At 39.1% G+C, this 115,418-nt stretch overlaps 7 protein-coding genes and 2 long non-coding RNA genes across 9 annotated transcripts; 8 read left to right on the top strand and 1 right to left on the bottom strand.

The window, feature by feature from the left end:
* The first annotated feature begins 18,873 nt into the window (after positions 1–18,873).
* Positions 18,874–23,692, top strand: LOC131327409 (uncharacterized). Its single transcript, XM_058360554.1, has 4 exons — positions 18,874–19,168; positions 19,263–19,355; positions 19,512–20,267; positions 20,364–23,692. Exons 1-4 carry the CDS (start codon positions 18,874–18,876, stop codon positions 23,690–23,692), a joined length of 4,473 nt encoding a protein of 1,490 aa, XP_058216537.1.
* A 238-nt stretch (positions 23,693–23,930) lies between these two features.
* Positions 23,931–24,589, top strand: LOC131315835 (replication protein A 70 kDa DNA-binding subunit D-like). The gene is made up of 2 exons (XM_058345048.1): positions 23,931–24,080; positions 24,176–24,589. The coding sequence occupies exons 1-2, from the start codon at positions 23,934–23,936 to the stop codon at positions 24,416–24,418; spliced, it is 390 nt and encodes a 129-aa protein (XP_058201031.1). The 5' UTR covers positions 23,931–23,933; the 3' UTR covers positions 24,419–24,589.
* Positions 24,590–37,598: 13,009 nt separating this feature from the next.
* Positions 37,599–40,001, top strand: LOC131327416 (receptor-like protein 43). Its single transcript, XM_058360566.1, has 4 exons — positions 37,599–37,727; positions 37,860–38,089; positions 38,209–39,493; positions 39,672–40,001. The coding sequence occupies exons 1-3, from the start codon at positions 37,599–37,601 to the stop codon at positions 39,467–39,469; spliced, it is 1,620 nt and encodes a 539-aa protein (XP_058216549.1). The 3' UTR covers positions 39,470–39,493; positions 39,672–40,001.
* Positions 40,002–48,417: 8,416 nt separating this feature from the next.
* Positions 48,418–52,431, top strand: LOC131315851 (uncharacterized). Its single transcript, XR_009196919.1, has 9 exons — positions 48,418–48,632; positions 48,734–48,840; positions 49,027–49,110; positions 49,322–49,658; positions 49,795–50,187; positions 50,441–50,510; positions 51,089–51,294; positions 51,388–51,638; positions 52,259–52,431. It is a non-coding gene; the product is annotated as an uncharacterized LOC131315851 (long non-coding RNA).
* A 17,648-nt stretch (positions 52,432–70,079) lies between these two features.
* LOC131327422 (receptor-like protein Cf-9) lies at positions 70,080–72,567 on the top strand. The gene is made up of 2 exons (XM_058360581.1): positions 70,080–72,488; positions 72,562–72,567. Exons 1-2 carry the CDS (start codon positions 70,080–70,082, stop codon positions 72,565–72,567), a joined length of 2,415 nt encoding a protein of 804 aa, XP_058216564.1.
* LOC131315857 (uncharacterized) lies at positions 72,567–73,907 on the top strand. The gene is made up of 3 exons (XR_009196928.1): positions 72,567–72,583; positions 72,722–73,718; positions 73,778–73,907. It is a non-coding gene; the product is annotated as an uncharacterized LOC131315857 (long non-coding RNA).
* Positions 73,908–79,955: 6,048 nt separating this feature from the next.
* On the top strand, positions 79,956–83,344 carry LOC131315861 (receptor-like protein Cf-9). Its single transcript, XM_058345080.1, has 2 exons — positions 79,956–82,653; positions 82,876–83,344. Exon 1 carries the CDS (start codon positions 80,006–80,008, stop codon positions 82,628–82,630), a length of 2,625 nt encoding a protein of 874 aa, XP_058201063.1. The 5' UTR covers positions 79,956–80,005; the 3' UTR covers positions 82,631–82,653; positions 82,876–83,344.
* A 745-nt stretch (positions 83,345–84,089) lies between these two features.
* LOC131315870 (large ribosomal subunit protein eL42) lies at positions 84,090–86,779 on the bottom strand. Its single transcript, XM_058345092.1, has 4 exons — positions 86,623–86,779; positions 84,614–84,793; positions 84,402–84,476; positions 84,090–84,327 (listed from the first exon to the last, which is right to left on the bottom strand). Exons 1-4 carry the CDS (start codon positions 86,623–86,625, stop codon positions 84,268–84,270), a joined length of 318 nt encoding a protein of 105 aa, XP_058201075.1. The 5' UTR covers positions 86,626–86,779; the 3' UTR covers positions 84,090–84,267.
* Positions 86,780–97,240: 10,461 nt separating this feature from the next.
* LOC131315878 (topless-related protein 4-like) lies at positions 97,241–112,077 on the top strand. The gene is made up of 26 exons (XM_058345102.1): positions 97,241–97,430; positions 98,240–98,342; positions 99,201–99,380; positions 99,475–99,588; positions 99,701–99,859; positions 99,968–100,151; positions 100,262–100,385; positions 100,670–100,782; positions 101,975–102,143; positions 102,270–102,379; positions 102,515–102,584; positions 102,724–102,797; positions 102,938–103,033; positions 103,106–103,201; positions 105,261–105,388; positions 105,495–105,729; positions 106,311–106,475; positions 106,556–106,648; positions 106,845–106,991; positions 108,300–108,410; positions 108,514–108,693; positions 109,092–109,220; positions 109,408–109,503; positions 110,192–110,380; positions 110,886–111,049; positions 111,499–112,077. The coding sequence occupies exons 2-26, from the start codon at positions 98,263–98,265 to the stop codon at positions 111,701–111,703; spliced, it is 3,411 nt and encodes a 1,136-aa protein (XP_058201085.1). The 5' UTR covers positions 97,241–97,430; positions 98,240–98,262; the 3' UTR covers positions 111,704–112,077.
* Positions 112,078–115,418: the final 3,341 nt, after the last annotated feature.

The raw sequence follows: 115,418 nt of genomic DNA on the forward strand, positions 1-115,418 counted from the left end.
GACACAAAAGGGACACGAGATGGGAAAACAAGACTCTATTATGTCCCGGACTGAAACCGACACCTCCGTACAGTCACAATAGATCACCATGACCTGTACGGCCTGAGAGAAAAGGACACGACCCTCCGGAACGAGTTTCGACCTTCCGAAGCACACATTTGGCCTTAAAACGAGCCACCGAGGGTTCAAAAACCTCGTTAAACGTGATATCTCGGACCCGATGCTTGGATATGGTTGCATATGCTCACATTGACTTTCCGGAACCACAAAAGTTGCAAAAGTACCCTTGGAATAGGACGCGACCAAAATTGGACAGTAGCTGGTGAAATCTGTCAAAATGCAGACTGAACCATCGCGCGAGGAAGTGAGAATGTCGCGCGATGGTGTGGATGGTGCTCTCTCGCGCGATGGACTGAGACCATCGCGCGATGGTTGGGCCGTGCCAGGCCACCTTTATTTGACCATCTCAGACTTTTGGACGTCCAAGCCTCGTCATCAACCTTTAACTGCTCAGAGTACTTCAGGGGGGGCAGTGCAGAGATGCCCTCACTTTGGAGAAGAAAACGCCACATGGCATGGACGTTTGTACTGGGAAGAGACGACACTCTATGCATTCTGCCTATAAAGAGGCCAATATTCTGCAAATGAAAGGCATTCCTCTCATAGTTTGAAAGTCCCACAAGGAAGCAGAATGGCAAATAATCTTCCGGCCTTGATTAGCCCTTGGCTCACGGCCTTTGTTGCTGGAGATTGGTTGTCATTTCGGTTTCACGGGCTGGCCGCATTCCGTTTCCTTCGCAATGTGAGGGTCCGTCCAGAGTTTCTGAGAGCAGCCCTACAATTCTGGGACCCAGAGGTTCACGTATTCAGGTTTGGGATTAACGAGCTGTGCCCAACCGTGGAGGAATTCCAAGCATACCTCCAAGGAGTTGCCTCGAGCGTGATTGTCGTGCCGCCTTATAGGAAGAGCATGTCAAAGCTGTTACAGTCAAGTCTTGATATTACTAGAGGGGCTGCCGAAAGTTTGCTAACTGGAGGGCAAATCAACATCATGCGCCTAATGGAGTGGTATGGGCCAGAAGGGGACGTAGAGAACATAGCCGCGCAGGCTCGACGTCGATTTGCCCTGGCAATTGGCGTGCTGGCTGCTTATTTACTGGTGTCTCCAAATGGGCAAGTCAACCCCATGTTGGTGAGCGTCGCCGCTCAAATGGGTGCTCGGAGAAATGTGGTACCACTGATTCTGGCAGAGACACTCATAGGTTTGGATTTGGTTTCTTCAGGCCAAACAGACGTGTTCGGCGGTAGTCCACTACTACTGCAGGTTAGCTAAGTTCTCACTCAGCTCTCCTTTTTCCGGCTTTCACACGTTCTGTTTTTACCTCATCTCTCAGCTAAGGCTAAATCGAAGCTCCTTACTTGTCTTTTCTCTCAAGCTTTATGTGACTTCTCACTTGTTTTTCCACTCATGCAGCTCTGGTTATCTGACAAATTGGGATTGCTCACAGCACCGGAAGCAAATTGGCCTCATCTGCCCGGCCGAATGCACCAGCGGGGTATGATCTATCCGGAAATGTTTGTGAATCAATGGTGCGCATTTATGAGAGAAATGCTGCCGAACGAGATCACATGGCGGCATGAAGCTTTAAACATTCCAGACATGGCCCTGAGTTCTGCAGGATTCAAGAGAGTAGTGATAGCTGGGCTAACCGCTTTCACATTCTACATCCCCGGACGCATCCTTCGTCAGCTAGGAATGAGCCAAGGACTCCACCGAGCTGGGACTGAAGATTTCCAAGTCCCTGCTTTCACTGCCTAGAATCTGAAAGGGTATGAGCACGACTGGGGCCTGCGGCAACTCGGAGGAGCTGACCCAGACTTCAGCACGGAACTTACGCACCGATATCAAACATGGCTAAGAAGGGAAATCGCAAGCAGGCAAAACAACAATTGACTTCTGACGAATCCTGATGATCTAGAATAAACCGTGAGCCTGTTAAGGCCTCGAGCACTTTATTCTGTTTTTATGTTTTAATCTTTTTAAGACTGCTCAGCCTGTGTAATAGAAGTTATAATTTGAATAAAGATGAAAGTTCGAGAGTTGTCCCCTTTTGATCCAAGTGTTGAACCGCCGTGTCACCCAAGCATCGGGTCAACTCCTAGTAATGGGAAACCGTGGATCAAGTTGATGGATTGTGACCGAATCTCACGGAGAGATTGCTACGTATCCCTTTTCAGGGAATCAGGTCAGCACGTAGTTCCGGCCAAGGTTCACTCGAGTATTTTAACTCTCCTTTTGCGCTCTAAATTTTGCCTAGTGCTGCCACTTCGGGTTTTCAGCCTAGCGAGCTTTGATTGATGCCTATTTATTTTTGCCTAAACCGCCTTCTCAGGTTTTCGGTCTAGCAGGCTTGCTCTAACTTTTGCTTGGAACCGTCCACCCTTGTGGTTTTCGGCCCAACGAGCTTCTCTCAGGGATAGTATCGTTTGAGTTGATCCAGGTTAACCAGAGAGCTGAATTCGTTGCCGTCAAGATCAATGAGCTGAGCTGCTCCCCCAGAAAGGATGGTCTTGATGATGTAAGGTCCGGAACGTTTGGGCCGAAACTTGCCACGGGGGTCAAAAACTGGTGCCCGGATCTCTTTCGTAACCATGTCCCCTTCGACCAAGTCTCTAGACTTCACTTTTTTGTTGAACGCCCGGGCAATTCTCCGCTGATACCCCTGAACGTGATACAGGGCCCGAAGCCTCCTTTCATCAAAAAGCATGAGTTCAACGAATCTCCCACTGAGCCATTCAGATTCCGAGAGTTCCGATTCTACCATGATCCTCAAAGATGGCACCTCAAGCTCTATAGGGAGAACTGCTTCCATCCCGTAGACCAAGGAATAGGGGGTTGCCCCCGTTGATGTTCGAATCGATGTTCGATAACCCCAAAGAGCTAAAGGCAGTTGCTCGTGCCAGTCCCTGGCGGACTCTGCAGACTTCTTGATGATTGTCTCGACATTTTTGTTGGCCGCTTCAACCGCACCATTTGTTTGGGGACGATAGACCGTTGAGTGATGGACTTGGATCTTGAATTCTTCGAAGAGCTCCAGGACCCTGCCTTTGAAATGACTCCCATTGTCTGATACGAACGCTTGCGGAACCCCATATCGGTAGATGATGTTTTTCCTGATGAAGTGAGCGACTTGAACTGCCGTTAGGCTTTTATAAGATTCGGCCTCCACCCATTTGGTAAAATAATCTATGGCCACGAGGATGAACCTATGACCATTTGATGCGGACGGTCTAACCATGCCGATGACGTCGATACCCCACACAGAGAAAGGCCAAGGCGAAGCCATGCCAAATAGGTTAGAGGGTGGAATATGCATTAGATTAGCATGAATTTGGCATTTGTGACATCGCCGCACATAATCTACACACTGAGATTCCAAGGTAGACCAGAAATAACCCTGGCGCAAGATTTTCCTAGCCAGCATGACGCCGCTCATGTGAGGGCCACAGACCCCCTCGTGGATCTCTTCCATGATTCTGACGGCCTCGGCCCCGTTGACACAGAGCTTGTGCATTCCGCAATGAGACCTCCTATATAACTTTCCTCCACAAATGATGTACTGGGCGGCTATCCTTCGCAATGCAGTCTGATCCTTCTTGGAGGCCTCAGCCGGATACGTGCCATTCTTGACGAAGTTCCATATGTCATGGTACCAGGGTAGGCCATCATCGACATCATCGATGGCGTTAACATATTGATAAGCGGGGCGGTCCCGTTGTTCGATTAAGACTGGGCGGAGTTTGACTCCGAAGGGTAGTTCGACCATGGAAGCCAAGGTTGCGAGGGCATCAGCAAACTGGTTCTTCAAGCGGGTGATGTGGGTGAAAGTCACTTTGTTAAAGCGAGGAATTAGCCCCTCCAAATCTTGATGATAAGGCTTCAACCCCTCTTCACGCACCTTCCAGTCCCCATTGGCTTGAGATACAACGAGATTGGAGTCCCCGATGACTTCGAGTCGTTCAACGCCGAGCGTGAGTGCAGCCTCCATACCCACGATACAGGCCTCATATTCAGCTTGGTTGTTTGTAACACCGAAGTTAAGTTTGAATGCAAGCGGAATATGAGAACCATCGGGGGCGATTAGCAAGACCCCGATCCCAAACCCTTTCTGATTGGCCGCCCCATCGAAGTACAGAGTCCAGACATCCTCGACAACTGTTAGCACCTCCTCATCTGGGAACACGAAATCTGCATCTTCCGATCCATCCACAGGGTGATCAGCCAAAAACTCAGCGATGGCTCGCCCCTTTACCGACTTCCTCGTGACGTATTCGAGGTCGAATTCTGCCAAAAGGAGCAACCAGCGTGCTAACTTACCAGTGAGAGCCGGTTTCTCAAACAGATACTTGAGTGGATCCATTCGAGAAATCAATTTCACTGGGTAAGCCAGCATGTAGTGTCTCAACTTCTTAGAAGCCCAAACCAAAGCCCAACATGTTTTTTCCAAGGCGGTGTAGCGCTCTTCAGACCCAACCATTTTCTTACTCAAGTAATAAACGGCCTTCTCAACTCCCTGGTCACCCTCTTGAGCTAGCAAGCATCCCATGGATGTAGAACTCACAGATAAGTATAGAATCAAGGGCTTTCCGGGCACCGGCGGCATCAAGACAGGCGGGTTTTGCAGATAGTTCTGAATGGACATGAAGGCAGCCTGACATTTGTCCGACCATACGAACGGGGTGTCCTTCTTAAGTAGACGAAACATCGGCTCGCAAGTTAAGTTTAACTTGGCGATGAATCTGCTGATGAACTGAACCTTCCCTAAAAAGCTTCGCACTCCCTTTTCAGTCTCTGGTGGCTTCATTTCAAGCACCGCTTTGATCTTGGATGGATCGACCTCAATCCCACGCGAAGTGATCATGAAACCGAGCATCTTACCTGCTGTGACCCCAAAGGTGCATTTCTGTGGATTGAGACGCATGCGGAACTTTCGGAGCCTCTCGAAAAACTTCCTCAATACAGGAACATGCCCTTCCCGAGTTTTTGACTTAGCAATCATGTCGTCCACGTAGACCTCAACTTCTTTGTGCATCATGTCGTGCAGAATGGTCGTAGCGGCTCTCTGGTAGGTGGGACCAGCATTTTTCAAACCAAACGGCATGACCAAGTAACAATAAGTCCCCCATTCAGTGATGAAAGTCGTCTTCTCACGGTCTTCTGGCGCCATAAGAATCTGGTTATATCCGGAGAAACCATCCATGAACGAAAGCAGGGCATGGCCCGCCGTATTATCAACCAGTACATCGATATGAGGCAGGGGAAAATCGTCCTTGGGGCTTGCCTTGTTCAAATCCCTGAAGTCCACGCACACTCGAATTTGCCCATTCTTTTTAGGAACCGGAACAATGTTGGCAACCCACGTAGGGTATTGAGAAACCATGAGAAAATCGGCGTCGATCTGCTTAGTGACCTCTTCCTTGATCCTCTGCACCCAATCTGGCCTCATCCGCCTCAACTTCTGCTTCACAGGTTTGGCATTTGGTAGTAAGGGGATTCGATGCTCCACTATTTCTGGGTCGATGCCGGGCATGTCTTGATGAGACCACGCGAAGATGTCACTGAATTCTGAGAGCAGCTCTTTGAAATCGTGATGTTCCTTTGGAGATAAAGTGGAGCCCACCTGAACCATTCGGAGATCATTCTCGTCTTTCAAGTTTATTAAAACTATTTCTTCTTTTAACGGCTGAGCATGCCTTTCGTCTTCCCTCTCGATGAGGGCACGGATTTCCTTGGGAATGTCCCCATCGAAATCTATCCCTTCATCGTCGGGGTCGACACAGTTTATATAAAGATCATTCAAGTAGCCAGAAGAGGATTCCTTCATTTCATAAGACCCTGCAGGGTCGCCAAGTACAAGGGAATCAAACTCAAAGTAAAAGCCATGACGTGGAGGGCCAAGAGGCACAGACTCCGACTCAGAGCTAGACTTAGACTCAGACGACTCAACAGACTCAGTGTCAGACTCTGATACATCATCAATGCAAGTAAGGCGTGGTTTGAAAATGCAATTTTTAAGGCTACCCTTTGCTTCTGTGATGAGGGAGAGAGGATCCTCGAGGTCGTCGGAACCGAGCATGAACACCTCGGCCTCTTCAGCTTCCTTGGCCAAACCCACTTGGGAGAACCCATAAAACAGCTGCTCTAAGCTCCCTTGATCAAAAGACATCAGCCAATCAGTCTTCAGCTTAGGCTGGCTAAGCTTCCTTTTGAACTCCGCCCTTGCTGGCTCTTCATCACTAGAGGACCAAGTGTCATCAGCGAAAATCTCAAACCCAGGCAGCAAATCCCCAGTGACTGAATCGATAAAAGGCTCAGGCTGTCCGGTGTAGACGTCATTCCCCACTTTGCGCACAAAGTAGCTGTCGGGTTCACCATAGAGAGATCGAGATTTTCCCGTGCATTTCCTTCTTTTGGCATCCTTGGTAGAGGAAGAGTACCCCAAACCAAAGCGGCCCTCGCAGGAAGGAAAGGCAGGGAACTCCGGGATCCCTTGTTGGTGAAACCCAAGACCAAGACCAAGCAAATAGGACATCCTCCTCATGATGTCTAAGGCGACAGAGCTTATGATGAAGTCCCCATCCACGTTGATAGCCAAAACCGAACCAGAAGTGTCGAAAGAGAAACCCCCGAGATCAACATCTTCGTCGCCATGCGCAATCCCCAAAACAGGTGTGCCATCTTCCTTAAGCGGGCGAATGCCCGAGTCCCCGCAAATAGTCAAAGTTCCAGTAGGCAGTCCCAACATAACCTTTTGGTGAAGAGTAGACGGTACAGCCATGATGTCAGATCGGTGAAGCCACGGCCTTCCCAGCAGAAGATTAAAGGTGGCGGGGATGTCGACCACATGGAACTCAACATCCATCTCAAATCCTTCAGCGTCAAGTTTGAGCACGAGCGTGCCTTCGACCACGCGACGAGTGCTGTCGTATGCCTTAACAGCCAGATTGGAAGGTGCAAAGTCTTTCTTGGCTAGTCCCAAGCGGTAAGCCACCCTCAATGGGCAAACATTGATCGCCGATCCGTTGTCGATCAAAACAGTTGGAATCCAGAGTCCCTTACACTTAACAGTGATGTGCAAGGGGCGATTGTGATCAACCCCTTCAATTGGTAGATCCTTGTCAGTGAAGACCACGGTGTGCTTCGAAGTAGGCGGGAGAATTATGGATATCATGGCTTCAGGCGTGACATCGGGTTGGATCTCAAGGCGAGAGAGAGTATGGCAAAACTTTTGACGATGCTCGCGGGAGGAACAGATTAGTCCCCAGAGTGATATAGCAGCAGGAATCCGCTCCAGCTGCCTCTGAATCATGTCATCATTCGGGGAGCTAGGAGGTGCCTCAAACGGTGCAGACCTTGAGAATGCAGAAGGTTCGTTCCTTTTGTTAGAAGAATTGGACGAGCTCCCAGCCTGAAGATTGGAAGGCTGAAAAATTCGTCCACTCCTCGTAACATTGTGAACGTTCTCTAAAGAGGGTATCGCTTGAAGGTCTTGACGGTCATCCCAAAGATCAGCAGGGACCTCCCCCAATTTGCGTTTTCCTTTGTCAGAAGGCAGTGGGGCTACAGGTGCTTCCATGCCTAGATCGAGGTCTTGAGCTAAATCGTTCCACAGCAGCGATTCCCAGAAATCTGGCTCCTTAACAGCTACAGCCTCCCCAATGGGCTCCGTGTTAGCAATGAACGGGACGTCCCAGAGTCCCCCATCGGCAAGAGAGCGATTGACAGTCCAGACCTCGGACCCAACTTGGATATTAACCACATCATCAACATCCCAGAGGTCTGCTGGTGGAACCAGGTCCGTAACCATAATGCTGTGATCCTCCTCGGTCGGATAAGGCGGTGCGGGGCGCGAGAGTTCCTCGCTAATGATGTAGAATGTAGGGTCGTACTCAGTGCTAGTTACAGAGCCAACCAGCCTGTCAAGAGTAGAAGGGAGAAAGCATTCTCCCAATATGCGAGTTTCCTCCTGAACGAGACCCTCCTCTATGAATTGAATCTCGTGATCGGGCAGAGCATATCCTTGAAGAGGATTAAGGTCGAACTCTAACGAAAACTGCCACGCGGGCTCGGGATCCCAATAGTACTCCTCCTCATGCAGAACAGGCTCAGGCTGTTGAAAAAGCATGTTCAAATAGAATCCATCCAAAGGGTCCAGCATGCCTGCCTCATAATTAGCCATCCAGGCGTCATACCAAGCATGGTTAAATGGGACATATTCGGGGTTCTGGGGGAAACCGTCCATCTCTAGCTCCGTCCATTCATTGATTATAGGGGCTGCATAATCATCATTATCGGCGATAGCCCATCCTACTGCTTGCATATCAACCTGCCGTTCCGGTAGAAAAGGGACAGCAGACCTAAAGCGGCTTATCAAATTTGGAGAGGAGTTTGGATCCGTCACATCGAAATACGGGCTGTCCAAGGAAGAAGCAGAGTTGAGCTGCACAGAAGGAATGGACTGGTGAAACAGTTCGCTGATGGAGGCATTGAACACGAACGTTCCATTTTGCAGGCGTGCGAGAGGCACATCGGGATTGGACGACTGTCCTTCTTCAAGATGGATGTAGGAAATCTCGGCTTCGGGCTGAGAAGGGATAGGCACGACCGGCCTGGGTTAGTTTGTTGAGGTTATATGGTCAGTGGGGTTGAATATAGTGGAGCTAGGGTTGGTATGAGTGGAGCTGATGGATATTTGGTTGATGCGGGGAGCAGCATTGTGCTTTGGCAGGGAGTTGGAAAGGATGTTTGGTTTTTGGGTTGGTGGAGGTGGAGCATGGAGAGTTCCTTCATCTATGAGATCCTGGATCGCATGTCGGAGGCGGAAACAGGAGTCCGTAAGATGTCCAACCCCTTGGTGGTAGGCACAATAAAGGTTAGCTTTGAAGTTGGGTGAAGGGTTCTTAGGCAAAGGAGTCGGGTCAAGGGGTTTCAGATGCCCTGACTGGATTAACTTTTCCATGACAGATGACAGTGGAGCTTCAAACGCGGAGAAACTGCGGGACTGACCGCGGGGCCGGTTATTTTGTGGGGTTTGCACCTGGTTAATCTCAGCGACGCGATTGGTTGTATTGGAAGAGGAAGCATTAGCGCCGCTAGTTGCTGTGTTGGAAGATGTCCCACTGCCAAACAACGCATTGGTGTTTCCTGAGTAGACCCGAGGCTTTGGTTTCGAAGGGTTAGAAGACTCCCCTCTTGACAGGATCCCGCTTTGTAGCGCATCCTCGATGGCCAAACCAGATTCGAAGAAAGTATCAAAGTTCGAGAAGGCTTGGACAAGAACCAAATGCCTAGCATAATCAGGCTGAAGATTGAGAGAGATGATTCGGAGCTGATCTCTCTCACTCGGGCGATCGGTCATCTGAGCAGCCTTCGTCTTCCATCTTTTGACAAAATCCGCAAAGGATTCCTTAGCTTCCATTTTCGTGGACTCAAGCTCTCGGGTTGTCATTTTGAGCTGGGAGTTGTAACTATACTGCGAAATAAACGCAGCACCGATATCCTCCCACGTCCTCCTTTTAGCGATGTCGAGCGACAAAAACCAGTGAAAAGCGGGTCCTGAGAGAGTCTGAGGGAATAGCTGTGACATGGCTTCGGGTTCAACAGCCAAGAGTTTCATGGCGGCATGGTAGCCATAGAGATGAGTCTTCGGGTCGCCACTCCCATCAAACTTGGCGAGATCAGGCATTTTGAACTTGTCGGGGAGCTTAGCATTAGGATACAAGCAGAGGCGATCTAAATCAATTCCCCCGGCGCTGATCTTTTCAGACTTGGACACAGATTCCTCCAGCTTGACGATCTTTGCCATGAGAGCAGTCATGTTAGGATCCAGAATGGGTCTTGCCACAGCGAGATTCAGATTCGCAGCCTCCGGGTGAGCCTCTCTCGGGTTGGGCTGAATTATGATCCGCCCCGCATGGTTAGGGTCTTCAACAAAAACCGGTTCCGCATGGTCGTCCTCATCGACCTCGCCTCCCACTTCTGCAGTTGGCGGAAGACGAGTGTTGATAAGGTCATTGAGCCTAGTGAGATTTGCATCAGTCTGAGCACCCCTTTGCTGCATGGTGGTGATGCTGTTCTGGATGTTCATGAGCATGGTTTCGAGACTCAATGGTTGCGGATGATCTGCCATAATCGGGGTCCCGGATGAGCTTGACGAGGATGGGGAGGTTAGTGACGCCGGAGATTCAATTTCCTGGAGAACTGACGGTGATCCTGATCGTAAAGCGGCCAAAAGGGAACACGGAGAGTCTTCCGTTGTGACTGACTGAGCTTGCAACCTGACTAGCCTTTGAACGGAATTCAGATGCAGACGTTCCCAAGTGGGTTTGGCTTTCTGCCTCGATACTTTCCTTGGCGGCGCAATGGTTCAGAATCCTGCTTTGCTTTGCTGCTGTAAGAAAAGGTTCGATAAGGGCCCTGCAGCAACCTTACTCTAAGCAAAAGACTTTAAAGTGATAATGCAGCCATCGTCGTCAGTGTCGCCCTTAGACTCTAAGACTACAGACGAGTCTGTCTCATGATGTTCGGACGCTGCTAAAATCCTCGGATTTCTTTTCGAGAGTGTATCCTCGTTTGAATCGAATAATACTAAGAGATGTCAAAAATAGTCTAAGCCTTTGACTTTTCCGTTCTTGAAGTTTCAACTTTAAACTTGGAATAACTCGGGGTGAATGACGTGATACCTTAACCGGGGCGGCGTAGGCAACACAGTGCCATAGCCTGAGTGGTGTACGTGCTGCGCACGATAACCAGGGTGGTGTGAGCATCACGGCATTCTCTTCGTCGTTCCTTGTTTTCTGTTTGAGACTTCAATCGGGATATGGCCAAGGACTTAGAAAGTTTTGATTTCCCAAAGTCTTGTTGATCCTAGGACTTTTGAAAATCTAACAACATGCACCGCGAAGATGCGTGACTCTTCATCGGACCTAGCAGCGTCCTAATAAACATAAGACAGACTCGGAAGAGAGACAACCTAGAAGCCGCCCTAAACATGCCCCTACGCAAAACGGTATGTATGTACAGTGCATGCAATAGGGAAAGCAGTAACACGTAGACAGTATATGGGGGTTAGATGCAAGTAGATCTTACCCTGCAGGTACCTGTCCTAGTTTGGAGAGTTCTAGTGCTTTGTATATGCAAAGGCTGGTTTTGGCTTGTAACGGGTTCCTCGGACTAGAGCCAAGATATACCTCCCACTGCCCGCGTAATCGCAGAGCAACAGTCGAACGGTAGAATGACTCATCATCGTCGAAGGTTGTTGGTCATTCGGGGTCCCCGGGCTCCGGTAAACCGTGCCGGATTGCCAAAATGATCCAACGGGGCTTATCCCACATCGATGCAAATGAAGATGCTAAAGAAGTTGATTAATGAAAATAGAATCGCAAATTCGCAAACGCCTTTTTCAAATTTGGCTCACTTTATTTAGTCAATGCTTAGAAGAAACTACACGAGAGAATGATCGGAAAAGTCCCAGATTGGATTGGCCGGACACGAGGTCCCGTTAAATCACCATTCCAACCTTCGGCAGCGCGAAGCTCACCGTTTTGACAAACTTTTGTGGGATCTTTCTTCAAGTGTATTGAAATCTAAACATAGACCAATATTGGTTCGATCCCCAGCAGAGTCGCCACTGTGGGCATGCGTGCCCATTTTCGGAATTTTCGGATTCCGAGACGCGAGGCAAGGGGGCCCGGGTCGAGGGAGCGCGAGCGGGGAAGCAAGCGCTCGCAAAATACAGAGTCGCCACTCGGGTTTGAAGGTCCGACACCCAAGGAACCGTATTTCGTAGCGCTTGCCGCGCTGTTTGATTTGAAAAAGTTAAGGAACTGATCCGTCATAACCATATCTGGGTTCGGGAGCCAGGTTACGAGAGGGGAAGGGTTTTATGGCACCCCTCTCGCCCAATCCGGAGATCGGTCTCTACTTAGGCATTTGCGAAAGTGTTTGTTTGCGATTCTGTTTCATTAATCAATTTTTAGCCATTTAGGGCGGGGGAACAGTTTAAGGGGATTAAAACTGTAACATGTTTGCAGGATGTGATAAGATATGGCATGGGTTAGTGAGATGACAAGTAATAAATGGAATGAAGTTCAAAACATTGATCATATATCAAAACAGCGCTGTGTATGATTTTGGCACAAACGAACGGCCAGCTTGCATGCGTGAGTTCATCCGCATGCAAGCAAACCATCGCGCGACATAACCATATACTCGCGCGAGTATTGACGCTTTACCAATAGTTTGAATTTCACCCCCTTCTGGGCTCTGGAAGGACCAGTGCTCACCCAGGTGCAAACCAAGCAGTTTATGGGTACTTGAAAGTAAACAATATTACAGCCAACGGATGAAAATATTATGAAAATGCAACCCCTAAACAGTGGGGGTGTCTAAACAGAGGTCAAAGCCAGGCTGCTCATGCAAGGGCAGTCCCTGAAAGACAGAGAACCATCGCGCGACAGAGTGAGACAGCCGCGCGATTGTTCAGACTGGACTTTCAGGAATTGCTTTGCATACTTAGGGCTCTGAGACACGTTCAGAGGCATCCCAAGAGCATTCCAAACCTAAAGGAGCTTTAAACTAAGCTAAAGAATGATTTTCAACATGCAAAACAGTGAGCTGGTACTTTTTGAAAGACTTGAAAAATGAATAAAAAACACAACGAGTAGTTCAAAGACCAGGATCCCTTCCCCACGTGGTCCAATCTCACGCAGACAGAATTGTCGCGCGAGCATACGGGACCATCGCGCGAGGGTTTCCCAACTAACAGTTCTTGAAACTCTGCCGGCTTTAGGGCCAGAACTGGTATCGATTACCAGCCTTGACCCTGCCAGCCCCCCTCAGGGGTTCGAACAGTGAGCAGAAAGATATTATACCTTTGCTTTGAGTGTCTTGGGGATGGCTTGAATGAGGTGGTGGTGTTTAAGGGGTGATGGTGTAGAAGTGAGTATGGTATGGGGTATTTGTGCTTGAGCTTTGCTTCTTCTTTCTTAGAGAGGATTTTTGTAACCCTTTGCAAGGATGCATGGGGGGGTATTTATAGAAAGAAGGGGGTTAGTGGATGGCTAACCAAGGCCTTGTAACCAGCCAACAATGCTGGTTACAAATGCTTGGTGGAGGAGTGGGTGGCAAAGGTGATAGGAGAATGGGGGGTGAGGTGGTGCAAGGGGAGCCCCCCCAGAACGCTGTTCAGCCAGGAAAACGGGGTCACATAGGCCTGTAGCCCCCTGACCACCACGCAATCTGGGTGAAAATGACAGGTGTTGACCATCGTGCGATGAAGTGAGAGCATCGCGCGAGGGTCCAGCCAACCCCGCGATGGTCAATGGTCAAAGCTTTGACTTTGACCACCACCTGGCAAACGGACCATCGCGCGAGGGTCCTAGATTATCGCGCGACATTCAGACCAAGGTCCAGGTTCTGATTAAAGGTTTTAAAGGCTAAGGATGGGTTCCTCACATGCCAAACTCAAGCCATTCCAAGTTCTCGAGACTGTTTTCGACCTGATTCATCATCGGGGAATCAAGAAACCGAAGAAGAAAGTAAAACAATTGGGAAGTCAGATTGGGGTGTCTACACCCTATCCGTTGAGCACTAGAGTCACAAGGTATTTCACAAGTCTTTTCCCTAGTGGCCAAAGTCACCACGATATCTCACGGGTCTTTTCCTTGGACTTTAATAAATATCAACACAGTCTATGGTCCCAAACACAAATAGAACAACGGCGAGCTGGAGGCACCTGCACCAGGATTATTCCCCGCACCGTTGCAGAGTCACAATAATATTATGGAGTCAATGAATCAACGACAGTAAAAGTAAGGACACTCGATGACTAAAAATATTCTCAATTAACCTTGTATGCCAAAGGGTACGTCAATTGTCAATAATTATGAGAGCAATGAATAAGATTAATTATCATCGGATCACAAGAAATAACGAACTGTAAAGAATCGATTGGCTCAAGAGGATTCCAAGAAAGGGATCACATGCTTAACCACTCACCTCGATGTCCGAAATAGTGCAACCAAATGTGAAGGGCAACAATATCCGCTAATCTGAATCAAAAGAGTATATACGCCATCACCATAAGTATTTACACATCGTCTAAACAAATTAAGACCAGAACTATACCTACTTCCATTCTAGCGCTTAAATCTATTTCGGTAGTAATTTAATAACTAACTCTACAACTATGAACATCAATTTGCCTTGCCACATGCCAATCTTGGTACCCCACTGTAACGAATCAAAACCCAAACTAGAAGTATTATATAGCTAATGAAATATATCCTCCTCCTGTATAAGAAGAGGGAGTGTTGGTCAATTTTTCGCTTGCCATTTTTTCTAATTTGGACAAATTTAGCCTTTGATTTGGATGATTGTGTTTTTGGGATGTTGGGGCAATCAGTCATTTTCCTTGTGCCATGTAGTGGCCTTGGTTATTTCCGTTGTGCCATGTAGCGGGCTACGTGGTGGTAAGGACTCGACAGGTGGCTTTGAGTGGAGTGGTTTGGAGCGGTTTATATATATCAGAGGAGAAACAGAGGGAGAAGCTTGGATGCTCTGATAAACAGAGGGAGAAGCTTGCATGCAAATTTCTGAACTGCTGGTTATTGGATGTCCGTAGAACGATGTTTGCCGTTTGAAACTGAGGGAGAAGCTTGGATGCTCTGATAAACAGAGGGAGAAGCTTGCATGCAAATTTCTGAACTGCTGGTTATTGGATGTCCGTAGAACGATGTTTGCCGTTTGATCTGGTCGGTGTTTTCATCTCTGTTTGTTTGATTTTCATGCTGGTGTAGTTGTTGCCGTTGCGAGCAGGTAATGTTCTTGGGTTTCAGTTGGTTTGTGTTATTTAGGTTTTGTGATTTGTGATTTTGTAGTCTCTGTGTTGATGACTTGCTTGGAGTCCCCTATACGAAAATACATATATCCCAATTTTGCTCTCTGTTTCTTATTTGTATGATTTTCTGTTCGCTAGATATGAAGATTGGAATGTTGATGGCTTGAATGGAGTCCTCCGTGAACTTAATCTTTTGATTTGCCTTTCCCTGTGAACTTAATATTTGTGGATGCCAAGTTAGGAGTAATATGGAGGTACTATGAATATAGTTAGCTGTATGGATGTAATTTCGACATATGCCTTCATTCCAAAGTATATTCATGGCTTGCATGGAATCCCCCGTCAACTTAATCTTTTCATTTGCCTTTCCCTGTGAACTTAACATTTGTGGATGCCGAGTTAGGAGTAATATGGAGTTACTATTAATATGGTTAGCTGTACGGATTGAATTTGTATATATGCCTTCATTCCAAAGTATATTCAATGAGTTCTAAATCTTTCGTTTTATGATTCAATAGCATGGTTGTGCGTCTTCCATTTCGCCGGTGGTTGCATGTCAAGCATCGGAATCGTCAAACTCCACATGGAGGCTTCTATTGCCTTCTCCCTATTGAAGGCCGAAGGGTGATTGCCGCTGTCGCGAGGTATCCACGTCCTGGATACCTAGAGTATAAAGCATGTAGTCTCTTTGTATGCGAGTACAGGGATATATTGGGCTTGGATGAGAATTTGGAATGGGCTGCACGTGATGATTTAGTCAAATGGTTGGATGCTCTTGTGCACAATTCCTTCATGCGCTATAGTACTCCAGGTATCTCCTTACTTCAAGATATAATATATAGGTTATAATTTACGCATGCATGAAGCTTTAGCATATGAAAATGTCATGGTGTTCTTGTAAATTCCAAATGCTTAGAATTTTCATATTCTTTGTGCTTTTTGTATTTTGTAGGTGTTGGACGGTGTTGGTATATTAAGCATATGTCTCAGCTTCATGTATTTGCTCCAACCATGGTCTGTTTGCTTGCTCAGTTTATTCTTATGATTACTGAAGATAGTCCTGCATAGTTCATATGCAATTATTGCCATGCTATGAATTCTTATAAATATAATGCTTTGTATTGTGTAGTTATTACCTCAAGGTTTGCGCTCTTCTTTTGAAGGCATCGGTAGGACTACTTGGATTTTGATAAAACATGGATGTAAGGCTTGGCCTATTCAAGTTGTGAATGGTGTAATGCAGAATGGTTGGCGCGAGTTCCGTACAACTCACGCTATTACAACTAACTACAAGCTAATTTTAGCGTGCGAGCGGAAGTGGATTTTTCATGCAATAATTCTTGATCAAAATGATGCCGAAGTTTCATATGATTGGACAATGTTACTGAACAACCATTGGTGGACATTCCATGCTTCTGAAGGTTAGTAGTTTGGAAAAAACATCCTTAAGTTCAAAGTTCATGATGATTAATTGGCAATATATCCTCCTCCTCTATAAGAAGAGGGAGTTTTGGTCAATTTTTCACTTGCCATTTTTCTGATTTTGGTCAATAGATCCTCCTCCTCTGTAAGTTTAGTAAGTTTATGCTAATACTGCTATTTAAAACATTAGGCAATTTTATGACTGCTTGTCTACCATCAATGATGCAACATAATCTGCCACTCATGAAGTCTGGATATTGGTGCATGCCACAAACAAATTATCTGCGGGTATGGTTCAATGAGCTGTCTTTATGTATCGTTGTAATTGGATATATTACAGGCTTAATAATTTTAGAAAACGTACGCATTATGCAGGAATTTCAAAATAGGCTTCAGCTTGTGCTTGAAGATCTGAATTTGGAGCTTATTTCGGTTCGAATGGGGAATAGAACTTGGTCCATATCTGTTGATAATGCACACCTGAATGCTCCTATGTTTAATGCATTCTTGGATGCTCTCCAGCTTCAGCTTTATGATTATGTGTTTATTGCTATATTCCCAAACCTTGATGTTAGAGTTGTGATTCTAGACTCTCCAAATGATAGAGAAAGGATTTATGATTGGTTTTAGTTTGAAGTTTATGTCTGCTACTCCTGCGATGCTATGAAAGAACGAATGAAAAATCATGGGCTGGGATGTTATGACAGAAGGAATGAAGAATCTTACAGTGGGATGTTATGACAGAAGAAATGAAGAATCTTTGGGCGATTATGTTTTTGTTAGCAAGCCTAGCAGTGCTCCTTTATTTTTCTGTTCCTATCTGGCTTGTATTTTGTACTATCAGGAATTCTTCTAGGCAAATTCTGAAACACTATGTTACCTTTTGGAAAGTAATGATCAAAGAATATCAGAACTTATGCAGATGTATCTGGCTAAACTATGGTGTTTGGGTACAAGTGTATTAATATATCTTCATTTTCTGGATTATATTTACTCTTGGCTAATTTTATTTACTTAATTCTATTCTCCTGGCATGGACACTACAAGACTCATGTTCTGAACTCCTTGAGATCATAGACAAAAGAAAAACGAAAAAGGAAAGCACCTAAAGCATGGAAAAAGAAAATGACAAAGGATCCAAAAGAATATAGAATACAGAACATGAAACTTTCAAACTTGTACATTGAGGACAAAGCAAAATACAGTAAACTTTGAAACTTCTAAATGGAGGACAAAACAAAATATTACACTAACATTCTTAGCATCCATTCTTTTTGGATAGCAGGTTTCATATGTTTCTCACGAGTGTTAGGCCTATTGGTAAATGGTATGACACGAATAAAACCATTAAGCAGACAAAAAGTAAGATTCTTAGCATTGTTCTTCAGCTGATGTAGTGTCCTCATGATCAGCAGAAAACTAAGTGTAACTTTGCTAAGAGCTTGAAGCTATGAATTGCCCTTGGGTTATTTTGAAATTCGGCATTCATTTTTCATGGAAAAGATCAAAATTTAAGCTAGATTATCAAACAATATATCACAGGAAAAGAAGTGAAATTTACTTTATATAATGCCAGAACATTCCCCCAAAAAAAAAAATGCACTGGTATACAGAGGCCTACTTTTGCTTTCTTTTCACGTGCAGCAATTGAAGCTTGGGCTCTCACTTTGTAGCTTCCTTGAGGAATATTACTTTGCTATTCTACCACGTGTACTTTACGTTTCCACTATCTGCTTCCTCCTAAGAATATTACTTTGCTATTCTACCACGTGTACTTTACGTTTCCACTATCTGCTTCCTCCTAAGCAAAACCAAGTTTATACTCTACCTCCACTATCTGCTACCCCCTCTTGAAGAATATCAAGTTTATACTCTACCTTAGGCATCCACTTTCTGTTTACATGCTTAACTCTTGCCACGTTTTACTTTGGTTGCTTACTCTTGCACTTTGTAAGTCCACTTGTTTACCTTCAGAAAGAACTCAACACAACCCACACTCTTTGCACAAAATAATCTCTGTGAAATATTCAGTTCTTCATCTAACTCATGCAACAAAATGTCGACTGTCATTTGGTACTAAGCTAGCTGTTGGATAAGTGAAGTTCTCCTCACAAATCTTCATTCCTTCGACTTTTCTGGTACATGTATTCTTCTTCTCTTTTGTTTCTCTTACCAAACAATGAAATTTTGCCTATTTCATATCCTTTTACAGCGTGCATCTGTATTTAACCTACTGTAAATTTTATTATGTTCAGAGCACATATGCATGTTCATATCTGTTACTCATTCCTTCGACTTTTCTGGTACATGTATTCGTCTTCTCTTTTGTTTCTCTTACCAAACAATGAAATTTTGCCTATTTCATATCCTTTTACAGCATGCATCTGTATTTAACCTACTGTAAATTTTATTATGTTCAGAGCACATATGCATGTTCATAGCTGTTACTATGGGATATGTATATACATATAAGAACAATCAATTAGGACTGAATTACCATAAGATATTAATGTAACTAAACTAATCATATTTTGATAGCAATTAAACACAAATGTCTCAAAACAAGCGTGTGAGAAGACCATATTGTGAATTACCACAAGAAGAAAAGGACAGATTAAATGCACGGAGGAGAGCTTTGTATGCAGAACGAAGATCCAGAAAAGAAAATACACTCATTCCAGTTGAAATACAAGGACAAGTTAGTACAGAAGAAAACATTGAATCAAGCTTAGGCCATAGCTATGTACCAGAGAATACTTCAAACGATGAGGACATTCTACATACGTATAATCCTGCTGCTATGGATTGTATTGCACTGCCATCAAGTTCAACAAATCCTGCCGAAAGTATGATACTTACTAACTCTCTATATAGTTTGTTCAATGGAAAAATTCTATTTACTGATATAGATTTAATACTTGACCTTTCAACTTTGTATAGGTATGCTATATGACATCTCCATAGGTATGATCACAAACCTTTGTTATATTCATTTAGACAATGCAATTGGTAATTCAATAAATTCAAATATAGGTATAACAGTAGACCCTTGGATGCCTACACAAACAACACCACAGCGATCTATACCAACTAAAGCATACAAATTACCAAATGTGCAAGATTGTCGGCATTGTGGTGCCAAAAGATTTCCTTACGAAACATCCAGATTTTGTTGATCTGGTGGAGAAGTTTCCCTTTATCCAATTGCCATTCCTCCTCAGCTCCAACAGTTATACTCAGGTTTAGGGCCAGACTCAGCTCATTTCCTTCAATACATAAAGCCATACAATGAAATTTTGGCATTTACATCAATAGGAGTCCATCTAGATCCGGTATATGCAAAGCGAGTTAATGGAATTTATACTTTCCGGGCACAAGGACAGATCTACCATTTTATCGATAGTCTCTATCCTTCTAGAGAAATGCCCTCATATCTACAGCTATATTTTTACGACACACAAAGAGAAGCTGAACTCAGGAGAGGTGAGAAAGATAAATTGCAGCCGCGTATTATTTCAACCTTGATTGATCTCTTACAAGCAAATCCATATTCTCAGTTTTTTCGTAGTCTTACTGATCTACCAAACATTGATGAATGCCAAATCATATTGAGAGCTGATCCTCAAGTACAAGACTACACTGCTTTACCACCAACTGTACCGCAAGTTGCTGCGATCTGGCTAGAGAATGAAGACACTCCAGAATTGCAAGAGCGTGATATAATTGTTCATAAACATGATGGCCATACTCAAAAAATTAGTTATTATTATGGTTGTTACGATTCTCTTCAATATCCATTGTTGTTCCCATTAGGCGAACCAGGATGGCATCAGGGAATCAAAAAGATTAAGCCATCAACTATCTCACAATCTTGTTTGGGCCAAGGGAAAGTCTTGCCACAACACTCATCAACAGCAGAGGAACTAATTGCAAATGAAACAGCAGGTAAATCTCATTACTTTTCAGATTCATTTCATTATCTTATCAAACTAGCAAATATCTTCAACTAATGCCAAGACTGAACTCATTTCATTCCTTTAGTCCGACAGGAAAATGAACATAAAGGGAATATGGTTTCAGCTCGAGAATTTTACGCATTCAGATTGCAAATCAGAAGAAATACCAACTCAATACTATTAGAATCCGCACGTCTCCTGCAGCAGTTTACAGTAGATATGTACGTCAAGATTGAAACTTCCAGGTTAGACTACTTCAGAAACAGGCAAGAAGAGATCCGAGCAGATTTATACCAAGGCATTGTCGATAGCATTGAACATGGTGAATCTGACCCTGCGAAGATTGGGAAACGCATTGTTCTCCCGGGTACTTTTATAGGAGGACCAAGGGATATGCGAAAGCGATACTTAAATGCCATGACTTTGGTAGAGAGGTATGGAAAACCTGATCTCTTCCTAACAATGACATGTAATCCAAATTGGCCAGAGATAAAGGATGAAATGAGAGCACATGAAGAGGCGCAAAACAGACCAGATTTGCTATCTAGAGTGTTCAGAAGTAAAGTTGAGCATTTGCAAAAAGAAATAGTGAAGAATCAGCTATTTGGTCCAGTTCAGGCATATACATTTGTCGTTGAATTTCAAAAGAGAGGTCTCCCTCATGTGCATATGTTGATAATTCTTAAAAAGCTCTTCAAACTTGACACAATTGATAAGATCGATGCATTCATTTCAGCTGAAATACCAGATAAGAAGAAGTACCCTCATCTATATGCAATAGTCTTAAAACACATGATGCATGGACCCTGTGGAGAATTGGATATGAGAAGAACACGCATGGAAAATGGAAAGTGTAAGAATCGTTATCCAAGAAGTCACTGCGCAGAAACAACTATTGATTCTGATGGTTATCCAATATATAGAAGACGTCCAACTGGTGAAGAAGTGGAGATTCGTGGCCAAATCCTCGACAACAGATGGGTTGTCCCATACAATCCTTATTTACTAGCAACATTTGACTGCCATATTAATGTCGAAGTATGCTCTACTATCAAGGCAGTTAAATATCTCTACAAATATATATATAAGGGCCACGACAAGATTATCTATCGCTTGGCAACATCAAAATTCCCTCAAGACATTGACGAAATCCAGCAATTCCAAGCTGCAAGATGGATATCACCACCAGAGGCAATATGGCGAATATATCGATTTGCTCTCCACGAAATCCGACCAACTGTCATCAGTTTGCAGCTACACTTAGAAGGTTGCCAATTGATACCATTAAAGAAGGATACAAATCTACATAACATAGTAGATAATGAATTCATGTCAAGAACAATGCTCACACAGTTTTTCTGGATGAATGCGCACAATAATAAAGCCAAGTCATTGAAGCTATTATACAAAGACTTTCCACAGCACTTTGTATGGACTGCTTCATCCAGAACGTGGACAGAGCGAAAACAGCAACAAGTCATTGGGCGAATTGTTACAGCAAATCCAACTGAAGGCGAAAGATATTATCTCCGACTCCTGCTCATGTACATCCCGGCACCTACTTCCTATGCACATCTCAGAACAGTCAATGGAATCACCTTCAATTCATATAGGGAAGCAGCTATTAGTCATGGTTTATTACAGGACGATAACAGCAATGAAAAGTGTATGGAGGAAGCATGCTTATATCAAATGCCATTATCACTACGACAACTATTCTGTACTATTCTCGTTTATTGTGCTCCAGTGAATCCATTGGAATTATTCTTCAAATTTGAAGATGACATGATAGAAGACTATGTCTCCATACAAAAGCTGACCAAAGATGCTGCACGACAGGTTTTACTCGAAGCACTAAATGCAGAGCTCGAATCTATGGGCAAAAAGCTACATGATTTCCAATTATCTCATCTTGTTACATCTGATTCAACAAAGAAAATAGTACCAAGAGAAGTACAGGATGAAATGAATGTCCAGATATCAGAAGATGATCTACAAGCCCCAAGTTTATTCAATGTAGAACAAGCTACAGCTTACAATGAAATTCTCTCTGTTGTTCTCAATCGAGCTCCCAAAAGCTTCTTTATCAATGGTCCTGAAGGTACTGGCAAAACATTCCTTTACCGAGCGTTACTTGCAAAAGTTCGTTCACAACATTTAATTGCACTAGCAACAGCCAGCTCTGGAGTTGCAACTTCAATTTTACCAAATGGAAGAACAGCTCATTCCCGCTTCAAAATCCCAATAAATGGTGATGGCAAACTCTGCTGTAGCATTTCAAAGCAATCTGGTCTGGCTACTCTTATTAAACAAGCTGTCCTTATCATTTGGGATGAAGCATCAATGGCAAAAAAGCAGTCAATCGAAGCCTTGGATTACCTCTTACGTGATCTGACAGAAAATGATACATTATTTGGTGGAAAAGTTGTTGTTTTAGGAGGTGATTTCAGGCAAGTATTACCTGTTATACCTAAAGGAACATGGATTGATTGCATTAATGCAAGCTTAGTCAGATCATACATATGGCCAGAACTCGCCAAATTCAAATTAAAGGAAAATATCCGAGCAAAGGCTGATCCAGCATTCAGTGCATACATTCTTCGAGTTGGAAATGGTCAGGAAAAAGAGAATGACGCAGGAGAAATCAACTTACCACCAACCCTAATCCTACAACCAACCACAAGAATGCAACCTTTAGACCAGCTAATCCAATTTGTTTTCCCCTCCTTTGATCTACACACATTGGATCCACTTTCTTTAACCAACTCTGCCATCCTCACACCCAAAAACCTAGCAGTTGATGAAATTAATGAGGCAATCATTGCCAAATTCCCAGGGAAAGAGCAGACATACCTAAGTTTCGACGAAGCATCTGATCCTACGCAACAAGGGCTCTACATTGACTTTCTAAATTCCGTAACACCTCAAGGAATGCCAACTCATCATCTGAGATTGAAAAAGAATAGCCCTATTTTGCTGCTTAGAAACATAAATCCTTCCCAAGGATTATGTAATGGCACAAGATTAATATGCAAAGAATTCAAGACTCATTTGATTGTTGCTCAGATAGCAGTAGGTGAGCGAAAAGGCACTACGATTTTCATACCAAGGATCCCTTTACAGCCAAATGATCCTCAACATTACCCAGTCCAGTTCACACGTCGACAATTCCCTGTGAGAACGTGTTTCGCCATGACCATAAATAAAGCCCAACGTCAAACATTAAGTACAGTCGGTATATACTTGTATGAGCCAATATTTGCTCATGGGCAGCTCTATGTTGCCTTATCTCGAGCAACAACAGCAGCCAAAATACGAGTCCATGTGAACCACTCAGAAAATGAGGCATTTCCCCACTATCGCACTAAGAATATTGTCTACAAAGAGCTGCTACAAGAAGCTAATTGCATATAATTATAGCAAATAAGCTACGATAAAAAGCATATGTAGATAAATACTAAACAAACATAAAGGTATATTCCATATCATTCATTCATTTATCTATCTGATTGCATACTACTCACCTCTTACTTTCTGTCATGCTATGCTTTTACAATTGACTCATCATACTATTCTGCTCAATTCTAATGCCATTCATTTCTAATCTAACTATTTACTCTACGTGCTTCAATCCATTTTAGTTTGACAGGTTTCGATGGCTCCAAATATCATACCACTCAAAGATGTCACTCTCACAAGCAAAAACTACACAATTCAGGCCATGGTGATTGAAAAAAACATTCCAAGAATGTCAAGAACAAGCTCTTCCCTATATCAAAGGATCATGTTGCAAGACAAAGAGGTAATACTCATAGTAGTGCAATAATCATTTCTTACATACACACAAATATAAATACTATATGAATTTACAGCAAAAAAATCTCCTGCATTGAACAGGAAAACAAAATTCAAGCAACAATCTTTGGCTACAACATCAGAATTCTGGAAAGTTCACTCAAGTTGTACCATACATATTTCATAACAAATGCTGGTGTTACTGCTACTCCAGAAATCTTCCGCGTTCTGGAAAATAAGAATCAATTGGCAATCAACGCACGCACACCAGTTGAAGAAATGCAGATTGATGGACTCACAATGAGGACAATAAAATACAACTTCACTCCAATAGCTGCTCTCTAACAAATCAGACAACCCGATCCAAAACTAGGTAAGCCTCTATACTCAGAAATTCAAATAAATAATAAATGATTCATATATGCATCATATTGCAGATGTGCTATTTGCAATTCTGAATGTTGGACCACGCAAATTCATAAACCATTCATATGTCGTGGATGTTCGAATCATTAATCAAAGGTAAATGGTACATAAAAACACTAATACTAGCTCCTACTCATATAACTAATGCTGCTAATCACAATGCTATGGAATCTTGCTAGCCTTCAACCTTCAATTCTATCACTCTGGGACCAATTCTCAGAATATGAAGCACTTGCAATGGCAAATTTACCAGGCACGTTCCCAGTGGCAAATGGTCTGCGATTGAAAACCTCAAAATACTACGGTACTGTCATCTTTACTTACAACATTCAAAGCTACCATTTAGAGAAAGGTTCTTGGTTTTTTGTAGTCTGAGAAGGTTCCCTCGTCTTTGGAGCTATGAGTTTATATGGTCTATCTCCTTGAAAGGGAACTCTTTTTTTCATTTCTTTAAAGAAGCTTGCTTGGGCTACTACTATTTACCACATTTGGAGAGAAAGGAAGAGTAAGATGTATGAGAATGTATTTAACAGCTCTTTATCTATTGTAGAAAGGATCGTTTATGATGTTAGGTGTAAAGCTCTGAGTTTTAGGGGAATCAAAGACAATGTCTAGGAGTTTCTGTGAAAACTGAGGCATTTCTTTTGATATTCTCAAGTTGTAATTGAGTGGCTTTGTGCCTGGTCTTGTATTTTCTCAATAAATTATTCCATTTATGACTTCGTAAGTACCCTTCCCGTTAGAATTCTCGTCTTATCTATCGTTCTTTCAGTACTTTAAGCCTCTCCTCTTTCTGACTTCATTCGACGCGTTCCTCTTCCTCTCACACAATTATCCAAATACAGGTCAAACACTTGCAACACGGAACACATCAAGTTTCATTTTTGACACAGTAATACCAGAAGCAGCTACGCTACAATCATGGTAACTACCATAATACCTAAATAATAGAAAGCCTACCCCAACATTATTATCTCAGTTCAAAGAATACCAACTATATATTCAACTAACTTACTTCGAACTATTGCAGGGCTATAGCGAACACCAAAAAACTCAGAGAGGTAGCAGCAACAGAACCGGCACAGATTGTGATACCAAAAGCAGAAGAAAATCTAGAAGATGATACCATCAAAATTGCCAACCTACCCATATCAGTAGAGAAGGTACTATAAATACTAAAATTCAAAACTACAAATGACAAATGTTTATGTACTCTGCTTTATCTTTAACATTTCTCATGATAGATTTCCACTTATGAAAACTGCCCAAACCAAACCATAGAACAAATTAAAGAAAAGTATGAGCTGGAAGCTAATATACAGGACTATTAGTTATCCTTTGAAATACTCCATTGCATTAGAAGTACTTCCAATTGGAAAAAATCGTCTCTATTGCCTCCTACCACTATATTAAACTCTTCATATATCGCCAGGCTACTATCAATAGAAGATGTGTGAAGTGGGCCATATGTGTAACTATATTTACTTATATTTCGGTATGCCATTCACACAACAGGGCATATGTTTATATTTCTGTGTGTGTTCATCTATATCACTATATCTATATACATTTAGAGATTAACTTGCCGCTGAAGCAGTTATGAACTCTTATGCTTTTGTCGAAAAACAAAGCAAAACTTTAGCGGCAAAGCAAAAAATTTGGAGTTACTTGGCTTGTCACTGAACATGACCATGAATCCAATTAAGCCCATGGAATTCCCCTTTTTAAATTCTTCTCCAAATTTTTCATAACCAAGCTGTGTTTTGTTATCCAGCAAGACCTTCAACATGTATGTTCACACAATTTTTTAACACCCCCTTTATTTGTCTGGATTATTCACTAACAAGGCAATAAGCTACATATCCTGCATTTGGTTAGAACTTAGCCATCAGGTTTACACATCTGAAAAATACTATATCCCACAAAAAAAAGGGTTAAACAGTATCCTAGGGTGTATGCCATCGCTTAATACTTTTCTAACAGTTGCATATTCCCTAGAGGTATACCACATACCTAGCAACTTGGCTCACAACTCTCCCCTTACCTAGCATGTCCTCTACTAATTACACCTTGGCTCCTACAAGCAAGACCTGGCCCTAGCAACCATTTATTGCTTATTACCCTACTTGATTCACATTCTTCATTTTGTTGCTGAAAACTTAATCTTAGGCATTTATCAGTGAAACTACTACCCTCTTGTTCCAATGAACATTTTCATGCTCTAAATTTGTTACACTACAATTTCTCATTTGTTTTACCTGACATTATGCATACTAACCCATTCAATAACAAAGCCTATTGCAATGTCATTTTCTCTTATGCAGACACAATACCTGAATGTGCAAGCTGTGGCAAGAGTTACTGATTTTGGACAAACCTTTTATTACCTAGCCTGCTCAATCTGCAAAAAGGCAACAGATGCATATGGAAACGGAGACTTCTGGTGCAACTACTGTAACCAAAAAGTGTCACCACTCACAAAGTACAAAACCTTCCCTCCACTTTCATGTCATTTCTCATTTACAACAACAAAACTAAATTAAATTTCCATTATTTACAGGATCAAGTTCAACGTCCAGATCACAGACCCAACTGGAACAATACAAGCAGCAGTCTTTTCAGAGGTTGCAGCAGAATTCTATAACATTATAGCAACAGATGCAATTGATGTAAGCACAACATACTTCATTCATTAAAAACAAACTCAGCCACTTTACATTACTAAATTATCTAACTACCAACTTAATACAGGGCCAACTTGCTCTCCCAGTGCTTCACATGCTAGCTGAACCAAAGAAATGCATCCTCACCTTGAAAGCCTACATGCACAACTATGCCGGAATCAGTCAATTGAAATTCAATGTCCATGCCATCTCTCTTCGCAGCAACACAGAAACAGAAAATCGTTCAGAAGCACTCCTTACCCTACCACCAAACACTCCAAATAAGAGAAGCAAAAAAGAAGACCCCAACTCAAGCACCTCAACAGACACCAACCCAGCAAAAGACTCAGAAGCAACTGGCCAAACTCCAGACAGCCCCAGCAACAGCAAATGATCACCTTCCAATGCTCCAGCACTTCACAATCTTTTGGCACAAAAAACTGGCAGACCAAGAACTTTTGCTTTATCAGACTATACAACCCTTTGTCTAAACTTTTGCTTTGTATAACCCTTTGTCAAATGTACAAAAAAACCTGTAGCCAAAGTGATCCAAGTAACCAAAAAACTTCAACCCTTTTGTTGAACACAAAAACTTATCTAAATTAGAACTACTACAGCTAGCTATTTCTGCTTATACACTTAACCAAACTTATTCATATAACCATTTCTATGATCAACAAGATCCATAATTTCAAAAAAAATCAAAACCACTCTACACAACGGGCATGAATAACGTGCTTTGCACGTTGGAATGCACCTAGTATCCAATACAAAGAAGAGAAAAAAAAAAAACAAGGGGAAGATTATTACGTAGGGACTTCTCGGCAATCTTCTCGACAATCCACTGCTCCGAACTCCACCGCTCACTCTCTCTCTCTCTCTCTCTCTCTCTCTCTCTCTCTCTCTCTAACGTGATGTATACAAAAAAAACAAACCCTACCACATGCCTTCCTTATATAACTGACCACGTACAAACCTAACCTTTCTAGTTTATTACACGTTCAGCCCGAAATTTCTTTTCCATATTCAATAATCACTCGTCAGGGAAAAATACCCAATTATAACCCAACTTAGAATTTCAATATAAGCTATTCGAGTTTAGATAAATTTTCAAAATAAGTGTAGTAAATGACAACCAACATTATTATTTTTTTATTAGGACGAAGTTTGAAAAATAAAAATGAAAGATTTAATAATTTGGGTCAAAAATATTATTATTATTATTATTATTTTACTGAAAAAAAGTGGGACGTCACAGTGATAGCCTATACCTTATTGTGCCTACTTCTTAACGTGTCATGCACGCGTTGCGCTCGTTCCAGCCTAGCTCAATTTACACTTCTAGGGCTGGAAAAAGAATGGGGAAACATATTTCAGGTACCTCATCTCAATTGATCGGGCGAGATACAAGAGTTGGTCTGGTATGGTTGCACATTGATGGCCTTAAGATTGAGCACATGGCATTGGCAGAGTTTCTTCTTCTTTTGTAATATTTTTTTATTTGTACATTTTTGGGCTTGGAAGGTTAATAACAAGCTTTGCTGACAGCCCAACATGGCTATTGAAGTTTCCACATCGTACCGTGATAGCCTATACCTTATTGTGCCTACTTCTTAACGTGTCATGCACGCGTTGTGCTCGTTCCAGCCTAGCTCAATTTACACTTCTAGGGCTGGAAAAAGAATGGGGAAACATATTTCAGGTACCTCATCTCAATTGATCGGGCGAGATACAAGAGTTGGTCTGGTTTGGTTGCACATTGATGGCCTTAAGATTGAGCACATGGCATTGGCAGAGTTTCTTCTTCTTTTGTAATATTTTTTTTATTTGTACATTTTTGGGCTTGGAAGGTTAATAACAAGCTTTGCTTTAAGCCTCTATTCTGAATGCGGTGGAAACAACCTGATCAAAACATTTTGGGCACACCGATGACCCTGTCATTTCTCACTTAATGGATCCCTTGTACTCTGTCTTGGAAAGTGTTTGCTTTGAGGCTAAACTGTTTTTTTTTTTTGGCAGCCCATCAGCAATTTAGAGTCAAGACTGTATGAAGAAGTTAGATTTACATAATTAAAAGTTTAAAATATCCCATACTTTGGGCCGAATAAAAGGAGTTCTCATTTAAGTTAAAAAAAAAGTTTCTCAGTACCAACTATTAATTGTCACTAGGTCCACTACCTATCGGGGTTGTTCACAAGACCAGTCTACAAAATGGGGTTTAACAAGTGTCCACGGTAGGTTGGGCTTTTCAACATTTCCCGAGGTGAGAATTGGGTAGAATTCTTAATTTCATGAAATATCGTTGGGTCGATCTCACTAGGTTTATCAACAAGTTTTCCTAATAACGACACTGCCAGCGAGAGACAAAGTGATCTAGTACACTTTCAAAAACAACAAATAAATGGGGATAAAAATAGACGGGCAAAGTGATCTCGTACACTTTCAAAAACAGCAAATAAATGGGGATAAAAATAGACGGTCAATGTGATCTCATACACTTTCAAAAACAACAAATAAATGAGGATAAAAATATATAGATGGACAAAGTGATCTCGTACACTTTCATTAGGCTAGGAGGACAGAAAAGAAAAAGGCAGAAAAGACTATTCCAAAATAAAGTATGTCTGGAGTCTTTGGAATTGATCAAAGTCTTGCATGCCCCAAATCTGAAGTCATTGGAATATGTATGAAGGGCTTATCATTGACATCAACCAAGACAATTGGCACAACCATCCAATGACCAAGGCAATTGACAGAATCATCCAATGACCAAGACTTAGCATTTAAAATACTTACGATATTTTTTTGCTAATTATGCATTTTTTAGCGATAACTATGCATTTTGGTTTCCAAAATTTTTGTAACCTAATTTTTTTCCGATAAAATACCATACCCGGCCAATAATCATTAGGCGTTCATGGGAAATGCCAGCCATAAATGATGGAGCACAGCAACGTGAGAAGCTTTTACTCTTAGCCCTTAGGGTGATTCAGTCCATAACTACTACTTGGCTTTCTTTACAGAATTTTCTACTTATGTACTCCTTTCCGTAAATTGTTTATTTTGTATAGGTGTCCTTCCCTATATAAATACTTAAGTTTTCGATCATCCTACTTTGTTTGAAAACTTATCTTTCCATCCTCAAATTCAAATAAATTCTAAACTACCCTTTCTCCCCCCTAATCTTTCTTGCTTGGCTGCTGCAAATGTGTTTCACATGAAAAGAAAGTGCAGAATGTACTTGCTTGACTGCAGCAAGTGCGTTTCACATATGTGCGGTGTTTTAATTTTTGAATCCTTCAAGGCAATTTCGAAATTGCTGGTTGCGGTCATCCTTTCCACATTCATTCATGAGTATGAAATATGGTTGCCAAAATTCCTCATCGACACATGAAACACAAGGCAAACTTAAATGATTGTCCACTTCATGTTGTTTTGGTTCTTGATAGACCTACTAAAAGCAAATTAGAACAAGCAATTTTTATATTTTCCACCACAAAGACGGAATACAGAAAAATCAGATAGAGGTTAATATAGGATACGGGTCAAACCATGTGCGTACAATTCCTTGTATATACGCAACTGCCATTTATGAATCCTATACAACTTTTCCAAATTAACCTAAAAAATTAGTATAATTAGTGAGAGTATTTGGACTTGTGCAAGGGCCAGGCGACCTCCGATACCTCCTAGTGTCCGCCCCTGTTTGTGACGATAAAGAAGTAAAAGAATCGATCATTCAAAGCTATCCAAGTTAGTTAGTTGACTGTAGAAAGAACAATTTTCATTTTTGTGTAATCAAATTTAATGAACCAATATGATTTATGCATAAACAGAAATGATGTATCTATCAATGCGCACGTTGTGCATGTGCTGTGCTCATTTTTTAACATGCCCGTATTGTGTACCTAAAAATGACTTGACTACTTGGCCACTTAAGCTTTCATACTATACCGCGCAAGCCCATGCCGTGTAGTGAGACTGTGCCTGTGCCACCCGTATAGGGCTGAAAAAGGAATGGGGAAACATATTTCAGGTACTTCCTTGCTATTAGTCGGGAGGGACGTAAAGGTTGGTGTGGTTTGTCTGCACCTAGCCTTGAAATTGAGCAAATGACAGAGTTTTTTTCTTTTAATTTGGTCGTGCATACACCCAATCACCATATTTTGCTGCTTCTTTTTTTTTATCTGTTCTTTTGGGCTTAGAAGGTTAATAAACCTGCTTCAAGCCTCTACCTCAAAGGGTTCAATTTTTAACCGGGTTCATTCCTTGGAGTAAAGCCGCAAAAAAGTAATTTCTCGTGAATTCTCTAGTTTCGGCATGGATGGTCCGCCTTTGACCAGAATAGGGATCTATTAGTTGAGGTGTGTATAAACTGACCAGACACTCCTGACTCTCAAAAAAAGATAAATGGAGTGGACATATCCTTAGAAAACATTTGTTAATGGATCCCCAGTAGGATTCAAACAATATATGCAACTCAAATTCAAATGGAATCCCTTTTCCGGGGGGGAAAAAATAGAGCCCCAAGGCGCCGGCGGGCCTATGACTAGGGCCGGGCTTAGTATGCTATAGGGATCGAACAGAAGAAAATGCGAAAATAGATGGTTGAATTATCGAATCGTGTTTCCTCAAACTTAAATGTTCAGAAGGACTGGAACAAAGCTATCTGATTTTTTTTTTTTATAAAATATATTTATGCTTTGCTTCGAGTAGCTAGCTAGAGTACACTAAGATGACAACATTTCAAGTTTTAACAAACTTTTGCTTAGGTATCTTATGGTTATTCTTCCTTTGTCGTGTCCAACACTTGGCTACGAAAACTCAACAAATGCCCAATGGAGTCTTGTGGAGTAGAGACGAAGCCAGGATTTGAATTGTGATGTGGCAAAATCAGAAGAAATCAACCGCTAAAAACAAAATTTCTATATTTGATACAAAAAAACATACATATTTTATAAGGTTAATCATCCATAATACCCATAAAGAATGCATATGTTTTAAGGTTAATTACCCGTTAACATAGAAGAAAAAATTGAAGAAAAGAAAAAACACATATCAAAATGGATCTAAACTACATGATTGACTTTAAACCAAAATTTAAAAGAAATTCCCCTTATAATGTACAAAAGCGAAGTGTTCAAGAGTACATCATCTTCCATATCTTGTTCTGAAGTCTAGTTTTGACAATCTTTATAGCTCAAATTAAAATGATGGTTCTCTCGTATGTGAGCCGGCTCTAAAATGGTTTTTTCTTAAAAAAATAGAAATACGAGGTGGCACATGCAACTCACCCGTTTTGATAGCTTTGGGCCTCCGGCCTTCTCATTTTATGACTTACATAAAAATTTATGAAATCATGCATAAAGCGGAGGGATTAATGATTAATATTCCACTTGCGTGATGCCTCAATACTCTCCTGATGAAAAATACTCTAAGAAAGTCTGTTTGGAGATATTTTGGATCAAAAGTACTCTTGCATGCCCAAAAAGTCATTTGAAATTTTTTTTTTAATTCTTGGAATTTTTGGCCTTTTGATATCAAAACGAGGTATATTACTACTCTAATTTGGAAGAATTTCAGCTAATAGGAAGGGCATTAAAAAATTAAAATTAAAATTAGGTGCCATTTCCTTCCCTACAACAAGATAAAAAAAATTAAAATTAAAAGCGGGCATGCTGTGCCTACCCAATTGCCCCTACAACGAACAAGACTGAACTCAAAGTCTTCTAAAAGATCAAGGATGCTTCAAATAACTTCCATAGGAGCCAATGTATTTTCTGGCTTGATGACGGCTCCAACAAACTCCCCCGTGCCACCATCTAGAACAATTTCATTGCACCCAATGCTGGTACCAAAATTTCATTGCTGCCATAGCTTCTGCAAATGCAGCTATCATGAACCTTACGCGTCTTTAGGACTCGCAGACAATAATTTTAATGGTACGCTCCCATCATCATTGTCAAAACTGAAAAATCTGATTGGTTTAATTTATCCTTTCAGCTAACAACTTCACGGGTCCGTCGTGTGGGGGTGGAAGCCTAACAAATCTTCTTATGTTAGATTTATCAAATAATAGTCCCACATGTCCTCTCCCGGCACAAGTTACTGTACCTCCATGTCTAGTCTGTCTAGACATAGCTCATAGCTTCATCAATGGTCCAATTTCTTCTTGGGTATTCGGTTCGTCCAGGTCATATACCAAGGCTACTAGGGAATTTGACACAACTCGAACCGTTAGACCTGTCATCAAACAAGCTCACAAGGGAGTCTATTATAGTGGAAAGTATACAAAGGCTAGATATGGTTCCTGCAGACGAGATAATTATTCTAATCCACGAGTAACCCTTGAATTCCACAAGGAAAAAAGATAAAGACTCTTGAATTAATTTGAGTGAATAGGTTTTTTTGCCCTTAGGCTTACAATCTTATCTATACTAGCACCTTGGGGTGGAGCTATAGGAATTTTGTTTGCTCGGGTCAAACAATTAAATGCATGTGTAAGATACTTTTCATTTACTAATCCAATGAATAACTAAATTAAGAGGTTAATTATAAAGTAGATATACACTTATAAGTGTATTTTTAGTTTGTAATTAGTCCCTAAGACTATAAATACATTTTGAAAACGATGCATAATGTTTTAGGCCCCGCCATTAGTTTGTCTATGTGGGATGAAAAACAACAAATGACTAGGGACTAAAATGGACGGGCAAAGTGATCTCGTATTCTTATGTTATGCATATTCAACTGAGCTGGTTTTTTCAAAGAAAATGTAAGAAAAGACTAACAAGAAAGTGTCATTTGGACATATTTTGGATCAAAGTCTTCCATGCCCCAAGTCATTTGAATATGAAGGGCTTATCATTGACCAAGACAATTTGGCAGAACCATCCAATAATAGGTTTAGGCCCAAAAAAAATTGGGGACAAAAAAAAAAAAGACAAGCTAAGTGATCTCGTACACTTACATTAGGCGAGCTAGCTAGGAGGACAAAAAAGAGAAAAAGGAAGACAAGACTACTACACCAAGAAGTATATCTAGAGTCTTTGGATCAAAGTCACGCATGCCCTTCATTTGAATATGAAGGGCTCAAATGAAGGGCTTATCACCGACATTGACCAAGACAAATTGGCACAACCATCCAATGACCAAGACTTAACATTTAACTCCGTGGAACCCATGACTCCGATAGGTCTTCAACTCATCGAGTACTATAGTTTTGTTTTTGGAAATTTTTTTTCCCTTTCCTTTTCGTTTGACATCAAACGCGGTGTTTTAGTAGCCCGAAGAAATATCAGCTCACGGGAAGGCCATAAGAAGGTTAGGTGTCACATACATCAATATCCAAAATGAAACGGGCACATTTTTTTTTATAATTGGTGTGGTAAATTGCTACCGAATTGCTTGTAAGACTAACAAAATTGAACTCATTGCTTAATAGACGATGCTCAAGCATTATGTCCCCCCTAAACAACTCCCTAAGGACCCAAAGCATTTCTTGGTGAAGTTACGAGTAAGGGTGTAGGATAAACCTCAAAATGGTTATGTATTTTTCTTGTTGGTTACCCCATTTTTTGGATGTTACAAATTTACCCATTTCTGGGGGCTTACCTGCGCATTGTTTTGGTTGCAAAAATATTTGTACCAAATATAATCTTGATGGAATACCATTCCCAATAATTATTAGGGATACATTGAATATCATTTTCGATTGCTCTTGTCGAGACAACACATGTGAATAGTCAGGCGATAAAATTAAGCAAAAAAAAATTCTTCCAAGTGTGTTTGGAGTCTTTGGAAGTCTTTTGGATCAAAGTCTCGCATGCCCAAGTCATTTGAATTTAATGTGCCTGTCATTGACCAAGACAATTGGAAGAACCATCCAATGACCAAGACTTTGAATCCGTGGCTCAGTAATCCTCCAATTTTCGTTTTGTATTCAGCAACTGAGAAGGTGCATGATGTTAAATTTATCCAAGACACAATATCCGATAAGAGATATTGATCTTGGCCCCGCAAATGTATCTTCTTTGGTGGTTCCAAATTCCTTGTGAAAGTGTTAAATGATTTGCGTTGAATAAAAATCCTAGTAGCTCCTCCAAATGTGATTTTTAAGTTTTTCATTCTCCAGTTCATTTCGCCAAATACATTTTGAAAAGAATGTTTTTTAATTGGCTCCCGAACACCCATAATAGGAAAATGCATATTTACTTTTAAAAAATTGGCCCCTAAACACCCCTTACGTTATTGTGTTTCCGGTTAATTATTTGGTGCAAAAATTTGGACTTAGACTGCACTTGACTTGGTTGTCTTCCATCTTTTGTTCCACTGTACGTGAGCCATAAAATTTGTAGGATTTAATTTGGACATTAAGCGAAATTAATTATCAAAAGGGTAGTCCAGTGTGAACCCGATTAAGACGCCTCCTTGGACTGATGCTATGCTCACTAGCTAGGGTTATTGAAGTACCCTAGGAATTGGGTGGTTGGCTGTACGTGCAAATGCAGGGATGTTGAATCTGGAAAGTCCACGTCGAGGTATTTGGGTGTTTCTATTAACCAACAAGTTGTGAACAACTTTTTAATTTTGTCATTATTTTTTTCGAGTTTTATACCAAATCTTTATGTAATATTGGTTTGTTTCCACGAGCGGAATTAAAAAAGAAAAAAAAATTATCACTTTTACACAAGTATTTTGAAAAATATTCAAGGTAAAGCTCAAAAAGTCAATTTTTTGAACTTTTTCTCGGATTTTTGCAAAAACACTTGTGTAAAGTCATAATTTTTTACTTTTACAATTTTTCTCATCGAGGTGAACCGATAATACATAAAAATTTAGCGCAAAACTAACAAACGCGAAAAAAATTTAAATATAGATAATCAAAAAATTGTGGATGATCTGCCTTTGATCATAACAGGTAGGGATTAGTTGAGCCATTGACAGGACAATGCCGGGAAGCATACCATGCTTTTCTGGCCTTGCAACTTTTGAATCGGGGACAATAGCAGGAAGCATAACCATGCTTTTCATGCTTTTTCTGGCCTTGTAATTTTTCATGCTTTTCAAGAATCAATCATTCAAAGCTATCCAAGTTACTTAGTTGACTGTAGAAAGAACAATTTTCATTTTTTGTAATCATTTTTGTGTAATCAGATTTAATGAATCAATATGATTTATGCATACACAGAAATGATGTATCCATGCTCACGTTGTGTGTGTGCCATGCCTTGCTCGTGTTTTACCATGCCTTATTCGAATTGTTTCGCATTTGTTAGTTTTTCGTCAATTTTTTGAGAATTCTTGCATCGTCATGACGAGAGGAATCTAAAAGGTAAAAAATTGTGATCGATATCTAATTTTTTTGAATAAAGACAAAAAAAAATTAGCTTATTGGCTTATTTTTGTCTTTATTAAAAAAAATTGGATTTCGATGGCAATTTTTTACTTTTTAGATTCCTCTTATCATGACCAAGCAACAATCCTCAAAAATTCGACGAAAAACTAGCACATACAAAAAAAATAAAAAATTGAAAAAGGACAAAAAAAAATAACCATTTGGCTTATTATGCCAAACTAGGCAAATATGCCTCAATGTTAGCAGTTGAGACCATTGTTTTATGCTGAAAATACGAAAAAAGTATTATCTAGTAACCGATGGAATACTATCCACGTAATCATTAAGCGTGAAAAAAAGAAGCCATCTTATTTGATTTAGTTTGCAGCAGATAGATGCCTATAAAACATTTCGAGTACTTCTCCTCAATTGGAAAACCCGTCGCACATTTTTTTCTGTTCAAGAGGAAAGATGGGCCTTCAACAAGTATGGCTTTCCTGCAATCAACTATTTAACCTCTTCTTCTTCTTCTTTCTCTTCCTTTGCCAAATCACTTGTTTGCATGCCCAACTATGCACTCATGAACAGACCTCTGCGCTGCTGCAGTTTAAACGAAATTTTTCCTTCAATAAATATGCTTCTCAAGAATGTGATGATGATTTTGGAATCACTTCTTTTCCAAAGATGGAGTCTTGGAAAAAGGGTTCTGATTGTTGTTCCTGGGCTGGGGTCGAGTGTGACAGAGAGACGGGTCAAGTAATTGGACTCGACCTCAGCTGCAGCTGGCTCCAAGGCACCATCCATCCTAATAGCAGTCTCTTCCTCTCCTTTCCCCGCCTCCAAAAGCTCAACCTCGCTCACAATGACTTTTCCATGTCTCGCATCCCACCTGAATTCACTCGATTCACCAAATTGAAGCACCTCAACCTCTCCAGGTGTGGTTTTTCGGGGCAAAGTCCCGCCTGGAGTCTCCTACCTAAACAAACTGGTGTCGCTCGATCTCTCTTACAATTTTGATTTGAGATTGGAAGAAGGCGGGTTCGAGTTACTCATTCAAAATTTGTCCAAGTTAAGAGATCTTGATCTTAGCGAGGTAAACATGTCTTCTTCGGTGGTTCCAAATTCCTTGCTCAATTTGACTTCTTTAAGAACCCTCGTACTCAGTGAATCTGGTTTACATGGAGAATTCCCTAGCGGAGTATTCCACTTACCACATCTACAGCGCTTGGTAATAATTATTGAGGAGGGTCTCACGGGTCATATACCCGATTTCATCAATTCAACCTATCCGCTCCAGAACTTAATTCTCGCTGTCTCAGGAATTTCTTGAATATTGCCGGACTCAATTGCTAATCTGAAGTCCTTGAAGCAATTGGTCATCCCTCGTTCCGAACTCCACGGATCCATTCCTACTTCTCTCTGGAACCTTCCACAAATCATTTATGTGGACCTCTCATTCAACAATTTCCATGGTATCCTCCCTTCTTCAATTTCAAACTTTACACAAATCACTTTCTTGAACCTCGCATCCAACAATTTCAGTGGTAACCTCCCATCTTCGATTTCAAACCTTACAAATCTTGCCTACTTGTACCTTTACAATAATAATTTCACAGGTCCCTTTTTTTCATGGGATGTAAACTTGCCAAACCTTCAGGCCTTGGTTGTGTCAAACAATAGTCTCACTGGTCCGCTTCCTTCACAAGCAGTTGTACCTCCAAATCTAACCTATTTGAACATAGGCCGAAACTTGATTTGAGCAATAACGACCTAAATGGTACTATTCCAAATTCAACCTTTGAACTCCGAAACCTTACCCACCTTATTCTTTCTTCAAATAGCTTTTCTGGCACCATTCCTACATCAAATAGATTCAGTGAATATCTCAATGTACTCGCTTTAAAGAAGAATAACTTCTCTGGCACCATCCATGATTCATTTACCAGGAGAAATTCCTTGACAACTATCAATCTTTATGGCAATGGATTTGAAGGGCCAATACCGAAGTCTCTGATTAACTGTAGATACCTGGAAGTGCTAGATCTCGGAAGAAACAAGTTCTTTGATGAATTTCCGCATTGGTTGGGAAATTTACCGAACTTGCATGTCCTAATCTTGCAATTCAACAAATTTCATGGGTCGATCGTGACTTCCACGACCAAATTTCCCTTCCCCATGTTGCGAGTACTTAATATGGCGAACAATAATTTCACTGGTCCATTGCCCATAAAGTACTTCAAAAGTTTCAAAGCAATGATGAACGTGGATGAGCATTTTGATTTGGAGTACATGGGAAATAGTCGTTATTATGATTCTCTGACTATAGTAATCAAAGGATCGACCATTGAAATGAAAAAAATCCTTAACGTTTTCACAGCCATTGATTTATCAAGGAACAAGTTCCAGGGTGAGATTCCTGGGATCATCGGTGGGCTAAATTCAATTCGAGGACTGAACTTATCACACAACAGCCTCACTGGTCATATACCAAAGTCGCTTGGTAATTTGACGAAGCTAGAATGGTTAGACCTCTCATCAAACAAGCTCATTGGGGAGATCCCTCAACAACTCACGAATTTAACCTTTCTCGGAACGCTTAACCTTTTGCAGAATCGCCTAGCGGGGCCTATACCTCGAGGCAAACAATTCGATACATTTTCAAATGATTCTTACATCAACAACTCGGCATTATGCGGGCCTCCATTGTCGAATACATGTGGCGATCCTAAGGCAACACAACCACCACCATCGCCATTAGAAGAAGAAGATTCAGAGCCTGTGAGTGGATTTGGTTGTGAAGTCATATTGCCAGGGTATGGATTCGGACTGGTAGTTGGACTTGTCATGGGATATCTTATGTTCTCGTTTGGTAAACCTCAATGGCCTGTAAAGATGGTTGAAGGTGTAGGAAACATTAATGGAAAGAGGCAGAAAAGCATTGCACGGAGGCGTGGAGGCAGAAGAAATTAGCCAACTGCAAATGGTATTGTAATGGTAAGTGTTTTATTTCTGTCAACGTTTATTGCAAAGCATTGAATTTGAATTTGAATTTTGCAGATATAAAGTTGACTGGGACACAAATTTCTCAATTAGTTTCATGCATTCCAGTAGTTTTGTATATCTGCAAGTTTTTGTTCTAAGTTTTCCTTTTTAAAGAATTTGAATTTTGCAGATATGGTGGAAGAGGCATGAATCTCTTGCAAGTCTCAGATATGGGTTTCTGGCATTTCTCTGAGGAAAAACTTTGATTGTAGGAGGTTGATCTGTTGGGAGGTGTGAATAAAAAGAGCACAGCCAAGTGAGAATCTTTATGCTTAGGGTGATCAGTCCATAACTATTGTGCTTTCTTTACGAAATTTCGTACTTACCTATTCCATAAGCCTTTCTATGTCCCCTTCCGGCCTTTCCGGTCTTGGAAGGAAGAAGAGAGTATACACATCTAATGTTGTACTGCTCTCCGGTTTCTAAATAAATTGATTCAATAATATATGCCACTTATATCCAAATGGGACGACTATAGTAAAATGCAAACCTAGATGCTATAGGAAGACTGTACGTTTGGAAATATTTTTGTTTAAAGACTGTACTTTAGCCTTGTTTGGCTTGAGGCTTAGAAACTACAGTAGTTTTTTTTTTTTTTATCTCTAATTTTTTTGCCTTTTGATATAAAAACGCGGCATATAATTAATTTGATGGAATATCAGATAATAGCTAGGAAGAGCATTAGAAAATTAGGTGTCACATCCTTCCATACATCAAGATAAAAAATATAACGGGCATGGTGTGCTACCCAATAACTTACAAACCTTATGTTGTGCCCCAAGGGATCGAAACCATCAAACACACACACCAAACACAGATACACAAAGTACTTACGTGGTTCTCCAAAATTAGGTATGTCAACGGAGGAAACGGAGCAATTATTAGGACGCTGGAGTTTTACAAGTGAGGTCTCTCACCTCACCACACTCTCATATCTGGCCTACGTACATTGCTACATCCTCACTGGTCTCTCTATTTCCAGATGCCAACTACACAAGGCCTAAGCTCTCTTATGTCCATGGCTCAATGCATTATTTAGAGACAAAATTCATTACGGTGCTGTCCACTTGTTAATTTGGACCCTCCATGTGAAAGGCAAACCCATGTGAGTTTGATAAAGAGGGGAGCCACCACGGCCCCATAGTCAATACCTTATGTCTTCCAAAATAACTTAAAAATGAGCCAGACCATTTTCTGGAAAACTTCATGACTCACTCGGGAATTTGAAGTGCTTGAAGGTATTGTCTTCCTCTCATTGCGAATTGAAAAATCCTAGATCGCCTAGATTTATAGATTTGCCATGTTTTAATCTCAGTCAACGATTCACCAATCAATAACTAATTAAATCAATCGCACAAACGAAAACAACCAAATAATGAACACAATGATATATGTGGAAAACCCTGAAAGGGTAAAAACCACGGGAAGAAATCAAAACATTGTACTCAATATGTAGTCACAAGCGAACTTACCTACGATTGTGAATCCTCACCAATCGCCCTAAGTTCTACATGCCAAATTCTCGTTCATCACACCCAGTGTTTGACCGCCATTGCCTTGAATTTACAAACCTTCTGTTTGCCTCCAAAAATCCACCGAAGGACTTTGAACTTGCCTAGGAATTGTTGGAACATTTTCAAAATATTTAATGAATATTAAATGTGAATATTGGTGAATGGTTTCCATCCAAAAGATGTGTCTATTGTAACAACCCGAAAATTTTATTAATAATAATAATATTTAATTAGTGTTATTAATAAGGAAATTAATTTTTTTATTTTAGATAAATACAAATAAGAATTTTCCTATTATAATTATTCTATTTTAATTTCTTTTAATTGCATGCATGCATTATTACGGAATTCCTTCCATCTCTCCCTCTCCTACTCAACCTCTACTTCCTCTCCACCCTTATTTTCGTCCACCTCAAGCCAAGAGTTAGAATTCCATTAAAACTCTATTTTTTATCAACTTTTATAAAAAATTCTCTTATATATACCCCATTAATCCGACCCTAGGGCATACCACAAAATTTCCCACGCCTCACCAGTCCACAGAGAGAGAGAGAAATCGGAGAAAAATCAAACTCCAATCCATGGAGTTCTAGAGAGAGAAAGAAAGAGAGAGAAAAGTGGGTTTGCATTCCAAAGCCAATCGAAACCCAATTCGACCATTCCAATATGTTCCTACCACTCCTAGCATCACCAAACGTCGGCCAATTTGATCCCAAGGTTCCCCGATCGAAGAAACCGAAGTCGTCTTCCCCAAATTCAAAGTTTCGTTTTAAAATCAATTCGGCCCTAACAAAGGTATTATAATCCATTCCAAACACTCCTCTAAGTATATTAAGTGTTTTTATGCTTAACCCAATAGCCCTCATGGTCCCATGCATCAAAACCGTAGCAAAAAAATGAAAAAAATCAATTCTGGACGCAACCTTGCGGCCGCAAGGTGCGGGCCGCAAGAACCAGTCAAGAGTTTACGGCTAGGCTTCCCACCGCAAGGTCAAACGGTCAGACCTTGCGGTTTCGAAACGACTTTTTGACATCCCGAACACTATTTTTGACCCCCGAACTATTTTTCCTAGACTTTTCACACCCCAAAGATCATAACTTGTTAAGATCATATTTTTTTTATTTGACTATCTATTTATTAAATTATTTATTAGTTATCTATCAAAGTTTACAAACGAAAAATCTTTGCGACCTTCCAAACAACGTTTTAACACCCAAAACAATTTTTTCTAGACTTCTTGCACCTCAAAGATTATATCTTGTTAAATTAATATTTTTTTTATTTAATTTACTATTTATTGTTATTTTTATAGCATTTCTTATCAAAAATTCTTTACGACCTTATAACCTTATTATAAATGCCCGAATAATTTTATTTAGACTCTCTATATTCTGAAGGTGAAATTTTGTTAACAGTAACATATTTTAAATTTATAAATTATTTATTATCTATTTACTTCACTTTCGGCCACTTTATTTAAACGTCTTTATTTAAAATAATCTCGTGACCTTCCGAACCCAACTTTTGACGCTCAATTGGTTGTTTAGGACCTGTAGGACTCTTATTAAGGTCATGATAAATATTTCAATATTTTTATCTAATTAATGTATTTAATTAGTTTTGAATTAATCTATTATCTTAGAATTAATTAATAAGAGCCCAGAAAATTTTCCTTTTAATTTCTTTTAAATATCTTACTTTATTATTGACATTGTGACCATAAAAGATTAAGGGCAACGGCCCATTCATAATAAGTTGCGTGATTACATTGTTTATTAATTATTTTAATTATTATTGATTTGTTGTATATTGCATCGATATTTGATTTGAATGCTAGATTGGACCTTAGAAACATGGGGTGGTGTTACGAAATAGAACTCATCTAGACGATGCTAGACAATAGATAAATTGGAATGTTTTGTTTTTAGATTGCCTGCAGGCGGGATTTTGAGAGGTGATGAGTTGGATGTGATGGTTTGAAACTGGCGAAGTAAGCCCAGTATTAATTGATGAATGATGATTGGCAAAGTAAGCCCAATGATGTATGATATATTGATACTGGCAAAGTAAGCCCAGTGATGATTGTGAAGTGGTATATAAGATAAGCGAACCCTAGTTATGATTCGGGCATGATAAGCTTTCTTTTGTTGTAATGAGAGGGATACACGCTAGGTACATAACTGAAGTGCAATCCGCGACAACAAAAGAAAGTGAGCTCATGGGACAGGGCATAGCTAGCGGTTGGGGAGGAAAGATCTCGCGGAGAGATCTTAGATTTCACATTAGGTTATGGATAGTAATGAACTGGCTTATGTAGAGAATATTTGTTTGGCTTCTTCGATTCAATATTATCTTGTTACCTGCTAACTGTAAAGTAAGAAGGGTAGTTGGGTTGGATTATACTACGGGGTGAACTTGTTCACTCAGGTACGGATTGCCTGGCTTCCGTGCCAGATTTTGCAGATAATCCAGAAGAGACACCAAATCCCGAAGGTGAACAATTTTATGCTAAAGAGAACCCAGAGGTGGGAGCTGAGCCAGAATATGCTTGGGATCCGTATCAAACCTAGAAGATGGCTCTGTTATTTTGTTCAGTCTATTACCACAAAGACTATTTTCAGTATTTCTACGATAATTTGTAATAGACGAAACTTTAGGGTGAATTATCCGGTTTGGATCTTGAATTTTAATTCAATGAATTTTTAGAAATCAAATTTTAAACTTCCGGTTTTATTTTCAAAATCGGGGCGTTACAATTCAAGTTAAATGAATAGACATGATCTAATCAAAAGGTATGACTATTTGGATTAAACCAAGAGATGTGATATTTGGCTAACAGTCATGATCCGTGCCTAAATAAGGGCAATGGGTTCTACCAGTTGGAAGAGAGATAATCAGAACCATTCTAATTGTTGTTTCTCTCGGGAATTATCTCCTACGTTTATACTTGATGGGCTCGCAAAATCCGAAGGTATTCGGGTCTCTCTTTGTTCGTGCATAAGGCAATTAGACAACAGTTGGAGACTGGGCTTCAATTTATCTTGGAGGCGGCTTCACTGTAACTCTATGCACACCAGATTCTCTCGAATTGGTGGGGGCGAATATCGTCTTAAGGACAGCGACATTGTAACGTGACTTGAAACATCTCTGGTTATCCTCTTTCATCGGCTATGACAACTTTTGCACCAACAGGAATCCACCTAGGGCTTTTCTTCAAAGATTGATTGTTGTTGAAGTAGAAAACCCCTTGAAGTCCTTGAACGTATTCTCTTCCTCTCATTGCAAATTCCAGGGATCCATTCCTATGTCTATCGCAACCTTACGCACCTCACACTGCCAACTTGATCATTGTTCGTACATAATGTTCCATGATCATTGTGGAAGTGGAAATTATCGACAGTGCCCATGCCATGTCTTGTGTTTGTGTCGTGTCGTGCTTATGCCCATGCCTAGTCGAGCTTAGTAAAGGTAAAGATTAAAGAATCAAACACAAATTGTCAACATAGTTTTGCAGTTCTCAGCTATCATTTTCTGTATTGTGCATGTTGAATCATATTTTTTTATGATAAAGAAATAAAAGAATTCAACGATTCAACGCAATCAAAGTAGAAAGATCAAAACTCATTTCTAATGTAATTAGATTATGGATCAATCTTATTTATACGTACATAGAAATGGCAAGTATGTGCCAGTGTCGTGCTTGTTCTATACATTTGGTTTAACGACCAGCACCAGGGGAAGTAGTTTAAAAACTCTCAACCTTAATGACAATTAATGAATTTGAGGGGCTGGTCCCAAAGTCGTTGGTGCATTGCAGAAGTCTTGAGGTGCTAGATCTTGGAAGAAACAACTTTTCTACCGAATTTTCCCATCGGTTGGAACATCTGCCAAAACTTCATATCATAATCTTGCGATCTAACAAATTCCATGCACCCATGCCGACTTGGAAGACCAAATTTCCCTTCCTGGGCTTGCGAGTAATTGATATTTCGGAAAACAATTTTACTGGTCTTTTTTGTCAAAATAATAATTCAAAAACTTTCAAGCTACGATGAATGTGGAATTTGTGTTTACACGAGTGGTGAATTCTATGATTCATTGAGAATTGTATTAAAGGGGATGAACCCTTGAAATGGAAAAAGTCATCACCATTTTCGTATCCATTCATTTATCAAGAAAAATAAATTCAAAGGTGAGGTCCTGAGATCATTGGAAGGCTAAATTCAATCCGAGGACTCAACTTATCTCACAACAGCATTGCAGGTCCTATACCAAAGCTAGTAGGGAATTGGACCTCACATCAAACGAGCTCACCGGGGAGATCTCTCAACAGGTTATGTGTTTGACATCTATTGCAGTCCTAAAACTTCTGCATAATCAACAAATGGGACCGGTACCTCGAAGCAAGCAATTTGATACATTTTCGAATGATTCTTGCATCAACAACTGGGCGTTCTATGGATCGAGCTCCATTGTCAAATTCTTTTTCTTTTGTTTTTGACGATGAAATTGAATTGTTATCATCCATGTGAAGATGGTCAAGGAAACAATAAGTGGCTACTCAACTTTAGCTTTGGCATTTTAGGTCTTGATGTTAGACATAATTTGGATTTGGAAGTTTTATATAATATCGAGATTCAATATTGGTAAGGCACTGCAATAAATTTACTACATGTTTGATCGTCGTGGATAGTACGAAATCTGCCTCCTTCTTAACATGTCATGTCCGTGTTGTGCCCATTCCAACCTAGCCCAATTTACACTTCTAGGGCTGGAAAAAAAATGGAGAAACATATTTCAGGTACCTCATCTCAATTGATTTCAGGTACCTCATCTCAATTGATCAGGCGGGATACAAGGGTTGGTCTTGTTTGGTTGCACATAGCCTTAAATTGAGCACATGACAGAGTTTATTCTCTTGAACTTTTTTGTATTTGTACGGTTTTTGGGCATGGAAGGTTAATAAGCTCTGCTTTGAGCCTCTATTCTGAATGTGGTGGAAATAACCTTATCAAACATTTTGGAGAGAAACTTACTTCCGGTGGAGCCGTAAACAAGTGTTTTGCAGCAACGATCAATCGTGATCGTCCAAAAGTATTTTGAACAGTCTAGATTTTAATGAAACTTTTCCGTCCAGACCGTCCAAAACTTTTTTGGACGGCGGAGATTGAGGGTTGTAAACAAGAACCTCTCCGCCTTTCCAAAAAAAAAACAAGAACCTCTCTAAACAATTAAGATTTTCTCAACATTTTGACTGTCATTTCTCACCTAATGGATGCCCTGTACACAGTCTTTGAAAGTGTATGCTTTGAGACTAAATTGTTTTAAGAGTCAAGTCGTCCTTTTCGGGCAATTTCGTAGGTTAGGCAGAGGAGGATGAACGAGTAGCATTATGAGTATCTGCTTTTAAGACTGTATGAAGAAGTAAGGCTTCCATAATTAAAATTTTAAAAATATCCCATACTTTGGGACGAATAAACGGAGTTCTCATTTATAACTTCAAAAATGTTTGTCGCGACCAACTATTAATTGCCACTACCCATCGGGGTTGTTCACAAGACGGGTCTACAACATAGGGTTTAATAGGTGTTCGTGGTAGGTTGGGCTTTTCAACATTTCCCGAGGTGAGAATTGGGTAGAATTCTTTGATGAAGTATTGTCGTGTCTCACTAGGCTTATCAATAAGTTTTCCTAAATAACAACACTGCTGAAGAGTCACCTATTAGATTAGATTCATATGTAAGCAAGATATTTTTCATTTACGAATTCAAAGAATAACTAAATTAAGAGGTTAATTATAAAGTAGATAGTACACTTATAAAATATATTTTTCTTTATAATTGGTTCCAAAGACTAAATACATTTGAAAACGATGCAGGTTTAGTCCTAGTGATTGATTACCTGGTATATGTGGGACAAAAACAATTAACAAATAAATGGGGACAAAAGTATATGTGGGACAAAAACAATCTATATAATAAAACAGAGCTGAATTTGAATCCAAAAGACAACCAACGCTCCAGATTTATCTTCATACCTACATAAATCTCTACCCTTCATTCTAAAAAGGCATTTTGGTAAATACCTATTTAATCCAAGGGTTATCATCAGTGTGGTCTCCCCCAAAAATGCTTGACCGATTCTTAGTCCTAAAATAATGGGTTGCCCCAAGCGTAGGGCTGAGACCGACGCAGCATAATATCCGGTAAGTCCGGAGTCGAATCCACAAAGACGGTGATGTGTGCTGACTAAAAACTCGGGTTGTTATAATTTAAACGGGCTCTTAGGTAGCCACCCTTTGTCGTTTGATAGAAATTAACTAAAAACTAGAAATTGATTGTACTTTTCAGATAATTAAAAGAAGGTATGATCGTAAGGTTCATAGCACTCGCAACCAGTCCGGGTTAACCTGCTCTGTTTGGAGTTCTTAAAAGCGTTTAATTTTAGGTCGAAAAAGATACCCTGCAAGATGCGAGACCCTAAGGTCACCGTATACCCATGCGCAGCGAAGAATGAGTTTTGGACCCCCATCCCCCCGTTCACATGGGCTCCGACAATGCCCAGGTTCGTCCGCAGGAAGTATTTTACCAATCTAAAATTATTCTTTTTACATTTTTTTATTTCTAAACAGGAGAAGTTCTCATCCGAACCGATCACGGCGTGCTAATCACCCCGCGACCTTACCTATAAAACTACTCACTAATCATTATGCAAGAAACAGAAGAAACCCTGAATTGAAACATACTTTTACTACGCGAGATGAAAAATAAACAAGAAATCTAAGTTAAACAAGAACAAACAAGCAACTTTTATAAAGAACATAAATTAAAACAAGTTACCAGAAGATATGAATAATTGAACAAGACTTTAAATAACTTGAATGAAAAACACTGAAAGAAAACTAAACAATAATCAAACCACAGAATCGGCAGCAGCCCCCGTCCTTTTTTTCCTTTTGTTTTTTTCCACGGCAGGTTCCGTTCTTTTTTCCAAAAGCTGCCGACCCCCATTCTTCAGTAGGTCAAATTGTATATATAGAGATTGAATACTTAAATTACACAAAGACTCTTTGACTTTGTCTAATATTAAATTAATCATCCAAAATTTTAATGCACTTCGCACTTCGATCCCAAACTTCTTTAAAATCTTCTTTTTATTCAAAATCTCGGACAACGGGCTCGAGCAACCTATAAACATAAAAAGCATAAAATAAAAATCAATTAACAAAAATAAAGGACTAATAAATGTAGATTGGAGGGCCAAAATATACATATTTTGGCACTTATCATCTCCCCACGGGAAACCCCAGCCGCACCACCACAGACCCTCTCGACTCTCCCTCTCGCTCTTCTCGATCCCTCTCTCTCCCTCACACCCACGGCACCGCCGCAAGCCCTCGGGAATCGAATCCCAGTCGCTCCTCTCTGGCTCTTCCTCTCTCTCTCCCTCTCTCTAACCAGTCACTGATCTTGACCTGCTGCCGATCCCGATTGGACACCACTAAAACCGTCGACCGGCGCGATCGAGGCTCTCAGGCTTTGAATCGATGGTATGTAGTTCTTCTTCACCTCAAAAGGTTTGAAATCTCAGTATCGCACGAAGGTTTCACATCTTTCACTAAAAAAAAACTACGAGTCTAGGGTTTATTCACTAAATACTTGATTCATGTTGTCGTAGGTAAGGTTTTTCTCTCTCCAAGGGATTTCTTCTCTTTCCGAGAATCACCACCTGTGGCCGATCGAACATTACGCTCACCCAAGTAGCGGGAACAGCCGAGGTCAAAGGTAACCACTTTTCTACCAAGTGTTGAAAAAAATACTTGAATCGATGGATTTTGTTTTTCATAATCGCTTTCCATTTGCTTATAGATTTGACTATGTGGGGTTATTTTTTTCTCTGCTTCTTTATCCTTAAAAATAAAACCAAATATAATTTAATTTTTAAAGTTGTTTTGAGACCAAATATGATAGCTTGATCAGGATTTTACTGAAGAACAGAACACTCAAGCTGCAAGCAAGGGCTGATGCCTATCCTTTTTTGTGCGTCATGAATAGGTTTGTAGTTCACAGTTCCTGGGCTCATCCCTGACTATTACTACCAAATGCTTTAACAGCTGCCCGTGTTGAGTTTTACTTCTAGCTTAGTGTTCGGTTCAGAGAGGCTGATTTTCAGAAACTTAGTGTTCAGTTCTACTGTTTTCAACATGAGGGGCCTTTATAAGTTAGCTTAGTGTTCAGTTCTACTATTTTTCTTTTTTGTTTACAGTGCGTTGCTGATGGAGTGTTCTTCGCTGAGCTGAACGACGTGTTGACGAGAGAGCTAGCGGAGGTCAGGGTAACTCCAATGCAAATTGAGGTCTCCATCAGAGCCACTCGCTATCAGAACATCGGTGATTATTCCCTGATTGATCGCACATGATTTTTTTCTGTTTATATGTTTTGTGTTTCAAAATTAGTCCTGGATTCAAAATCGTTGCTTTCCTTGCGTCTGTTCTTTAGTTCCCCATTGCTCTAGATGTTATGCTTTAGAAGAAGAGAGCAAACTCTAGATGTTATTTGACTGGAAGTTATGGTAAAATCGAAAGTAGTTTAGATATGGTATGGTAAAGTGTCAACCAGTTCAATTTATTCACCATGGTGTAGTAATGGTACTGTCTTCCATTTGGAAAACCTGAAAAGCTGCAACTTTTCCATATCAAGGTTTGTTTTTTTATTTTTTGTCTTTCATTGGGTTTTTAGGGTTTGTTTTGTCTGTGTATTGCTCATCAGTGGATGTTATTTAAAAGACTTATGAAGTGGGCTTTAAGGGTTTGAAAATGATTGGAGAGGTTGGGGTTTTGAATACACTAGGGATTGGAGAGGTTGGGATTTTGAATACACTAGGTATCGGAGAGGTTGTTAAAAATATTCCGAGTCCTGTTCTTGAACTTTATGTACACAAAGTGGAAGCTTGGTAGTATTACAGAAATCAAAATGTAAGCTTCCATAAGTAATGCACCAGCTTTAATCAAATACACTATATTTATTGGTTACCTGTAGCAGTCTTTTTATTGATAACCAAATCGTTTCTTTTGATTTCAGTTTTCTTAAAGTTCCCCTCAGTCATAGAACGCCGACATCAGCGTGCTACAGGTTCTACCTCTCTCTCTGTCTCTCTCTCTCTCAAACTGCATTACTTTCTGATTTGGAGTGTATTGATAGCTCACTGCCTGTTTGATGAAATGTCTCAAAGGATTCCTTAATAAATACATACTGATGTTCTTAGTCTAAATGGGAATTTATACTTTCCCTGTGCGGCTTCGTTTTTAGCTTGGAACTGTTTTTTCTTAGTTTACGAGTTTTTTTAAGAATTAACTGATTGATTTGGTTTTGTTGTAATTTGTAGATGAGCCAGGGAAGCAGATGAGAGGTGATGTTAAGATTAAGAACACTAGCAGTTCTCATGTGGCTTCAAGGTATTGATGCTTACTTTGATGTTTTTAATTTGTTCAGATGTTTTGTATCCAAATGCAGTGATTAGTGACTGCAAGTAGATCCTAATCATAGATTTAAGTATCATCAGTTATGTAGCAGTTTTTCAGTCTTTTTGTACCGATTGTTTGGTTACTTGAAGCCTTTTTTGTATTGTGTGCTTTATTGCCAAGTCTTTTACTCCATGTTCCGGAAACTGGAAGCCATGGTAATCTTATTTTGGTTGTTATCTCATATGCATTTAACTGTTAACTCAAAGGTGATGAAGTAAAATGCCACTGCTTTCTCATTCAGAACTGAAGCGTGTTCTATTTTCTATGACATTGTGCATTGAACTCTCAAACCACAGGGTTGTTTGTATTGCTCATGAAGTATATTTTTTAAGTATTTTCAAGCATAGGCAATATGCTAAAAACACTCGAATTGTTGACTACATTGTAATGCGCATTTTATATATGGATTTTGAAGAATCACAATGTGGTTAAAAACATAAATTTTGCTTTGATTTGTGATTAGTGGTTGGCACAGAAAGTTTTGCTAATAATTGTTATGTTGTTAATAGGAGGTTTATGTGAGTGAAAAAACTGATGCTGGGAGGAAGGTATTGGCGATGAGATGCCAATGACCCACTTATCACCAGTGGAGATCGAGAAGGAATGAAGGATGATGGTGCCACGGCCGGTGGCGGTGGTCATGATAATAAGGGTCATGCAATTGGCAATTCAAGCAGCTCCAACGGCTCAAGCAGCGATTCATCCTCATCAAGTGGTAACATCTAAATTCCTTATTTTCTTCCTCTGTGGAAATAGTTGGTGAAATTTTTTGTGGAGTGGTTATGTGATCATGAGGGATTGTGTGCAGATTCTGAATCTGGGAGCTCTTCGGGAAGTGATTCTGATGCGGATGATGCAAAGTCAGATGATGCAGAGTCGAGGGGCTGAGAGACCAAATAAGTTTTAAAGACTTGAATTAGGAGTGAGTGATGATGATTGAAGAAAACAAGGGTCTGAATTCTTTCCTTTGGGAAAAGAAGAGCTATAAATCTACGGGCCACTGCCAATTTCATTCCGGCCAACTCCTTCCGAGCTTGCAAGGCTTACTTCAGCAACGAGGTCAGATCTCCGTTCATTTTTTCCTCCTTTGATTTCGACGATGAATGTACAAAAAAGAGTAAGTCTTTATTTTGCATATGGTGAAATTCAATCTAATTCGTATCTATTGGCATAACTTTCGATCGAAATCGTTCGATTTTATCGTAGTCATGGGTAGATTATTAGTATACTTCAGCATTGAGGTCTTTTGCTTACGTAGCAAAGCAATTGATTGAAGATATTGGAGTTTGTCATAGGTATAGTCAGATGATAGATGAACTGATTTTTCCACTTGGGTAACAGATAGCTAGACAAGTATTGGATTTTTTAGGATTAAGAGCTGCCTTAGTGGACCTGTTAGTGAGTGCATTTCTGTCACATTGTAAATCATGGAATCCTCACGAGTACATGAAATGATCCAAGTTTGTTTGCTTTGATTGGAGAGATGATGTCAAAAGTTCAATATTAGACTGAAAGTAGGATTGTGAACATCACAAAAATTATGTTTTTCGTTTGTCGTATGTGATTTAGGAGGGTGAACATCACAAAAATTATGTTTTTTGTTTGTCGTATGTGATTTTGGAGGTTTAATTTCCATAGTCAATAACTAAATTAGTTTATTTATTTTTACATTTGTGCAGAAATACCACTCAAGTACGTTAAATTGCGAGGTTTTAGATCCACAAGTATTCACTTATTATGCAGAGCATTGGCTGATGTGCTTAGATTTGTACTTATATTGTTAAATGCAGAGCACTGGTTGGTGTGCTTAGGTTTATACTAATATTGTTAAATGCTCTGGTGTACTTAGATTTGTACTTATATTGGTAAATGCGGAGCACTGGCTGGTGTGCTTAGATATGCTCTAATATTGTTAAATGCAGAGCACTGGTTGGTCTTATGTTGTTAAATGCAGAGCTGGTGTGTTTAGATTTTTACTAATTTAGTTGATGTAGAATACTTGCTGGTTGGTGTTCTTAAATTTATATGCAGAGCACTGGCATGCACATGTTTTCTGTTTCGTTTTTGCAATAAAATAGCCATGATCGAGTGACATGTGACACATAAGAACAAAATAGAAAACATGTGCACGGGTTATTGTTTTTCGCTTAGTTGAATTTGTTGGTCATGGGTTGACATATTGCGCGCGAGTCAAGTTTTTATTTGCATGTGCTGATTGTTCGAGTTTGGCTTCAGGCATTGACATGCACTAGCAACGTGCATGTAGGCACATTGCGCCGTGCCTTCAGGCACGGGCATTCGCTAGTTAACAAATAAATGGGGACAAAAATAGACGGGCAAAGTGAACTCGTATACTTTCATTAGGCTAGCTAGGAGGACAAAAGAGAAAAATGCAGAAAATAATATTCCAAGAAAGTATGTTTGGAGTCTTTGGAATGGATCAAAGTCATTGGGAATATTAAGGGCTTATCATCGACATCGACCAAGACAATTGGCACAACCATCCAATGGCCAAGCCAAAAAGGAATCATCCAATGACCAAGACTTAATGTCAATAAATTCAGTGAAGATCTCGTGCTACTCCACCTATAGACGAATAACATTTGGCACCATTCATGATTCATTTACCTCAAACCAGTTATGGACTAAAATAATGAACTTTCACCATTATGATTAACAAGGTGCCCCCACTAGCTAATATTCCTGAATCTGTCCCTACACACCTTGAATCAGCGATCTCTAACTCGTCGAAAACCCGTGGTCCATCCACCAAGACCACCACCGAAGAGATGGAATTTCGATCTCGGAGATGGGCCGGACCAAAAATGGGCATAGTAGGGACTGTTGCTGTGTTTTGGGCCATAACAGGGCCCCTGCTTCCCCGATATAGAAGGCCCAAAGGTAGTGGCCCATCTAAGCTGATGGCCCACAATCTCTAGTGATTGAATTGCTTTTTTTGAACAGCAAAAAAATTTCATTAATCTTGAAATTGTTACAAGACTAATAGGAGTAAGGAAACGTCCTGTTCAGAAGAACACTCAGTCCAATCCGAGACCCAAACCAACGATTGAAAGGAAACCAATCGAGGACACCCATATGGAACGAAGCCCAGACACCCAATAAGGGTCTAAAAACCCAAATCAAACAATATAACACAAAGAGGCCTAAAAATGCCCAAATCAAACAATAACGCCCAACAAGTGAGCCAAGCCCAGTCCAAAACCCATAGAGAAGAACTTGACCCAAGCCCAAACCCCAACCCAAATACAAACTCCACTCGCCACTGCTCACACCAGACCAAGTGATTGAATTACAAATCGATCAGAATCGAACCACCCAAAAATCTTGGAACTTCCCGAATCGCTTCCCTCGCTGCCTTCATACTAAAGTCATGGATCGCTGCCGAATCTTGGCATGCCTTTGCATCGTCGGCTTTATTGCTACATTTACGTAATAACTTATTAGTTTTATTCTTTTACATAATAACTTCATAGGACCCGTCGTGTTTGGGGGTGTAAACCTAACAAATCTTCTTATGTTAGATTTATCACATACGGAGTAATAGTCTCGCAAGTCCCTTCCATCACAAGTAACTGTACCTTTACGTCTAGTCTGTTTAGACTAGGCCATGAGGCCATTTGACAATTTCTTCTTGGGTATTCAGCACTGGAATTTGACAATTTCTTCTTGGACTGAACTTATCTTACAATAGCCCTATAGGTCATATACCATAGCTATTAGGAAATTGACAAAGCTCTAACGGTTAGACATATCATAAAACAAACTCACAAAGGGAGATCCCTCAACAGGTCACAAGTTTGACATCTCTTGCAATCCTAAACCTTTTCACATAATCAACTAAAAGGATGGATACCTCGAGGCAATTAAGCAATTTGATGCATTTTCAAATGAATATTCTTACATCAACAACTCTGTGTTATGTGGATCTCCATTGTCAAATGGATGCAGCAATTTGGGGGCACCAGAACCACTAACCTCGATGGTACAACAAGAAAATCATTCACAATGTTCAAGTGGATTTGGTTTGGAAGTTGCAAGTATTGCTCGGTTATGGATTTGGACTTGTCATGGGCTATCTTATGCTCTCTGAAGGACGACCTCAATGGTTTGTCAAGTTGATTGAAGACGTCGGAAACAATAGTTGGAAGAGGGTGAAAAAGCAAATTAAAGAAATTAGTCAATGCAAATGTTGTATGTTGAGTAAAACTTGTTTGTTGGTTATGGATGGTATTTGGCCTCTGCTTTAGGAAAAAATTTCTTAATCTAATCGACTGTTTATTTCTAGTGTTCAAAATGCTATTGTTGAAACTCTTGTATCTGATTTTATCAAAGATAAGTTGCGTTACCTCAAAAACACAAAACTTGCATGTGGAAAATGTCAAGGAAATTGAACTTCCGGATTGACATTCCAGCTTTTGGCATTATGCTACAAATTTGCTTTTCAACGTATTGTATTTAGAATTGGTAGGACGCTGTAAAAAATAGCTCAGTCTGTTCTTCCTAATGATGTCTACTAATAAATAGCTAGCCACTATTGCATTCATCTTGTCTTAGTCTTGCAAGTACTTCTCTTTCTATCATTTTTTTTTTTTCTGAGTTGTGCATGTTGAATGCATTTGAGATGATAAAGACGTAAAAGGATCGATATGCAAGTTACTCATTTGATTATAAAAGATCAAATCTCATTTTTGTGTAATCAAGTTTAATGGATCAGTCTGATTTATAGTTAAATATAAATTATATATCCCTATTCGTGTTATGCATGTGTCATGCTCGTGCTTTTCCATGCCTGTGTTGCATTCCCCAAAATGACAGCCCAACTTGGCTATTGAAGTTTCCACATCGTACCGTGCTAGCCTGTACCTTATTGTGCCTACTTCTTAACGTGTCATGCCCACATTGTGCCCGTTCTAGCCTAGCCTGTCACACCCCAAAAATGAGAAGTGACCGGCCATGAATCATGAGACTAACCCATGGAACATGCAGCCTAAATAAATTAAAGTAACTGAAATTCAATTGATCGCTTTTCATTATTAATCAAATCCAAAGCCTAATATGTCTCATCATAAACATGGGGCACAACCATCTCATGAACCAAACAATATCCAGTGATCCAACAATAATAAAAAGAATTTGTTATCTGACAATTGTTTCGAATGCGGAAGCAACTTTTAAAATAAAACTAGAATGAGACACCCTAAGGAGATCAACAAATAAAATCCCCAAGATGCCGCTAGAGTCCTTGCCTAACTTCCCAACTTGCCTGAAAAAGAAGTTGGAATAAATCTGTCAGCTGACAAGCTCAGTAAATGACAAAGCATGTATATTAGAATAAGGTTCTGAAATAGGAATCAAAATAATTTATCATGTCAACATAGTTTGACATCTGTGGTGAATAACAAAATATAAACCAACCCAATGAACAATTCAACCAATGACTTAATGTTGATCACAATACAGTATCCAACCACAATGAGGAACCACAACCAATACCAAATAGTACCAAGTGCCAGTGAATAAATATCTCAAAATTAGATCCAATATCGAAACTTAGAGTTACCATGAGTAGGCAGCCCGTAGAACTTTTCCCTAAGAATGATCCGGTCAATAACAATCGTTGAGCATTAGGGTCACCAGCCTAATTCGGTCTCTTCCCTAATGGCCAGAGTCACCCGCACACAGAGGATTAATTTCCCTGAACTTCCAAAATATGTTCCCACTCGATATCCACAAAGTTCTCACCAAAAGATTATTCGATCAACAAATGGTTTCACCGATACCGCATGCCAATTTCATATAATCAAATATAAATAATATGTGTTTCCAATTTCAATAATAAATTTTCCAAAATAACAATTTAAGGGACATGGAGAAGTTCGAAAGTACGTAACATGCTTAATCACTCACCTGGATTCAATAGTAATGCAATCGAACACGCAAAAGAACACTAACCTGAACAAAAGAGCAAAGCATGGAATGACTAACTATGCAAATACACACCGAGTACATACAGAATATCAATTCCTATTAAAATAAACCTAACCTAATCCTAATTACTACCACCAGTAACCACCAAAAATACAAAACCCAACTCATGCCTCCAATTCCACGTGCAATTCATCACCCGAACCGACACATCACCATCACCCTAAGCACAAATCTTGACACCTGCTCACACCCATATCTCCCACAACATCCACCACTACTCCAATAAGTCAAATAGGATTAGAAGGAAAACCATTGGTGCCAAACCCATGAAAGACAAAGAATAATTATGAACGGCAAACAACCCAATTAACCTCACAATATATAATACCATTATCTTATACCTTCCAAAAGTCAAGCCTTACCCCAATCCATGGATGACAAAGAATAGAAAAGGGACAGGAATAAAGGGAAACAAGTGCCGCTTACCCGATCATGAATCAGCCGAACTCAAACGTGTCTGAGGCTTTTGCCTTTCCCACACAAAGTTCTCTCAAACTTCTTATCTCAGACGTTCTCTCCAAATAAAAACCCTATTCCGTGAAGATATCTTCTAACTTTCTAAAACTACCCACTACTCCCTATATTATAGCTAATTAGTTAATTAGAATAAGATAGAACGTAACATAATTTATAAAATTACCATCCATTACCACTAGTTTACCCAAAATCAATTTCATACCCCAAATATTACAATCGTGTCAACAATATCCATAGCGCGGACAAATTAATTAGTTGGCCGGGACCCAATCATAACACTAATTAATAACGGCTATATAACTATTTAAATAAATGAAAAAGCTAGGCCGTAACATAGCCCAATTTACACTTCTAGGGCTGAAAAAAGAATGGGGAAACATATTTCAGGTATCTCATCTTAATTGATGGGGCGAGATACAAGAGTTGGTCTGGTTTGGTTGCACATTGATAGCCTTAAAATTGAGCACATGGCATTGGCAGAGTTTTTTCTTTTATATTTTTTTTATTTGTACTTTTTTGGGCTTGGAAGGTTACTAACAAGCTTTTGCTCTCTTTTTTTCTCAGCAAACGAAACATATATATTAACTCGAAAGGGTACATCGAGGGGGACTTGAACGACGTAAGCTAAACTGTAACGCCCCAAGCAGACCACTGGCCCAATACCTTGATTTTGATCCACAAGCCACACCACATGGCCCAAAAGCTTAAGCCCAAGGTACTAGTAGTAGCCCACAAGGTTTGTTATATGCCCAAGATCATCCATGTAGACTTCCGTTGTGGGACGGCGTGTTACAATCTCCCCAACTTTATAGCCTCGCGCCCTTGCGAGGGGTTGAGCACTATAATCACTGATACAAATCAAACCAACAACCAAATCAAATCAAACTCCAAAGCCCACATGGTCGTGCACATGGATGGCTCTGATACCACTTGTAACGCCCCGAGCATACCACTGGCCCAGTACCCTGATTTTGATCCACAGGCCACACCACATGGCCCAAAAGCTTAAGAATATGATACTAGTAGTAGCCCACAAGGTTTGTTATATGCTCAAGATCATCCATGTAGACTTCCGATGTGGGACGGGGTGTTACAATCTCCCAAACTTTATAGCCTCGCGCCCTCGCGAGGGGTTGAGCACTATAATCACCAATACAAATCAAACCAACAACCAAATCAAACCAAACTCCAAGGCCCACATGGTCGTGCACATGGATGGCTTTGATACCACCTGTAACGCCCCCAGCAGAACACTGGCCCAGTACCCTAATTTTGATCCATATGCCACACCACATGACCCAAAAGCTTAAGCACAAGGTACTAGTAGTAGCCCATAAGGTTTGTTATATGCCCAAGATCATCCATGTAGACTTCCATTGTGGGACGGGGTGTTACATAAACAAACTTATACATTCAAGCAGCAAAAATAGAAAATAAAACCACGCCCCTTACAATGACTTCCAACAGAAAATTGGAGGAAAAACAAACACCTCATACACCACTGCAAACACTCTTTACAGTTTCAACATTCTAATTCCATCCAAAAAAAAACCTTAAATTCCTCGACCGTGTACACCTTAATGTTGAACTTTGCCTTTATCCACATAGCAACTCTAGCTTTAATCTGCTCACCCACAACCCTAGCTCTTGATGTGGTGTTGTTAAAAACATAATCATTTCTCGCCAACCATAAAGACCACAACGTCGCAAAGAAAGTAACTTCCCACAAATTTTTCTCCAAATTTCTGAATCTACTTTCCATCCACCACCCGAAATGAGCTTCCAGAGATGTGGGACACACCCATCTCAAATGCCACCAGTCTAGAATCTGTGACCAAACATCCCACGAAAAGTGACAGTGCAAAAATAGGTGTTGCGGAGTTTTCAAATGCAACGAACGAAAAGGGCACTGAGTAGATTGACCCTCTGGAATCAAATTTCTACCCAAAAGCACAGAATGCGTAGCCACCTTGGATTGCAAAGCCATCCAAGCGAAGATTTCCACCTTAGGGGGGCTAAGGTTCTTCCACAGAGCTCCCAAACTCGGATTTCTTGAGTGCTCATTGCTTTCCCACTGATTGTACACCAATTTAACCGAGCTAGAACCGATTATCCGAGGACCATCTCCAATTCAAGAGATCAATTTGGACGAGTCTAGAAAAATTGGTTGTAACTTCTGCTTTAATTCCTCCACTTGAAGAGATTCCCAATCGCGTAAATCTCAACTAAAAAACAGATTCCATCTATCCATTCCAATGCCATCCGAAATTGCACTGACAACTGCTTCTTTTTTAGTAGAAATTAGATACAGACGGGGATACTCCTCCCTAAGAGTTGTGTCCCCCAACCATACATGGTTCCAGAAAGAAATCTCCAAACCGGAACGAATTTGGATTCGAAAACCCTCCTGGATGATACTTCTGATACACGAGGACACTTCCCCAATTGCACAGATATCCCCCCATAAATTTGAGGCCCTACCAGAGATTGGTATACTAGGAAACTAGCAACCCTACTCCAAATTAAATTGTACTTCCCTTTGATCACCACCCTCACCCACAATGAATTAGACTCCTTATTAAACCACCACTTGGCTAGAAGGGACAAATTTTGCACGAACAAATTCTTCACTCCCTAGACCCCCATTCTCCTTTTTCTTGCAAATCACCTCCCATTTAACCAGGTGGAGTTTCCTCTTGTCTATCGTGTCCCCCCAAAAAAATTTCCTTTGAATTTTCTCCAACGATTTTGCTACTGCCACTAGCATTTTAAAGATTGACATAAAGTATATAGGTTGATTGACAAGAGATGAATTGATCAAGGTGAGTTTACCCCCAGTAGAATTGTATCTTCTGTTGGGTTTTTCTCAAAAACCATTGCGGAAAATATATAGTTTCAAAAAAAATTGTTTCAGATCTACTTCTTACGTGTGCGTAAAGTTTCAGGAGGAAGGGTTAGGGTTTTACCTTTTCGGAGTTCAAAAACAAAACCCTACTTTTGGTTATGAAAAGATTGATTCCTTCTTGCTCCTTGCACCCCAAAAATCTTCAACCCTATGACCCAAGAGAAAACAGCCAATACGGTTTGTGGGAACCCTAGAATATTCCTCCCTTCTTTTAATCTCTCAATTCTCTCTCAATATCTTGTAGGAGGAAAAATTGTCGTCTCCTACATGAGAGAATTAGAGATATATTTATAGGGATAAATTTACTTGGCCAATAAGTCAATCTCTTGTTGGGCTAGGGTTGGGACCTATGGGCTTCTTGAGGCTTAGCTAAAATTGGACTCACGCTCTCTCATCTCTATGAGTGGTGGCCCAATTAAACCAAAATTAATTCCACTATATAATTATGGCTGAACTCTAGGCCTCAAGAATATTAATATATTGTTCCTGATAAATGCCAATACCGTAATGTCGAACCCCTTCACTATGTAATGTCCATAAGTAGCAATTGGTCATAATAAACAACTGTCACACCAAAGCATACTTATATTTTAATTCCATTGAATACTAGTTCACCAACTTTTAGTCTAGAAAAACATTTTAATGAACGCTTCATTAAAATGACTAGTACTAGGTTTCAAAGACTAATCCAGTGAACTAACTCAAGGGGACACTATACTCTATAATTAAATAGAGAGTGAATTCCATCTTGAAAATAATATTCTCATAGTCCTAACATAAATCACCCAACCCACCGAGGTGTTGATCGAGTTAGACCTCACTCATTGGTGACTCAAAGTGACATAGGCTAGAATTTTAAGTTCATTAACTTTCTCTGGATTAAGAGTGAATTACAATTAGCATTATAAGATTCACACTTAAGTGGACAGTGGTTAAAATAGTGTGAGTCTTATGATGGTCCTTCAGTGTATACCAAATACACCAACATATTAACTTGAAGTCTTTCACTTCAATAATTGAGATGGATCATTCTATCTAATAGAAGTTAATCATGTTGCAATCGATCTGATAGATAGTCCATTCTTATTAGCAATTGTGAATAGTTCAAATTACAAACATTGGTGATTTATATCTCCCGTAAGTAAATCACATTTACATGCATAAATCATATTCAATGTAATTTGGGACTTTTATATTCATTTCATGAACATTCATCTCATGAATTATATCCAATGTATGAAACAAAGCATTTCAGAATAATAAAATAAAACTCTAATTGATAATATAAATAAACAAATAATAGTTCTGAAGGCATAAAACAAACATCTTCCACGCCATACACTTAATTGACGTTCCATCTTTTCAACCACAGTTTAAGCCTCTATTCTGAATGCGGTGGAAACAACCTTATCAAAACATTTTGAGCACACCAATGACCCTGTCATTTCTCACTTAATGGATCCCCTGTACTCTGTCTTTGAAAGTGTTTGCTTAGAGTCAAGACTGAACGAAGAAGTTAGACTAACATAATTAAAAGTTTAAAATATCCCATACTTTGGGCCAAATAAACGGAGTTCGCATTTAAGTTAATAAAATGGGGTTTAACAAGTGTCCACGGTAGGCTGGGTAGAATTCTTAATTTGATGAAATATCGTTGTGTCTCGCTAGGGATATTAGGAAAACTTTTCCTAATAACGACACTGCCGACGAGAGACAAAGTGATCTCGTACACTTTCAAAAATAACAAATAAATGGAGACAAACATAAACGGGCAAAGTGATCTCATGCACTTTCATTAGGCTAGCTAGGAGGATAAAAAAGAAAAGAAAAAGGCAGAAAAGACTATTCTAATAAAGTATGTTTGGAGCCTTTGGAATGGATCAAAGTCTTGCATGCCCCAAGTCTGAAGTCATTGGAATATATATGAAGGGCTTATCATCGACATCGACCAAGACAATTGGCACAACCCTCCAAAGACCAAAACGTACAAGTAGCAGAATCATCCAATGACCAAGACTTAGCATTTAAGATACTTACGATATTTTTTTTTTAATTACGCATTTTTTAGTGATAACGTACTATGCATTCTTTTGGTTTCCGATAAAATACCATACCCAATAATCATTAGGCGTTAATGGGAAATGCCAGCCATAACTAATGCAGCAAGTCTTATAATTACTTGGCTTTCTTTACAGAATTTTCTACTTATGTACTCCTTCCCATATGTTAGATTGGCAATAGGTGGCTTAAATGGGCGATGTGGAATAAGTCTAATAACATAAATTGTTTAATTTGTATGGAAAACTTAAATAGGGGTCCTTTGCTATATAAATTCTAAACTACCCTTTCTCCCTCCTAATCTTTCTTTGCCTGGCTGCTGCAAATATGTTTCACATGAAAAGAAAGTGCAGAAAGTACTTTCTTGACTGCGGCAAGTGCGTTTCACGTATGTGTGGTGTTTTAATTTTTGAATCCTTACTTCAAGGCAATTTCGAAATTGCTGGTTGCGGTCGTCCTTTTCACATTCATTCATGAGTATGAAATATGATTGCCAAAATTCCTCATCGACACATGAAACACAAGGCAAATTTAAATGTTTGTCCAGTACTTCATGTTGTTTTGGTTCTTGATAGACCTACTAAAAGCAAGTTAGAACAAGCAATTTTTATTTTTTCCACCACAAAGACGGAATGCAGAAAAATTAGATATAGGTTAATATAGGATACGGGTCAAACCAATACAACTTTTCCAAATTAACCTAAAAAAATTAGTATAATCAGTGAGAGTATTTGGACTTGTGCAGGGGCCAGGCGACCTCCGATACCTCCTAGTGTCCGCCCCTGTTTGTGATGATAAAGAAGTAAAAGAATCGATCATTCAAAGCTATCCAAATTACTCAGTTGACTGTAGAAAGAACAATTTTCATTTTTGTGTAATCAGATTTAATGAATCAATATGATTTATGCATAAACTGAAATGATGTATCCGTGCTCACATTGTGCGTGTGCCATGCCGTGCTCATGTTTTACCATGCCCGTATTGTGTACCTAAAAATGACTTGACTACTGGGCCACTTAAGCTTTCATACTGTACCGCGCAAGCCCATATCGTGTAGTGAGACTGTGCCCGTGCCACCTGTATAGGGCTGAAAAAGGAATGGGGAAATATATTTCAGGTACTTCATTGCTATTAGTCTGCAGGGACGTAAAGATTGGTGTGGTTTGTCTGCACCTAGCCTTGAAATTGAGCAAATGACAGTGTTTTTTTCTTTTAATTTGGTCGTGCTTACACCCAATCACCATATTTTGCCGCTTCTTTTTTTAATCTGTTCTTTTGGGCTTAGAAGGTTAATAAACCTGCTTCAAGCCTCCATCTGAAAGGGTTCGATTTTTAACCGGGTTCATTTCTTGGAGTAAAGCTGCAAAAAAGTAATTCTCGTGAATTCTCTAATTTCGGCGTGGACAGTCCGCCTTTAATTGTCAAAACTGAAAAATCTGATTGGTCTAATTTATCTTTTCAGCTAATAATTTCACGGGTCCGTCGTGTGGGGTATAAGCCTAACAAATCTCCTTATGTTAGATTTATCAAATAATAGTCCCACATGTCCTCTCCCGGCACAAGTTACTGTACCTCCATGTCTAGTCTGTCTAGACATAGCCCATAAATTCATCAATGGTCAAATTTCTTCTTGGGTATTCGGTTCATACGGGTCATATACCAAGGCTACTAGAGAATTTGATACAACTCAAACCGTTAGACCTGTCATCAAACAAGCTCACAAGGGAATATATTGGAAAGTATACAAAGGCTAGATATAGTTCTTGCAGACGAGATAATTACTCTAATTCACGAGTAGCCCTTGAATTTCACAAGGAAAAAAGATTGAGACTCCTGAATTAATTTGATTGAATAGGTTTTTTTTGCCCTTAGGCTTACAATCTTATCTATACTATCACCTTGGGGTGGAGCTATAGGAATTTTGTTTGCTCGGGTCAAACAATTAAATGCATGTGTAAGATACTTTTCATTTACTAATCCAATGAATAACTAAATTAATAGGTTAATTATAAAGTAGATATACACTTGTAAGTGTATTTTTGGTTTGTAATTAGTCCCTAAGACTATAAATACATTTTGAAAACGATGCATAGGGTTTTAGGCCCCACCATTAGTTTGTATATGTGGGATGAAAAACAACAAATAATTGGGGACAAAAATGGACGGGCAAAGTGATCTTACGCATATTCAATTGAGCTGATTTTTTCAAAGAAAATGCAAGGAAAGACTAACAAGAAAGTATCATTTGGACATATTTTGGATCAAAGTCTTGCATGCCCCAAGTCATTTGAATATGAAGGGCTTATCATTGACCAAGACAATTTGGCAGAACCATCCAATAATAGGTTTAGGCCCAAAAATAACTGGGGACAAAAAAATAGACCGGCTAAGTGATCTCGTACACTTACATTAGGCGAGCTAGCTAGGAGGACAAAAAAGAAAAAAGGCAGAAAAGACTACTACACCAAGAAGTATTTCTAGAGTCTTTGGATCAAAGTCACGCATGCCCTTCATTTGAATATGAAGGGCTCAAATGAAGGGCTTATCATCAACATCGACCAAGACAAATTGGCACAACCATCCAATGACCAAGACTTAGCATTTAACTCCGTGGAACCCATGACTCCGATAGGTCTTCAATTCAGAGAGTACTATAGTTTTGTTTTTGGAATTTGTTTTCCCTTTCCTTTTCTTTTGACATCAAACGCGGTGTTTTAGTAGCTCGAAGAAATATCAGCTAACGAGAAGGCCATAAGAAGGTTAGGTGTTGATAGGTGCCGAAAAGCACCCATTTACTCCCTCTAATTTACGCCTTGTTTATCCGTTTACCTTGTTACTTGACGCGTTTTAGTATTTTATGGTGTTTGCAGGCCTCAAAGACTGATGGGTGCGAAAACGTGCAAATTGGGTTGAGTAGTAAGAAGACTAAAAGAAGCTCATAATGTAGATTGTCTAAAAGTTGCATAATTAATCTATAATTACCCAAAGTCCAAGGGGCCTTAATGTAATTCATGGCTTAAAACCCTACACTATAAAATATAATGCTACTGACATGGAGGCGGGACTTTTTTGACGTGATCAGGCGTGACTTCTTGCACGGGGGCTGCGGCAGTTCTTGGACGTAGGGTTCTCGACCGAATCAGTGGATTTTCTAGCATTCCAATCATGATTTCATCAATCCATACATCTACGGTTCCCATTCTCATGACCGGCTAAACCCCTTGTCTAGGGAGAAGATGAAACTTCGCGCCAAGTAACCTCTTTTATGCATGGGTTTTGGTTTGTTTTTCGGATCGATTGTAAAACTCAGAATCCTTTTCATTTCAATTGAATGAATTGATTTTAATTCGTTCTATCGATTGAGTATTTGTATTCTAGATTTCAAATATCTAGTTTTGCAATGGTTTTCATTGATTGTGGTTGGAGTTCTGAGATAGATTATGCTCGTAAGACGGATCGTGCCGTTAGGTGGCCGAACCGTGCTACTGAGAGACGGTCCGTGCTATGGGATAGTCTATGCCTTTTAATAACCCAATTATTTTCTTGACAATTATTGTTAGGATTTGCAAGTCCTAACGATAATCCCTTTTTATTCGAATAAATAAACTTAACCTATGCATATTGTTGTTACGCACTTACGCGGTTGGGATGGATTCGAAACCCTAGATATTTTCCTCCATCGTTTCTAAATCTTTTAATTAAATTATTCTTTAGTTTAATTAGCTCTTCAAAACAAATCAACCAATCAATCTTTACTTTTCCGAATTAATCTAAAAATCAATCGAATTTGTCGTAACTTAGCCATTCAGTCCCCATTGGAACGATACTCGGTCTTAACCATTATTCTACGGAGTAGTAGTTAATTCTTGATTTTTATAAATTTATTTTTGACACGGAACGACGCGGTCAAGTGTCACATACATCAATATCCAAAATGAAACGGGCACATTTTTTTTTATAATTGGTGTGGTGAATTGCTACCCAATTGCTTGTAAGACGAACAAAATTAAATTCATTGCTTTATAGACGATGCTCAAGCATTATGTCCCCCCTAAACAACTCCCTAAGGACCCAAAGCATTTCTTGGCGAAGTTACGAGCAAGGGTGTAAATAAACCTCAAAATAGTTACCTATTTTTCTTGTTGGTTACCCCATTTTTTGGATGTTACAAATTTACAAGTAAGACTTTGGATCCATGGCTCCGTAATCCTCCAATTTTCGTTTTGTATTCAGTAACTAAGAACGTGCATGATGTTAAATTTATCCAAGACACAAGATCCGATAAGAGATCTTGATCTTGGCCCCGTAAATGTATCTTCTTCGGTGGTTCCAAATTCCTTGTAAAAGTGTTAAATGATTTGCGTGGAATAAAAATCCTTGTAGCTCCTCCAAATGTGATTTTTAAGTTCTTCATTCTCCGGTTCATTTCGCCAAATACATTTTGAAAAGAATGTTTTGTAATTGGCTCCCGAACACCCATAATAGGAAAATGCATATTTAATTTTAAAAAATCAGCCCCCGAACACCCCTTGCATTATCGTGCTTCCGGTTATTTGGTGCAAAAATTAGGAAAGGTGGACGATAATGCTAGTAAATAATATCAACAAGACTTTGGACTCAGACTGCAGTTGACTTGGTTGTCTTCCATCTTTTGTTCCACTGTACGTGGGCCATAATATTTGTAGGATTTAAGAGGCCTCCTTAGACTGATGCTATGCTCACTAGCGAGGGTTACCCTAGGAATTGGGTAGTCCAGTGTGAACCCAATTAAGACGCCTCCTTGGACTGATGCTATGCCCACTAGCTAGGGTTATTGAAGTACCCTAAGAATTGGGTAGTCCAGTGTGAACCTGTTTACACTCATTTTTGACCAAAAATCAGAAAATGAATTTATGGGTTTAAATGTGGCCTTGAAGGTCAGTCTCTAGTCTTGAAATGCCTTACAATCAGTGGCCCACGAAATTGGGCCAGTTTGGAAGCTATTGACTGAATGAAAATTTGCAAAGGCTTGGGTCAAATTGATGTCTAAAATTTCGTTATCACAAGCCCAAGCCCAAGATTGGCCAAAGACTTGAATTGACCCACTAAGCCTGAGCATTTTATCCAGGCCTAGCCCAATTCTTAGAAGTAACAAGGCCTACAAATAAGTCCAAATCAGTTAAAGCTTGGGTTTTCTCACCAGGCTTGGGCTCAAAATGCTTGCAATGGACAAAGGCCCATGATTCACATTGAGTTCAGGCCTAAATAACAGATAGGCCTACTTCTTAAAGAAAACGTCACCTATGGCCTTCAATTGGTAGGGAAAAAGGTCTTAAGCTGCTCACAAATAGCTCAAAGTCTTAGAATGTTCTTGCTGAACAGATCTAGGTAAGCTGCTTACAAGTAGCTCAAGGCCTTAGTCTCTACTATCCTTCAGCATGAAGCAAGGCTTGGGACACATGACAGCCATGCATGGAGACATCCCAAGCAGCTCACAAGCAACTCAACCAGGCCTGCGTTTTTGGCCTTGGTGGATTTGGTGGGCCCAAATATTCTTTTTTTTACAAGTATCCATGTACACAAGCTGCTCACAAGTAGCTCAAAGACCTAGAATGTTCTTGCTGGGTAAATTTAAGAAAGCTGCTCACAAACAGCTCAAGGTCTGAGTGCCCACCATCCTTCAGCATGAAGCAAGGCCAAGGACAGGTGCCGTACATGCAACCCTTGGAGCTGCTGGCAAATGACTCATGCAGACCTAAACAAGCTGCTCACAAGCAGCTCATCCAGGTCTGATTGATCCTTTGTTTCTCGATTCTTCTTTCATAAGAAATCAAGCTTAGAAGAATTAAGGGCCCACAAGAAATGCAAGGACCAATATAATAATGGGAAGGCCTAAAAAAGTTTTAGTCTTTAGCATTGGTGGGCCGAGAGGACGTCCATTCATGTAGTAACTTGAGTGTTAAAACAGGTCAAAAGGCCTGGATGCTGAAGGAACATAAATTCCTTTTGCCCTTTTGCAAAGTTTTATGCAAGAAAGAAGGATTTTTCAGGCCTTGGCCATTTTCTTGGAGTGAAGGGCACGTTTTGGTCAAGAAGCAGACTCTCATTGGAGCATTTTGAAGCAGCTCAAGAGGGCCACATGGCAGCCATGCATTGAAGTATTTAAAGCAACTGAAGGCCTAGAGCTCCTGCCTATAAATTACCGTTTTGAAGGCTTTGACAAAGGTCCCCGACCATACAAGCCCAGCGCTTATGCAAATTATCTTTCAATTATCTTTACTTTCTCGCAAAGTATTTTATCTTTCAGTCCAATCTAGCCCGGCCTAGATTTTATTTCCTTTTTTTTCTTGTACCCAAGCTTCATTAAACCGTTAATGGAGTTCGTTTGATTCAAGTTTAGCTTCACTTTGTCTTTCTTTCCATTGTTCTAGCAACGATAAGAAAATTTTAAGTCCTTAGCTCGAAAAGGCAACCAACGAACCATCACGAGGCCTTACCCTTTGGGCCAAGCACAATCACTCGAAAGAAGTCAAATTTTGAGGCACAAAGGCCTTAAAAACAACTCGGACAGAGATTCTGTCCTGACACGCCCGCAACATTTGCCTATTCGGTTTTGCACATTTTGTGGGAAACAGAACCCTATTAAGACGCCTCCTTGGACTGATGCTATGCCCACTAGCTAGGGTTATTGAAGTACCCTAGGAATTGGGTAGTCCAGTGTGAACCCAATTAAGAGGCCTCCTTGGACTGATGCTATGCTCACTAGCTAGGGTTATTGAAGTACCCTAGGAATTGGGTGGTTCGCTGTACGTGCAAATGCAGGGATGTTGATTCTGGAAAGTCCACGTCGGGGTATTTGGGTGTTTTTATTAACCAACAAGTTGTGAACAACTTTTTAGTTTTGTCATTATTTTATTCGAGTTTTATACCAAACCTTTATGTAATATTAGTTTGTCTCCACGAGAGGAATTGAAAAAAAAAATTTATGACTTTTACACAAGTGTTTTGAAAATATTCAAGACAAAGTTCAAAAAGTCAATTTTTAAAACTTTTTCTTGGATTTTTGCAAAAACACTTGTGTCAAGTCATAATTTTTTATTTTTACAATTCCTCTTATCAAGATGAACCAATAATACATAAAAATTTAGCACAAAACTAACAAACGCAGAAAAAATCTAAATAAAGACAACCAAAAAATTGTGGATGATCTGCCTTTGATCATAACAAGTAGGGATTAGTTGAGCCATTGACGGGACAATACCGGAAAGCATACCATGCTTTTCTGGCCTTGTAACTTTTGAATCGGGGACAATTCCAGGAAGCATAACCATGCTTTTTCTGGCCTTGTTACTTTTCATGCTTTTCAAGAATCAATCATTCAAAGCTGTCCAAGTTACTTAGTAGACTGTAGAAAGAACAATTTTCATTTTTGTGTAATCAAATTTAATGAATCAATATGATTTATGCTTAAACAGAAATGATGTATCCGTGCTCACGTTGTGTGTGTGCCATGCCGTGCTCATGTTTTACCATGCCTTATTCAAATTGTTTCGCATTTGTTAATTTTTCGTCAATTTTTTGAAAATTCTTGCATCGTCATGACAAGAGAAATCTAAAAAGTAAAAAATTACGATCAAAATCAAATTTTTTTAACCAAAGACAAAAAAATTAGCTTATTGGCTTATTTTTGTCTTTATTTAAAAAAATTGGATTTCGATGGCAATTTTTTTACTTTTTAGATTCCTCTTATCATGACAAAGCAACAATCCTCAAAAATTCGACGAAAAACTAGCACATACGAAAAAAAATTGAATAAGGACAAAAAATAAGCCATTTGGCTTATTATACCAAACTAGATATGCCTCAATGTTAGCAGTTGAGACCATTGTTTTCTGCTGAAAATACGAAAAATGTATTATCTAGTAACCGATGGAATACCATCCCAGTAATCATTAAGCGTGGAAAAAAGAAGCCATGTTATTTGATTTAGTTTGCAGCAGATGCCTATAAAACATTTTGAGTACTTCTCCTCAATTGAAAAACCTGTCGTTTTTCTGTGTTCAAGAGGAAAGATGGGCCTTCAACAACCATGGCTTTCCTACAATCAACTATTTAACCTCTTCTTCTTCTTTCTCTTCCTTTGCCAACTCACTTGTTTGCATGCCAACCTCTGCACTCAAGAACAGACCTCTGCGCTGCTGCAGTTTAAACAAAAAATTTCCTTCAATAAATCTGCTTCTCGAGAATGTGATGATGAATTTGGAATCACTTCTTTTCCAAAGATGGAGTCTTGGAAAAAGGGTTCTGATTGTTGTTCCTGGGATGGAGTTGAGTGTGACAAAGAGACTGGTCTAGTAATTGGACTCGACCTTAGCTGCAGCTGGCTTCGAGGCACCATCCATCCTAATACCAGCCTCTTCCTCTCCTTTCCCCACCTTCGAAAGCTCAACCTTGCTTATAATGACTTTTCCATGTCTTGCATCCCACCTGAATTCACTCGGTTCACCGAATTGACACACCTCAATCTCTCTCGGAGTGGTTTTTTTGGCATAGTCCCACCTGGAGTTTCCTTCCTAAACAAACTAGTGTCGCTTGATCTCTCTAAAAATTATGGTTTGAGATTGGAAGAAGGCGGATTCCAGTTACTCATTCAAAATTTATCCAAGTTAAGAGATCTTAATCTTTACAGAGTAAATATGTCTTCTTCGGTGGTTCCAAAATCCCTCCTCAATTTGACTTCTTTAAGAAGCCTCTATCTCGGACAATCTGGTTTACATGGAGAATTCCCCAACGGAATATTCCACTTACCATATCTACAAAACTTGGAAATATGGCATGATGAGGGTCTGACGGGTTATATACCCGATTTCATCAATGTGACCTGTCCGCTCCAGAAATTAGTTCTGTTCAGCACAGGTTTTTCTGGAATACTGCCGGACTCAATTGCTAATATGAAGTCCTTGGAGCTATTGGTGGTCATGAATTGCAAATTCCACGGATCCATTCCTACTTCTCTCTGGAACCTTACACAAATCACTTATTTGTACCCCTCATCCAACAATTTCAGTGGTGTCCTCCCATCTTCGATTTCAAACCTTAAAAATCTCAATTCATTAGCCCTTACAAATAATTATTTCACAGGTCCCTTCTTTCCATGGGATGCTATCTTGCCACAACTTGAGTTCTTGGATGTATCAGACAATAGTCTCACTGGTCCTCTTCCTTCACAAGTAGTTGTACCTCCAAATCTAAGATATTTGATCATATGCCGAAACATGATCAACGGTACAATCCCATCTTGGGTCTTCGAATTACCCGCACTTGAGTACTTAGATCTCAGTTATAACAAACTGATTGGTCATACACTTGAGTTTCAATCCTCTTCGTTGAAGATTATTGATTTGAGTTATAATGACCTAAATGGTAGTGTTCCAAATTCAACCTTTGAACTCCGAAACCTTACCCACCTTATTCTTTCTTCAAATAGCTTTTCTGGCACCATTCCTAGATCAAATAGATTCAGTGAAAATCTCAATGTACTTGCTTTAAAGATGAATAACTTCTCTGGCACCATTCATGATTCATTTACCAGAAGAAATAGCTTGATAACTATCAATCTTTATGGCAATGAATTTGAAGGGCCAATACCCAAGTCTCTGATTAACTGCAGAAACCTGGAAGTGCTCGATCTCGGAAGAAACAATTTCTTTGAAGAATTTCCGCATTGGTTGGGAAATTTACCGAACTTGCATGTCCTAATCTTGCAATCCAACAAATTTCATGGATCGATCGTGACTTCCACGACCGAATTTCCCTTCCCCATGTTGCGAGTTCTTGATATGGCGAACAATAATTTCACTGGTCCATTGCCCATAAAGTACTTCAAAAGTTTCAAAGCAATGAGGAATGTGGATGAGCATTTTGATTTGGAGTACATGGGAAATGATAGTTTACGTTATTATGATTCTCTGACTATAGTAATCAAAGGATCGACCATTGAAATGAAAAAAATCCTTAAAGTTTTCACAGCCATTGATTTATCAAGGAACAAGATTCAGGGTGAGATTCCTGAGATCATCGGTGGGCTAAATTCGATTCGAGGACTGAACCTATCTCACAACAGCCTCACAAGTCATATACCAAAGTCGCTTGGTAATTTGACTAAGCTGGAATGGTTAGACCTCTCATCAAACAAGCTCACTGGAGAGATCCCTCGACAACTCACGAATTTAACTTTTCTCGGAACGCTTAACCTTTCGCAAAATCGCCTAGCGGGGCCTATACCTCGAGGCAAACAATTCGAAACATTTTCAAATGATTCTTACATCAACAACTCGGCGTTATTTGGGCCTCCATTGTCGAATACATGTGGTGATCCTAAGCCAACACAGCCACCACCGTCGACATTTGAAGAAGAAGATTCAGAGCCCGTGAGTGGATTTGGTTGGGAAGTCATATTGCCAGGCTATGGATTTGGACTGGTAGTTGGACTTGTCATGGGATATCTTATGTTCTCGTTTGGTAAACCTCAATGGCTTGTGAAGATGATTGAAGGTGTAGCAAACGGTATTGTATGGTAAGTTGTTTTATTTTTATTACTAACGTTTATTGCAAAGCATTGATTTCCTTAATTAGTTTCATGCATTCCACTAGTTATGTATATCTGCTTGCTTTTGTTTTGAATTTTTCTGTTTAAAGAATTCGAATTTTGCAGATATGGTGGAAGAGGCATGAATCTCTTGCAAGTCTCAGATATGGGTTTCTGCCATATCTCTGAGGAAAACTTTTGGATTGTAGGAGGTTGATCTGATGGGAGGTGGGAATAAAAAGAGCACAGCAAAGTGAGAAGCTTTGTTCTTAGGATGATTTAGTCCATAACTACTTTGCTTTCTTTACAAAATTTCGTTGTTTTGTATTCCATAAACGTTTTTGTATCCCCTTCCGGTCTTGGAAGGAAGAAGAGAAAATACACTTCTAAATAAATGGGTTCAAATAATGTATGCCATTTATATCCAAATGGATCGAACATTGGCAAATGCTAACATAGATGATATAGAAAGTCTGTTAGGAAATATTTTGGACCAAAAGTCTTGCATGCCCAAGTCAATTGAAAGAAACATCCAATGATCAAGCCATTTTAGCCTTGTTTGGCTTGAGGCTTAGAAACTGCAGTAGTTTTTCTTATTTCTGTAAATTTGATATAAAAACGCGGTATAGTATTGACTTGTAGGAATATCGGTCAAGATAAAAAATTATAATGGGCATGGTGTACAACCCAATTGCTTGTACAACGAACAAGACTAAACTCAACTCTTCTAAAAGAGGATGCTTCAAACCTTTATGTCTCCCAAAATAACTTACTACATAGGAGCCAAAGCATTTTCTAGAAAACTTCCTGACTAAATCCGGAATATGAAGTCCTTGAAGGTGTTGTCTTCCTCTCAATACAAATTCCAGTGATCCATTCCTATGTCTAACAGGAACCTTACACGATCACTTGGCTACGATTCGCAGACAATAAATTGCATGGTATATATGCTCCCATCATCATTGTCAAAACTGAAAAATCTGATTAGTTTTATTCTGGGCTTTTTATGAGGTACAGAAAATTGCACCTTAATTCCCATTAAGGTATAACACTTTTTCTAATTACCACCAAATCTAGGCATGTGCTGAGAATGTCAGAGAACAAATTACCACTAACGGGGGCAGTTTTCAAGATTTTCTGGATTCACGAAGGGATTAAACTCAAAAGGTAGTAACATGCAAGAACGGGCTTCAAGACCGTCTGGGTTTAAGCAGAGTCAGGACCCAAGTTATTTTGGGTTCAGCAAGAACAATCTTCAAGATTCACGGGTTTCAAGGAGAGACAGGACTCAAGATTCTTTGGAAACAAAAAAAGACAAAAAGCTCAGCTCAATCCAAGGGCAAGCACAGTTACGATCAAGCCGATTAAACTACATGCAGTTGGTAATGAATGGTTACAGAGGAGTGCTATTGCAAAATTAAAGCCCATGAAATCGATGTATTTTCTTCAAGATCAGCTTTGAAATCTCGGTTACATGGATATTGAAGTTTGCCCAACGGGGGGTGACTCATTAGTACTAACTTTTCCCTCAACGGAAAATATGAACGAAGCCCTTTATTCTACTGAAATGGCATGGCTAAAGGACTGGTTCTCGGATCTAAAACACTGGGATGAAGACACAGCTCTACCTTGCAATTGTCTCATATGGCTGAACTGCTACGGTATTCCACTACATCTTTGGAATTCATCCACGTTCAAAGCTATTAGTCAAATTTGGGGGAATGTCATTCAAATCAGTGATGATACACTTAAAGGCCTCTCTTATTCAGTTGGTAAGGTTCTAATTTCTTCAAGCAAGATGGAAACGATTAACTAAGTTATCACAGCTGAACATAAAGGGAAACCAATCCAAGTTAGGGTCATTGAGAAACAACTCATTGTTAACACAATTCTGCGTACAGATTGCACTTGTCAAGGATGTAGGGTTGCAGAGGAGATAGAAACAGGTGAAAAGGAAGAGGATGCTGACTCAGCATTTGAAGCTCATAACTTGAACAAGGTGGATTTGATTGATACGAACAGCGTGGCCCATTGCGCTGATGTGGAAAAATCTCAAAAAGAATTTGTTCAAGTTGAGAAGGATACCGATAGGAACAAAGTGGAGGAGCATGCAGATTCATCAAATGAGCTCTCTATGGTCAGGGAAACTGAGCCACCACTTGTCATAAATGATATTGTATTCGGAAACAACAAGATCATCAAAGATATGGCATGTGAAGAACATTTGTGGGACTCAAGATTACCATTGGGAAATGACACAGTGCAAGAGGGTAGTGCTACTGATACACCTGCTATGGACTCCCAATGAACAGGTGCAATTACTCCATCTCTGATCCTAGGCCAAGAACTAGGGGCTGGGTTATTCAAAGCTTGTATGGGTCACAAAAAGAGTATATCCATAGCATTCTCTCCGTCCAAATCTTTATTGGATAGAGAAAATAGCTTGAGTATTGTACCATACAATAAACAGTCTGTCGGAAATTGCTCGGTGCAGCCCTCCATTATTCCTACCAGTCCCTCTCTCATTCCTCAGAAACAGGTCAATCAAGTTGGTAACAGTAACGTTGAATCAGGAAAGACCAAGAAGAAGAAAAACTTAGTGGAAATTCTGGGCCACCCCATTGCATCTCTCCCTGCTAAAAATCGTGGTGGAAGGAAGAAGAAAAACAAAAGCGTGGTTTTCAGGGCAATAGCTCTATCAGTATTGACTGAAGGCATCTCCAACAGGAACAGAATTCTCCTGAATGAATCCCAAGCGGGGTGGCAAGTGAATAAACTGCTGAAAATTGGTTATAAGGGAAATGAGGATGAAGTGGTAAGGAAGATAGTGGAAATGGAACAAGTGGATGATGAAAGGGCTGCTTTATTGGCAGCCAAAGCTAATGCTTAATTCAAAATCTCTACAGAAGATATTCTATTCAGATTGGACAGCATCATTGCTTCATTGTAGTGGGTTTTCTAGGGGGGGGTGTGTTGTATCTGGGTGGGTGTGTTTGGGTTTTTTTGGGTCGCGTGGTTCCACTTGGTTGGGATTTTTGGATGCTGGCTGTTGGGCTTCTGGTTAGGCTTTTGGGGGTCTTTATGGGTTTGCTGGGTGTCTGGTTTTGTGGGCTTGGGTGATCATTTGGGTCTTCTACTGGCACCACAACATCTGGGGATGGAGAATGGTGCGTTTTTTATACACTGCCTAGGTACTCAGCTTAGGTAACAACTCTGAAATATTATGGGCTGGTTTTCTGCTCTTGAAGCTCTTCATTGGGAACAAATGGTTCCCCTTCTACACTAGGTACTTCTTCAACAATTGGAAGGCTGAGGATTATAAATTATGTGGACCAATCTTGCTGGATCTTGTCAGGATTTTGGATTGTACTCTGGTGGTTTTTGTAATTATACAGTATCTTGCAATGGGTTGGCTCCTTGCCAACTCTTTCTCCTTTTCTCTTTTGGGTCTTGGATGGTATATAATTGTCTTGAAGCTTATGTTCCAACCTAGTTGAGATGTTTGCTTAGGGTTGTGATGCCAATTATCCTTATTCTCATTAGTCTTTATAATCCTTTTTTCAAAGATTAATAAAATTTCTTTGCCGTTCAAAAAAAAAAAAAAAAACAAACAAATTACCAAGTGTAGGTGTGTGCTAAGAATGTTCTCAGTACTGCGAACGTCTGAATTACCTCTAAGTCTAGGCATGTACTGAGAATGTCCTCAGAATTGAGGACATCTAAGAATGAATTACCACTAAGTCTAGGCATGTGCTAAGATCATTCTCAAGGCTAAGAATAAGCGTGTGCTGAGAACATTCTCAACTTTGAAATATCCAAAGTTGTCAATATTACTATTAAATCTAGACGTGTGCTGAGAATGTTCTTAGAGCTGAGAACATTCTCAACACTCAACGTCGATGGTCAATTGTCAATGCCGAAGTGTTTGCTTTGAAACTTCGAAAGTGTTTTTTTTTCTTTAGCAGTCCATCAGCATTATAAGAGTCTAAGTCATCCTATTTTTTTTAGTGGGCAATTGAAAACGACAAGATTACTAATGCAATGTCGAAGAATAACATCCTTTTTCTGGGCTAGCTTTTAGCTTTTGAATCGAGCTGGTATCACCCTTTTCTTTTTTTTGTGTCTTGGAAGTCATTACCGTGTAGTACAATCATTTCTTTGTTCTATGAAGTTGAGGAGGACAGTTCATTGGGGACAAAAATGTAACCCGTTCCCGAAAGAGAAATAAGTACTTATTTTATAAGAAAGTAATTTCAAGCTTAAAAATCATGTACTTACAAAAATAATTTTTCTATCAATATGGATCTTGTTTGATGATCCCATTAAGATCTTTTATACGGTGCAAAAAAAAATTAAAAAATTATTTTTCATTTACATTATTTTTAAGTTTGAAAATGTAAAATAAATACTTATTTTTAAAGAAGGTGTTCTAGAACAGGGAAGAAAGACAAAAATTTAGATGCAAAACAATGCATACAATATAGGGACATTTATCTTGGTTAACGGGCCTAGCTTATTTTATTTTGGTAGCTATCTATTATTAAAAATGCTACACACACAGCAATCCAAACACCATCTCTCACATACATGTGGGCTCCACACATGACATAAATGTGTGAAGCCCACAGACATGTGAGAGGTTGTATTTAGTGTTGTATTTGAGTTATTGTGTGAGTAGCTTTTTTGATCTATTATCTACTTACTCGTAGAATGAAATCACTTTTTAATTACTTCGACTTCGTACGAGAGATTCAATGCAGGCAATATCACAGAAATATAAAACTATAGTGTGAGAAAATAAAGTTTTAGTGCATTTTTTAATCTAGGAGAGGGCTTGAACCCCAAAAGGGATTTGAACAAATATGGCTTTCCTACAACCACCTCTTAATTAACCTCTCCTTTCTTTCTGATCTTCTCTTTCGAAATTACTTGTTTACATCCCCAACCGTGCACTCAAGAACAGAGCATTCCATTGCTTCAATATAAACAACACTTTTTCTTGGGCTTAATTTGACCACTAGTCCCCAAATTATTAACGAATTGTCTATTTGGTTCCCGACGTACAAATCGCGTCTATTGTATTTCCAACGTTTAAAATATACATTTAAATAGTCCCCGGAACTACCTTCGTCCACATTTACCGCCTACAAGGGCATCATCATCAAAGCCCTCATTTTTTTTTTATCAATGGTCCTTAAAGTATCAGTGAAATGTCAATTTAGTCACCAACATACAAATCGCGTCTTTTATCAACCAAACTGCCAAACACCACTTATCTTCTCCATCTACAATACCCCTAGGATCCAAATCAAAACCCTAACTCAATCTCAGCCACAATTGCCAACAGCCACTACACTCCCATGTTCTTCACCTTCAACTTACCAAGACATCACACCCAGTCCTCGCTCTCCATTTGCAGCAGCCACCACACCTGTTCCACTTGCCTTTCGATGCCACCGCCCGCACATCACACACTCATACAAGAAAAACGCAATTGAACAACCAAAAATGATGGTCAACGAAATAACCAAATAGACAACGCGAGAATGAGTAGATATGGCGACTTTCTGTGCTTCGAAGGGATGTTGCATGAATCTAGAATTTTTTGAATAGAGTTTTAGACATCGGGGTTAGGTGACGACAGTGGTATTTGCCGGTTGGGAGGTGACAGGGAAGTTGGGGTATGGCAGTCGAGGTGGCTGGCCGACAGTAGTTATGGTTATGCATGGCTAGGGATAGGGATAGGATTATTTGCCCAAAAACATTCTTGCAGCAATCCATCTTGTTCAGTGATCTGGATTAATTTTGTTTGATCAAAACATGAGACGTGATTTGTATGTTGGGGACTAAATTCACATCAAATTTACACTTCTAGGATTTAAAAAGGAATGGGGAAACATATTTCAGGTTCTCCATTGCTGTTAATCGGGCGGGAAGTGAGGGTTGGTTTGGTTTGTCTGCACATAGCCTTTAAATTGAGCAAATGACACAGTTTTCTTCTTTTATTTTGGTTGTGCTTACAGCCAATCACCATATTCACCAAGCATTTTTTTTTGTTATAATCTGAATCGTCCATCTTGTAGGATTTGCAAAATAGTATATTAGCGCAAAAAATGCGCTTGATCGGACATCAATAGGTATATTAAAAATCAAATTTTGATTTAGGAAATAGACAGTCATGGATAGTTTAACTTCAAAATCGATGACCGTCCATTCTGTAAACCAAAATTCAAGTTTTGATATATCTATTGATATTCAATCAAGTTGATTTTTTTCATGGATATACTACTCTACGTACACTACAAGATGAACGATTCAAATTTAACAAAAAAGTCTTGTAGGGCCCATAGGCGGTGTTGGAAAGAATTTATTCTCTTTTTTTATCTGTTCTTTGGGACTTAGAAGATTGATAAACCTACTTCAAGCCTCTCTCTGAAAGGGTTCAACTCTTGACCGGGTTCAACTCTTGAGGCTAGGCCACAAAAAAAAACTTTCTCGTGAATTCTCTAGTCCCGGTATGAATGGTCTGCCTTTAACCATAGCAGAGAGGGATTAGTAGAGGTATGCATAAGCTGGCCAAACACACCCCTAACCATAGGGGGAAAAAATAATATAATGAAGTGGACATATCCTTATAAAACATTTGTGCACCCAATGACCCTGTCATTACGCACAGTTTGAAAGTGTTTGCTTTGAAACAAATATGTTTTATTCTTAAGCAGTCAATCAGCATTTTAAGAGTCAAGTCGTCCTTGCTTTTGTAGTGGGCAATTGGTAATGACAAGATTACTAAAGCAATGTAGAAAGGGGCATTTACATGTGACCAACAAAAAGATGTAAGACGGGACAGTACCAGGAAGCGTACCTCGGTTTTCTGGCCTTGTGGCTAGCTTTTGAATCGAGCTGGTCGCCTTCTTTTCTTTTCTTTTCTTTCTAGGAAGTCATTTCTGTAGTAAAATCCAGTTCTTTCTGTATGAAGTTGAGGAGGAAATATTGACTTTGGCTGCAGGATTAAAGTTCAGCGTTGAATAGAAAAATGTAATTAAAAAAAAAAAATGAACACTGCTACAAGTACCGATGGCCACGCGGGGTTCACTACGGATCCCACACGGAAAATTCGAGCCGTTCAATAATTTTAAAACACAAAACTGAGTAGGTATTACGGAAAATCTGCTCAATCCGATATGTGTATATAATGTTACAAAACAGGGCTGGCTTAGAAAAAACCCTTGGATCAAAGCCGAGTCTCGCACGGTCAAGTCAAGTCGTTCAAATTCAAAGGGCCTATCATTGACCAACGACAAAGACCCATGTTTTTTTTTATTTTAGTTTGCAGCGGACGTCTACAAAAGCATTGGAGTAGTTCCCCTCGTTGGTGTACCTTTCTTTTTTCAGTGTTGAAGAGGAAACATGGGCTGTGAACAAGTATGCCTTTTCTTCAATCCACTAATATTTATCTCCTTCTTCTTCTTTCTCTTCCTTTGCCAAGTCCCTTGCATACATGCCCACCTTTGCACTCAAGAACAGACCTCCGCGCTGCTGCAACTCAAAGGAAATTTTTCCTTCGACGAATCTGCTTCTATGTATTGTGATGCTTCTTTTCCAAAGATGGAGTCTTGGAAAAGGGGTTCGGATTGTTGTTCGTGGGATGGGGTGCATTGTGACGGGACAGGTGGAGTAATTGGACTCGACCTCAGCTGCAGCTGGCTCCAAGGCACCATCCATCCTAATAGCAGTATATTCCTCTCCTTTCCCCACCTCCGAAAGCTCAACCTCGCTCACAATAACTTTTCCATGTCTCGCATCCCACCTGAATTCACTCGGTTCACTGAATTGACACACCTCAATCTCTCTTTCTGTTGGTTTTCGGGCGAAGTTCCAGAAGGAATTTCCTTCCTAAACAAACTGGAGTTGCTTAATCTCTCTTCCAATTTTGATTTGAAATTGAAAGAAGGCGGGTTCGAGTTACTCATTCAAAATTTATCCAAGTTAAGAGATCTTGATCTTATCTTCGTAAACATGTCTTCTTCGATGGTTCCAAATTCCTTGGTCAATTTGACTTCTTTAAGAACCCTCCGTCTCCAGTCCACTGGTTTACATGGAAATTTCCCTAGCGGAATATTTCATTTACCTCATCTACAGGAGTTGGATATAGGGTACATTGATGCTCTCACTGGTTATTTACCCGATTTCATGAATTTGAGCTATCCTATGCAGTACTTATTTCTCTCTGGCACAGGTTTTTCTGGAGAATTGCCTGACTCGGTTGCTAATCTAAAGTCCTTGAAGGTATTGAGACTCTTTGATTGTGAATTCCATGGATCCATTCCTACTTCTCTCTGGAACCTTCCACAAATCACTGATTTGGACCTCTCATCCAACAATTTTAGTGGTACCCTCCCACCTTCGATTTCAAACCTTAGAAATCTCACTTTCTTGTGGCTTTCAGATAATAACTTCACAGGCCCACTCTTTCATTATTGCTCGACAGAACTTTCGATATTGGATGTGTCAAACAATTGTCTCACTGGTCCACTACTCTTGTCATGGGAAGCAAACTTGACAAAACTTGTTTACTTAGATGTGTCAAACAATAGTCTCACTGGACCTCTTCCTTCACAAGTATTTGTACCTCCAAAACTACTCGTTTTGAGCATAAGCCGAAACTTGATCAACGGTACAATCCCATCTTGGGTCTTCGAATTACCTGCACTCAGGTCCTTAGATCTTAGCCATAACAAACTGATTGGTCATACACTTGAGTTTCAGTCCTCTTCATTGGAGATTATTGATTTGAGCAATAACTACCTACATGGTACTGTTCCGAATTCAACCTTCGAACACCGAAATCTGACCCACCTCATTCTTTCTTCAAATAACTTTTCTGGCACCATTCCTGAATCAAATAGATTTAGTGAAAATCTCATGATGCTCCAACTACAGACGAATAACTTCTCTGGCACCATTCATGACTCATTTACAAGGAGTAATAGCTTGAGAACTATCAATCTTAATGGCAATGGGTTTGAAGGGCCAATACCGAAGTATCTGGTTAATTGTACAAACCTAGAAGTGCTAGATCTCGGAAGAAACAAGTTCTTTGACAAATTTCCACATTGGTTGGGAAATTTACCAAACTTGCAAGTCCTAATCTTGCAATCTAACAAATTCCATGGATCCATCCTGACTTCCCAGACCAAATTTTCCTTCCCCATGTTGCGAATTCTCGATATGTCGAACAATCATTTCACTGGTCCATTGCCCATAAAGTACTTCAAAAGTTTCAAAGCAATGATGAATGTAGATGAAGAGCATTTTGATTTGGAGTACATGGGAACTATTGGTTATAGTCAAGGTTATGGTTTAACTTTTTATGATTCTTTGACTATGGTAATCAAAGGATCGACCATTGAAATGACAAAAATCCTTAAAGTTTTCAGAGCCATTGATTTATCAAGGAACAAGTTTCAGGGTAAGATTCCCGGGATCATCGGTGGGCTAAATTCAATTCGAGGACTAAACTTATCACACAACAGTCTCACAGGTCATATACCAAAGTCGCTTGAGAATATGACCAAGCTTGAATGGTTAGACCTCTCATCAAACGATCTCACTGGGGAGATCCCTCGACAACTCACGAATTTAATCTCTCTCGGAACTCTTAACCTTTCACAGAATCGCCTAATGGGGCCTATACCTCAAGGCAAACAATTCGATACATTTTCGAATGATTCTTACATCAACAACACGGCATTATGCGGACCTCCATTGTCGAATACATGTGGCGATCCTATGGCACCACAGCGACCACCCTCGACATTTGAAGAAGAAGATTCAGAGCCTGTGAGTGGATTTAGTTGGGAAGTCATATTGCCAGGGTATGGATTTGGACTGGTAGTTGGACTTGTCATGGGATATCTTGTGTTCTCGTTTGGTAAACCTCAATGGCTTGTGAAGATGGTTGAAAGTGTAGGAAAAAGAAATGGAAAGAGGCCGAAAAGCAATGCTCTGAGAGTTGGAGGCAGAAGAAATTAGCAAAATGCAAATGGTATTGTGTGGTAAGTGTTACAATGTCTTTCATCATCTTATGCCGACAAAACGAGAAAATCCAAACAAACTTGCTTTTGGTTGTTATCTAGTTGTTTTATTTCTATTAATGTTAATGCAAAGCATTGAATTATAAGTTGACTGGGACACAAATTCCTCTACTATTATCTAGTTGTGTATATCTACTTGCATTTGTTCTAAGTTTTTCTTTTTAAAGAATTCGAATTTTGCAGAAATCGTGGGAGCGGCATGAATCTCTTGCAAGTCTCAGATATGGGTTCCTGGCATTTCTCTGAGGAAAAATTTTTATTGTAGGAGGTTGATCTGATGGAAGGTGGGAATGAAAAGAGACCACAGCTAGTGAAGTGAGAAGCTTTATGCTCAGGGTTATCAGTCATAACTACTGTGCTTTCTTTACAAAATTATGTACTTACGTATTCCATTACTCCCTCCGTCCCTTATTTATAGTCCGGTATTCCATTTTGGGCTGTCCCTTAATAAATGTCCATTTTGTAAAGTTAGTGGGTAAAAGTTGGTGAATTGTCTATTTTGTCCCTAAAAGTAGATTCTATTTTAAAAAGTGAGTGAGTAAAAGTGTAATGATGATGGGTAAGAAGGGAAAGTAGAAGAAAAAGTTGATGTGAAAGGTATAATGATGATATCTTTTTAATAAGTTGGAATTACGAAGCAGGACACTTAAAAAGGAACAGAGGGAGTACTATTTTTTATCCCCTTCCGGCCTTTCCGGTCTTGGAAGGAAGAAGAGAAAATACACACCTAATGTTGTACTGCTCTCCCGATGTTACAACAAGAAAATCATTCACAATCTTCAAGTGGATTTGGCTCGTCAGGAAAAAAAAAGTGTTCTAATGCAGATGAGATAATCTCTGGAGCTAAAAGGGGTTGGCCAAGCAGTATTAACCTTGAACTTAGGAGTTTGCTCCCTTTTAAGGTCTCATGTTCAATTCTCATTGCCAACTCTTTTGGACTAAAACATTGAATCACCGGTTGGAAGGACTACGATTGCAATCTCAAGGGACGGACCCATGGTGAAATTCCATAACTCACTTCCCCTCGAGGTTTACCCCCATGGCATAGGCCCCGTAATTACCCTGTACATTTGGCATGGGAGGCTTGCATGTAAGTTGAGAACATCAGGGAATCTTTCTTTTTCTTTTTTTTTAAGGGAGGACAAGAGGGTAATTTCACCTGCTAAACTCATCTAGGCAATTACTGACTAGGAAGAGGTAAAATGAACATCAAGGAATCTCACTTAATACTTTTTACTCTTTTTTTGGTAGTATTACAGATAAATGTTGCTATATTGCCCAGTTTTCAGTGAATTACGTTTGCTAAAAATTGTCACCTACAACATAGTCATCAAACTCAGCAAAAATAAAGAAAAACCATTCAGCAGTGGAATGTCTGCAACCTTGCGAGAAAATCGGATCAAAATATTGGCACAACAATTTGATATCTCGTCTAGTACTCAAGAGAGAAATGTCTGAAATTAGAACTGAAAAAACACAACAATACTATCTCCGAACATGAACAAAACAAAATGAAAAAGCTCAACTAAAAGTGCTATAATGAGACTGCAAAAGCAGTTTTCCACAAAGTACCATTTAGAAAAGAGAAGTCCCCTTCCCTTTCTTATCTCCACCAATTTCAAAGTGTTTGCACCTCTGCAAAAACAATGGCATTTTGTTCAAAAACAAGATTTATAGAGTAAAGAAGCCCTGAAAGTCTAGGAACTAACCTTGATAGGGTGCTGGGATACATGTTTGCAGCCCTGGCATTGCAGCCTTAGCACAATCTTTTTTGTAGTTTTAGCCTATAACAAAAGACAGCAGTCAAGAGTGTACAATTCCGACCTCAAATTTCTACATACTATATACCCTTTATACACCCTTCAGGCCTTCACATATACCACGACACGGTAGAAAAAGAATGCAAGGAAATGGCTCTTACCTTCTTGTGGAAAACAGGCTTAGTTTGCCCACCATACCCAGATTGCTTTCGATCATAACGGCGCTTGCCTTGCGCAGCCAGACTATCCTTTCCCTTTTTGTATTGTGTTACCTTATGCAAGGTGTGCTTTCGGCATTCCTTTGACTTGCAGTATGTCTTCTTTGTCTTTGGAACATTCACCTATACAAACACACTACACCTGGTGAGAGCAGAATATTCGTAATCTTATACAAAACTTTCATCAGCAGGATATGAAGTATACCAAAAACTGCAGCGACTCAATCCAGTACAGAATATTGCAAGTGCAATCTGGTAAGAGCATGATTATCATGTGTCTTTTACAAGAAACTATGGTTTCGATGCCCACTTCTACCAATGATTTCATGATTTTAAAGATCAAGTAATACGAGACAATACTCCACAAAGAAGTCGGACTACATCAGGCAATTTTAGTTAAAAAAAAGCCAAGGACGCACTATATAATACGAAACATGAAAGGAAACATCAAGAACCTCATATTTACAAGTTACAACTGCCACCAGCTGAGCTTATACCCTCGTTTGATAACTTGGAGAGTGCTTTTCAATCGACAACATTCAATTTCCAATTCATGTTGTTTAAACAGAGGCTCATCAAAAGATGCTCAGCTAAATCGATCTATATTATGGAATCAGATGACTGAAATACATTCCGAGAGCAACATTCCAACACAAATAAAAGATGACAACCACGAGACTAATATTAACCCACTCTTGATAACTCTCTATCAACTATGACTTCGTATAATGTGACCAAATTTCAATGCAGCCCAAAAAGTTCCAAATTGTAGAGACAGAAAGGGGGGGAAAGGAATATCACGTAGAGAAATCAAAAGGTTACAAGACAAAAATGATGATCCATCTGAGACGAAACTACATGCAAAGATGTGGTAACAACTACTAAATAACAAGGAGAAAAGTTCCAGACTCAGAGGATGAATAAACAGAATTGTCAATTAACAAAAACAAATTCAAAATCACTCCTAATTCAAGCTACCAACAGTAATATAGGCCACATACAAAGCAATGAATTGCTAATTTGAAGACATTTCACGTAAAATCAGAAGCCTAAACTGATTCACCTAACCAACAATAAAACAGGTGAGGCACAATCTCCAGTGAAAACAGTGCAGGGGTTTTCTAAGCATAAATGATGCGTACCCAACTTAGCTCCCCAAATATTTTCTAGAATCAAATTCATTAAAAGCTTGAATATCATCTCTTACACTAATTGGGACCAGTCAGACAAATAGAGGATCAAAGAACGGAACATCCGATTGTGTTCAACCTCCAATTTCCTATTTCCCACATACAAGAACCAAGAATTATACTACTATCTTGTTCACAAACTAACGCTTGGTCCAACCATGGATCATCAAAGTCATATTAACAAATGAATTGAGAGGTAGTTTTACTTTTACTTTTATTGATAACACAGCCACACAGGATATCCGAACCAGCTTACCCACACCTCGACTAATCTCTGGGGACCTAATCCCACCGTCCACTAGCAAGGAGTCTGACAAAGTCCCGTAGAACTGGCCCCACAAGAATTGATGAGAGGTAGTTTTATAACATGTGCTTAGGTGATCTAGAATAACGATAACGCAATACAGAAGTATTCCTCCATAAACTGAAAACCAACACAAGAAAATCTTCTAATTTCGACAAATCATATGTCACAAATAGCAAACACCACCAGAACATCATGACGACACAGCTACAAGTTCAAGAGCAGTAAAGTAAAACTACGAAATGTTTGGAAATGAATGACAGAACTTGTTCTACTTTGCTTAAGCCTCAATGGGTTAACAGGGCACCTAAATACAATTCGAAGTTCAAATTTCTATCCTTTTCTCCACATTTTTCGGCCGCCAAACAAAAATACCATGAAAAACGTAACACGAAGTATGCAAGTGAAACAAGTTAAGGTCCAGAGAGAGAGAGAGAAAGAGAGCTGAGGTTGCTCACCATTGCTGCTTTCGACGGAGGATGCCGCAGAGTTTCTAGGGTTTTCTGCGATGGGCGAAGACCTTTCTACGCTCACATACAAAGCCTTTATAGTCTGTTTGGTGTTAGGGTTTTCTTCTCAACTGTGAATAGGCCCAGTAGAAGTAAGCCCATCTTGAATGCCGGCCCAAGTCCGACGGAACCACATCTTCTGTGCCGGAAAATCCCCGTGCCCCAGTATCATGAGATTTTCGGCCGTTGGATTGTTTGTGTGTATTTTTTTTCAAGGCTCGAGATTCAACAGCCTGAAAACCATCGGCATAGAGGTACGGGTCTTTTTGACAAAGAGGATCTGGCGCCAAGTCCAACAAATTATTTTTCTTCTTTTTTGTTCAGAAATATTGAAAAGGAGGTACTTGTTACGAACAAAAAAAATTAAAAAATTGGATTTTTTCACTAATAAAAAGATCTCAATTTAAAGTGAACAAAGTTTTTAAAAATATATATACACACGAGAGCACTTAATTTTTACCTAAAAATAGCCTGATTTTTAAGAGATGGGTAAAATAATGAGATGTGGGGAGTGCCATTCTAACGTGATATATCTTCACCATTGGCCTTTGATATCTAGGAGCGGAGGTAGGAATCAGCAAATGTTTATTCTTTTTTCGCAGATACAGTAATAATTTTTGTCCTTTTTTTTAGTAAATAAGATGTCCAAGTAGTCTACTATGTGATAGTGTTTTTTTTATTATATATAAAAATTCGAGGGCCAAGGTAAAATTATTTGAATCGAAGACTGAAACTTTATTTTATCAATAATTTTAAAAACAACAATTTTTCTAAAGTTAAATTTTTGTATTCTTAAAAGCTGTTCTCACAAAGTTCAAATAACCGAAACATTCTCATGCTATAATCCTTTCAAAAATTTCTCTCCCTCGGTTCAGGTGTTTAATTCCAAGTACTCCAAATTCTTAGAATTTAATTTTACTAGGCTACTAGCTAACATCACACGCAAATACACAAACCACTTACAACTCTTGAGAAGTGTTCATGCCTCATAACGAGGACATAAAAAAAAAAAAAAAACTTTTTAAAAAATGAACTTGGTGCTAATTAATAAATATGACAAAAGGGGAAGGGAAATTTACATTATTTACTGGTAACCTATTTTAAGTCTATTTATGGACATTTCATTAGGCATCTTAGAAATTAACTCTATGGATCGAGAGGGACCTTACGACATTCATGATCTCGTTGTTTTGAGTTGCTTTTTTTCATCGAGCAGGCCTCATTTGCGAAGGCATGTTAGATGACGAAAGTCACCACATTTCATTAAGTATCTTAGATGATGAAAGTCGCCACTAGCTAGATCTCGATGTGCAGCCGCTTTAAATTCCTAAAATTTAGGGGCACTTCATACTTTGATGCCCCTTATAATAGTTTATTTTTCTCTTTAGGCCCCCGAAAAATTAGGAGCGACCCTATGCATTATGAAATAAATTTGGCAATATCACAAAAAGAAAAATGGTGTAAATGGGAGAGTTCTTTTAAGATAAAAAAAGATAAGAGTCCGACTATGTATACTTCATTTGGTGTACAACAAATGTACGCCAAGTTCTGTGAGGCCCATTTCCGGGTTCTACATAAATTATCGAAGTAATTCAATTTATTTTTAAAAAAAAAATTTAAGGATCCCCCTCTAAAAAATTAGCTCAGTTGGATATCGGTAAGAGCTTGATCGATTCTTCGCTCAATTTTCTGTCAATAAATTGAGTGAATAATCGATCAAGGTCTTACCGATATCCCCTAAGCAGATTTTTTATGGGAATCCTTAAAAAAAATATTTTAACCAAATTGAACAGCTCCGGTCATTTATATATGCCCTTGAAATGGTTTGAAACAATGGCGTACCCATAGATTTATATAACACCGGCACACCACAGTATATTTGGTGTGCATCAATGGACGAAATGGCGTACCCATAGATTTATGGTTATTTTTAAGAATATAATCTTCTGATAATAACCAATTATATGTCACACCTTAATGTCAATCAATTCTACCAAGAATGATTACGACTTGCCCAATTGGTCTTATGACAGAGAAACTATTCGGTGGAGGAGTGGTAATTTGGGACTATTAGTTCGCGGTGTTCATGTGGTTGGTTGATGGGTATGTAGCATTATTTTTGTGAACAAATTAATTTATTTTATTCTCCACATCCAGCATGTTGACTCTCAACTCTAGATGGAAACAATTCTTAGAGGCACTAGAAATTCGCTGTCACTAACTCTTGATCCCAGAATCAATTGTGGAGTGCAGCTCAAGCACTCGGTTACGAGAAGAACTAGGCTTGAGATTTAGAAATTTGCATGTGGGAGATCTGTATATACTTTATGGCATAATCATTGGATTGGTAGCTGAGGCTTGAGATTTAGAAATTTGCTTCTTTCCAAGATCTAATTAATTTTCGAAAGCTCTCATGTGCTATTAATTCTTGTGGGGTTAATTCATACTATAAAGAAAAATATCCGACTTTAATCAGGCCCAAGTAGATATCAGTGCGATTAATGGCGGCCCAACCTCAAGGCCCGGGCCTTGGGCATCCCAAATTTCAAATTTTAGGAGCACTCCAATATTTTTACTACTTGAATTTGAGTTGGACTCTTTTGCTTTTTAAGCTTAATAGAATTGAAAAAAAAAATGACCAATTGAAAGTAATGAGTTAGTCCAACCCACCATCTCATTAGCCCCAAGTGCCCAACCCATCATCATCTCATAACTCAGTCCTTGTCAAGTATTGTATTATACCTCTTTAAAGGGAATTGCGAACTTCAAAATTTGTTTAATGGGACACTTTTTTTTATTAGGCCTAGGACACTAAAAACTCTTAGGTCGGCCATGAGTGCGATTGATCCATCAAAGACTAATTGAGAAGTGTGTGATAACCTGAGTTTTTTTTAAAAAAAAAATCAACAAAAATTGTGCTTTGGTATTTGGTAGCATACTAGCATAGCACGGTTAGCACCCACCCTAGCCTGTTTATTTAAGGGGCATTCAGATTTAATTAGAAGAGGGGCAGCTAATAAATGTCGGCTTCTCAACCAGGGCAGAGGGATGCAGTTGGAAAGTGGGGTCGAGTAGTTGGAATTTTTTCTTACGATTTTTTCATTGGTGTTTTCACTAAGCTAAGACCCCGTTCCAGAAACCTTCTTAAAAAATAAGCAGTTTATTTCACATTTTCAAACTCAAAAATAATGTAAATGAAAAATAAATTTTTAATTTTTTTGCATCGTATAAAAGATCTCAATGAGATCTTTCAAATAAGATCCATAGTGTATATTTTTAGATTTCAATAAACCCCTCATTTTTTAGCTTGAAATTGCCTTCTTAAAAAATAAGGGCTTTTTTCCGTTTCCGGAACGGAGCCTAAGAGTAGTGGACACGGGAGGTGGAGGCATAGGGGTAGAGGTGCTCGCTCTAGTTACAACATACGAGGGTGTGATGTCATGGGTTCAATTCTCGCGGTATGTCCTATTCCTTACTCTCTTAGATTAGTGTTTTCCTAGGAAAAGCAAAAGAACGTCTTGACCGTGTGATTGAGATGCACAGGCATGCCAGGACCACTGTTGATCTGAGTGTGGAGAGACTGACTTTTGAACAGGCGAATTGTGCGCGGTGGATGAAATCCACACCGTCGGTTCTTTTTTGGCCTCAACGAAGAAGACTTCATAATTTTCTCAACCGGCATAGAAGGAGAAAATGAGAACGGTACTGAAACGTAAAGAGCGCTGTTGAAATAGAAAATGCTCGGGATTTCCATTACCGAAATGAAAGTTACAACTAAGAGTCTAAGAGCTGAAATATAGAATTGCATGAAAGGGGAGATAATCGAAGGTGCTAGACCTATGAAAATTGAAATAGATAAAGGAAAATTTTAAAATCAACCCAATGGGCTGACAATAATAAATGTGTGAATGTGTATTAAAGAGTGTAAAAATACATAGAAATATATATTTTTCTTGTCTTCTAGTGTGCTTATCGTCAACTCAGTGGACTGACAATAACAAGACCGTTCTCTGAGCCTCTTGGTATCTGATTGGTCACAAATTCACAATTGACTTAGGAGATGATATTCCAGCTTTTTTTACTATCAATTTGAATTATGTATATTTCGACTGGGAGCTAATTTGGGTACGTGTCATTATGCTTTTTGTTAGAAATTCCCACGAATGTTTTCAAAGACAGTTGTCGTTATGCGAGTTTGTTAAATAGTTCCATATGATTATTTATTTTTATTTTTGGAAAGAATTCCATATGAATTGATATTTTTGCTTCCGCATTTCTTGTTTTTTAAGACATCTCCAATTAAAACTCAAATTTCTTTTGAACTCATAATAGGAATTTTGAATCTCTTAATGCCCTGTTCGGTTTGGTTTTTGGAAAAAAAAAATTCAACTCAAAAAATACTCATTACCCCTACTTCCAATCATTATTATTCACTCATTACCCTTATCTCCAATCATTATTCTCATTTTTCTCTCTATCTCTCTCCATTCATTATCCATACTTCTAATCATTACTCTATTTCTATCTCTACTGATCATAACCCCAAAATTTTTCTTAAAAACTCATCCAAACACAGCATTAAGGTTTTCGAAACCTTAGAGATTCAAAACTACTATTATGAATTTAAAAGAAATTTGATTCTAAAATAAAATAAAATGGAGGATGGTCTAGAGATGTCTTAAAAAACAAAAATGCGGAAGCAAAAATATAAATTCATATGGAATTATTTAACAAACTCGCATAATGACAACTGTCATTGAAAACAGTCATGGGGATTTCTAACAAAGAGTACAATGACACGTACCCAAATTAGCTCCCGATCGAAATATTATTTTCTAGTAACATAATTCAAATTATCTATCTATTAATATCCTATGCAAATGCGAAGAAAATTTTTTTTTTTTTAAGATAAAAGAGAGAGGTGGAGGGAAACGTGGGGGAGAGAGAGGGAGGGAGAGAGAGACGTGGGGGGTTGAATATGGAGAAAAAAAATCGTTCTATGCTTCTGGAGTACCATCACGTTATGCTCCAAATTTATTTTCCACCAAACGTCTTCTAATGCAAAAAATGAGACTAATGTTAGCGTGCATCGAATATGACATACGGAATCAAAAAAAATATTAAACTATTCTTTTACCAACTAGCATTGTACCCGTTCGATATACAGAGCCGAAAAAAACTAATGTGATTTTTTTCTATCCCGTGTATTGAACGAGCAAAACTCTAGTTGATAGTAAAAAAGCTGGAATATCATCTCCTAGTCAATTGTGACCAATCACATACCAATAGGCTCAGAGAATTAATGGAACATCCTATTGTTCAACTTCAACCACCAATTCCAAAATTTCCGCCTTCATTTTAGAATGTTCCCACAATAAGGAAAGACATTTGTTGTGGAAGAGACTACAGGGATTAATGCAAGATGCATGTAAATTGACTCGAGAAATCTTACATTAATCCCCACAAAAAAAAAATATATTTTGCTCTCATTTTTTTGTTTCAAATACTCTCGATGTGGCGCTTTCATATTGACCGTCATTTTTTGGTACAAACAATTAGCTAGTGTGGGTTTCTTGCATCTACTAAAAAAAATTGCTACCGACTTTGACAACAAAACCAATAAATAAAACGAAAAATCTAGGGGAAATGATCACAAAATTGATAAAATAGCAGTGGTGTAATTTGATTGGTTCACAGGTTATCATGCTCTAGTTTCCACCGGATCACCACACCCAGCCAAAGTACCCTAAAAAAAATTTAATTAGAGACGTTAACCTCAAAGGCTTGGCCAAATAATTGCGAGAAAGCAATAAGTGTTTTTCTATGAGATCAAAAGTTTCATATTCACGAAGGTCAGACATTTCAAATCTTGAGCCAAATAATTGCGAGAAAGCAATAAGTGTTTTTCTATGAGATCAAAAGTTTCATGTTCACGAAGGTCAGACATTTCAAATCTTGAGGCCACTGCCCACCGGAGTTATGTCCAATCGTTATCTTCAGGACCCCGAAATTAATCAAGATGCGTAAGTTGGCCCGAACATCCGATTATAAAAAAAATTAATTAGAGACGTTGGAAAAATGTCTAGTGTCACACCGACTCTTTGACAAGTTGTCTGGACGCGATATTTTTAAGTTTCCACAATATATATCGGCGTATCGCGAATAGGATATGTTGCTGCAGTGGATGCATAGATGAGATTATTATTAATATTTTTGATTTGAGATTTGATTTCTCCTTATCTTAATCATTCTTACTTTATCGTCTAATGTGATGTATGGGGCCAATGTGTCGTACGTGTTCTCTGTACTCACGGAAGAACATATGACCTTGCCCACTCAACGGGAGATGCTGCCAGATACCTCATGTCGAGTGGTTGATTCGGTCGTTTATCTCGGTAATTAACGGTTCAGATTTTGACCGAATAATTGACGGTTTAGATATATATATATATATATATCCGCTCATATTCAATTTGAGCCATCCGTACTAAGATAAACGGTTAAATGCCGCTCGGCATTTGCTTGGCACACGGTGTTATTTTTCAGAGCTTGTTTGTTAGTTGGACTACTTGGTTTTTTTTTCTCGACGTTGGCCTACTTGGTTAGGTAGATTACTTATCCGACTAATTAGTCTAGGATTAGTAATTTCGGTGTCTGATATGCGCACGCATCTGGGTTAGTATTTCACATCGAAGACTAAGGCCCCGTTTCCGAATTCAAAATAAGTATTTATTTTTTAAGAAGATAATTTCAAATTCAAAAATCATGTGTTTATGCAAATAAATTTCCTATTAATATAGATCTTATTTGATAGATCTTATTAAGATCTTTTAAACGGTACAAAAAAAATTGAAAAATTATTTTTCATTTACATTATTTTTTAGTTTGAAAATGTAAAATAAGCTGCTTTTTTTAAGAAGGTTTTTGAAACGGGCTCTAATAGTCCCTCAGTACGTAGCAGAATTATTTGTGCCCACCTCCCAACCATGTCTATAATTAGTCTCCCTTTTCCAATTATTTAAGGCCCAAGAGTTATTTCGGTTGGTTGCTTAGTTTGCTCTTCGCATAATTGAGTAGGATTTGATAATGGGGTGAGGTTGCCAGAAAATAACTCATTGTGAATCTCAGTCCATGGATGGTCTGCCTCTGAGCGAACCGGAAAGGAGGTTAATTGAGGTATGCGTGAACTACCCCGAAAGCCTCTGACCGTCGGGAAAAAAAAAAAAAAAACTTTAAAGGGCAAGAAAATAATATGTCATCTGGTTGCATGATTCACCCAACTTAGATGAATAGAGAATAAGCTTTTGAACTTAAACCATATATGTATATATTCTAAGTGATTTAATCACGTACAAAATGATATCCGAGTAACTTATTTTGTAAATAGTTGTTTTTCTCTGCAAGATCGATTAGATGAACAGTTCAAATAATTATTGTGAATCCGGAATGAGATAAATAGATAAGTGTGCGAAGGGGTACGGAGGATTAGGAAATGAAGAGGAGCTTAACCCTAAACACATTAATCTACCGAAAGTTTCATTTTTTAGAAATATATATATATCCCCAACATATTGTTGGGGTATTTTAATTAAGGAAATGATATTGTCACTCCAAAAGTTGATGGAGGCACTCCAAAAAATAAAGAAAAGTGGCTTTGAAATTACACTGATTTTAGAGTACCTACATCAATTTTTAGAGTGTCAATATTAGTTTCCTTTTAATTATTTCTGATCTATAACTAGCTCATACGTTGACAGTATATATTAATTCATGGCTGAGACCCCCTTATATATACTCTTAAGCAATATGTGTACGGACTTTCCCACTTGAGCATTTAATTAATCATCAAAACTTCTAAAGAATGATTAAACAAGGTTGGCTAGATTCATGAACTTAATTACATTACGCAGAAAACAGACAGTTTTGAGTATCTATATCGATGACAATACATAATTAAAAGGAGGTGACAATTCAATTGTGGGCAAATTAATTTTTTTTAAAAATACTTGGGACACATATGTCGCGTATGGATCCGGGCAAAAATGTCCGGAACTATTCGGTGTGTGGTCCACGAGTTTATTACTTTATTTCGTTAGACTCGCGTGCATTGAACAGTTAACACCGATCTATGCATGAACATCTGTGTCTCTAGTATTGCTCGCAATTGTTTGATGCATTATTGTAGACAAATTACTGAAATAGGTATTCAGTTTTTCGTTAGAGGACAATGATATTGATCCCAGATTAGGTGGTTGGCTAGATGAGACACCAAATTAATTACTACGGAGTATATAACAATAGAAGCTGAATTATTACTGAGGTTCAAGAACGATACGAGATTAATTAAAAATTCCATATGAATTGATATTTGCTTCCGCGTTTCTTGTTTTTTAGGACATCTCCAACCCATTCTCCATTTCTCTGTCGGGGAGTATTCACATAGTCCAACTTGGCGGCCAATGTACATAGAACGACCAAAGTCTTTTTAAAGGCTTAAAGTCTTTTAAGCGGTGAATCACTTAATTGTATATTAAGGTCGAAACCTTTAGTATTTTCTTATTCGATGTCTCACACAAATTCTTCACTAAATCACTAAATACTACTCCCTCCGTTCCTAAATGAGAGTTCTTTTTCCGGCATACGTGCCCCTTATAAAATCGCCTAAAATCTCACAATTTATGATGTTTTAAATAATTTTAAAAGTTTTGTCTAACAGAACTAATTGAGATCTATCAAATAAGATCTATATTACATATATCAAAATATTATAGATTGAAAAATATAGACATTTTTTTGAGAGCTCCGTAATAGTAAAAGTGGACTCTTGTTTAAGAACAAAGGGAGTAATTTTATTATAAATGCCCAAAAATATAGAAGAAAAATACTAAAATAGGATACCATGGCCCCTAGCTCACCTTCCTGTGTTGGGCTCATACTCCTTATTTTACGGAGTACATTTTTCTTGGGATCAATACCACTATTTAGGGAGTAATTATTCAATACTTTTGGAGTATATCAATAATATATTTCCTCCTATCACATAACATGTGGGTTCCACATGAGTCCCCCGTGTAGGTCCCACATGTTATATGAGAGTAGAGAGTATACTGTTCATATATTCCGGAAGTATTGAATAATTTTCTCTATTTTAGGACCCATTTATTTGTCATTAAATTGTTTGCACGGCTCCTTTTAAATAAGCAAAAGCTATGGGCAATTAAATAATCGTAATGGGCAATTCAATAAGCAATTAAATTACTAACCCAATACTTTCCCAAAACAAAAAAACAAAAAAAAAACCCTACTAGCCCAACAGCTACCAAATGGACCCTTTTGGTCGGGTTTGGTATGTTTAATTAACAGACTCAAGTTCCCCTTGGATTTGTTATGAGAATTTTTCTCCCTTTGAGTAATTTTTTTTTTGGTTCCATTCCAACTATAATTACTAAAAATAAATAAACTTCTACCTTAGTTTATTTTATAGAAAATATATATTGAAAACGTGTATGGCAATATAAATTCAATTTAGGCATGATTTTTGGGTCATCTTCAAAATGAATTAAGGGGTTAAAATTGATATGCTAGATTTGTTTTGGAAGAGGTAGAGAAAATGAATAACTTATATACTATACGTTTCACTGGAGTTGGGCTCTGCTAATGTTATGTTGAGTTCTGACTGTTTTGACAATATGTTTTTGTATTTAAGTGTTCTTGTGTCTTTAATAATTTTTTTACTTATGGCCGATGGGTCCTAGCTTGCCATCTTTAAGGTGTTGCGCTCACATAAAATTTGCGTATAAGTCAACCTATTCACTCACCTCAACGAGAAAAAAAAATTAAAAAAATAGGAATAACTATGGAAAAATTCCAAACATTTGTTTTTAACTTCTTTCATAAACATTTTTCAAATCTACATCAAAATTACACAACCTAAAACACAAAGAATTGAAAAAGACAAATTAACCTCGACCCCTTCAGATGGTCAACTTCATTTTCTGAGCGAAATCATCCTAATAATATTAATCAAAAACAAATTACAATTAAAACAACAAAATAAAATTCAACAGAAAAAAAAAAAAAACACAAACAAACAAACGTCGAAACCCATAGAGGTGGGTGGAGAGTCCATGGAATCCATAATAAGTTTATTCCCGCTGCAATAAGCCAAATCAAAAGCGGAAGATTGGAGATGGATCGGCTGCACAGCTTCACCGTTGACGTCGGAGAGCTTGGAAAACTGTCGCCAAGACGGATCAGAGTCACGAACCAAAATTCAGATCGGAGTCACAAGTCAACTTCATTAGTTGCACGCATGATCCTGGATATACCCTCCACAACAACTACGCCACGACGATCACACCGAATCATTTCCCAAGTAAACCCACCTCGGAAACCTCGCAAAACCAGCCGGACTATAAATACGTATGGATCTTTTTTTAATACGCCTAATAAGCACACCATCCTATCACCTCCAGAAATAACCAAAGCAGCCTATCACTTGATAACCTACCCTACTTATCACGACTTCCATTTTAAGCCGCGCACCCTATCGTCTCGTACGCGATTTCGAAACTGTATATATTTTGTCCCAAACCCTTTGTTGTTGTTTCCTCTCTCTCTCTCTCCCCTTCGAATCCCTAGAGAGAAAGTAGTAGTTTAGAGAGAGAAAGAGAAAGAGAAAAGACTAGTAAAAGACCTCCCCGCTGTCGTCTTCCACAAAACCCCTCCGATCCCTTCCCCTCTCTCTCTCAATCAAGGTACGAATTTTCTCTCTCTTCTTAATTTTCCTATACATATACACGTATGTGTTTGTGTGAGTATGCAGTTGATTTGGAGTATTTTCTGGATTAATCGATGGGACTGAGGACTGTGTTGCTTGATGTGCTGCCGCTGAAGTCTGTTGATTTCTTCTTTTGATGTAGATCTGAGGGCTTAGGTTGTTAAATTTTAAATTAAGGGTAGTTTTCTTTTGGGAAAAATGCTAACTAAAGCCTATTGGGCTTTGTATAATAGCAAAAAGTGTATTGATATACGCAAATAGTGCATAGATATCCGCCAAATTGCATAGATATTTGGGAAAGCTGTATTGGAGTTTTAACTATTTTGCCTTTTTCTGTGTATTATCCCGTGCCTAGTGGGCTTATGTTAGCCCTTCCCTTTTTTTTTTTTTTCGGGATTTAATGACAGCTTTTTAGTAGTTGTTTTAATAGTTGGGTCTTGCTAACCACCGTTTGTACGTATAGTGCGGTACAAGTTGGAGTTTCAATATGCATCTTAGGGATATCAATACACTTTTATGAATGACCACTTTTTTCCCGTTGTCTACCGCCTTAAGGCTGTTGTTAGCATTTTCCTTAATGGGTTTATGGGTCTTGCTATTGACGGCCGTTGTGGATAATACGCGTATAATGCCAAGCGAGTTCGAATTTCAGCACGAATCTCGCGGATATGAATACACTTTTGTGGATGCCAATACATTTTTCTCAGATAGCGATACATCTTTTGCACATTATCATTATCTGCCGCCCTAAGGAGTGTACTTATCATTTTCCTTGTTTTTTTGCAGTTTTGGTGGATTTGAAGGCAAATATGTCATCTTTAAGCAGAGAGCTTGTGTTTCTGATACTTCAATTTCTAGATGAAGAGAAATTCAAAGATAGTGTTCACAGGTAAGGACTTCAATTGTCCTGATTCTGTATTTTGTGCTATTTATTTTATTGAGGTGCTAAACGAAATACGAGCTTAGAAGTAGGATCATTAGGCTATGAGGTTAAACCAATACTTGATACAGCGGTCCATCACAGATTGAGGTGAACTTGTCTCATAAGAAAACTAGTAATGACTGCTACCAGCTTCTGGCTGTCTTTTTGAAGAAGCTGCATACAAGAAGAAATGGCCGATCTTTTTAACATGAAGCAAAAGCAAGAAATAAAAATCCAGGAATCTTGCTGCTCCCCTTTTTTGGTGATATATGCAGCTTGAATCTAGCTGAGCCGAACCTTGAGCAGTCAGTGCTTTTTTAGCTTGTATAGACAGCGATTCATTTGGGATACCAGAACGCTAGAACCCAAGATTTATAAATGGAAAATGCTTAACAACTCCTACTAGGCGGAGATTATAGTTAAAATAGAAATTACCCATCGCAATTCAAATCTCTCTCTATTGTCGTTACGTTTAGAAAGGTCTGTTGGAATATATCTTAAAAGTCTTGAGGAATATGTGAAAATGCATCGAAATGTGTGAAAAGTGGGTTGAGTTTTTAAAATTTTACTACTACTATTTTCACCTTAAGTTAGCATGGCCGTCAGCGGATTATTCTGTCTATTGTTCCCCATTTTTAGAGCAACCAATGGAGGTTATGAGTTTATAGCCTCTGATTTCTTTATGCGTGGACCTTATTTATATGTATGTACAATATGATATACCTGTGTGTCATGATTTTTGGTAGGATGAGATAATTAGTTATGTATATTTTGGTTGGACTAAATTTTTGGTACATGTTTTTCATTTTTCTTTGTATGTTGGAGACTTGAGCAAGAGTCCGGGTTTTTCTTCAACATGAGATATTTTGAGGAAATGGTAACAAATGGTGATTGGGATGAGGTGGAGAAGTATTTATCTGGATTCACAAAGGTCGATGATAACAGATATTCAATGAAGATCTTCTTCGAGATCCGAAAGCAGAAGTACCTAGAAGCCCTAGACAAGTAAGTGAGAAACTGTTGATATCGAGTTGGCAGATTATTTTAACTTGCCAAATATGGCTTAATGCTATTTAGTTTTTTTTTTAAATAATTGTAGGAAGGATCGCGCTAAAGGTGTGGAAATTCTAGTGAAGGACTTGAAAGTATTTTCAGCTTTTAACGAGGACCTCTTTAAAGAAATAACACAGCTGTTGACCTTGGAAGACTTTAGGTATGGCAAATCTAAGTATTGATGGGTTGATTGTTTTTGGTTTAATGTTTTATAATAGAAGCTTCTAGCATATTTTTTTTTGGGCATCTAACATAAGTACATTGATTTGTAGAGATAATGAGCAGCTATCTAAATACGGAGATACCAAGTCTGCTAGGGGTATAATGCTTGGTGAACTGAAAAAGCTGATTGAAGCGAACCCTTTGTTTCGTGATAAGCTAACCTTTCCAAATTTGAAGAATTCGAGATTACGGACTCTTATTAACCAAAGGTCATTTGCTTGTTCTTTTTTTGGCAGATTTGTGTTTTTCTTCCTAATTAAGATATATACCCTAAGTTGGCACTCCACATCACTCCATTCCACTTTACTTAATTGCAGCTTGAATTGGCAGCACCAGCTATGCAAGACTCCAAAGCCTAACCCTGACATAAAAACCCTGTTTGTAGACCATACTTGCGGGCAGTCACAGCCAAATGGTGCTCGTGCCCCTTCCCCTGTCACCCACCCATTAATGGGCGGTGTTCCTAAATCCGGGGGTTTTCCACCTCTGGGTGCCCATGGTGTAAGTGGAAGTAGAAAGAAGTCATTCCAGTAATTCAGTTGGTTTAAAATATCATTGCTATAAATTTGACCATTTTTCTGTGTCTTTGATTTGGGTTTCCAAAATTCTAGCCATTCCAGCCAGCACCAGCTCCTTTGCCAGCATCTCTAGCAGGTTGGATGGCTAATCCATCCGCGGTTCCTCACCCATCTTCTTCTGCTGGGCCCATTGGTTTCACAACGCCAAATAATACTGGTACTTGAAGTATTGTATATATCCTTTCCTACTTACAATTTAGTGGTTATTGATTGCTGCAATTTGGCGGCCTACTGCCTATGCTTAATGGATTTAGAATAACGCTTTAGCAAAAAAAGGTTTATTTCTGTTTGTTTTTGTTGAAATGAAGTTACTATTTGAATTTCTGATTTTTAAGAAGATTTTATTTTTATTTTTTTGGCACTACCTCTCTTTCCCATCGACCTAAGGTTTTTCATTACTGAGCTTCTTTTTGCCTTTTACATATTTGTCCATTTTATCAGCTATTCTGAAGCGGCCCAGGACTCCTCCGAATAATGCAGCTGTGGACTATCAGACAGCAGATTCTGAACATGCGCTGAAGAGATCTAGACCTTTTGGAATGTCAGATGAAGTAGTACGTAACTATTCCTTTGTATTTCCCACGGACTTGGTGGAAGTCTTAACTTAAATTTCTTGACTTCGGAGTTTTACCACCAGAAGTTAGAGAGCTTTGCTTGTTTATTTTCTGTATTTCTGTTTCGTTTATCTTTTTGGTTTGATGGAAGATTTTATGCATATTTATGATGCTCTTGCGTGGTGTGCTTTATGGATTTTATTTTGCAGGAGTGATTGTATAGTTCATTGAACTGTTTAAAATTGGGGTTATTTTCTGAAAACTAAGAGTTATTTTCTTTTTAAACTTGAAAGTAAGTGTGGGCGAAGCTTTGGCCTTTACGGGAGCATTTATTACTTTCTTTCAAGCCTTATTTCGAATTGTTCACTAGGATGCCCCTAGTCATCAAGTGTTGCAATATGAGTTGTATGTTGGTGTCAAAGTTTGCTCTGTATGAAAATGTATTACGAGGTCCTATTGGACAATTGAGTAATGGTTTTGACTTGGACTTTAGAAACTTGGAATCACTTGTATTATTGAGTTCTCAATGATAGGAATGCTGACGTTCTTTCCAGTAGAAATTGAAGCAACTAGTGGCTTCTTCCTTTTTTCCCTCACCCTGCCCGTTCATTTGTTTAGCCTTCTTCTAGTTCTCTGAAACAAGCAAGTCTTTTTTCAATGAAAGGAAAATGGTTATGAGATTTTGCATGCTGGTATTAGGAAGAGAGTGGAACATTTTCATTAACAAATACACCATTTTCCTGTTTTTCCTGTAAATTGTGCAAGCGACATCATGTTATTAGATTTTCCAATCCAGATCTTTTGGAGCATAAAGAACTTAAAGGAAGAATGCTTAACTGCAACTTCATATAGAAAGGAAGGGATGGGTGGGCGTAAGGAATTTCAAATTGTGTGTTCAATTCTGACGGCTGCTAGCTTGTATGTATTTTTTGAGAATATATATTGCACATTCCAGGGTGAACATCCTCATGTTCAGTTTATTTTATACTATTGACAAGAGGGAGCAATGTAAATATTTGTGTTGACATGTGTATGTCCTCAAGTTTGCTGTTTGCTTTTTGGAACATTTTAATCCTGTGCGGCATGATGAGCTCTAAGTTGAAGCCTAACTTACTTAGATCATTTAGGTTAATGAGGGTTTTCATGTTGTTTGAGTTTCGCTAAACCTACAAAACCATTATCTCATTAACAGGTGACCAATCTGCCTGTCAATATTATGCCTGTTGGATACGCTGCTCAGGCCCATGGCCAGAGTTCATACTCTTCTGATGATCTGCCCAAGACCGTTGTTATGACTTTAAATCAGGGTTCAGTTGTGAAGAGTATGGATTTTCATCCTGTTCAACAAATTCTACTACTAGGTTAGCTCCAACTGTCCTCCAATTCATGTTTCTTTTGTTGATTTAAGTTCACGGATGCTGGATGCTTAGCTTGTACAATTCTTTTGTCTTTGTTTATGTATATTGATCTGTGATCACTCATTGTAGTTGGAACAAACACCGGAGATATTATGCTATGGGAGCTAGGTAGTCGGGAGAGGCTTGCTGTGAGGAATTTCAAGGTTTGGGACCTTGGAAAATGCTCAATGCCTTCGCAGGTTGGTCTCGTTGTGGTGTGATTAATTGTACCACATCTCGTAGATTTCTAGTTCAAGAAACACGCTCTAAAGTAACTTATACCCAAAAATGAGGTTTCTTTGTGTAACTAATATAGTTTTGTATTTGTGTATCAGGCATCTCTAGCCAATAGTTATACTGCACCAATCAACCGTGTGATTTGGAGTCCTGATGGTACCTTGTTTGGTATGTTGAAAGGAATTTTTCTTGCTTTAAAAATTTCCGCCGTTAGTCATTTTTGTAGTTTGACCCTTGACAGTGCAGTGCTATGAAAATTCCGAGAAGTTGGAATGCTGTTAGTTCTAATATCCCTTCCTTATATCAGGTGTTGCATATTCCAAGCACATTGTCCACATATATTCGTACCATGGTGGTGATGATGTAAGAAACCACCTAGAGGTTTGTGTCCCATCAATCGCATTTGTCCATTCATCCTGTCAATGCCCTGGTGTTCTGAGTTTGCTTTTGGTATTTTCTTATGTTTATATATGTGTGCGCCAAAATTATTTTTATTAATTATCTTTGTTGTGGTTATTTAGATCGAAGCTCATGGTGGTAGTGTTAATGATCTTGCATTCTCTTATCCAAACAAGCAACTTTCAGTTGTCACGTGTGGGGACGATCGGGCCATTAAGGTTTGTTTTCTGTCGTTGCTGTAAAAGTAATGCAGAGGTTGACTTTGGTTATAATGATTTATGTTTCTACAGGTGTGGGATGCGGTTACAGGGACTAGGCAGTATATTTTTGAGGGTCATGAAGCTCCTGTCTATTCCGTGTGTACACATTATAAAGAAAGCATTCAGGTAACAATTAAAGAAAGCATTATCAGTATAGATCTTTCTTCCTTTCTTTTCCCTCTTTTGGTGTTTTGGGAAAGAGTTTAGGAATTCCAGTTTCAACAAACAATAGTGGATAGTGTATCCCATTGTTTTGGCATGAATTAATTGATATTTCGACGGTTCTCTATGATATTGTGACCATGCTTCAACTGATAAATATGGAATCTATTTGACACACCACTCCAAAGAAAGGACTTTCAAGAGTTGCAAGAGTACATTGATGTTTTTGTGCCATCTCTACCACCATTGGTATCACCAGTGTTTACAACTTTTGGCAGTCACCTTCACGATTGCCGCTGCCACCTAGTTGTAGCCATGCTGCTTCCAATGCAAGCACTATGATATGGCCATTATAAACACTTCTTATCCATGAAGTACCCAATTTAACATTTCGTCCCACTCAGTGGCCAATGGCCACTTATGGGTACCAGTAGGGGTGGCAAATGGACGGGTTGGATTGGGTTTGGACGGGTTGAAATGGGTCACGGGTTGAATATGGGTGGGTCAAATACGGGTCAAATAGTAGGTGGGTTGGAACGGATCGGGTCGGATACGGGTCAAGTCAAACCCAAACCCGCCCAACCCGCCCCGTTCTTTTTTCTAATATTTTTTTTCCCTTTCCTTATTTTTCCCCTTTCTTCTCCTCTATTCTTCCCCCAGTATGGGTTGAATATGAGTCCACTTTGTGAATGCTTCAAAAAGAAACACGGATAACAAATAGCAATGAGCCGAGTTGGCTTGAAAATGTCAAAATTCGTAAAATATATATACTCCTATATACTAGTAGTAGATAAGGTTAACCTCAAAGAATCCTAATCATTTTTTCTATCAAAATTTTGAACGGGTGTTGAAATTAGTAAACGTATGATCTAATCTCTCCTCTTTTAAAACAGCGGCATATGAGTGTAGCCGGATTGGCCACACTACACGTGTAGTGCGGGGGTGCAATACAGCACCCCCGGGTCCCACTACAAGACCAATACTCGAGTTTGAGCTCGGCTCGATTCGTTTGCAGTCCTATTCGAGAATGAACGGATGCAATTCATATTTATGAGAAATAGATACAACAATATTACACGGCCTGTAGGACTAATAAAAAAAATAAAAATACCAAAGTTATAAAAAAAAAAAAAACCCTAGTCATTAGAAAATATACTCCCAGTTCTGGTACAGTCCCACTAAAATGCTGCGGGAGAGGCTGTTTCTCACTGATCACTTTAACGACGGAACCAATTTCTGATTCTTGTGCAGAATGGGTTTTTTAATTCAAACCCATATTGAACCCATTTTCAACCCATCTAAACCCATGCAATTCATATTTATGAGAAATAGATACAAAAATATTACACGGCCTGTAGGACTAATAAAAAAAATAAAAATACCAAGGTTAAAAAAAAAAAAACCCTAGTCATTAGAAAATATACTCCCAGTTCTGGTACAATCCCACTAAATTGCTATGGGAGAGACTGTTTCTCACTGATCACTTTAACAACGGAACCAATTTCTGATTCTTGTGCAGAATGGGTTTTTTAATTCAAACCCATATTGAACCCATTTTCAACCCATCTAAACCCATGTAAATATGGGTTTATATGGGTTGAACCCATATCAACCCGTTTTGTAATATGGGCGGGTTGGGTTGGGTTATAAATGGGTGGATTGGGCGGGTTAGAAAGATATGGGTTGAGATTGCCACCTCTAGGTACCAGTTAATGATATGCAGAGGAGGACATATTCAGATGTTACATTGATATCGATTTCTTGGAATATTACAAGATTTTGAATGGCCTTTAAAAATAGTGGGACGCTCTCAATTAGCTCGGAGTTTAGCTTGTGTAGATGTCATTGTATCTCTCTTATTTCAATGTGCACAGTTCATGTTGGAGCACTTTGGTAGAATTATCTCACTCTTCTTCAAAAGTTGTATACCTTATCTGATTGAATTTGATTTGTTGAGAATTTGGTGCATGCACCGATTTCGTCATTATATAGGTCTTACCCTTCTTTTACCTTTCTACCCCAGTTTATCTTTTCAACGGCAACTGATGGGAAAATAAAGGCATGGTTGTATGACAACCTGGGTTCTAGAGTTGACTATGATGCTCCAGGTCATTCATCCACCACAATGGTGTACAGTGCTGATGGGACCAGGTTCACAAGATGATTCTTATTTTCTACCTTTCTTGTGTATATCTTCTATGTACAAAAATTCCAACTGAAGCCTCAGTGTCATGATCTAATGGGGGGCATTTGGCAGGTTGTTCTCCTGTGGGACCAATAAAGAAGGGGATTCATTCCTTGTGGAGTGGAATGAAGGTGAAGGAGCTGTCAAGCGTACATATCATGGTCTTGCAAAAAGATCTGAAGGGGTTGTGCACTTTGATACCACTAAGAACCGATTCTTGGCAGCTGGCGACGAGTCCTTGATCAAATTCTGGGACATGGACAGTGTTAATTTATTGACTACTACTGATGCAGATGGTGGATTACTGGTAATTGTTAGATACATGTCCATCAATGTACTTGTATCTGCCAAGATCCTTCTTCCTAACCAAAAGGGTTCGTGGTTTGGATTGGTGCGGTTTCCTTATAATTCATAAACTGAACGGTTCCAGACCAAACTGCAGAATGCTGTTGGGGTTGGTTTTGTTTCATGGCTCCAAGACAATTCCTGCTATCATTGATTTCAAGTAGTCATGCATTTACATGTTAGAAATCTAATGACATTGTAATCTTTGGAGCAATCTATTCTTCAAATTGACCATATTAAAGGTTTATTCGTTGTGTGCTAGTAAAATTGTTACCGGTTAAAGATTGGAAAATAAGAGACCAATTAATATCTCAAACTGAAAAGTAAGCAGACCCTTGAGTATATGCACGATAAACAGATTCGTAAGCTCAAATTCCTAACAAGTGAAATCCTACAGTTTTCTATTTAGTGAACCGAAACCAAACCGTACAGATAAGTTTGATCTTGACGGTTTCACTGTTCAAGCAGTTTTTTTTCTTCTTTATTTTCTTTTTGTGTGCAGCCCTAACTAACCAACCATCCCTGTTTGAATTTGAACCTCAGGCTTCTCCTTGTATCCGATTCAACAAACAAGGGTTTTTGTTGGCTGTTTCAACAAATGACAATGGTATCAAAATTCTAGCAAATACAGATGGGAACAGAGTACTACGGATGGCCGACAGCCGGTCATTTGATGCTTCTAGAGCTGGCTCTGCGGCTGTTGTGAAGGTAAAGTGGTTTGCAACCTTGAGCAGACTTTATAGGAATTACATAATATCGAATAATGCTGCATATGTGCGTATTTATAGGCCCCTACACTGGGAACGTTTGGTGCTGCTAATGCACCTGGTGGATCTAGCATCATAGACCGAGCTGCTTCGATGGCATCCATTGCTGCAATGGTGAGAGTTGCAAACCCATTTGGGAATCCTGTTTGTATTCCTTTCTATTTTATGATTTTGTTAATGTAGTTAATAGTTAGTCATAATTTCTCGATGTCACTGAAAAGTGTGCTTGACATGCTACCATTTTACTTTACTACAAGTCTACAATGCTAGTGGAGTCAATGATCATCCTTTTCCTTTTGCCTACTTGTAGAATGGTGATAATCGAAGTTTGGCAGATGTAAAACCCAGAATAGCTGATGAGTCAGCGGATAAATCTAGGATCTGGAAACTGACAGAAATCAATGAACCATCACAATGTCGATCCCTGAGGCTTCCAGATACTTTGCCAGCAACAAGGGTATAAGTCCACTCTGTTCAAGCATATTAGGCAATTGTGTTGATTCTCTAGAATTGCTCATATTGTTCTTCTGTTCTCTCTCTCATATATCCTGCCTTTTGTGTTACTTAAAGATAAATATGTTCTTAGTAATGCAGTTCACATGATATTCATTTCCTTTGCATTGGTTTTAAGATGCTTCATTATTGAGTATAGACTGTCTAGTTAATGAAAGAAACTTGCTTTATCTAAAATGTCGTAGTTGTATTTTACTGTAACAAAGAAGCTTAATAATGGGTGCATTAAGAGGAGTTATAACCTGTCTTTTTTGAAATTGTTTGACCGTCAGTTGTTTGATCGGTGTTAAAGAATCCAACTCAAAACCAATTGGCAATGAGTGCAGAGGCTACCCAGCCGCCCAGGCTCAGATACTAGTTTTGGTGGTTATAATTAGCCAATGTGGGACAACTCTAACGCTCCCCTGCATGTGCAACCCCTAACCTGCACGTGGAGAGGTAAACAATGGATCCATATCATAGGGATCACAACCAAACAAGGTGCACTTAAAAGGCACAAACAACGGGGCAATCAATCAAGAGAGTCTTGTCCCAAAGCCTTAGAAAATCTAGCTCTGATACCATGTTAAAGCATCCAACTCAATACCAATTGGCAATGAGTAGAGAGGCTACCCAGACTTGTATAATTATTTTGAAGGTTATAAATAACCAGTGTGGGACAAGCTCTAACAATCAGATTTAAAAGATTGTTTCCTGCCTATACAGTTTTAAATTGGACAAAGTAGTTGATCAACTCGTTCTACAAATGCACTAATCTCCACAAGCTTGTGTTTTCTGCATTTGCCCAATGCCATTGCTATTTCTATTGACGTTCGATGGAGGGCACTGACACCCGAGAGGATAGGATGATTTATCAGTAGATCAAGATAATGTTGAGTAATACATTATTGGCTGTTTTTAGGGGGTGATAGAAATCTTGAAATTTCTGCAATACAATGTGCGGTTTGTTTTGTTTTCCAGTTCCTTGGGAATTTATTGGGTTGAGATTTGGAGGGACTGACACACGAGAGGATAGGATGATTTATCAGTAGATCAAGAAAAGTTTGAGTAATACATTATTGGCTGTTTTTAGGGGGTGATAGAAATCTTGAAATTTCTGCAATAAAATGTGCGGTTTGTTTTGTATTCCAGTTCCTTGGGAATTTATTGGGTTGAGATTTGTAGATGCATGTTTTCGTTCTTGTTTTGCTCTGTTCCTTTCCTTGTTTTCGTAGTGTTAACCTTTCTATACTTTGTTGCTTTCAAATTTCAGGTTTCTAGGTTGATGTATACAAATTCAGGACTGGCCATTTTGGCACTATCAGTTGATGCGGCGCACAAGCTCTGGAAATGGCAGAGAAATGATCGGAACTTGACTGCCAAGGTATTGAGTCGTCTGTGGGAGAAACTTGCATCGCTTTGCCGTGACTTCATACCAGATTCTTTGTTATTTACACATTTGCATTCAATTTGCCAACCTATTGTAGGCAACTGCTAGTGTTGCACCACAGCTTTGGCAACCTTCAAGTGGAATATTGATGACAAATGATGTTCGTGATACAAATCCAGAGGATGCTGTTCCGTGCTTTGCACTTTCAAAGAATGACTCTTATGTTATGTCAGCTTCAGGAGGGAAAATCTCGTTATTTAACATGATGACGTTCAAGGTAAATGACTGTTGCATAGACTATTCTTTGTGCGGTCGAATAATTTCTACTGGCTGGACGGTGGCTGGGATGCTACCCTTGCGAGTTATTCAGTTAGTGGTTCTTAAGAAATTTTGCTGTGCTTTTTTCGATATTATTCACTTTCTGTAACAGTTACTCTAGCTCTCAGCTTATATTCTTGGCTCGCAAAATAAATTGGAAGATGAAACTTATAGAATAAAGTTGTATTAACTTGTCATTTTTTAGAGGACTATATGATGTCCAAAACATTATGGTTCACGTCCAGTAGGTAATCTAGGTTGCTATTTTGAAAGTCTTTTAGTAGGCTTTGCTTTCTTAGTTCTAATTTGTCATTGTTTGTTCTTCTTCACTAATTTGTTCTGCTACTACTAATGCAGACAATGACAACATTCATGCCCCCTCCACCTGCTGCAACATTTCTAGCTTTCCATCCTCAAGACAATAATATCATTGCTATAGGCATGGATGACTCTTCTATCCAAATATATAATGTTCGAGTTGATGAGGTTAAAGTCTATGTAACCCAAAGCTTAATTTTGTTAGTTGAATGTCTATAAATTGTTTTCCTTGCTAACATGTTTTTTATAGAAACCATCATTGGATCGATTTGGAAGTCCAATTTGTTTAGCGCTCAAGTCATTTTATTGCCATCCATGGTGCCATGTTGATGTTCTGTATCTTCTGTTTGATCAGGTCAAAACCAAGCTCAAAGGACATCAGAAAAGAATAACAGGCCTCGCCTTCTCTAATGTTCTCAATGTGTTGGTATCTTCAGGTGCTGATTCTCAGGTTAGGAAATTGGCTCATGTTTAGGTTCATTGTCTTGATGCTTGCTGCCCAAAGAACACAAACATGACATGGTTGTTATTGCGTCGTTGGTGATACCACTTTTGCTGTTTTGCATGATAATGTGGTATTCCCTTTGCTATGGAGTTCTTTTTTTTCCATTGCACATATCCCCATATGACATTCAAGTTTCGAATGCCCAAGCCACCACATTTCAAGAGAGTACCTACTCTTTCAGAGCTTACTCCTAGATGTGTACTTCGGGAATGTAAATACTACTCCCTCAATTCCTAATTGTTAGTCCATTATTCCATTTTGGGATGTTCCAAAATGTTGGTCCTTTTCTAAAAGTTCAAGTGGAAACTTGATGAATTTCCAAAAATAACCCTCAAAAGTAATATAAGAATTGCAAAGTAGGTGCAATATAGGGGCAATTGTGGAAATGATGTCATTAAATTTGAATATAGATGTAATCATTTCATGTCTCCTCAAAAAGTTGGAACTCCCAAGAGGGACAAAAATAAGGATCTACGGGAAAAGTACATTTTCTGCGTTTCAGTTATTCGGTGGTGCTTCTGGGGAACCAAACATATTAGCTTGTAATCTATGGATCATTTCTCTTTGTCCCTTAAAGTGTCAAAATGTTGCTTGTTGGACCTATTTTGTAAGTGGTGCCTTTTTGTGTCTGTAGTTGTGTGTTTGGAGCACAGATGGATGGGAAAAGCAAACAAGTAAACACTTGCAGATTCCAAGCGGGCGAACACCTCCTCCTCTTGCAGATACCCGCGTGCAATTTCACCAGGATCAGATTCACCTACTGGCAGTCCATGAAACTCAGATAGCCATATATGAAGCTACTAAGCTGGAATGTCTTAAGCAGGTGAAGCATATGAATTTTCCCTTTTAAATACAATCATTGGACTTCTCGGCTTGCTAGAAGCTCAAGTATCCAGTGATGCATAAGTTTTTCTTTTTGCTAAGTAGTTATGCATCAGTTGTGTTCTCTTCTGATGATCTTAATTCTTAAGTGTTGAAGCTTGGATTTCCTTGTCGGTTATTTTGTTTCAGGAGATTATTAATGCTCTGCTTTTATATTCTCGAATCTCTGATATGAGCCGAAAACAGCTTGAAAGAGCTGGAAAAAAATTGAACTTTTGGGAAGCTCCATTATATTGCTTTGTAGCTTCTGCTCTGAATAATAAACCTTCTCTGGAAGACTAGCTGCAACAGAAACCATATAACTGCATGCCTTGACATTTTTTTGTTAATTATTCAGTAAAAAATGGCTTTCAGGTTGTTTGATGTCTGTGTTTGTAGTTTGCCCGTAATTTGTTTTCTATCCTAGCTTCTTACACTGATATTTTCATCCTGTGTTTCTCCAATAGTGGCCCCGTGAAGCAAGTGTTCAGATCACACATGCTGCATATTCCTGTGATAGCCAATCAATATATGTCAGTCTTGAAGATGGAAGTGTTGGTGTTCTCACTGCTTCAAACCTCAGATTGAGATGCCGAATTAACCCGACTTCCTATCTTCCGCCCAACCTAAGGTTCAATTTTCCCTTGTGCTTAAAATCTGAGAATATGTATCTCCTTTTAGAGATCTCCAGCAGGCCTACAAAACTGTTAAAATCTGAAAAAATATTGACAGTTTAGCATTGATTTCATTGCCTCAGCAGACTCCTCAAATGCCAACTTATCCATTAGATTAGAATTCTCACTTTCCAAATTTGAAGAATAGCAACATCCTACGAACATCAAAATAGTTGGTTTATATTGGTATGTACTCTTTTCAAAGCTATTAATGCATTGTACTTTTGCGTACAAGACAAATGAATAAATAAAAACATAAAATGATCAAATCTGAAAATGCTGCTGAACTACGTTACAAAAACTTCATCTTAAAAATGCAAGGTAAACAAAGTAGAAAAATACAGTTTTGGTGTCCGCTGGAGATTCTCTTACCTCGCTTCCAAGTTTCTTACTGTTAAATTTGCAGCTCAAGAGTTCACCCCCTTGTCATTGCTGCACATCCATCCGAACCTAGTCAATTTGCGCTAGGACTTACCGATGGTGGAGTCTACGTCCTTGAGCCACTAGAAGCAGAAGGGAAATGGGGCACCTCTCCTCCTCATGATAATGGTGCTGGTCCTAGCACCACCTCTGGTGCACCGAATTCAGATCAACCCCAAAGCCAAAGGTGAAGATTCACCTCCTCTGTCGCACCCAATTCAGATCAACCTCAAAGGTGAAGATTCCAGATTGTATCTCTCTTTTATGGGTTTCGCCGTAATTTTTTCTCAAGTGGAAGCTCAAGATTTTTTTGTTTTAGCAAGTGACGGTGAAAAATCTAGTTTATCTAGTTCTTGTAGATGTAGGCTACTCTTTACTCAGCCTATAGTATAGTTAAAGGGGTGTTGGTGGTGCCAGATTTTTTCAGATCCTAGAGATGGTGCTGATTCTCCTCATTGGACTTGTTTTTTTTTTTACTTTCTTTTCCTCCTTCAGTTTGCTCAGAAAGGCTGTACGTTGATTAATTTGTTCTTTATAGTCAATAAGATAAGCAAGCTTAGCTGAATTGTGTCACTCTTTTCCCTTTTTTTGTGTAGATATGATCATTTTTGTTTATTACAAGATTTATGCTTTGTCTTTGTTGGCTATGATACAAACCAATATAGGAAAATGCTTATCACAGCCCACGAAACATGTGGTTAAGGCTCAAAAAGTGCGAGATTGTGGAGTATATAAAACTGTGTTGAAAGTGTATAGAACTAAAACCTTGAACATTGACGAGTATTAATGGCCAACCAGTAGGCATTTGTTAGTAAGCGGTTGTTAGCGTAACTGATAAAATATACCATGATAGGTAACGCCTTTTTTCCTATGAAACAAGTCCAAAGGATAAAAGGAATACAAAGGTTTTTGAAATGCAAATACTGAATTGAGTAGGTTGTATGATATACGAACCTTATTTTGATCCAACTCTAGCCTACCTTACCAATACTTGTGACAAGCAACTCTAGCCTACCTTACCAATACTAGTGACACAACTTATACAACCAATTACACTTTCTCACAAGCATGGTCCTCAACCCCACAAAAACTCGTAATTGATGTTGTATAGTTGTGTTTTGAACTCTACTCCACTCCTTTCAAAAACAAAAACTATACCTATATTAGCATTGCAAAAGATTAGTAAGACTGAGTTATATAGACTGTTTGCAGATGAAAAACAGAATTACTGGTAGGGTTAAGAGTTGGACTACTAAATTGCTGTCTTTTGGCGGTAGGGTTTAGTTAGTTAATGCAGACTGTCCTATGGAGCATGCAGACTTATTGGTGTTCCCTATTCATTCTTTCCCAGAGGATCCTAAAGGAGGTGGAATCCATTCTTTAGGCCTTCTTGTGGACAGGTTCTGATCTTAAGAGTTAAGGAGATAAAGTTAGTTGGAGTGCAGTATGTGCCCCTAAGGAAGAGGGTGCGCTTTGGTTTAAATACATAATGACTTGGAATCTGGGTTCAATCTTGAGGCACATTTGTGCAATCAGAAAGAAGGCAGATACTCAACGGATAAGGTGGTTTCACACCTTTGTGATTAAGCATAAAACTTTCCGGCACATGAAGATCCCTCAGAATTCGTCACGGACCATGAGAAAGCCTTGTAGATTCGTAGTTTTTGGCTCAACCAGTGATTAGATATAAGATTGGGATGTTGCACTTTCCTTTGGCTAGATCACCCTCTCGGTCCGCTCTTGAAATGGTGGTTTTGGAGGTGGCCAAGGCAGAGGAGTAGAGTCATTCAGGAGATTACGTTGCATAGTCTTCCTCATCCCCTCACTGAAATGGATGACACAATTTCTTGGGTCCTGTGTTCTAATGGTTACTTTTCTGTTCAGTCTGCCTTGGTTGCTATGAGATTGATGACAAATCTTTGAGAATATAAGGGGGCGTTTGGATGGTGGCTTTTCCCATTTTTCACTTCCGATTTTTGGCTTTTGGCTGTTTGGCTGGCAGAAGGAAAATAGGTTTTCCGGAAAATAGGTTTTCCATTTTCATGTTTCTAAGACAAAAGCCAGAAAGAGCTCAGAGGAGCTTTTCTCATTCTCATTTTCTCATTTAGTTCTCTTGCCATGCCAAAAGACATCTCTACCCTCTCCTTTTTGAGATAATTCCACAAAGCCCTGGTTTTGTCCCCTTTACTGATTTCCTTCACATTCTCACAGTTCTCACATACCAGGAGAATACGAGAAGAGAGAGGCCGGAGCAGACGACTGGACCTTCGACCAAAGTGGGGAAATCGTTCACCTCTTTCACACTTCTGCATCTCCCACCACAAGAACAGGGAGAATTTCTTCTGGGTTAGAATTATGGTTTCCATTTCGATTTGACCATGGAAGAACCCAGAACATAAAATAGACTCTGTATCTTCCATTCCAACATACAAATTTTGACAAAAATTAAACCCACCAAACATGACAAATTATATTGTTTCGCTTGTTTTTTTCCGTTTCCAAAACTCTAAAAAACCCACTAGATTCAATTTCGAAACCCTATCCCAGATCCGCCCCAACGATTTTGATTTTGTATGAGGGGGAGGGGTGTCTGGGCTGTTGGTTGTTTAGGAGGAAAATGGGCTCTTGATTTGCAGAAATGGAGATTGGGTATGAGAGGAGGAGAGAGAGAAATGGGTTTGGAATTGGTTCGTGCGTGGGTGAAAGAGAGAAATTTTGGTTTGTCTCAAAACAAGGGCAATATAGTAAAAATACAACTCATAATTCATTTATATCACATATTTTCCAAACACTACTCTTGCGGTAAAATATATTCTACACATTTCATCCAAACACTCTATCAAATTTAAAATACATTCTGATCAAAATTAAAAAAGCCAAAAAGTTAAAAATGAAAAGTCAAAAAGTAGGTTCCCAAACACCCCCTAAGTATATTTCTGGAAAACTGTGTTGTCATTCCCTTAGGAAGACCCTCTTCTTATACTCTTCATTATTCTATACAATAAATGTTTACAACCATCCAATCCCAAAGATTAAGCCATTTACCACTAATTCCCTAATCCCAAGCAATCATACAAGTCAAAGATCCTACAACTGATTTTCTGGTCTTAAGCAATCAGACCATTAAAACAAATCATCTATTTTTGGTATGAGAATCATATCCAGAAATTCAGCTTTGACACCTCCCCTCAAATTGATGCAGGTGAATTGACCAGCATCAATTTGTCAACTAAGAACTGGGCCCCGTTCAGTTGCCAAGAAAGTACAGGAAAGGATGGAAAAATCAATTTTTCCATGATTTTTGTAGTGTTCAGTTGGCAGGAAAGTAGTGGGAAACATGTTTTTAAGTTTTCCTGCAGGAATTACTTTCCTGCAAAAGCGATCCTGCAAAAAACACAGGATTTTGCGTCGCGGGAAAAGGAAAATGAGTGAACACTCACAAAATTTTCCCGAAAGTTTCTTTTTCCTGACAAATGAACAACTAAACCTTAATTATTCTTGCAAAATTCTTTTGTCAAATGAACACTCACAGGAAAATAATTTTCTTTTTCTTTTACTTCACCTCACTTTACTTTTTCTGGGAACCAATTTCCCACACAACTTTCTCGACAACTGAACGGAGCCCTGGTGGCGAGTCTTTGCCAATGCTTTTGTAAAAACATCTGTGGTTTGAAATTCTGTGGACACATGAGGCAAAGTAATGATGTGATCAGTACAGGCTTCCCGAATGTAGTGGCAGTCCACCTCAATGTGTTTACTTCATTCATGAAGTATCGAATTTTCAGCAATACGTATGGCACTCAGATTATCAGCATGCAAAGGCGTGGGATCCACTTGTGCAAAGCCTAATTCATAGAGCAAGTGACGTAGCCAAACAATCTCAGAACACGCAGAAGACATGGCTCG

This window comes from Rhododendron vialii, chromosome 1a, assembly GCF_030253575.1.
Source record: "Rhododendron vialii isolate Sample 1 chromosome 1a, ASM3025357v1".
Taxonomy (NCBI): Eukaryota; Viridiplantae; Streptophyta; class Magnoliopsida; order Ericales; family Ericaceae; genus Rhododendron; species Rhododendron vialii.

Coding starts and splice junctions, on each gene's coding strand:
- LOC131327409 (XM_058360554.1), top strand. CDS start 18,874: ATGTCTCAAAACAAGCGTGTGAGAAGACCATATTGTGAATTACCACAA. Junction 19,169..19,262: donor TTCAACAAATCCTGCCGAAA/GTATGATACTTA, acceptor AACTTTGTATAG/GTATGCTATATGACATCTCC. Junction 19,356..19,511: donor TTCAATAAATTCAAATATAG/GTATAACAGTAG, acceptor CTGGTGGAGAAG/TTTCCCTTTATCCAATTGCC.
- LOC131315835 (XM_058345048.1), top strand. CDS start 23,934: ATGGCTCCAAATATCATACCACTCAAAGATGTCACTCTCACAAGCAAA. Junction 24,081..24,175: donor TCATGTTGCAAGACAAAGAG/GTAATACTCATA, acceptor TGCATTGAACAG/GAAAACAAAATTCAAGCAAC.
- LOC131327416 (XM_058360566.1), top strand. CDS start 37,599: ATGTCTTCTTCGGTGGTTCCAAATTCCTTGCTCAATTTGACTTCTTTA. Junction 37,728..37,859: donor TACCACATCTACAGCGCTTG/GTAATAATTATT, acceptor GCTAATCTGAAG/TCCTTGAAGCAATTGGTCAT. Junction 38,090..38,208: donor CTTACAAATCTTGCCTACTT/GTACCTTTACAA, acceptor CTTCACAAGCAG/TTGTACCTCCAAATCTAACC.
- LOC131327422 (XM_058360581.1), top strand. CDS start 70,080: ATGGGCCTTCAACAACCATGGCTTTCCTACAATCAACTATTTAACCTC.
- LOC131315861 (XM_058345080.1), top strand. CDS start 80,006: ATGGGCTGTGAACAAGTATGCCTTTTCTTCAATCCACTAATATTTATC.
- LOC131315870 (XM_058345092.1), bottom strand. Junction 84,477..84,613: donor AGCCTGTTTTCCACAAGAAG/GTAAGAGCCATT, acceptor CTTTTGTTATAG/GCTAAAACTACAAAAAAGAT. Junction 84,328..84,401: donor TATCCCAGCACCCTATCAAG/GTTAGTTCCTAG, acceptor TTGTTTTTGCAG/AGGTGCAAACACTTTGAAAT.
- LOC131315878 (XM_058345102.1), top strand. CDS start 98,263: ATGTCATCTTTAAGCAGAGAGCTTGTGTTTCTGATACTTCAATTTCTA. Junction 98,343..99,200: donor TTCAAAGATAGTGTTCACAG/GTAAGGACTTCA, acceptor TGTATGTTGGAG/ACTTGAGCAAGAGTCCGGGT. Junction 102,144..102,269: donor TCAACAAATTCTACTACTAG/GTTAGCTCCAAC, acceptor CACTCATTGTAG/TTGGAACAAACACCGGAGAT.